Genomic DNA, 125,396 nt, shown 5'->3' on the forward strand with positions numbered 1-125,396 from the left:
GGTTTCTGATACCCATGTGCAGGGCCTGGATGAAATCTGGCTTTGGCCTGGCTCAGTCCTGACTGCTGTAGACATCTGGAGAGATAACAAGCTAATGGAGGATCATTTTCTCTATCTCTGCCTTTCTAATGAAACTACAAAAAGCCTTTCCCGCCTTTCCCTTTGGGTCTGGCACAATGACCAAATCCTCATCTTGCAGTGCTGGGATCCCATATGGGTGCCAGTTCGTGTCCCAGCTGCTCCTCTTCTGGCTTTGTGGTCAAGTAAAGCAGTGCAGGGCAACAACAAAACATTAGCTATGAACTGTATAATGGAGACTAGCATTTCAGGAAGTGAAGATACATTGCAGCATACGTCTCTACTCCCATATAAAAGAAAGATGCCCAATGAAACTTACGTGTACCTTGACAATATGATACTAGATTTTCCACCATTGCCTATACCTGTAGTGCCAAGATACACTTAAACAACAGACTGGTGGACTTGTGACTTGCTGACAGACTAGTATTATAATAATATGGAGGGACATTATATAAAATCTCATGAAAATAATACACACAAAAAGCAGTTAGCTACAATGTTATTAGAGCTTTGAAAATTGAAAGACTAAGGTCATAAATGAAATGACCCAAGTCATGTTTAAGTTTACGGTTTAAGCTTGATGCTGTGTGGTAGCAGAATGGGTTAAACCAACACTAATAATGCTAGCATCCCTTATAGGCATCCTGGCTTTTTCACTTTGGCCCAGCTCCACACCAATGTACATGCGAAAGCAGTGGAGGATGGCCCAAGTCCTTGGACTTGTATATGAGCTTCTCAGATAAAGCTGCTGTCTCATGACTTCACACTTTTGCAACCATTTGGGAAGTGAACCAGTGAATAGAACATCTCTTTCTCCCTAATTGCCATATTAAGTAAATATGAACAAAAAATATCATTCAGTTATCACAGATGTATTTTGTTTTTTTTTATTCTATTTTTGACAATCTTTACATAGTTAATTAGGGTGAAAGGTTCAAGGGCTATAGGAAAGTGGGTAAGAGGGTAAGACTATTATTTCCATATTGTTTCCTTCATGTTTATAGGGGGACATTAATGGAGAAGGCCCACCCAGTTTCTCACCCTCCCCAGGTCCCGGATGTAGGGTATGCTCCGAGGTTCTTGCTCAAGTGGTTTTGATGTATGAGCTAGTGAACGTTGCAGCCCGGCCCACCCCACACCCTATTCAGGATGCACATTTGGGTGCTGCTGCCTTGACCAGTCCAGACTGCTGTGGGTTCATTTACCTGTGATTGATGGCAGGCTCCTTGGTCATACCTAGCTTAGTCCATCACCACCCCAACTCTTGAGCTAACCAGTGGGGCTAGAATTTCCACAGGGTTTGGCCCACACATCCCCCACAGAATCTACCCCCGGTTATGGTTCTCGAGTGCTAGTTAATATAATGGCCCTGCATAATGTGACCCTTCTCCTGTTCCATCATCATGTCAGGTAACAGCATATGATTCTGCTGGACAAGCCCTGAGCTATAGCTTTTGCATGGACTGGTGTTTGGTGGTCAGCATTGTTCAATGATTATAAGTTCTTCAAAGGAAAAGTTACTGTCATTAGGAATCTTCAGGATTGCTTCACGTCCCAGAAGCACAGTGGGTTCAACCTGAAGCTACCTAAGCTGCGATTCAAAGAACGAAAATCCCAGAGGTCCCAGCCAGACAGCCAGCAGGTGAAGCCTGGCACCAAATGGCGTACTGGCTCCCCGGGGACAGCTCACCACGTGCATGTGGTGGCTGGCATCTCCGATTCAGGCATGAGACGCTCCATCCTGAGACTCACCAGCAACTGGGAGGCAAGGTCACGCCCCTCCCCAATCCTATTCACAGCCCAATGAGGGCGGTGGGTGGGCCTTAGACCTGCCCAGTCACGGAGACTTCCCCCCTCAGTGTACTCACCTCGAAGGGAGCAGCCCCTGGAGCCCAGGCAGGCTCAGGGACAGCTCACCACATGCACATAGTGACTGGCGTCTGGGATCCAGGCATGAGATGACCCATCCTGAGACCCACCCACAGATGTATTTTTAAAGAACATTTCTGCCTCTACTATAGATAAATTGCTTTAACTTTCTAAATGTTAATTAACAACAACATAATAAATCTAAAACCTTTACCATTCAGTAAGTTGACAAAATTAGCATCGGACTAGGTATGCTTTTATCTTTATGCCAAATTAATATATTGGTCTATATGTTAGGATCAAGATTGATTCAGTAAAGTGGAATTGAATAGTCAAGATCCATTCTGTAAGTAGAACTACTAGAATTTTTTTTTAAACCTGGGTTTGACATTAAGAGTTGTGGGAGCTTGTTAAGTGGTCTAAGGCTTTCTTTGTGCAGGTTGCTGTAGTTTGATGCAGCTGGGATTGGGAGATGGTTAATTGATTATGGTCAGGCCAGTAAGAGTGCATTGTAATCAACCACAGGAGCAACCAGGAAACTGCAAAGATGGATTGAAATTCTGTTCAGTTTATGTTGTTTTTGACCTCAGTGACATGAGCATTCTACAAAAGCAAGGACACTGCCTCATGGAGCAACACACAACTAGCCCAGATTCTGAAGAATCCAGGGAGGTGAGGCATCTATTGTGTAATTTCAAATAGCATATGTGCATCAGTGTGTATTAGAAACAAAAATTTTCAGCAAGTCATTGTCAACCTTCTTTAGTGATCAGGGATTATATATATGGGTGCGGGGTCTCCCCCACAGATTCCTCTAGTACCCCGTTGTTGGAGGGGGTGAGCCTGCTGCCTGCCACCCAGCCTCCTGGCATGCAAGAGACAGTCAGACAGGGATTCTCGCCAGCAGTTCCGATTTATTTGGGAAGTACAGATTCTTATATAGGGCAAGGAATAGCTTCAGGCCAGGAATTTCAGGAATTCCAGGAGGGGAGAAGAAGGAGCCAATTACTAGGAGTATGACTGCAGAAGCCATCTCCCATAAGCCAGCGTAGGTGAGCAAAATGGCCCTGACCAATCAGTCTTTGTTTGAAACGACTTACTCCTGCCCTGGTCTATGCCCAGGGCTCTGTCCTTGGCCGCCATCTTGCTCACAATGTGTAACCCAGTCACCTTACTGTTAGTCGCCATCTTGTTGACTTAGTGACCCCCTTGCCCCTGAGCCCCACATATGGGAAATGGCTAAAAGAAAGTGGTGGGTTTTAGTTTTTGGGTTTTGGTTTAGTGTTGATATATATGGTATTTCTAGTGTAAACTATTTAAAGTCCTTTTCACTTAGCAAAACATAGTAACAACTAGTAAAACAACTAGTAATAATGTTCCAAAAATACGCTAAGTAAATTTAATTCAACATTTTAAAGTGTTTGTATTAATTTTTAATTGTTTTTAACCAATGCCAGTGCAACAAAGTATAAATTTAAAATGAACTTTATCAATTAAAAGGCTCATCACAAAGCAATATTTGCAAACACAGGGGCATGATTTTTTAAAAAATAAATAAGATCTGACATGAAACTTTTATGTGAGAAAGATACTACCAATTCAATTTTTGACATAAATGCAAATAAGTTTTGTTGATTCATATTGTGCAAATCAAGGGGGCTTTCATCAATTAGTTTTGTAGTATTTACATTTGATTTATTATTTATTATCTCCTATTCCTTTGCCTGCCAGTTGTCTTTAAAAGCTTCAAAAATTTCAAAATATAGCAACTCTAGGAAAGATATGTTTGTGAATCTTAGAAAGCATGATTAAGATACTTTAGCTAGATTTAACAGCAGTTAATATGATTATATTATAAAAATATGTAATAAAATATATTGTATCCATTATAATCTGCTTAATTTTTCACTCATTTTCAAACTCTAACATATTAGATGCAGTAGCTAAAATTAATTTAATTTTCCTCTTTTAAAAACAGGGTTTTAAAATTATTTATTTCAGGGCTTGGCACGGTAGCCTAACGGCAAAAGTCCCCACCTTGCACACACCGGGCTCCCACATGGGCATCGGTTCATATCCCGGCTGTTCTACTTCTCTTCCAGTTCCTTGCCTGTGTCCTGGGAAAACAGCAGAGGATGATCCAAGGACTCGGGACACTGCACTAACATGGGAGACCTAGAAAAATCTCCGGGCTCCTACCTTCAGCTCAGCTCAGCTCTAGTCATTGTGGCTGCTTGGGGAGTGAGACAATAGATAGAACATCTTTCTCTGTCTTTCATTCTCTCTGTAAATCTGACTTTGCTATAACAATAAATAAATCTACAAAAAAATAAATTATTTATTCAAAAGCAGAGCTATACAGAGACAGAGAGTGATCGTTCATCCTCTGGTTCACTCTCCAGATAGTATCAATGGCTGGGGATGGAGCAGGCTGAAGCCAGGAGCAAGGAGCTGTTTCCAGATCCACAAGTGGATTCCGGGACCAAAGCATTCCATTTCCCTGGCTTCAGCCTGACCGGCCTTGGCAGTTGGAAGCTTTTGGGGTGTGAACCAGTGGATGCAAGAGTTTGTACTGTCATGTTGTCTTCAAGTCAATTTACATAAAACCATTTTTTAAAAACGGTTGTCACCTCTGCTCCAATTTAGTTTCAAAGTCACAAATATGGGGAATATAAAATTTCACATACTTACATTGTAAAATTTTGATTTTTCATGTGAGATTATGAAAAATATATGGCTTTGTGCCCCAGTTATAGGCAACTGCCTAGATTGCCTTTGTATCTAGGCAAGTGTTATATTGCTAGGAGATAAGCAGCCAGTAGCAGCAAGCATTATTCAGGACCTGGTTAATGCCAAACTGGTGTTAACTATACCAGCATATCGGCAGAGTTGCTTATGGTTCTCCCCAACACCCTTTCCTTTTCATTTATTTATTTATTCATTTATTTATTTAAACATAAGAGGGTAAGGCTGTTAACTTCAGGCTAAGACCCACCACTCTGGCTTCCAGGATGAGGGGATACAGATCAACCAGGGAGGGGGTCTGGGAATACATTGGAATGGGAGGTCTTCCATGGAACAGGCCACTGCTGTTGCAGTTAGCTAAGGGAGATGCATGCGGACTGGGTTAGAGGCAGAACAAGGCTGTGCTAAATGACCATCCACTGGTGCAGGCATGACCCAAAGTAAGACAGCCAGGTTGGCCTTTGCTGTAGCATTGGCTAACAGATACTGGGACTGGGAACAAGTCCTGTCAGGCTAGACTGCAGGACCACCTGGAAAGTGCAAGATGTAGGACTGGGAATGTGCCCAATAGGGTAATTATGAGCACCCCTCTGATGGGCTGCAGCTCCCACCAATAAGCATGAGAACCAGGACTGGGGGTGGACCTGGCTGGATAGGCGACAGCACCCAATGGCATGATTGTGGGTTAGACAGTGGGGTTGGTTGGACTGAACTAGGCTCTAATACCCATTGATGTGTACAAGAGCAGAATGGGATGTGGGACAGACTGGACCAGTCTGCTGCACATACAGACATGTGTAGGAACCAAGGCTGAGAGTAAGCCTGGTGGGGGTTGCTCTCTGGGGATCACTCTGACTAGGCTGCAGCTCCTGCTGGTGTGCATCAGGGCCCAGAGCAGATGCTATCTTGTGTCATGGAGGGTAGAACAAATTGGACAGCTCTTCTGGCCAACCTTTGGCAGTGAGTATCTGAATGAACTGAGACTCTAAGGTGGACTATGTCAGCTAATGAATCTCGCAAGGATTTCCTTAGCCTTGGAGCAACAAAATCAACAGCATCTCAGAATGATCAAAACCACTTAAGCAGTATCCTCAGAACATGCTCCATACCAGGGACCCTGGGATGACATCAGGTGGCTGTCCCCCATTCCCAGTTAAGTGATGCAGTTGGCTTGCTGGAAGTGGCCCTCTCTTCTTCTCTTCCAATTTTCCACAGATACGGGAAGATAAAAGGGGATTGAAGGCAGTTGTCTCATCCACTTTCCCCCATTCCCTGACTCTCTTCCTTCTAATCATTGGTCTTCATGGGCATGCATCCTTCTCATCTATGTAAACTTCAGCAAAAATAATAAATTCATTATTAAAATAAATAATAAAAAGATTTTTTAAATTAAAAACAAGAAAGTATATTGTTTGTTACCTATCTACTTGATAGTGTATAGTTCATCCACTGGATAAAAGACACATTTGGAAAAATCTAATTTTGTGAAAAGTTTATTTGCATTGAGTGTTTTCCACCAATGTAAGAGAAATTGATATTTGTTCTTTGTGATCAGAGATGACAATCTGAAACGAAGAATTCGTTTCTACTATTCTTCAAAGAAAGACAAGCTGAAAAACTAAATTCAAGTACAAAATTTTCAGTAGTCTTCCTAGCTCCAGTGTACCCCAGCAGAATACTCACATCATTTAGGAAATTGATAAACCTCAAGCTGCAACTTACCACCTTTTGCTCCCTAAGCTGTGTGTACATATTAAAAATCCACAACATAGGCCTGCAAGAATACCGTACTGCAACAGAGGGCACTGAAAGCAATCCTCATTGCCTCTCAGGTTCTCAAACTTCCTATAACTTGATTGACATGGTAATTTGGACTCTGTGTCACTTGATCTAAACCATTCTGTAAACAGTGAGGAGCTATAAGCAAGTCTGGGCTTAACAAATCTTTCCACAAAATTCAACAGACCCACTGAAGGTAATAATGAGGTCTTTGAATTTTTAACTATGGTTCTTTTTCTTCCTTATAAAATGTATTTAATCAAATTTCAACAAATCCCACTTATGTATCAGTATAGATAAATGCAGCTTTAAAGATATTTATTAAAAACATTTTCTTATGGTTGATGCTTTGGATTTTTAAATAAATTATCTCTTAAATAAAGGTCTCTAAACTCATTTGAAATTATCTAAAATTCTAGAAAAAGTTGAAACTATTGATCATTCTAAAAAAATGTGACAGAAGCATTCTTGACAGTCATTAGGATACATTTTAAAAGCATTTAGCTAAGCGCTTCAAAACGCATGACACTTTATAACTGTTAAACATTATTCCCCCTAATTTATTTTCATTCTTGGACCTTCAAACCATTTTGGAATAAATATGAAAAATTTTAAGTTGTAAAAGTGAGTAATACATGATTTTGAGATATTGGAGATAATTAAAATCCATAAATATTTCCCTGTGACTTAAAAAAAATAAGCAATAGGTATCATCATTCTCATATATGCTTCTGGACTTTAACTTGTTACAAATATAGTTTGTTAGCATATAAAATGTTATTACCTTATTTTGAAATCTTCAAATGTGTTACGTAGGGTTGTCCAAAATATGTATGCTGTTTTTAAAACTGATATTAGTGCATCCATATTCCACTAAAAACAAACTAAATAATTAGACCAATCTGTACTTATTAGGAAGCAAGTTTAAAATTTTGGATTTGTTTGAAAGTGGTGCAATTTGAAAGAGGACTTTCTGTAAGCATGCCAACCGTACCTTATCATGAACATAACAAGGACTCTGAACTCAGGAGTAGGAAAAAAATAGAGGTTCTATGAAAGAAAGATTAGTAACAAACATTTTCCATTGAAGAAAGAATTCAGGTAAAAACAAATAGCACCACAATGAATTGCACTCAGGTGCTAAAGGAGGTACCTTATTCCCTGCAGAGTGAACGCTCCTTCTGAAATGTATTGCAACATAGAAATGCAATTGTTTAATGGTTGCCATTTGGTTCATTCGTCTACAGAAATCTGCATTCCTTCTAGTTCATTATATTGAACAAACATTCAAATTACTGAACTATACATAATGTTACATAGTTTACATTTTATGAAAACAAAGCTGGAAGGAATATTTATAAATGTCACCTTGAATATAAGATGACAAGTTTAAAAGGGCTTCATATCTCTTAAGACATTAATTTATGTTAATGGTCCAGGAGTGTTTTAGGTATAGATATAGATATATTTATATGCATATATATTTCAACAAGAAGGAAGTGTAAAAATGTTTAAAAACAAATCACAGCACTCATAGCTGCTTTACATACGAAGGTCTTGGGGTCATTACAGTGTCAAACTATTAAGCTTATAATAACTGTATTTTCAAAAAGACCAAAAATGGCACATCAGAAAACTTGCTGAATTCTTATGAGGGGCCCGTGTCCGCTATCATGTCACTGATGTGGCAGTCCAGTGTGTAATGAATTCCCTTTTCTTCGGTGAAAGCATTTGTCCCTTCTGTTTAGATTCACTTGTGGCTTCTCTGCAGTTTTCTTCCTGGGTAGGTGGTATCATTTTTCAGCGAGTTAAAGATCAGGAAAACGGCTTGGGTCTTCCTTGTAGTCATCAGGTATAGTAAAGATGGAGCCATCAAATTCATCATATCGAAACTCCTGAAAAGTCACAGTGGCTGTGATCGTGGGAAACACAGGTATATCTACAGACAGAACAATGATAACACTGTAAAATCAAACATTAATTGACATATAGACCAGAAAGCATCATAAGTCCACATGCCTTAAAATTTTTTAAAAAAAGAAAATCACTCAGGTACCTGGAAATTCCTAAGTTATGTCTGAAACTGAGCATTAATGCACTTTGGAGCAGAGTCTGGATACTGGCAAAGAGGGAAATACACTGGAGTCGCGGGAATTGTATTCAGGACCTCATTCCTGCTGCCAGTCTTAAAAATGCAATGCCAGATGCCACCATTCCATTTTGCTTTTTCTTGAGGCAAAGAAACTGCTTACACTTATACTTTTTGCATCTAAACAGCTTCCTTCACTGTATGGTCTACATAATACTGTGACTTATTGAGTCCATTTATTTTTATTATTAGCAATCCAAATGAAGAATCATTTTTTGTTCAAAACACTAAACGTAGGCACTGGCACTGTGGCACAGTGTGTTAATCCTCCACCTCCAGTTCCAGCCTGGGGACTCTGTACCCAAGTAAGAGAGCCAAAAGAAGCTCCTGGTTCCTGGTTTAAGACTGGATCAGCCCTGGCCATTGTGGCCATTTGGGGAGTGACCAGTAAATGGAAGTCCTCTCTCTCTCTCTCTTCATTCTGTAACAGAGCCTTTAAATGAAAATAAATGAACCTTAAAAATAAATAAATAAATAAAAAGAGAAATATCACATCACTCCAGCATAAAACTGAAATCACACATGAAATCTGACACTGAAAATGGGCAAACACAGCAATCTCTCTGGTTAATTGTAGTCCTTATTAATGGAAAAAGCATACATCATAAAACATCATGAGCCTCAGCCATTTAATTTATAAAATAAACCCTGAAAGTCCCCCGTTGACTTGTCCTGCTGGACAGGACAGGAAAGTAATCTATGAATACTAACTCAAGGGTTTGTGTAGCATAAGAATGTTTTGAATTTAGTTTATTATATCCCTCATTTTTCATTACAGGAAACAATATTTTGTGTAATTATAAACCTTAATTATACATAAAATAAGCAAATGCTTATTTATTTTTATTTATTTAAAAGGCAAAGAGACAAAAAGAGATACCTTTCATCTACTAATTTTCTCTCTACATGCCCACAAAAGCCTGGGCTGGCTTGGTCTCAGTGTGGAGCTCAGGAACAGCGTTCAGTTGTCCCAGGCAGGCGGCAGGAGCCCCGGCCCCTGGTTCATCCGCTGGCCCCATGGCACAGCGCATTTGCTGGAAGCCTGGTTGGAAGCCAGCTTCTGGGTGAGGTCAGGAGTACAAGTGCGATTCAAACTCAGGAACTCTGACACGGAATGTGGATTTCCCAAATGGTAACCAAACCCACTCCTCATCACCAGCAAGTTTTTATGAATTGGGAAGACAATTTATAGAGAAAATGAAAAGATTATTCAAGTTAAGAGTGGCAGCACTTCTACTTAAATAGCAAAAATGGAGGAGAAAATGGGCCTTTGGAAATTCTATACAGCATGTTCTCATCTCCAACAGCTATTGTTTTTTCAATACAGGAAGTAAGAATGGTCTGAATATAGTACAGAAGGAAGTAGAGAATGGAGAGTTGATGTTTGAGAAGTATGAGAAAGGAAGAGAACCAGAGAAATAATCATACCTAACATTAAGTGCTGCCTAATTCAAAAACCATATAATATGATAATGTCCATTACTTTTATAATGTAGAAACAGAAATGTTGAAAAGTTACACCAACCCAGGGATGGAGTTACACAGGATTGGTTCAAAAGCAGAATAAAAACACAGAATAGCTGAACAATTTTCTCTTAACTTCAAGCATATGAGCAAAAGATTATCTAGGGCCCGGTGTGATAGCATAGCAGTTAAGGTCCTCGCCTTGCACGGGCCGGGATCCCATATGGGCGCCAGTTCTAATCCTGGTAGCTCCGCTTCCCATCCAGCTCCCTGCTTGTGGTCCAGGAAAGCAGACCAGGGCGACCCAAAGCCTTGGGATCCTGCACCCATTTGGGAGAACCAGAAGAGCTCTTGACTCATGCTTTTGAATTGGCTCAGCTCTAGCCGTTGTGCTCACCTGGGGAGTGAACCATCGGATGGAAGATCTTCCTCTCTGTCTCTCCTCCTCTCTGTATATCTGACATTGCAATAAAAATAAATCTTAGGAAAAAAAAAAGGATGACCTAGCCCTTGTGAAGAATGCAATTCTGGGGTGGGTTGTGTGGCCTAGCAGGTGAGACAACCATATCCTACATCAGTATGCGGGTTTAATTCCCATCTCCAGATTCTGACTTCTCACCAATGCAGGAAGTGAGAGGAGGCAACTGAAGGCCTAGTAACCAAGTTTCTGCTGTTTCCCTTGGGAGATTTGTATTGAGTTTCCAGCTTCTGATCTGAGACCCAAATGAACCCCAGTCACACATTACAGGGCATTTGGAGAATGAAATCAATAGAAAAGAGTTCACTCACTCTTTTTCTGCCTTTCAAGTTAATTTTAAAAATAAGTAAAAAATAATAAATAATGGGGTTTTGCATCAGAAAAATTTCTGCAAAAAAGTGTGGATTTTTTCTTCTTGTATAATAAAAGCATCTTTTTTGCATAAGAATACATACTGTATTATGATGCTAATTTGAGCTGGAAACTTTTTTTAAAAAGAACTTACTAATTTATTTGAAAGGCAGAAGTCACAGGATGGGGTTCAGAACCTGCATTCTTTTTATTTTTTTTCCTTTCTTTTAACATGTTGGTTACTCAATACCATGTCAACTAATTCCATAACATTATAAATTGTTACTGATGTAATGTTGGGGCTTTTAATTGATCGGGATGATACTCTGCTGGCTCTGCCCTCAGACCAGAGATGGTCTCATCAACAAACTGCTGAACTTATCTGGACAATAAGATACTGGACTTTATACTTGGTAGCTGCTTGCAATGAAAGAATCTCAACTGAATTTGAACTGTGGTAATGCAACAAGGTGGAGGAATCCACCATGGGGGGTGGTTGGCAAGGGTTGGGGGGAACCCCAGATCCTATAAAACTGTGTCACATAATGCAATGTAATCAATTAAAAAACAAAGAGAGAGAAAACGATCTCTCATCCTCTGGCTCACACCGCAAACAGGTCCACAGTCAGCACTGGGCCAACACTAAGCCAGCAGCCAAGAGCTTGTCCTGGATCTCTCAGGTGGGTGGCAGGGACCAGGGACTGGAGCATCTGCTGCCACTTTCTCAAGTGCATTAGCAGGGAGTCAGATCAGCAGTGGAGCAATAAAGGACTTGAACCCGCACCCATTTGGAACATTGGCATCCCAGGGGGCAATTTTACCCACCACCTCACAAAACCATCCCTTGGGTTTGAAATTTAATACTGTGATCGCTTCAATCACTTATTTATCCCCTGCCTTCCAAATTATTTTACATTGTGTCTTCTATCATGAGCACCTAGAAGGAAGTCCAAAGCTCAAAATACTTTGTGAGTATTGGCAGTGGAGGTTTAAGTTAGGCAGAAATGCTTAAGCAACAATCCTTTTCCTTTAGCTCGAACACAGAACTCTTGATTGCTTTGTTTTCTAACCATTCCTACTGAGATGTAATCACTTATCTATCTCAGCACACAATGGATTCCCAGTGCTTCTATATGGCAACGAGGACCCAGAATGACATTTTAAAACCATTTTATAATCCATTTTAATGCTTACTTCCAAATTATGAAAATCGAGGACAATGTCCTTAATTTATTTTTTAAAAGATTTATTTTATTTTTATTGGAAAGGCAGATATACAGAGAGGAGAGACAGAGAGGAAGATCTTCTTTCCGATGAATCAGCTCCCCAGGTGGCCACAACGGCTGGGGCTGAGCCAATCCGAAGCCAGGAGCCTCTTCTGGGTCTCCCACGCGGGTGCAGGGTCCCAAAGCTTTGGGCTGTCCTCAACTGCTTTCCCAGGCCATAAGCAGGGAGCTGGATGGGAAGTGGGGCTGCGGGATTAGAACTGGCACCCATATGGGATCCCGGGCGTGCAAGGCGAGGACCTTAACCACTGCACCATCGCGCCGGGCCCAATGTCCTTAATTTTTTAACAACGAAAATGTTATTTCTGGAAGTAAGCCACGTTTGCCTAATTACTCTTTAAAATATAGTTTTAAAAATATCGAATGAATGAAGATGAAATACATCTAAGAATTATATCAAGAATATAGTTGTGCTGTACTTTTTTCTCCCAGTAGAACATGAACACCAAGGGAACTACTGCCATCTGCCATCTCTAGATGGGTCTGCCTGCCACAGGTCAGCACCAGCTAAGCACGGTTTGACTAGGCTGAAGAATGCTACTGAAGACACTCCTAAAGCTTAAGTAAATCTAAGCCTACAGTCCTAAACTATTAATATCTTGCTACAAGTTGTCTAAGTCAAAAAGAGAAATATGTGCAAAAAAATGAGAACTGCCTATTTCTAAACATTATTGCCTAAGTAAAATTAAGTTTAAATCTTTAATGAGTCCATAAAAATAAAGTACAAATACTATTTTGAAGCATTTGCACTATGTAGGAATTTATGGTTAAGGGATTCTGAAAACTTTGGGTAAACTAGAGTCTATTTCCTATTAAAATATTATTGCATTGTATCATTAGTTTATCCATATCTTCTTTAGAAACTACCTGCATATTCCCTACATTTATTTCAAATCAAACAGAATTACAATCTTCACTTGGCACTTCATATATTTGCCATAATATACATGGTTATAGAAAAACAAATATATAAGCAACTAGAAAACATATCTTCCTTTATTATATCATTTACTAAATGCCAATAAACAGTTCTGTATTTCTAATAAACACACACAGATACCTAAATTTTTTCTTACCTAATTTTACAGGAAAGCCTGGTGGCAGCTTCATCTGAACAAATTCTCTAAGCTTGTTAAAGTGCTTGAAGGGAGCTATTACTTCTAAAACATTCAATAATCTGCAAAATGAAACAAAAAAAATGCTTTCAATGTTCAAGTTGATTTATTTGTGTCTGTATCTTGTTTTATAACTATATGCTTCAAACTATACACAAAATTACATGCCTTCTGTCTCCTATTCTTTTTACTAAATTTAATTATCAGCTACTTTTCTGTTCACATTTGTTTCTAATTACTCATTTTATAATACTGTTAGTATCAATTACTTTGTACTAAAATGTTCTAATAATGAATTTATTTTATTTTTGCTGAGGTTTACATAGATGAGAAGGATGCATGCCCCTGAGGACCAATGATTAGAAGGAAGAGAGTCAGGGAATGGGGGAAAGTGGATGAGACAACTGCCTTCAATCCCCTTTTATCTTCCCGTATCTGTGAATGTCTAGGTGAGACAGGCCATGCCATACTGGACCGCAGCACCCACTGGCACACACCTCAGGCTGGGGGCAAGCCTGGTAAGGGAGATTCAGAGACTATCCTGCTAGAGCACTGCTCTCACTCGAGGTGGTTTTGGTCTGGGTGGGCTGCAACAGCCATCAATCCACTGGTTAGCTGGGTTTGGGGAGGGCTGGACTAAGCCAGGCTACTGCATCCACTGGTGCATTCAAGAGCCAGAGTAAATGTGGCGTGGCAGGGTTCCATTGCAGCATCTGATGTGAGATGCCAGGACTAGGTGCAAGTCATGTATGGGTGGACTGCCAAATACTTTGATAAGCATAAGATCTGGGGCAGGAAACAGACCTAGTAGGGAAACTGGGTACTCCTCTACTGGGCTGCAGCTCCCACTGGTAAGCATGAGAGCCAGGGCTAGACAAGGCAACAGCACTCATTAGCATACATGTAGACTGGGTCATGGGGTAGGGAGGACTGCACGGCAGCACCCATGGGTGTGTATGACATCCATATGGGATGCAGGAAGGGTCAGGCTAGTCTACTGCACATGTTGGCATACAAAGGAAGAGTGGCTGGGGTTAGGCCTGGTAAGGGTTACTGGGGGTAGTCCAGACTAGGCTGTAGTTCCTAAGTGTGCCTAAGGGCTAAGTTTGTAGCAGGCTGGGTTGGGCTAGTCTGCAGCACTCATGGATTGGTATAGGTGATGGAGCTGGGGGCGGAACTGACCAGGCAACTTGCATTCACTGCTGTGTGCATAGACTGATGTGGGTGATGGACTGAACCAGACCCCACACTAGCTAGTTTATGCTAGGGTCAGGCTGGAATCACCTCAGCCAAGGTTCCTTGGGGAACTCCCTAACTAGATTACTGGACTCAAACTCTGGCCACAAGGAATATCATAATAGATGTGTTCCAGCCTCGCAGTGCCTGTGTCTGAAATGGGTTTCCTCAGTTGCTGATGCCTGAGCAGTGGACAGCATGCCTAGATGCATATGGGGGCACATGATAGCCAATTCATCCAGGCCTGCAGAAGGTGTCAAGTGCCTTATCAGAGGATGGAAAGCAGAACAAGTTAGATGACTCTCCTGGCCAAGCCTTGGCAACAAGGTCTGGGTGTATGCACTAAAGTGGAGTTGGTCAAACAATAGACTTTGGAAAGATTTTTTTCAACTCTGAAGCAATGAAACCAACAATGTCTCAGAATTATCAAAATCATTCAAGTAACACCCTTGCAACATTCCTTCTCATGTTAGGGTCTCTAAGATGGCATCAAGTGGCCATCCCCCATTTCTGGGTGCTGATGTAGTTTGACTGCAGGGAATGCTCCCTCCCTCTTCCCTTCCCTTGAAGATTCAGGAGAAAAATAAAAATAAAAAGAAACATTTGTCCAACCCACCTTCCTCCATGCCTTGACCCTCCCCAACAGGCTGCTTGACCTGGCCCATCTGGTCATACATCCTTCTCAGCTATGTAAGCATTAAAAAATGATAAAATTAAAGAAAAAGAATTGTAGCAGATTTCTAAGTATGGAAATTATTATGAGACTCTTAGGCCTATAGGTTGGTGGAGGTATAAAACATCTTACCCACCATCTAAAGTTTTGAGTTTAGGGCAAAGTCAAATGAGGGTCTTATGTGTATTTCGACTTCAAACTTTTATTTGTATTTTATCAGGTTTGAAGAAGAAGGAAGTAGAAATAGAAAACAGGCTGAACTTCAACATGCCCCTCCATAACTTTAGGGAAGAGCCTGAAACCATAGTTCTGAATCAGCTCTACTACCCACCTTACTTGCACTCATCTCTCCAAAGTGCTTTTCTATTAACCAAAAAAAAAAAAAAAAAGAGAGAGAGAGAGAGAGAGGGATACATCTAGGGCCAGTATTGCTGCATGGCATCCTATATCAGAGTGCCAGCTTGAGTCCCAACTGTACTGCTTCTTATCCGGCTTCCTACCAACCACCTGAGGAAGGCAGCAGATGATGGCTCAGTGCTTGGGCTCTTGTTACCTACATGGGAGAGTCAGATGGAGTTTCTGGCTCCTGGCTTCATCTTGATCCAACCCTGGCTGTTGTAGCCATATGGGGAATGAATGAACAGATACAAGACCTTGAGTTGTCTGTCTGTCTGTCTGTGTCTGTCAACCTCTCTCCTTCGATTTCTGCCTTTAGCATACAGATCTCTCTCTCACTCTCAGTCACTCTGCCAAAGGATGAAAGAGCAGAAAACACAGAAAAAAGGAATAAAGAAAGGAGGAATGGAACATAACAGAATGGAAACAGAAGGGAAGGGAAACAGGGACAGAGAAACAGAGATAGGAAAGGAAAAAAAAAATAACAGCTGATGAATATAGATTTGAAACACTGATGCAAGTTGTTCACTGTCATACTGTTCATAATATATCAAGCTGCCAACTATCAAAATGTTTATCAGTAAAAAAAAAATTATTATGTTCAGGGAAAATAATAGACAAGAATGTGATTACTGTAAGAATTCTATATGAAAAAATTTTTTTAAATGAAGCATGGAACAGACTAATATTCCTCATTTTTATAAAAGATGTAAAACATAAAAGGTCTAGATAAAAACAGATCATAAAATTGTGATAAAAGACTATCACTTCTTATTCAATGAACTTCCCTACTTTTAGACTCCACAGCAAGTACTCAAAGTGAACCCCTATAATATAAAAGCAGCACCCAGCCTCTCACGTCATCCTTAGTCCAAGGTGTCTGCTATTTCTCAAAAGGATTTCACTGAATTAAGAATTACATAGGCGGCCCAACAAGGTGGTTCTTCTTCTTCTTCTTTTTTTTTTTTTAAAGATTTATTTTGTTTTTATTGGAAAGGCAGATATACAGAGAGGAGAGACAGAGAGGAAGATCTTCCGTCCAATGATTCACTCCCCAAGCGGCCACAACGGCTGGAGCTGAGCCGATCCAAAGCCAGGAGCCTCTTCCGGATCTCCCACGCAGGTGCAGGGTCCCAAGGCTTTGGGCCATCCTAGACTGCTTTCCCAGGCCATAAGCAGGGAGCTGGAGGGGAAGTGGGGCTGCGGGATTAGAACCGGTGCCCATATGGGATCCCGGGCACGTGCAAGGCAAGGACATTAACCACTATGCCATCACGCAGGGCACAAGGTTCTTTTTTTAAACAAAATATTTATTTTGAAAGAGAGAGAGAGACAGAGACAGAGACATGGATGTGGAGAGAGAAGTATCTACTATCTCCTGGTTTACTCCCCAGATGACTGAAACAGCTAGTGCCGGGCCAGGCTGAAGCCAAGACCCAGGAGCCGCATTCAGGTCTCCCATATGGGTGGCAGGGCCCCAAGTATTTGTACTATCTTCAATTGCTTTTCCAGTCCTAAAAGGATAAACCAGGGAGCTTGCTCAGAAGCTGGATATCCAGGACAAGATCTGGTTTCCAGAAGGAATAGTGGCGCCACAGGCAGGGGCTTTACGTCCTTTACCAGAATGCCGCCCACACCACTCAACAAGGTTCTCATCCCTGGACTCAAGAAGTTATTTACTGCTCCAACTGATAAAACCTGATGGTTAGTATTGTTTGCAGGGGTTTGTTTTGGGAAATTTCAGGTCCAGATAGGGAGATTCCAAGTCTAGGACAAAAGGTTACTGCTAACTGTATTAACTCCCAGTCCAGTTGGAGCCCACCAGGCCATTATAAATTCCCTAGAGCTTAGCATCACCAACCAAAGCAAGGTCATGAGCACGACTGATCCATCAGACACTTGCACACTAATAGATCAAGTACCTTTTAGCTCCAATTTCAATCTATAAGAATTTTCACCCCTAACTCCTCAGGGAGCTTGAAAAATAAGCCACCATTTCTTGGCTCCTTGCTTTGTAATTTGCAGTAAATAACTACTTTGTGCTAGCACCCTGATGTCAGTGATAGGTTTTCTAAGAGTTTAATAAGGGGACCAGTTTGGGGGGTCCTACATCAACAATTCCAACTAGTTTGGGCTGTTGCTGGCAACAGTATGTATTCATGAATTCCTTTCATACAAAAAACAACTGTACAAAAATGTGTCTGCTGAAATTATAAAAACATTAATATTTTTATGAACTAAAAAATTCCCAGAAGAAGGGAATTTTAAGTTTTCAACTGCAGAATTAAGATACAATTAATATTATCCCTTATAGGGTCTAACTGCTTCTTTCATAAACACACACAGTTAGGAACAAACTTACAATTCAATTCCTAAGGGGAATTCCTGGCTCATGGCTATCGTGGCTTTAAATGTCTTCTTACTCTCCTTGCACACGAGTTCTCTACCCAGATGAGGAGCTCTAAAACAGAAGCAAAAGAGAAAACATTACATTTTTTCCATAAGCTAATACCTTCCAAAGAAGAATAAGCTATTATCCCCTATTGGCATTAATTGTTTAATTTTCCTAAACTAATCTACAGAAATAAATGATATTTATGCTAACGGAGAATATGTATTAAGAAATGAGACCAGAGTAACAAAAAAAGGAAATAGCAAAGAGTAAAAGTTTAGGAAAAAATTATCAGACCTCAACTAACTCCAACTTTAATACAATTGTAATATGCACTATTGTTAAGAACAAAGACAATCGCTAGAAAAAGAAAAAACTGTAAAATTATCGTTTTATATCTTTAAAATTACTCAATGCAATCTCTCAAATATTTTCCATAGTCTTAACATTGATCAATGAGAAGTACTGTGAAAAATAGAGTTCTATACAATGTCAAAAGAAATAGTTACAGCAAATTTAGTTTGAAGATTTAATTTTTTTAATTCTCTTTTTTTTTTTTTTTTTTGTTATTTTTTATTGGAAAGGCGGATATACAGAGAGGAGAGACAGAGAGGAAGATCTTCCGTCCGATGATTCACTCCCCAAGTGAGCGCAACGGGCCGATACTATGCCAATCCGAAGCCAGGAGCCTCTTCCTGGTCTCCCACGTGGGTGCAGAGTCCCAAAGCTTTGGGCCAGCCTCGACTGCTTTCCCGGGCCACAGGCAGGGAGCTGGAAGGGAAGCAGGGCTGCCGGGATTAGAACCGGCGCCCATATGGGATCCCGGGCGTGCAAGGCGAGGACCTTTAACCACTTGCGCCACTGCGCCGGGCCCTTAATTCTCATTTTATAAGAAAGAATTAGCTTTCCAATTATTGAGCAGAGGAGGCTGGCTTTAATCGAAATGATAAAACCAAACTGAAGAAAGAAAAAGCAGACTAGCTGGTCCCTTCAGAGCTGTTGTCCTTACACAGTGAGAGAGAGAGACTTCTTTACTCTGCAAAATCATAGTATAACTGTTATTATCTTTTTCTTTTTTCAAAACTGCCCTGTTTCAAGGTCCTAATTGTGGCAGTTAGCACAAATTACTGTATTCTGGCTTCATCTGGTTTGCAGAAGCCAGGAAAAAAACAATGGTGTCCCATAAAGTTGAATAAGTAGAAAAATGAGGTAAGGTATAAAGAAAAAGAAAAGCATTTAACTAGATAATATTTTATTCTATGCCAAAAGAAAACAGCGGTTATTCAGAAAAAAAAAAAACCTTTTTATTCATTAATCCAAAATGCATTCTTTTTTTTTTTTTTTTTTTAAAGATTTATTTTTATTATTTTTTATTGGAAAGGCGGATGTACAGAGAGGAGAGAGAGAGAGGAAGATCTTCCATCCGATGATTCACTCCCCAAGTGAGCCGCAACGGGCCGATACTATGCCGATCCGAAGCCAGGAGCCTCTTCCGGGTCTCCCACGCGGGTGCAGGGTCCCAAAGCTTTGGGCCGTCCTCAACTGCTTTCCCAGGCCACAGGCAGGGAGCTGGAAGGGAAGCGGGGCTGCCGGGATTAGAACCGGCGCCCATATGGGATCCCGGGCGTGCAAGGCGAGGACTTAACCACTTGCGCCACCGCGCCGGGCCCCAAAATGCATTCTTTTAAAAATATATATTCATTATTCTTTTAGTTAATAAAAGTTAACAGGTGCTCCTTTATATGATTTATATGTTAGGCACTTTAGAAAATATTAGTAAAATAAAAAATAATTAAAAATCCTATGAAATAAGGATGAGAACTAATCTAGCACTGATAAAATAAGAACAAAAAATAATGACAAGAGATAAACTTGGAAAGCCAAAGAGAGGACAAATAGTAAATGACTTTATATGTCATGTGAAAGAATCAGAATAACCACCAATTAAGAAAACGCATTAGACTATGAGAATGCTTTGGGCAAATTATATTTCTTTAGAAATTCAATAGTTTTGCTTGCTTTGTTTTGTTCTTTGTACATAAATTGACAAGATGGATGCTAAAAAAAAAAAAAAGGTCAAGTTCGTATTCAAAGAGTAATACGAATGCTCCATCATGTTTAACTGATATTTTTAGAAAGTAAAAGAATTACTTTGAACAAAAATATATTAACAAATTTGTTTCTGAGTTAAATATTATCACAGGTTTGGTCCATTGATAGTAGACTGTGCTTTCAAAATGTCTAAGGACATATAAACAAATAGAGAGAATAAGAGGGAGAATTAGAGAAAGAAAAAAGAAGGAAAAGGGGGAGAGGGAGGAAAGCAAAAATGAAAGAAAATAAGAAAAGAAAAAAAAACCAAAATAACATCAAAATACCTACTTTCCATTTTCAGCAGATATATATTCTTCCCATGTAATAGTGTTCTGAGGAGGTGGGGTAAGGGATTGTCTTCGAACTGGCTGCCAAAATAAAAGAAAGAAAAAAAGACGCTTGAGATGAAGAAAGAAAAACATCACATTTTAAAAATGTATAAAATTTTTTTTTTTAAGAAAATGTATAAAATTTTAAAACACAGTAAATGGGTTAAACTTCCAATCTGCCTAAACTTGTTAATATTTGAAATAGTCCCTTTTAAATTAATTTCATTTACTCTTTAAATCAACTATTAATTTTTTTCGAATCCTAATAGGAACACAATTACCACTTTTTCCTAAAACCTAACACAAATATCAAAGTAGTACTGTCCATTCATTCATCGACAATGTTCTCTTCATTATGTTAGAAGCTGAACAAAGGAGCTGTATACAAGTTTAACATGAACTCTGATCAGACTTCAAAAAACTTGAAATTCAGTTGTAAATGAAAAAAAATACCAATTTGAACATTAGTACTGTCAGGCCAATAATCAAGCACGCATGATGGCTGGGGAGGGGCCACAAGAACCTCTTCCCAAGTGAAATCAGGAATCATCCAAGAACACAAAGTTTGTAGCTTAACTTATGACTAAAATGTCCTAATACAAATGGACCTCTACCCAACCACATAAGTAAAGAACTCAAATGTAAGTAATGCCAATGAAAAAGACCAAGACGCATCAGGGCCACATCAGTCAATGTCCCTCAGATGTTAGGGGGAAAAGCCCCAGATCAAAAGGAAAGGAACCTTGTCCTCTTTCTTCTGGCCCATCTCTCCCTTTAAATGTATTTTAGTAAAATTTGCTTTTCAACTCCTATCTTGTTTCTCTGAACTATACTTAAGTTCTCCTTTAAGTAATAAAGAATTAAGGCAAGCGAGGCTCAATTCTTTTTATTAAAAAAAAGGATTTATTTATTTCCTTTGCAAAGTCAGACATACAGAGAGAAGAGACAGAGAAGAAGATTCTCTGTCCGATTATTCACTCCCCAAGTGACCAAGTGTAAGAAAAAAAACCACCAAAAATTAGGTTTTAAACTTTTAACCCATTTCTGTCAAATATGAATTTTGAGCACTATAAGATAAAAGTGGCAAGAAAATCACTAAGGGTGAATCAACATACAGATTGTAAAATCATGGGGCAATAAATGAAAGAGTGATAAAATTTTAAGATAAACAGTAATACCAGCAGACAGAGTATCAGGCTAGTACAGTTTGGAATTTAATGACTATTAAAGATTTTATTATTAAAGATATTAAAGATTCTATTAAGATTTTTTTAAAGACTTATGTAATTTTATTACAAAGTCAGATATAGAGAAAGGAGGAAAGAAAGAGAGGAAGATTTTCCGTCCGATGATTCACTCTCCAAGTGAGTGCAATGGCCAGTGCTGCGCCAATCTGAAGCCAAGAGCCAGGAGCTTCCTCCAGGACTCCCTCTCGGGTGCTGGGTCCCAAAGCATTGGGCTGTCCTTGACTGCTTTCCCAGGCTATAAGCAGGGAGCTGGATGGGAAGTGGAGCTGCTGGGATTAGAACCGGTGCCCATATGGGATCTTGGCGCGTTCAAGATGAGGACTTTAGCCAAGGTGCTGGACCTGAATGAGTATTACGATATTAACAAGTAGTCTGGGGAGAATCCAGATGGCTTAATAAGGTAAGGACACACGTAAACAGATGGAAAAATATCCATTGTGAAGCACAGAGGGTAAATTCCAGGAAACAGGAGAAGAAAGAACAATAGAACAAGGGTACCCAGAGACTGACAGCAGGTAAGAAGCAGACACAACGGTGTGGTGGTGTAGTGAGCTATACCCCAACAGCATTCTAGGAGTGGGGATCTGAATTTCACCAGCAGCTGGAACTACACCAGCAAAAAGGTGAGAAGGGACGTTAACTAAGAGCTCAGGAGGTGAACGCAAAGAACTGCCTGTCCTGCTGGTCTCTTTGATTTGACCAGGAGCAGAAAAACATGGTGGATTTCACAATCCTGTCCATCCCCTAGAGCCATATGGGGTGCCATTATGTTTAAGGAGGCAAGAGCTATGGACAGGACTGCACATGCACTGAGCTGGGAGTGAACTCATTTCTGGCTCAGCAAACTACAACAGCATGGCATCCAATAGGTTCCACCCAAGACAGGTCCAGGTAGCCCTCAGACCTTAAGGCCACTAAGCAGTGGCACATCAACCACTCTAGCAGTGGTATGTCAGGCACCATTTCATACAGTGGGGAAAAACTGTAAGACTGCAGGCATAACAGTGAGCTGCACATGCACTGAACTCAGCAAGAACTCACTGAACTCATTGCATTGCACTGGTACCATAGGAAAATAATACCAACTATGGCATTTTATGGGTCAAAATAGGTCTGTGTGGCCCTCAGACCTAACAACCAACAGGTTCCAGCAAGATCAGCACTGCCAAAAACCCAGCTATAGAGGATACCTGGTGTCTCCCTAATCCCAGGAAGCTGCTCTAGTCAGAAGTGGGAGAAAGGTTGTACAGACAACAGTGCAGCCTCAGTACGGCATCACAGCACGTGGAGACTGGTGAGCCAGGAGCTGGGGCTACAGAAACTGTAGGTGGAAATCTAACACAAGAATCCAGACCTGAAACTAGCTGCAGGGAATGGCACAAGTGACTCCAAACAAAGAGCCATGTAACAACTGCAATAAGTAAAACTGAAGTGTAGACCTGTGGGTGACACAGCTTAGAAACCTGCCCCAAGGAGAAAAATCTGATAACCAGAAGTACAATGACCAAGAGCAAAAGAAGAGACACAGGCACAATCAATATTACTGAAGACTCCCCTGCAAAGGAGCAAAATCCTTTGCCAACCTCAGAGTTCATTGAGGAAAACATCAAGAAAATGGGAGGTATAAAATTCAAAACACATGCTATAAAACTTCTTATCAACAATGAGAAGCACATAAAGCAAGCATTCAAGGAATTCAAGGTATATGTCACACTGCAAATGAATCAGATGAAAGCTGATATATCAGAAATGAAGAATACAGTGGAGCAAATTAAAAGTACAGTGGAGAGTCTCCAAAATAGAATGAAGGAGGCAGAAGAAAGAATTTCAAAATTAGAAGATATTCCTCACCAGGAGCAAACAAACAAAAAGCTGGCAGCAGAGCTGGGTCAAAGTAAAAAACATATTCAAGAATTGAAAGACACTATGAAAAGGCCAAATGTAAGAGTAGTGGGAATCCAAGAAGGTGCAGAAAGAGAAGCTGCATTAAAAAAAAAAAATGTGCTTAATGAAATAATAAGGAAAAATTTCACTAATCTAGAGAAAGAATTGGGAAACAACATCCCAGAAGGGCACAGAACTCCCAATAGGGTTGACTAAAAGCAATCTTTACCACAACACATGATCATCAAGCTCTCATCAATCAAACATAAGGACAAATCCTTAAATGTGCATGTGAAACAAATCAATTGACGTTAAAAGAATGCCAGCTAAAATCACAGGGTCCCTCTCACACCATTCAAGTTTCTAGGTTGGGGCAGGGTTAAAGGAGCAATTCAGATTGCCTGGAGAGAGGGTTTGAGAATGTGTTGGAGTAGGAACAGCTGAGGACATGTTTGACAGAGAAGGAATGATTTCAGGGGTCTTCTACAGACCAGGTCACTGCACTTTTAGGTAGGTAAGGGACTGAGATGATTTTGTTTAGAGGAGGAAACCAGAGGGCATGTCTGGGACAGGCCTGTCCACGTGGGAGATCTGGGTTATGTGCAATAGCATCACCTGTCACACACTGGCACTTGCAAAAGCTGAGGCTAGGGTGCATGCCTGGCTGGTCTTGGCTGCAGTACCTGCCCCCATGTGTCGGAACATGGGTAGGCCACATCAGACTGGGCTGCAGCATCCACCAGAATGCGAAAGAACCAGATCTGGGGGCATATTCTGTAGGGGAATTGTGGATTCACCTCTGTAGGACTGCAGCATTTAACAGTTTACATAGCGAGCTGATGCGGTGACGGACTGTACCCAGATGGATTATGGAACTCACCTGACAGGAACTTGTGTTACACTTGGGGAACTAGGGCTAGGAAAAGAAAAGGCCAGCTGGTGCCAGAATGCAGCATCAACTGGTGCATGCAAGGGTCAGGACTGAGGGAAGACCATGCCTAGCACGGCTACTGACCCCACTGGCACACGTTGAGATCCAGGGCTGAAAGCAGACCTGGTGTGGAAAATTAGAAAACTCCTACTAGGCTGCAACTCCTGCTGGGGTGCATGGAAGCTTGGGTAAGGGGCAGGCCAGGTTAGGTAACTACACAGCACTTATTAGTGTTTGTGTGGGCCACTTCTGGGAACAGGACATGCTACAACACCTGCCAGTGTGAGCTGAAAGTGTGAGTGGGCCATGTCAGGTTGGGGCGAGGCAAGCGCCAGCCAACACAAGACTCAGGACTGGTTAACAGGCCTGGTAGGGGCGCTCTCTGCACACCTGTGCTGAGCTGTAGCTCCAACTGGTGATTATAATAGCCAGGGTTGTAGGCACATCAGGTGGGGCAAGGCTGCAGCACCAATCAACATGTGTTTGAAGTGAGTCTGGAGTGGTCCAAACTGGAATGGACTGTAGCACTGCTTGTGCTAACAAGTACCAGAATGTGTGTGGGCCAGGCTAGGCCAGGCTGAAGCACCTGCTAGTGAATGCTGACACTAGGGTGGGCAATCTCAGACTGGGCTACAGCACCAGCTGACAAATCTAAGATCTGGGACTGGAAGTGGGCTGGGTAGGGGAACTTTGGGGATTCCCTAGCTGGGCTGCTTTACCAACTTATACCCATGAGAGCCAGAATGGATGTGTGACACCTAGCTAGGCCACAGCTCCAGTTGGCAAGTGCCAGTACTGGGTACGAGTTATGTCAAGCTGGACTGCTGTACCCCTTGGCAGGTTCAAGATCTGGGACTATGAACATGCCTAGCAGGAGAACAAATAAACACATGATAAGTAAAACCTGAATACATTTATATAAACTTAACTGAACATCAGAAATATCCACTGTTCCTTTTTTCCCTGACAAAACCATAAGTTAGGAGAAATAAAAACTATACCTCAAAATTCTGTTCCATTATGTTTCCACCTTTACTCAAACTCTCCATGATGGCCTTATTTCGAAGGATATCTTCTTCACTGAGATGTTCTCTTCTTTTTCTTGATTCTAACACAAGTCCATTCACTAGATAAAAATCCGCCAAAAATTTTCCCACTCTTTCCTAAAACAAAATCATATTTTTTCAAAATAACAAAATTTAAAGTTTGCCTGAGACTGTAAAAAGTTTCAAGCAAACATGTAGGTGGTAATAGAGGTGGAAATTATCAAGTTGCCTTATGCATTCTACTATACTAAAATTGTGCAAAACTATACATTTTGAATTAATAAAGGAAAATATAAAATACATAAAAACGTATGGCAGTCAAGTTAAATAAAAATACCATGAAGTAATCCTTTACAATCTACTCCCAAGTAGCACAAAGCTATTTGAAAACATTATTAAACCAAACAACAAATATCACGAGTGACAAGGAGGGGTCAGGCATAACACTGTTCCCATTTTATAGTTAGAAAAAAGTGGAATAAAAGAAAATACATAGTCTAAGACATGTAAAAATCTCTAATATATCTAGAATCAATGACTTATTCAAATCCTCTGTTCTCCAACAAGACCAAATTCCATCCACAACCACTTACTGCTTTCAAGGAAGCAGAAATAACAAAGCAGTCTTGCTCACCAACACAATTAAGTGTTTAAATTAAGAATTGGGGATAGGGAAACTGTAGCGGTATAAGAACATCAGGAAAACAGTCATTTCCTTTCAATTAAGTTACATTAACCTTGACTTTGTCAGACTAGTAAGTGGCCATAGGCTCAAATAACTTACATGAGAAACAAAGTAAAATAAAATCTAAAACTTACTAAAAGCAAACTCCTCATTTCTTCTTGCATACAAATCACCAGTCCACCTTACTGCTGTTTGCTAGCCTTCTAAAACTAAGTGTTTTGTTATTTCCAGGTCAACTTTGTTACAAGCAGGCTCCTTTCCAGGCACCAGAAAGAGAAAAACAAAAAAAATTTGTGCCAGTTTCTACCTACAAAATGGGAACTATAACCATTACTGACTCCCTCCTTACCTGTAAAAGATTTAAGAAGACCACCTAAGATGCTGTTCAAGAGCTTTGAGCTGCTTAGCAGTCTCATTAGATGAATAGCGGTTTCAATTTTTATCTTCTCTTGAAGTGATCAGTCTAATGCTGTTCAGAAGAACAGAGTACAAATAAGACTTCAAAGTCAACCAATGGGCTGCAAGGCAGGATCTCACAACCTGAAATCCTAAAATGCCATTTGTTGCCAGTACACTTAAAAATATTGATCAGTCTAGTTCTTATAGTCACAAACTGTCTGTGGCTGGAAAATACTCAGACAGTAATGACCAGTTTTTGAAACCTTATAATGAAAAAGGGCTTATTAAATTGTTATATCAATTTAACAAGTTAAGTATATTCTCCATAATTCAACAACTCCATCTCTTGCTGCTTATAATAGATAAGGCAAAATGATGGTAAGCAGAACATCATTTATGTCAGAAAACTAGATACAAATGTGTCTATTTAGCTAAATGTTCAAAAATAAGAATGGATAATTAACTTACAAAATTTCAAAATATGAAATATCATGCAGTTGCTAAAAAGAATGAAAAACTGTAAATACTGATAATAAAATGTTCCTAAGGCACTAAAGAGTGAAAAAAAAAATCACTTGCAAAACCACAGATACAATATGACACTTCATACAAAGCAAATATCAACAACTAAAGTCCACATATTACTATAGATACATATTTTTGTATGGAAAGCATAAAAAATTTTGAAAGAATATACAAATAGATTACTAAGCCGAGTGCTAGAACTGTGGGTGGTGGTTAAAGGGGATGCTTAGCACTATGTATAAAGTTGCATGAAGGTTAATCACATGTCAGTTTCGTTAAGCGATGATACCCATGTGTTCAATCATGATGTTGCTGTACAGATATTTTTCTAGTGAAATTAATGCTCACCGGCAGACTGAGTAAAGCATGTATTATTATTCTCCATAACACGGATGGACTTTGTTCGATCAGTCAAAGATCTTTAGAGCAAAGGCCAATATTTCCAGAAGGAATTGCAATTTCTGCCTTCATGCTAAAGTACAGAAACACTGCCTCCATGTCTGGCCTGCAGAGTACTGAGTCAAGATCACAATAGCCTCAGCTTTGCCCTGATTTCCAGCCTCGTACATTGCTCTGCAGATGCTAGACTTGCCAACTGATACATTCTCATGAGCCAGTTCTTTAAAAGAAATCATTTCTGCCCCTCTATCTTTCTCCCTCATTCTTTCTTTCTCTTTCAGGGAAATAAATCTTGATACATTTTGGCATTGTAAGCAACCATTGAAATTACCAATCTGGACTCAAGGAAATGAAAACAAACTACTTGAAGATAATTTTGTAAGCTACTATTTCCTGTACTTCTATCCCATTACTTAGGTGATACTAAATATTAATTTTAAGTTTAAATATCTAGATTTACACATACTGTTTTATCTTCCCGAAAAAGCCATCCAGTTTGGGCACGTGTGAAAGAAATTGATTTGGTTGATAAAGTTGCAGAGTAAATGTCACTGCTCATTAAAATGTCAACCTCTTCTTCTGTTTCCATTTCTGATTCCTGGAATAAAGGCAAAAAATAAATATAAAAATGTAACTTTTTTTTCAAGTTATTAATGCCAGATATAAAATACAGCAATTTAAATGCCATAAATTTCAAAACAGAAAAAGACAGCTTCTAAGTAATATGAATTTTCATTCACTCTAAAAACAATTAGAAGTCTCAGCTACTTAATGTATTCTCTAATAAGCTAAAATGACTAGTTTTTAAAAGCAAGCCACACAAAATACAATAGTCTAATAGTATTACAAATACATAGTAGAAATATAACTAGGTTATCCATAAAGTTATAACTAGAACAATAAAATCTCTAAAGCAAATGTTTAAAATTACTTAAGGAATAAGTTGACAGACTAAAAACAAAACACACATAGTATCTTGTTTTGCTTTCTATAAACACAGATAAATCTTAGTTTGGTTCTTTTTTAACTCAAAACCCTTTATATCATTGGAGTTTTTTATTCTCAGTAAGTTCTAAGTGAAAAAAAAAAAAAGGGAGAGAGAGTAAGATGAAGGGAGGAAAGAACAGTAGACGAAAAGAGATACTTTCTGTATTCCTTTTAGAACAGAAAAGAATCCATGAACATCAACCCTCAAATTTAAACTACAATAATGAACGAAATAAACTGAAACAGAACGTAAGTAGAAGAAGGCCGTAAACAACACACAGTCCTCATTGCTGGTATATAAAACCTGTTCACTGTGACTTTGTGTTTGCTTCAGAGACCAATGGGAGAATGGCCAAGTACAGGAGAGTAAGTGAGAAAACACAGTTGAGATTCTAATTCCATGACAGGTCAAGATACTCTAACTACCACGTGGAGTCCCATAAGGAAGAAAAGCAAAAATGAGTGAGTTGTCTGGGGAATAATTATTTGCAAAGTTTACAATAGCTAAAAACACCATTCTTCATACCTCTTTATACCCAACAGGCCCATTTTTTTTTCTTCACCAACTTTCACTTACATGCAGTCCTTTTATGAGTCTAAGTCTACAGAAAATAAAAGCAATCGTTCCCTCTACTCTTAAAAATAAAGAATGAGGGTCTGGCATGACAGCCTAGTAGCCAGTCTTCACCTTGTATGCACTGGGATCTATATGGGTGACAGTTTGTGTCCCAACTGACCCACTTCCCGCCCAGCTTCCTGCTTGTGGCCTGGAAAACAGTAGAGAATGACCGATAGCCTTGGGACCCTGCACCTGAATGGGAGACCCGGGAAAAGTTCCTGCCTTCGGCTTGGCTCAGCTCTGGCTATGCAGCTGCTTGAGGAGTCAATCGGTGGATGGAAGATCTTCCTCTCTGTCTCTCCTCTCTCTGTATATCTGACTTTGCAGTAAAAATAAATACATTAATAATAATTAATAAAATTAGGGCTTCCATAAACTATGTCAGACTCAATAAGAGAAATGCTAAAGGAAATGGATCTTTCATCTGTTTCCAAACATAATTTTCCTTCCAACTTTCCTCATCCTGTTTCTTATGTAAGAAATATCTAAAAGTACAACATACAAGACAAATAAGGTCTTGTCAACAGTTAAAGCAATAGAAAAGTCTAATATATGACATATTTGGGGAAAAAAAACAAACATATAGTGATAATAAAGTAAAAAAGTGAAATAACAAAAAACAAAGGCAAAGTAAAAGCAGCTAGAGTTAAAAAAAAAAAACAGAGGGAATTCATCATACAGATATTGCAAAAGTTTTTTCTTTGGTTTATCAAGCAAAGAGAATAAGCAGGGCCCAGTGCAGAAGCCTAGTGGCTAAAGTCCTCGCCTTGCATGTGCCGGGATCCCATATAGGATCCTATCCTGGCAGCTGCACTTCCCTTCTGGCTCCCTGTTTGTGGCCTGGGAAAGAGTGAGATAGTGGATGGAAGATTTTTGTCTCCACTTCTCTCTGAAAGTCTGACTTTCTAATAAAAGTAAACAGATCTTAAAAAAGAAATAAACAGTAAAGATAATGATGCAGAGGTTTTTCAGTGGTGGATGATAAGAAACATCAACCTGAAAATGTGTGACAAAAAGAAGATAACAAAGTATAAGGGAACAGATAAAGACGAGGAAGTCAAGAGTCAGGGACAGTAAAAGGGTCTAGACACAACCCACTCCTTCCCTCGCGCCCTGCCTCTCCCCTTTGTTTCTAGTTCTCATGATACAATTCCACAGGCTCAGATGTTTACCCTTCCATCCTCCCCAGCTATTTTCCCCTTATTGTCATCAGATAGTCCTTCCGTGACAGTCGCAAGCCCATCATGCCAGCAGTCTCACCATTTGAAAGCCACACATACAAGTAAAGGAAGTTGAAGCACACTGATACAGCAGAAAATCAGTGAAATTCAGCCAAACAAACTCCAAACTGGTCACCAATTCATTTAAAAAAAAAAAAAAATAGTGGCGAAGAAAAAATCTTTGGGCATAAACCACTTCAACTATATGCTATGTCTTTAATTAAATAACACTGTGCCCCAGCCAAATACGCCGGCATTTTTTAACTGTTTAGAGGAATAGTTTGTTCTAAGACAACAAGCTTACCTCGTGATGTATTCGCTGATACACTTTTTGTTCATTGTCTAATACTACAAAAGATTCAGAGGGTGCTGCATCCCCGTTGAAAATGAAGCTTAAATCCCCTCGTTGGCACTTCATGTCAGTAAAGTCTATGAGAGTTGTGTCAAGCCTGTGAAAGATGAATGGATGACAAGGTTTAAATGTGTATTCCCTTTTATCTAGATTTCACTTTACTGAATACACACCTCATCAACCCAGAAAGAGAAAAAAAAATTTCCCTTTTGTTGTATTTCCCTGACTCTAGCTACTCAACAAAAATCACATCAACATGAAAGATCAGAACAGGAGAGCAGGCTTGTTTAACATTGTCTTACCCTCTTAAGAGCACGTTGTCAGTCCAGCAGAATGATTAAGAGGGGCACAGCAGTGAAGGGCCCACACGCTTGGACTCAGTACTGTCTTATTGACTTACGTGGAACCATTAAGGACCAAACCTTACTTTATCCTTCAACTTGACAAGTCATTGATCTACTCCCAAATTCTTAATCTTCCTGTTCAATTTCTTGGATTAAGGCTACCATTCACATTTCCAACAAATATGTACACAGCCCAAAGGCCTTAGGTGTGGGGAGGCGTGCAGTTGGGTCGGATGGCATGGGTGTGTGATGAGCACCGCTCCTCAGTTAGCAAGGCTGCGAGGAGTTTCTGGCTGCGTGGCAAGGCCCGGCAGAATGTCTCTGGTCACCTCATTGCTGCCTCACCCATTGTATGGAACTCAATCACCTCTCTGATGTTTCATAGAATTCTTCTGAGGGTGTTGTTGTTGCTTTTCTGCTAATGTGAAGTGATTCCTGTAACTGGTATGACACCTCAAATTGATCTATCATGTTATGATAAAAACACCTATAGTAACGTAAGGCCATGACACACAGTTGAAAGTATACAATAATACAATTGAGCCCACTATGTTTCTAAACATCCTGTTATGTGCCCACTTTTGTCCTAAAGTTTGCCCTAGTATAAGTAATGTTTTCCTTAGGAAATGGCTTGATAATATCTTGCAACAGATGGCAATCATGGAAGTACAAAGAGTTTGTTTACCATGCACCTCGAACTGTTACAACACATGATATGACGCATTTTAGTTTCTTACCACAGAAAGCAAAAGTATATGGGGCATCTTTTATAAGGAAATAAATGTGAACCCCGTCAAATTGGCTTAAGATCTCAATCTTATATTGGCACTTATATTTAGAGAAAGAAAACAGTTTATAAAAATTTCTATCTTATATTGGCATTCATATTTAGGGAAAGAAAATAGTTTAAAGGAAGTTTCTTGTAAGAGGCCCTCTGTTTGTAAATTAGCTGAATTGCCTTGATCCCTTTCACTGCCCTTTAACAAAAGAATAAAAAACAATTGAATCAGCAGTAGGTGACGGTGACCGTAATTAATGCATGATTTGATTATAAAATTTAACAAAGAATCTATGTTATATGCTTTTATAAAATCCTTTTACTTATGATCTTTTAATTCTGTATTCTTAATATTTTAATCAATATTAGTTTGTGTTTAGTAAAAGTTGATTTTGAGTATAAGTAAACTACTTGTCACTATGTAACTGCATGCGCTGCCAACCGTGGAGTTCCTGGCTTCAGCCAGGTGATTGCAGGTTTCAATGAGTAATGGTTTGTTAAGAATGTTTTCTTTGAAATAGAAAAATATTTTTAGGATTGCTTCTTGCATTTTCATAACCATGGTGTAATGAAAAATGAAACAATTGGATGTTGTGAAAAAACTTGTGATGATTTCTGTATAAATAAAGAAGGCAACTTTTCTGAGTTGTCCATTATGAGCATCAAGTCATAGTGGTCCGTGTCTTATCTCTTCCTATCATCTCGCCGATCCACGCATCCTTTGCAAGCTCTCAGTCAGCTGGAGCTGGTCTCCGGCACTTAGGATCATTCTACATGTACAACTTTGCACACTTGGGAATTTATTGTGCTCATTTGTGACTACAAAGGCCTGGCATGGTCTAGTCATGGGCTGCTTACAAACAACTTTCCACATATCCCTAGCTTGCCTAAGGGAAAATATAGTATGACAACAGCTTACAAATACAGTAAATTGCTTCAATCTTGAATAAACTCTTATATAATCACAAGATCAAGCTCATCCTAGTCAACTGGCTGATCAAAATACAATAATCCAAGAAATTGGATGGGTTAGTTGTTAAGAGATGTTGATCACATATACCAAGGTTTTATACAAACTGTCATTGAAACCAGTAGCTTTTAAGAATGAAGGAAATAAGATTAGGAATTTTAAGTCTCAATTTTCTTTCATTCAGGAAAAAAAAATCAAGTCACCTTACCTGATATTGATACCTTGTTTATATATTTTACATGCATCAGAAGGCAGAATTCGGGAAAGTAAAGGCACTGTGGTTTTAGAAACAAAAGGTAAAAATTACTTAACATTTGCAAGTTTTTAAATTAAGAGTGATATAAACATTTCACTAATTTACCAGATTATAGTACTTTTCTTTAAAATAGAATTTCCATTTAAAATTAGACCTTTACATGATTCTGAGAAACCTGAAGTATTTCTGTATACTTTACTATACTTCTGCTCCACCCACAGATACACTGTAGAGTAGCACAGTTAATATAATAACAGTCTTGAGTACATACTGCTAAGGTGATTATAATGAGTTAAAAATACTCAATGGTAATTAAACCCTCTTGAATAGGCAACCAAACAAAGCTTGACTTTCACCAATCCTGCAAATTTGGAAAAAAAGCAGGAAAGTAATAAGAAAATAGAGACATTGTTGGAGGAAAACAGTTGAATTTGAATATCAAATGTGTTGACTGTACTCAAACTCCAAATCTATACAATAACATTCATACTGTTTGCCTACATATTTCTACATTCAAATATTTCCATCTGCAAATCAATAAAAATAAATAAATCTTTTAAAATCCTATCACATGTATAGGACATGTATTGAGTCTAAGTTTACCTATATATGTATTTAGCTCCTATTACATGTATACTGCACAAGATTCAGTGTTTTAAAAACTGAGCAATAAGTTAAATTAGAAGAAAATTATAAGGAAACAAAGATTTTAAATTTTAAATTTAAATCAAATTAAAGCACAGGACTAGAGCCAGGTTTCAAGTATAGCAATTTAAGACATCATGTAAGGCCCCTGCATTCCATAGTGGACAGAGTGCTTGAGCTCAAGTCTCAGTTATGCTTCCACCAAGCTACACTGGTATGCACACACTAGTAAGTAGCAGGTAAAAGATCTTTCTCTCTCTGTCTAGCCTTTTAAATTAATAAAAAGAAGTAAATAATTTCAAGGGCTAGTGTCATGGCATAGCAGGTTAAGCCAGTAAGCAATATATGTCATTTTATGATGCAGTGTTCCTAAAAATGGTGTGGGAACAGCAGCAGAAAATGGAGCAAGTGTTTGGGCCTCTGCCACCCACATAGGAGACCCAGATGAAGGTTCTAGCTCCTGACTTTGGTCTGGGCCAGAATTGGTTGTTGTGGCCATCTAGGTAGGGAATGAGTTCATAGAAGATCTTGCTGACCTTCAAATAAATAAATAATTCTTTAAAAAGATTAAAGACTAGAAGCAGCTTTTCAGCTTACTTTCATCCAAAAATATACCTAATACACCATGTCTCTTCTATATCCTAAGAAGTCATTTAATCCAATAAAAACAAGTTCCAGCTTTCAAGACAAATTTTAAACCTTTGTTCATATAAAGAATAAAAAGTTTATTACAGAGAGGGAATAACTAGTAACAGTTAAGCAAGTTAAAGGATATAAAAAAACATTGTATCTGGGAAGGTATTTAGAGTAGCAAGTAAGTTGCTTGTTGGGATGACTACATTGTGTGTCAGAGTGTCCAGTTCAACTCCTAGCTACTTGGATTTTTTTTGATCCAGCTTCCTACAAATATACATCCTGCGAGGCAGCACATGATGGTTCAAGTATTTGGGTCCTTATTACCATTGCAGGAAACTTGAATGGAATTCCAAGTCCCTGGTTTTGGCCTAGCCCAACCCTGGCAACTTGGCATTTGGGAACTGAACCCTCAGATAGATCACTCTCCATTTGACTCTATTTTGCCCTTTTGGATAAAATGAAAGATGCTTTAATGTTTGTTTGTTTTGTTTTTAAAATAGAGGAATTGAGAGAGGGGGAGAGTTGTCAATTTCTGACAAATTTCTACTGTTTTGAAAAGAAAGTTGAACAAACAACAGCAACATTATAAATGTTTAAATGATTAAAGTTCCACCTTTGAGCCACTGAGAATTAGTGAGCTGTCCCTAGGCCTGCCAAAACTCCAGAGTCTTCTCTCTTCCTGGTGAGTACACTGAGAGCAGAATCCTGGAGAACAGGGCAGGCTTAGGCCCCAGCTGCTGCCAACATCATGCGGTGGGTGGGACCAGGAGGGTACAACCTTGGGGTCTGGATAGGAGAACTTCCTGCAGCCTTTTAATTGTTGGGAGGTCCCAGGCCGGGTCAGACTCCATGCATGAGCCCTGATTCCAGCCACCGTGAATACCTGGTGAGCTGTCCCAGGCGGCCAATGTGCCATTTGGTGTCAGGCCCTGCCTGCTGGCCACCTGGCAGCTGGGGTTTTGGGGGTATGAACTGCTGCCTAGGTACCTCCATGCTGCACCCACTGTGCTTCTGGATTGCGAATCAATCCTGAAGACTCCCAACAACAGAGTTAACTTCTCCTTGAAGGTAAGCAAGGGTATTAAGACCTGATGGTTTAGAGGAGAGGGACCAGAGGATCTTTATGGATCAGACTGATATACCAGCCTCCTTTGAGTCCTGTGTGTAACTTGCTAGCACCAAATGATGCTGACCAGCACACACCAGTCCACAAGAAAGCTTAGGCTGAGGGCTTGTCTAGCAGGTCCTAGTAAATGATAAAATGTTGGATTGGGGGACGGATCACATTAGGCAGGGTCATGACACTAACCAGCTCACGAGAGAACCATTTTCAGGGGTAGATTCTGGTGGGGGATGTGTGGGTCAAACCCTATGGAAAAATTAGTCCCACTGGTGAGCTCAAGAGTTGGGGTGGTTATGGGCTCAGCTAGGTGTGAACAAAGAACCTGCCAACACTCACGGATAAAGGAATCAACAAGTCTGGATGGACTGGTCAAGGCAGCAGCACCCGAATGTGAATCCTAAAACAAGCTGTGGGGTGGGCCCAGAATGCTACATTCACCAGCTCATACAAGGCCAAGTGAAAGACCAGACTCTGCTGGACACTGGCCTACCACCCACTGGCATGTATGAGAACTTGATCTAGAGTGGGTCAAATGGAGGAACTTGGGAAATTCCCGTAGTGGGTCATAACCCACTGGTGAACACATGGTCCAGGCCTGGGGGTCTGACAAGTAGGGCAAAGTAGCTCCAATGGGTAGCTAATGTGTAGGTTGGTTATAGAAGGGGTTGGACCAGGCAGGGCTGAGCAAGGCTCTTACACCTACTTATCTGCATGAGCCAGGGATGCTAGGCCACAGCACTTAAGGCAAAGGTCAAGAAAGGTTAGGGGCTGTGCCAAGCTGAGTCAGAGCAACCAATGGCATGGGAACAGGGCCACTTGGGGAGCTGTGAAAGTACACGCTTGATAGGTTGGGACTCCCATTGGTGAGTGCAGGGGCTGGAGTGGGGGCTGCATTCTGGTCTGGATATGGTTGCATGCAGTCTCCCTTGGCACAAGTGTGAACTGGGGCTGGGAACACCTAGCCGGGCTAGACTCCAGCACTATTTGGTGCTCTGGAGGACTAGGGTAGATGTAGGATGGACTAGGATAGGTCTCCATCCCTAATGAGCCATGTGTGAGCTGTATGTGGGTATGGACGAGCCTTGGCTGGACTGAAACATCTAACAGTAAGAACCACAATGGGTTGAAGGACAGTCAGGAAAGGCCACTGTTCCAGCTAGGACAGGAGGTGGACTGAGGAGGGCTGGTTCATGGACCCACCAGTATGCGTGAAATCTGGCACTGGGAGAGGTTCTGATGGAGGAGGCTGGGCAACTCCTCTGGCAGAACACAGTCACTGCAGGTGAGTGCAAGAACCACAATAAGGAGCAGCACAGACCAGGCCAGGGAAAGGTACCTACCAGCATACATTTGGCAGGGGTCAGGGGTGGACCAGGCTGAACCAGTTCACATCACCGGCTGATGAATCCAAGCACCAGAACAGTGTGGTTCAGGCCAGGTATGGTTGCAACACATACCACTACACATTACAGCTGGGATGGGGTGAATGCTGGACTGGGCTAGACTGTAACCCTCACCAGCAAGAATTGGTGGGCCAGGCGGGGCCAGGCTAAGCAACAACTGGCAAATGCCAAGGCCAGGCAGGCCATGTCAGACTGGGCTGCAGCACCCAACCAGCACACATAATAACCCAGGAGGGAGGGGGTAAAGCTGTAGGGGGAATGTGGAGGGTCCCCCTGCTGGAACACCTCACCCACTGGAGAGTGTGAGTTGGGATGGGGGAAGACAAGACCAGGCAGGGCTACAACACCTGTGGGCCTCATGCAAGCCAGATCATGGAAGACCCAGTCTTGGATGACTGTCCCTACTGGTGCAAGCATAAATCAGAATGGGTGAGGGTTGGTTGGGCTTTGTTGCAGCATCAGATGGCAGATGCTGGCACTGGTGGCTAATCTGTCAAGTTAAACTATAGAAACACCTGGAAAGTGCATGATCCAGGAGTTGGAGTGGCCTAGGAGGGAAATAGTCGGCACCTCCCTCTTGGGTTATCACTCCCACAGGAGAGCATGAAAACCAGGACAGGGACAGACCTGGCTAGACAGAAAGGCACTCACCAGCATGTACGTGGGCTGGATAGTGGGCCCGGCTGGGTTGAACTATGCTTCAACGCCCAATGACATGTAGAAGAGCTGAGTGGGATATGGGACAGACTGGACTAGTCTGCTATACTTACTGGCAGGCATGGGAACCAGGCTAGGAGGCTGGCCAGGTGGGGGTTATTGCGGGTCACTCTGACTAGGCTGCAGCTCCCATTGGTTTATGTGAGGACCAAGTATTTTCTGGGCAGAATCAGGCTGGACTGCAAAACTCATTGGTTCGAGTGGAAGACAGGGCTGGAAACAGAACTGACCCAGCAATTGTGACCACCAGCTGATTGGGAGCAATGGACTGTGCTGGGCCCTGTACTTGCACGAACATACAAGAATCTGGTCTGGGATCACCTCAGATGAAATTCCTTTAGAGATCTCCCCAATTGAACTGCCGGACTCAGAACCCCAACCATGAAGAGAAGTGCAGGTTCCATGGTCTACCAAGGAGTGGAAATGCCAGAGCTGATCCTCCTTAGAGGCTCAGATGGAGCAGTGGACAGCATATCCAGGTGCACATGGAGGATATGGCAGTCCACTGGAACCTGCAGAGGACACCTGGCACCACAACAGAGGATAGAACAAATCAATCAACTACCCCAGCCATATGCTGGCAGTGAAAATCTGGGCAAACAAACTCTAAGGTGGACTATGTCAACCATTGGATTCTACAACACTTTTATAGAGCCTGGAAGGGTGAGATTGGCAGAACTGTTGAATTATCAAAACCACTTGAGCAGGACCCTTGGAGCAGGCACCACACTAGGGACCTGGATGGGTAGGAAGCTGGATGGGGCTTCTCACTTTATCTCCCCCTTTGCCCCAGATACAGAAAAAAAAAAAAGCAATGATGTGTCAACAATAGTCTTACCCACTTTCCTATAGCCCTTGACCCTTTGTCCCCTAAAACCTATGTATTATTGTCAAAAATAAAGAAAAAAAAAAGCTCCACCTTTATGCTCATTCACTGAGCTCTGTCCTTAAGCACTGGTGTTAATTGATCCAGATGATCAGAAGCAGACTGCGCTATAATTTAATTTTATTTAGTATAAATTTTGAAATAGTTAATGATACTCTGCAGAAACAAATTTGATATATACCAATACCTACTTATCAAAAATTAGGAAAAGAAAATAGAAATCAGAGAAGACAAAATAGAGGTTAAAAAAAAAAGCTAAGAACAAAAGCAAAAGCAAAAGAAAATCAATAAGCAAAGATTTCTGCTAGATTTTAATCAGTTTATTTCAAAAAGGAAAGTTATATTTTCCAATTCTATAATGATTTTGTCCTCCTTCAGGTTAACTGAACAATTAAGCATACTACATTTGAAATTATTTTAGCATAATCTGAGAGTGGCGTACTACTTCAAAGGTAGCAGAATTCGTTAAACTGAAAATAAAATTTTGAAATTTTAAGATTGATTTACCCAATTTAAGAAAAAAGTTCCTAAGTCTACCATTTTGCAGCTACAATATTCAAATAACATTGTCAAATACATGATGGATGAATTCTATGGATAGCAAGATAAAGAATTTCTTTTAAAACTGCAAGCCTTTGTATTGAACTGTTATATATACTGTTTTAAATTTGAACCAATAACCATGCATCATAAATTATGTAGTATTTTACAATATGTAAACTGTTTTAAGAAAAACTGATTTTATTTCATATGAACAAGAAATAATTTTTTAAATGTAGAAACTACTGCTCCTGAAATGTCCAACAATGTTCTAAGACATTTATCCTGAGTACTCTATCAAAAAGATTAAACTTTCAGTAGTATCTGACAATAACATAAATAAATAACATAAATATTAAATTTGTTTCACTAACATTTACAACAGTTAAGTCTGCACTTGCATTTCTGCATGAATACATAATTTATAGTAAAGCATAGCGCATGCTTACCCCAGCTTTGAAAATCCCAGTGAAGTTCTAGATAAAAGTCACCTAGCTAAGAAATATAAGATGAAAAATTACTAAATATGTAATTTGTGACAGCTCTTATATCTGCTTATATTCGATCTAAAAACATTGTATCCCCAAAATCTCTAGGTAAGAACAGAATAAAAATTAACTTCAATATTTGGGGTTTCGGGGAAAAAAACAATAAAAACAAATGATCATTACCTAAAATAATAGATTCCATAGCACACATTACCACCACTTAACTACAAAGGAAAATAACCACCAGTAAATATTTTACAAGATCAGGGGTCAGTGCTGTGGTTCAACGTGATTAAACTTGGGCAACACATAGCAGAGCGTAAGCTAAGCCCCGGCAAGTCTTCTTGCAGTTGAGTTCCCTGCTGAGTAGCAAGGCAGCAGACGTCCAAAGTACAGGAGCCTTCCTGGGCTCCTAAACCCACTTGAGAGATCAGGGAGGATTTTTCCAGGCTCCTAGCTTCAGTTGGCCTGGACTTGGCTGCTGCACCCATCTAAGGAGTTCATCAGTAGGATGGAAGAGTTCTCTGAGTGTGTGTCTCTATTCTCTCTCTCCCTTTCTCTCTGTCACTGTGCCTTTCAAATAGATAAGCCTTAAAACATTTTATAAGAACATTTTTATCACATAGGAACATATCGAATCTGTTAGTCATTTAAGTTTATAACAAATACTCCAACCCCAGCATAATAAAAAAAAAACAATAATAGGCAATATTTTAAAAATCATTAACTTCAGAGATGTTACTAAAAATAACTACCAAAATGATTACTTGTAAAACTCCTAACAGTTTTCAAAAGTGGCCTATTATGATAGAAGAAATGTTTGTGGGTAGTAGTAACACAAGTTTAATAAATATGAAATATGTCTTCCTAGAAGATCTTTGGAGAAAATTTATTTTGCAAATTAGATACCAAAGACTAAATGTTAGGGTACTAATAACAATCAAATATTATTTTAAAAAATTATACATGTTGAATATAAGTAATGCGCTACAACATAATACCATCATCAAGTTATTATATACTATTTTAAACCATGAAGACAGTAGACTTTAATAATAGATATTATTATAACCTAAAGAAAGCAATTTTTGGCTCTTTCTGGTTCTTTCTGTATCTCTTCATATTTAAAAACTAAAACCAAACAAAACAGGAGCCTTAAAGAGCAAATCCCCATGATAGGTCATTCTCCCACAGTTCTTCCAGGCATCAAACATATAGAGAAAAAGAACAATAGAAAACAAATCTCTCTCACTTTCAAACCAGTACAGCCAGCTTTCACCACCAGAGGTTTTGTTACATAAAGAAAATGTATATCAATAGAAGCAACAATGGCAGTTTAGCTCTTAGGGAATGCGCCAATCCAAAGAACGAAGAAGAATTATTCCCATTAATTATGACTTAGCTCCTTTATTTTTAAAGAGTTCTCATTTAATTTATTGAAAGTAATTTTCATCTTCCTAGTTCAAAGTAAATGGGGTTCTGGGCCTGACAGCGTGGCCTAGCAGTTAGTCCTCGCCTTGGACATGCCAGGATCCCATAGGAGCGCCAGTTCTAACCCCTGCAGCCCTGCTTCCCATCCAGCTCCCTGCCTGTGGCCTGGGAAAGCAGTCGAGGATGGCCCAGGGCCTTGGGACCCTGCACCTGTGTGGGAGACATGGGGGAAGTTCCTGGCTCCTGGCTTCAGATCAGCATAGCACTGGCTGTTGCAGTCACTTGGGGAGTGAATCATTAGATGGAAGATCTTCCCCTCTGTCTTTCCTCCTCTCTGTATATCTGACTTTGCAATAAAAAATAAATAAATCTTTTTTAAAAAAAAAGTAAATGGTGTTCTACTAAGATTATATAACAGGCTTGTTACTTTAATTATTGCTTAATTTAAGTATAATTTTTTTTTACCACTATTGACCCCCTTTAATAATTGTGAAAATCTATTTTTTAACAATATTTAAACTATCTTTACAATCATTCCTTAATTGCAAAACCAGCGAAGAAATATACCCTACCTCTTTCAGGGCTTTTAATAATCGAGGTCGTTTTTCTTCAACACTTTCCCTGGACTGCTGCTTAAGTTTTCTTAGAAGAGCTGTAACTAAAGTTTAAAAAAAAGAAAAAGTGATTTTAGCCATGCTGAAAAGCATCCTCGGGATTACTCTCATAGATAAACTCACAATGGAGACTAGTGTATCAGGAAGCAAAGATACGCTGCTGTATGCATCTACTCCAGAATAAAAGGAAGACTCCAAATGAAATTGTTAAATATAACTTGACAATACATTAGATTTCCACCACTGCCAAAACCTACAATGCTATGATACACTTAAACAGCAGAATGCTAAACTTATGAATTATACTATTGTAATAATATGGTGACAATGGTAGGTAGGGAGAACAGTGAGGAAGGAAGGGGAGTTGGGGGGATTCCCTATACCTACAAAGCCCTATCATGAAAAATAATAATAATAAAATATAGAAAATAGATAAGACACATGCACATGAATGTATATACTTGCTATAACTGCAATACATTTTTTCTGCTTTATATTTTTGAAAGGAGAGCCACTTCCTGCTGGCTCACTTCTGAAATGCCCACACTGACCAAAATTGGACAGGGCCAAAGCCAGAAATCAAGAACTCAACACAGACGCCCCATCTGGGTGACAGGGGCTGGACTACCTGAGCCACCTGCTTCCTGCCACTATCCATGTTAACAAAAAGTCTGAATCAGGAACCAGAACCGAGACTCAAACATCTAACTTAGCATCTTAACCACAATACTAAATACTTCTGTTCTTCCATAAATATTAAGAAGACAAAACTAAAAGCAATTTAAAATATTTGAGGGTATCTTGGAGTAACAGAAAATTAAGACAGGATTAAGGGTACAAGGGAATGCATTTGTAGAAATAAGGTTAATAAAACTGATATGGTTTTCCAGAAATAGTGAGAAAAGTATTCAACAACAACCTGACACTCATGAGGGAGACATGGCTACGGTTTCTGGCTCCCAGCTTCATCCAAGCCAAACCCCAGCTTTTGGGGGCATTTGGAAAATGAACCAGTAGATGAAAAATGTCTTTCTTTGCCTCTTCTGCATTTTATCACTCTCCGTTTCAAATAAATAAATCTGGGCCTGGCAGTGTGGCCTAGCAGCTAAAGTCCTCACCTTGAACGCGCCAGGATCCCATATGGGCTCTGGTTCTAATCCCACCAGCTCCACTTCCCATCCAGCTCCCTGCCTGTGGCCTGGGAAAGCAGTCGAGGATGGCCCAGGGCCTTGGAACCCTGCACCCATGTGGGAGACCCAGAAGAAGTTCCTGGTTCCTGGCTTCAGATCGGAGCAGCACCGACTGTTGTGGCTCACTTGGGGAGTGAATCATTGAATGGAAGATCTTCCCTCCGTCTCTCCTCCTCTCTGTATATCTGACTTTGTAATAAAAATAAATGAATCTTAAAAAAAAAAAATCTAGGGCCCAGGCGCGGTGGCACAAGTGGTTAAGGTCCTCGCCTTGCATGCCCGGGATCCCATATGGGCGCCGGTTCTATCCTGGCAGCCCCGCTTCCCATCCAGCTCCCTGCCTGTGGCCTGGGAAAGCAGTGGAGGACAGCCCAAAGCTTTGGGACCCTGCACCCACGTGGGAGACCCGGAAGAGGCTCCTGGCTTCGGATAGGCATAGTATCGGCCATTGCGCTCACTTAGGGAGTGAATCATCAGACAGAAGATCTTGCTCTCTGTCTCTCCTCTCTGAATATCTGCCTTTCCAATAAAAAAAATAATAAAAATAAATCTTTAGAAAAAAATCTAAAGTGCAAAAAAAAAAAATCCTATTGCATATGACTCTGGAGTTTGTATTCTCACAAACCTCCAGATAGAGTTTAAAAATCTATAAACGAATCAAATTGTATTTCTGAAAAGAACTGAACCTACAAAAGTTACATCATTTCTTATCATTTTTCTCAACTGTTAAGAGACTGACATTTGAGATATTACTAGCTTTACTACTTACTAGTTTTGAGTAAATCTGAACACTTTTTAAAAAGATTTATCTATTTTTACTGCAAAGGCAGATTTATAAAGAGGAGAGACAGAGAAAGATCTTCCATCTGCTGGTTCACTCCCTAGGCATCCACAATAGGAGGAGCTGAGCTGATTGTAAGCTACAAATCAGGAGCTTTGTTGTCCAAGTTTCTAATGTGGATGCAGGAACATAAGGACTTTGGGTTTTCTCAGCATAAGCCATTTAAGGAGTAAATAGTGAATGGAAGATCTCTCTATCTCTCAAATCAATGAATATTTCTTTTAAAAAAATGCTTGAAAGTCACAAAAATTTCACTGTAGCTAAGAAATTCAGAGGCTTAGGAGAATCAAGATGGCAGAATATAGTGAGGACATGTTTAAACAGATGGAGAAACATTAGCCAGGGTGAAGCAGAGTGGGACACGCTGCAGGAAATAGGAAGACAGAGAGAAGAGGGACACCTGGAGTCTGATGGACACAGGAAAGCAGAGGAAACAACGGTGTGGTGTTGTAGTGACGGATGCCCCAGCAGCATTCAGTCAGCAGCATTCTAAACTGCGTCTACGACCAGAACTCCACCAGCAAACAGGTAGGAAGGGGAATTCACTGGGAACTCAGGATAGGACCCAGAGAAAGAACTGCACATCCTGCTCATTTGTTTGATTCAACCAGAAGCACAGAGAGAGCAGCAGATTCCAAACAGGCAGTACAGGACTCCTGGTGTCTCCCTAATCCTGGGAACTGCACAAACTGAAAGTGGGAGAATCATTGTACAGATAATAGTGCAACAACAGCACAGTATCACAGGAGGTGGAGTGGTGAGCCAGAAGGTGGGGCTACGGAGACCATGGCCGAAGTCTAACATAAGAGCACAGATCTGCAACTTGCTGGAGAAGTGGTACAAACGGCTGCAAAGAAAGAACTGTCTACCCACTACAATGAGTAAAACCAAACTGTACACCTATGAGACACAGCTTAGAAACCTGCTCCAAGGAGAAGACTCTCTAGTCAGAGGTACAATGACTAAGAGCAAAAGAAGAGACACAGGCATAATGGATACTACTGAAAACTCCTCTGCAAAGGAGCAAAAGCTTTTGCCAACCTCAAGTTCACTGAGGAAGACATCGAGAAAATGGGGGATAAAGAATTCAAAACACTTGTTTTAAAGCTCCTCATCCGCAACAAGAAGCACATGCAGGAATTTAAGGAATATGTCACACAGGAAATAGCAACACTGAAACAAAATCAAGCTGAATTATTAGAAATGAAGGATGCAATACAGCAAGTTCAAAATTCAGTGCAAAGTCTCCAAAATAGAACAAAGGAGGCAGAAAAAAGAATCTCAGAATTGGAAGATATTTTCTGTCACCAAGGGGAAACAAAAAGCTGGAGGCAGAGTTAGGTCAAGCTAAAAAAAGTATTCAAGAATTCAAAGACACTACTAAAAGGCCAACAGGGGACCAATACAGTCGCCTAGTGACTAAATTCCTCGCCTTGCATTTACTGGCAATCCCATATGGGCACGGCTTTGAGTCCTGGCTGCTCCACTTCCCATCCAGCTCCCTGCCTGTGGTCTGGAAAAGCATTCAAGAACAGCCCAAGGCCTTGGGACCCTGCACCTGTGTGGGAGACCTGGAAGAACTCCTGGATCCTAATTTCGAATCAGCTCAGCTCCAGCCATTGCAGCCACTTGGGGAGTGAATCAGCAGAGGGAAGAGCTTGCTCTCTGTCTCTTCCTCTCTGTAAGTGACTTTCCAATAAAAAAAAAAAAATCTTAAAGAAAAAAACTCCTAACAATTTCCATTTCATTCTACAAAGCTAGATTTAATCGATCATTTTAGTCTTAAACCATAAAGAGATATTGTTTGAAATGAACACTTGCATTCATCTGGATTCAAGTTGTGTGAATTTTTCAAGAATTGAGATGTCCGGGCCCGGTGCGGTGGCGCAAGTGGTTAAAGGTCCTCGCCTTGCACGCCCGGGATCCCATATGGGCGCTGGTTCTAATCCCGGCAGCCCTGCTTCCCTTCCAGCTCCCTGCCTGTGGCCCGGGAAAGCAGTCGAGGACGGCCCAAAGCTTTGGGACCCTGCACCCATGTGGGAGACCCGGAAGAGGCTCCTGGCTTCGGACCGGCATAGTATCGGCCCGTTGCGCTCACTTGGGGAGTGAATCATCGGACGGAAGATCTTCCTCTCTGTCTCTCCTCTCTGTATATCCGCCTTTCCAATGAAAAAATAATAAAAATAAATCTTTAAAAAAAAAAAAAGAATTGAGATGTCCTTAACAAAAATAAGACTTTCATATAAAGTTGAAAAATCATTTATAAAGAAAAGTGGAATAATTGAACACTATATTTTGAAAACAAGCATGACAAGTATTGAAAATACTTGTTTAAGGATTAGAACAAACAGCCTTGCACCTCACTTCCAGCAAGGTCTATACACAGGAACCAAAGCAGATAACTCGATATGCCAGCTTCATTTTTAGTTCCAATCAATGATCCAAATAATTAAGTAATTGCCAGAAAGGACAGTTAGGTCTCAGTTTTTTAAAAAGTCATCTTGTTTTGGATAAATTAAACAAAAAATAAACTAAAGAATATTATTAAAGTGTAATGTTACAAAAGGAGAAAAGAAAAATAAATATACTCAATTTTAAACAGAATTCAATTCATTTTGTATACTTCTCAATGTTTATATCCCTACATCATGAGTAATTAATGTTTGTAGGTAACTGCAGATATTCACAGTATGAAAAGTTACACTACATAAAAAATATTTAACATACATCACTTTGTATTTTTAGAATACCAACCACAACAACAAACAGAATATAGAGCAAAGGAGTAATTCGCATTGCTTACTCATCTGTCTGTCTCCATAGCTGATGGCTTCTGCCAGAGGGCTCCATCCCTGAGCATTTTTCACCTTTACCGGAGCATTGTGAGCCAAAAGTAAATGGGCACATTCTGTAATACGAAGCACAATGTGAGACATTCAGAATCTCCAAATATATCACATTAAAATGTAATAAATCAATATTAAGAAATCTGTAAGTAAATGCTTCACTATGTTAATAAACAAATCATTATGTATTTAACCAGATTATTTCAGATCCCAGATCCAAGAAATATTCATTCTACTAATGTATAACAAACTGGCTCTCTTTATAAAGAACATAATATGCTTCCTACTAATTACTCTCAAGTGTATTTTCAGAATGTTTCCATAGCTGAGATGGAACCCAGGACTATGAGGCATAATTTACTTCCAAACACCTACTAACTAATGAAACCCACAAGAATTTTGTATGCCAGTAACATCAAGTGGGAAATCCTTAGAAAAATGTGTTTTCAAAAAATTGTTTGCATAACTCCTATCTTTCAAATTTTAGAATTCGTTTGCCTCAGAAAAACACCAAGAAATGGCAATACCCTACTAATGATTATAACGTAATATTTATCCAAGACTTACAATAAGTTTTTTTTAAAGATTTATTTTTATTATTTTTTTTATTGGAAAGGCAGATATTCAGAGAGGAGAGACAGAGAGGAAGATCTTCCGTTCGATGATTCACTCCCTAAGTGAGCACAACAGCTGATGCTATGCCGATCCAAAGCCAGGAGCCTCTTCCGGGTCTCCCAGGTGGGTTCTGGGTCTCCCACATGGGTGCAGGGTCCCAAAGCTTTGGGCCGTCCTCAACTGCTTTCCCAGGCCACAGGCAGGGAGCTGGAAGGGAAGTGGGGCTGCCGGGATAGAACCGGCGCCCATATGGGATCCCGGGCATGCAAGGCGAGGACCTTAACCACTTGCGCCACCGCACCGGGCCCGAATTACAATAAGTTTTAAGCATAAATTTATCTATAAGCTAAGAATGTGTTTTTACAAATTAAAAATATAGGGCCTGGTGCAGTAGTCTAGCAGCTAAACTCCTTGCTTTGCACATGCCGGAATGCCATATGGGCACTGGTTCTAATCCTGGCCCTGCCTCCCATCCAGCTCCCTGCTTGTGGCCTGGGAAAGCAGTCCAGGACGGCCCAAAGCCTTGGGATCCTGTACCAGTGTAGGAGACCCAACAGAGACTCAGGGTTTCTGGCTTCAGATCAGTTCAGCTCTGGCTGTTGTGGTCACTTGGGCAGTGAATCAGTGGACAGAAGATCTTCCCTTCTGTATCTGACTTTCCAATAAATAAATCTTTAAAAATATGTCTGTATAAAGTATCACAGAAAATTAAAACTGAAACTCAAAAAAAGAAATTCAATTAGATAGCTGTTCATTTAATATTCAGCACATATTTACCATATTCAGTTTCTGACTACCAGGTAACAGAAATAACCAAAAAAGAAAAGAGAAAAAGTTTTTACTATTAACTTATATATTGGAATACAAGTAAATGAAGCAAAAAGAACAAATAATCTAAGAAGTTCTCTACAGGAAACAGGGTTATTGTGACAGTGTAAAGTGAGTAAGCTGAGAATGGCATTGCTTTAGCACTATTTCTAGTATTAGAGGGAAAACCGCTCTCCTATCAGAGTGCCTGTTCAAGTCCGGGCTATTCCATTTCTCATCTGGCTCCCAAAAATGTAAAATGTGAAAGATGGCCCAAGTACTTGTGCTCCTGTAACCACATGGTAACCCAACAGAGTTCAGGCTTCTGGCTTCAGCCTGACCCAACCCCAGTAAGCAGACACTGGGGAGTAAATCATTAAATGGAAAAATCTAACTCTCTCTTTCTTCTATTTTTGAGATAAAATAAATTTTTATTTATTTATATTTTAATGCAGGAAATTTTTTTATTGTTATTAACATTGTATTATGTGATACAGTTTTATAGGCACTGGGGATTCCCCCCACCCCTCCCACATCCCTCTCCCCATAGTGGATTCCTCCACCTTGCTGCATAACCTCAGTTCAAGTTCAGTTGAGATTCCTTCATTGCAAGCACATACAGTGATACAATCTATTTACTGAATACTAAGAAATATTATGAGTGTGTTCAGACATATACATATATGCAAGTATTTGTACATATTAATAAAAATGAAAAAAGTATGGAAGGATACCAGCAGATTTTCCAACAAGAATCATCACATTTTGGGGGGAAAGGAGGTTACTAAATAGAAAAAATGATAGGTAAGTTAAACACAGAAAAAGAAAACAAATGGATCTTCTTCCATATGTTTTATGTAAATAAGTGGATGATGTATATAAATAAAAACTTTGTATGAATGCAAACAAAGGATATATATGGCCTTCATGGGCTACTTCGTAATACTGTTTTGAGGGGAAAGAAAAATAGTGAAGTACACTCACAGGCATCCTACTTCAGTGAATACAAACTAAGCCCTGCGTATCATAAATAACGAGTAACGCATGAAAGAGACACAAGATTCGTAAATACTGACATTATTTTAAAAAGGGATACTATTTTTATACATCTTTGTACTGTATTATTTCAATTATTTCACCACACATTCATTAAAATATCATTTTAAGATTAGTAACGCCTCACTGGAGTATTGGGGATTTCTCTGCACACCCATCCTAAATTAAAAAAAAAAAAAAAAATGCATTGTACCTAAACTGATAACTGTATGGAATCAGGTTGAATACAAACCAAAATTGAAATGTCTATGAAGAAGTCACAGGATGTAGTTAAGAAGCTGCATCTTCCTATCAACATACTATTAATCAATGTCATGTCAATTGATGCCATGAGGTTGTAAATGGCTATTGAGGTCATGTCGGGGCCTTTAATCATTTGGGATGATGCTTAGCTGGATTTACCTTCAGACCAGAGATGGTCTCACCAAGAAATCGTTGAACCCACTAGGATAATAAAACACTGGACTTTATGCTTGGTAAATATTTCCAATGAAAGAACCACAACTGAATCTGAACTATGGTAATGCAACAAGGTAGAGAAATCCATCATGGGGAGAGGGTTCGGGGAGGGGTGGGGGGAATCCCAGTGCCCACAACACTGTGTCACATAATGTAATACAATTAATAAAATTAAAAAAAAAAGAATATGCCTCTTTCAAACCTGCCCTACAAATGATACTTCAAGATGTTCTCTTCACAGAGAAAAGGAATAGCACCTGCCAAACCAAAGGCAAATGGGAAGAACATCCCAGTAAAATGACAACAGAAGACTAAACCAATGAACAACCCATTTCTAAAATGACAGGACCTAAGTACCACCCATACATATTAAACTCTGAATGTAAATGGCTTAAGCTCAATCAAATGGCATAGATTAGTAGAGTGGACTAAAAAACAAAACCCATCTGTTTATTGTCTGGAGGAGACACACTTCACCAACAAAGATCAGCGGAAACTATATCACATGGGTTTTGTTGTTTTCTCTTGGTTTCATCTCTTCAAAGCACTTTCTTCTGATTAAATCATTCAATGACTCGTAGATCATGCAGTGGCATCATTTTCTGCAAGAATGGTCTTGATTTTCATTTCTTCAGCTACACATATTAAGCATGTTATTTAACTTCTTGGTGCTGTTAATTTATTTGTTCTCCCTGATGTTGACTTTGTTTTAGGGCTCTTCATTTCAGGGGATTTATAGTAGCTATGTAATGGAGACTGTCATATCTAGTAACATGTCATTTAACTTCATGGCATTGTAAATTTCTATTTTTCTTTCTATTGTTGATTTTGTATTATGATTTTTCATTTAAGGGGATGTACAATAACTGTGAAAGGAGACTAACATCCAGATGTGAGGATGCAGTGTAGTATGTATTTTTGCTTCCAGACAAAGATGGACTTACAATGAAACTGTTTACTGTATCTTGACAATAGGATTCTGGACTCTCTGCCATTGTCCATGCCTACAATGATGGATATATAACTGTGTATGAAGAACTATATGTTAGTAATGATATAAAGGAGCTAGGTTGGGGAGGAGGGAGGGAATTGGGGAGGGGATAAGGGAATATGGAACTGTATCATAAAATGATAATAATAATAATAATAATATGTAAAAAAAACCTAATAAATGTTCAAAAACAATATCATTTTAGTAAATCCTAATTTTAAAAAACCTAAAAAGCAGTATGCACTACAATACCTAAATCACCACACCAATTGTATAAACTAAGGTGTGTGCTGGGTAGTTTCTGCTCCCAAGCCCATCTCTCATGCGAATTGATGAGTACTGTAATCTAGCACAACCCAGCCTGCCACAGGTATAGTCCTCATGTGCATTAGTTGAGTGCCATGGCCTAGTTGGTTAGATCCACAATTTAAGCCTCACCATGACCACCCCCAGTCCTGGTTTCTGCACATGCTGGCATGTGCTATGGCCTAGTCCAGCCAATTCCTCATTGTGTCCAGTTCTTGTGTACATCCATGTTAACTCTGGCTTAGCTCAGCCCAACCCATTTACCCATATGTGGTCCACCAATATGCCAATGGATGTAGCTACCTTGTAGCCTGCTCTGTTCCCAGTCTTGGCTCTCATCCTCACCAGCAGGACCTGCAGACTAGCAGGAGAGTGCCCACATTTCCCCTACCAGGCTGATCCCAGACCTTGGAGCTTGTACTTGCCAGGGGGCACTGCAATACAGCCTAACATGACTCATATTCAGTCCTGGCATGCAACCGCAGGTGCTGTTGCCCAGTCTAGTCAGCCTACACCCATTTTGGGTCTCATACATAACAAAAGATGTGGCAGCCTACCCCAGCTTGGCCCAGACCCAGACCCAGTCCACATGCAGGCCAATGGGTGCTAAAGCCCTGCTGGAATAGCACACTCCCAAGTCTCAGCTCTCATGCTCAAGTAAAAACAATGGCCTAGTCCTGTTTTTACTTGAGCATGAGATATGAGACTTGGGAGTGGCCTGCTCCCAGTTCCAGGTCTTGCACCTGCTGGTAGGTGCTGCAGCCAGTTGGGCATGGCCTAACCCCAGGGCCAGCACTTGCCAGTGGGTGCAACAGCCTAGCCCAGCCCAGGCTCTTCCCAGTTGGTGAGTTCCAAAGTCCACCCTGGCTTGGCTCATTACATCCCCAGCTCTCACAGTCCCACAGTCTGAGCCACTAGTCCCCTACAGAATATTCTCCAAGATCCAGTTCTCTCATGTTGTGGTGGGTACTGCAGCCAAGCCCTCAAGGCCTATCCCCTACCCTGATGCTCATGGGTGGGTACTGCAGCTCAGCGCTGCCAGGCATGTCCCCCAGCCTCTGCTTTCATGCATGCCAGTGTGTGGCATGTGATGCTACTTAGCCCAGCCTGGGTTTCCTACATAGGCAGATGCCTTGGCCTGACCTGGACATACCCTTTGGTTTCTTCCCTCTGAACCAGCGCATTTCAGCTTCCTTGCCTACCTACATGTGCAGAGGTCAAGTCCATGAAAGTCCCCAAAAGTCATGGCTCACCTGTCAAAAGCACCCTTGGTGTGGTAGCCTAGTGGTTAAATCCTCACCTTACATGTGCTGTGATCCCACATGGACACTGCTTCGTGTCCCAGATGCCCCACTTCCCATCCAACTCCCTATTTGTGGCCTAGGACAACACTGGAGGATGGCCCAAAGCCTTGGGAACTTGTACCTGCATGGAAGTCCTAGAAGAAGCTTCTGGCTTCAGATCAGCTCAGCTGTAGCTGTTGTTGCTACTTGAGGAATAAGCTAGTGGATGGAAGATCTTTGCCTCGCCTCTTCTCTGTAAATCTGATTTTCCAATAAAAAATAAATTTTAAAAAATCTTAAAAAAAAAAAATCCTTTGGTGGCCACAATTCCAATATGTCCCAAGACACTCTTCCCTGGGAAATTGGGAGCTCCCTGCCATGTGATGGCATGTGACATGCCCAGCTGCCAGAGTGGCATGTCCCAGCCTGGTGTCCCTTGCTTTCCGTCAAGTAAGCCATGCTACGGTGCACAGAAGTCCTCACATTTTATGATTGCATGGTTGATCAGGGTGGGAAAGCTCAAGGGTTAGGGAAAATGGGTAAAAACATTGATTCCAAAGCTGCTGTTTCTTCTTGTTTCTGGGGGAAGCAGAGATAAAGGTGGAAGCCACATCTGGTCTCCCAGATGTCCCAGCTCCCAGGAATGGGGAACTGCCACATGATATCAACCCAGGGTCCCGATGTGTGTATGTTCCAAGGATTCTGCCCAAGTGGTCTGGATAGTTCTGAAATGCTGTCAATTTCACTGACCCAGAGATGATGCAGCCCTCTCAATGAGCACTGGTTGACCTAGTCAACCTCAAGTCTCCATTCACCCAGATTTTTGTTGTCGCTGTTTGGCTGGGGTAGTTGTCTAGTTTGTTCTGCTTTCCTGCTACGGTACCAAATGGGCTGCCATATTCTCCATGAGCATCATGGTCTACATCCACTACTCTGCCTTTTTCACTGAGGAGGACCTGGGCCAGGTGACCTGAGCACCGCACCGACCTCACAGGCAGGCATGGGGACCCAGGCCAGGCAATCTGAGCCCTACTGAATCCCATGCCCCTGGGGCTCACTAACTCAACACCCACCTTTGGCAGGCCAAAGGACCTGGGAGTGACCCAAGCCCCACCAGATCACGAACACAGCAACCCCCTCGCAGGTGGGGCCAAGGAGCTGAGTCAGGCAACTTGAGCCCCACCAGATCCCCCACCCCCAGTTCTCACAAATCCAGCACCCATCTCTCAGGCGAGTACAGGGACCCGGGCCAAGGACCTTAGCCTCACCAGATCTCCTGCTCCCAGGGCTCATGAACCTGGCAACGCCCTCACAGGTGAGCCCAAGAACCCAAGCCAGGTGACTGGAACCCTACTGGTTCTCCCACCCCCACCCCCTCAGGACTTATGAAACTGGCACCCACCTCACAAGCAGGCACAGGGATGCAGGCCAGGCAACCCAAACACCACTGGGTCTCCTACTTCCAGGGCTCATAAGCCATCTGGCACCCATCACCCCAGGATGACACTTCAGTATCTACTATCGCTTTGTGCAGCCTGGCTCAGTCCAGTCTGCCCCCAATTCCAGCTCCTGCTGGTGGGTGCTATAGCCTAGCCTGGCCCAGTCAGACCCCTGTCCTAGCTCTAATGTGAGCTGGCTGGTGTTACAGCCAACCTGGCCCCTCCTGCTCACTGTCCTGATTCTCAGATCTACCAGTAGATGTTATTAACTGGCCCAGCCTGGTCTGTCCCCAGACCTTAGCTACATGTAACCTGGCATGGTCTGAGCTGCTCCTTGCCCTGATTCTTGCGATCACCTGCAGGGACTGAGTCCTGACAAAGGAGTTTCCTAAGCTCCTCTATCAGGTCTCCTCCCAGTGGCAGATCTCATACATACTAGTGGGGCGTTGTTACAGGCTGACTTTGTCCACCTGTTTGTCCTGACAGAAACAGTGGCCTTGCTCAACAGATCCACACCCATTCTGGTTCTTACTGTTGGGTGTTATAGCCCAGCTACACTGGTCCATGGCCAGACAGCTTTAGCATTTTTGGCAGGAGTCAAGACCTATTCAAGCTTGTTCTACATCCACCCTGGCTCTCACGAATACCAGTGGGTGCTGGAGTGTAGCCGTCTGTCGCTCCCCAGACCCCATCCACACCTGCGCTGAGGGAGGCTGTATCCATGTCTAGCCCAGCCCAGTGCCCCTAATCCAATCTGGCTCTTGTTCTTACCAGTGGGAACCCCAGCCCAGCTGGGCCGTCCCCTTGGCTTCCCAGCCAGGCCCATCCACAGCTCTGGAGCATGCCAGGGGAGACTGCAGTTCCATAGGTGTGAACCCACATATGCCCCACAGATTCTAACAGATCTGATTCTCTTACATGCTAGTTATTGTCATGGCCCATCCCAACACAGGCATAGGCAACTATGCTGCCAAGCTGGTAAAGCTAACACAGGAGTAGCATTAACCAGGCCCAGAATGCCACCTATTGGCTACTTTTCTTCCAGCAGGATAATATTTGCCCAGAACACAGTCAAGGTCTCCTAAGCAAGTCCCAGGTATCAGAACATAACCCAACTCGATCACATGTGTGGCAAGGATCCAACCACTTGGGTCATTGCCTGCAGTCTCCCTAGGTATTCAACAGCTCAAAGCTGGAATCTGTAGAGGAACTGACACTGAAACTCGAGAACATCAATGTGGGTCACAGTGTCCAGGTGGCATATTAGATGCGGAGATTTGCCTGTATCTCTAAACAGTTTTGAATGGTTCTTAATGAAAGTGTGAGATTACATGCTGCAAATCTAGGTTCTGGAGCCAGACTCTACAAGTTTAAGTCAAAACTCTGAAACGGGCCAGGGGTGGTGGCCTAGCAGCTAAAGTCCTCGCCTTGGACACTCCAGGATCCCATATGGGTGCAGGTTCTAATCCCGGCAGCTCCACTTCCCATCCAGCTTCCTACTTGTGGCGCGGGAAAGCAGTCGGGGATAGCCCAAGGCCTTGGGACCCTGCGCCCACGTGGGAGGCCTGGAGGAGCTCCTGGCTCCTGGCTTCAGACTGCCACAGTACTGGCTGCTGCGATCACTTGGGGAGTGAATCATCGGACAGAGATCTTCCTCTCGATCTCTCCTCCTCTCTGTATATCTAACTTCCCAATAGCCACACCAGTCTGATCAAGTTGCCTAATTTCCTAGTGCTGATTTTGCCCATAAAACAAGGATGAAAAATTATTTTTTTCACAAGGTTATTTCAACAGTTAAATGAAAAAAATTATGCATAAAATAGCACAATGTAAATAATCATTATAATAAGTTTCTTATGTTCTAATTCAATGTTCTTTGAAAAATGAAAAAGTGGTTTTGCTGAATTTTATTTCTTTGTTTTTTTTTTTTAAGATTTATTTATTTATTGGAAAGGCGGATATACAGAGAGGAGAGACAGAGAGGAAGATCTTCCATCCGATGATTCACTCCCCAAGTGAGCGCAACGGTCGATGCTATGCTGATCCAAAGCCAGGAGCCAGGAACTTCTTCCGGGTCTCCCACATGGGTGCAGTGTCCCAAAGCTTTGGGCCGTCCTCGACTGCTTTCCCGGGTCACAAGCAGGGAGCTGGATGGGAAGTGGAGCTGGTGGGATTAGAACCGGCGCCCATAAGGGATCCCGGCGGCGTTCAAGGCGAGGACTTTAGCCACTAGGCCACGCCACTGGGCCCTCTTTGTTTGTTCTTAACTTGCAGAGAGACAGAGAAGGACAAATAAACAGACAGAAGGCTCTTACACATTGGATCATTCCCCAGATGTCTGCAACCACTGTTGCTAGAGCCAGGAACTCAGTCTTTGCCTCTCCTATCAGAGGGCAGGCAATCAACTACTTGGGCTACCAACACTATCCTCCAGGGGCTGCAATTCAAGAAGCTGGAATTGGGAACAGAGCCAGGAATGAAACTGCAGTACTCCAGTACAGGATATAGTCATCTTAATTAGTAAGCCCAAAGGCAGACCCAATAAGATGGCTGTAAAAGAGATGTCTATTGCGGCCTGTTCTGTCCATTTCCCTGCTAAATTAAGTATACTTCCTCTGAAGTCCCGAGTTCCTTTCCTAGTCCTAGTTCTCACCCCAGGTCAGTCTTGCCAAACTTAATTTCAAAGGCAAATATTTATCAAAATTCATATAACTCATAGGCTTGCCAAGACTTACCACTGGTGGCTTGTTTAGAGATAAACTGGGCCAAACACTTTGCTCAGAAGTTTGGAAACTTAACTGAACCAGATTATGTCACAGTAGGTTAAGCCACTAATTGAGACATATGGATTTTGTATCAGAGTCACGGTTCCAGTTCTAGCTACTCTTGAGCTTCCAACCTCCAGCTCCTTCCTAACCTTCCTGGTCCCTGGTCCATACACAGAGGATAGGAATGGGGTACTGGACTCCTGGACTCAACTTCACCTAATCTATAGTCATTTGAGGAATAACCCAGCAGAGAAAAGACTTCTCTTTCCCTGTCTCCATCTCTCTGTCATGTCACTCTGCATTCATGTAATAACACGTAAATCATTAAAGAGAAGGAAAAGGTGAAAGATAAGGAAGGAGATGGAGAAGGAGAGGAGCAAAGAAACTGAGCCAGTTGACGGTAAACACTAAAACCTGAAATTCAGACATGGGCTCATATTCAATGTCAAAAACAGAAAAACACAAAGAAAAGGGTGATATGCAGACAGCAAGCACATCATAAAAGACAGCTGATCAGGAAAAAGGAGAAAAACAGATTCTCCTTAAATGTTTTGGGTTCTGCTCCTTCCAAGAACTGAAATTGTTATTTTCTAAATTTCTATAATATGGAATCTCTTAATGAATCTCTGTTCAGAAATCACTCAGGTGATTCTATTCTGTGAAAGAAGAAAAAGACATCACAAGGGTAGCACCACAGATCATATGCTTCAGTTAAGCATGTGAACCAGCAAAACAAACAACACAGATTCAGGTAGTATCCCTGGTCATTCCACATTCAGACCAAATGTTTATACTGACAGTTATCTTATTCTATATACAACAAAAGATGTACACAATGGGATTTCGAGATGATTAGGAAGAAACGTTAACAGAGGAAGCAGCATTGGGGGCTTTAGTGCTGATATCCCGTATAGGCCCAAGTCTGAACTCCAGAGGCTCATTTCTGATCCAATTCCCTGCTAATGCACTCGGAAAAATAGGAGGAAATGACCCAAAATTGCTTAGGTACCTGCACTCGTGTGAGAGACCTGGAAGAAGCTCCTGGCTCCTGTTTTGGGTCTGCCCTAGCACTGGCCACTGTGACAATCTGAAGAGTGAGTCGGTGGATGGGAAACACCTCTCTCCTCCCCACCAAATTCCTGTAACTTTGCTTTTGAAATAAATAAACAAATAAATAAATCGTAGGAAAAATAAAACCATTCTGGTAAATGAGGCTCAATTCTCAAGCCTCAGAAAGATGGAGAGGGAGAAGAAGAAAAATTACAGAAACACAGTAATATATTTATGGTAAGAATATGTGTGTATAGAGGGAGAATCAAGATGGTAGAAGAGGGTAAAAACACATTTGAATACATGAACAAACATCAGCCAGTGAAAAGCAGAGAGAACACACTCCAGGAAATAGCACAGGACAGAATGACAGCAGAAGGGCACCCAGAGACCAAGAGACACAGGAAACAAGCAGACACAATGGCGTGCTGTTGCACTGACTGATACCACAGCAGTATTCAACCAGTGGCAATATGAATCTCACCAGCAGACAGAACTAAACCAGCAACAAGGTGAGAAGGTATGTTCACTGAGAGCTCAGGACATGAACTCAGACAAAGAACTGCCTATCCTGTTGGTCTGTTTGATTGACCAGGAGCAGAAACAGAGCAGCAAATCCCAGATGGGTAGTGCGGGAAAAGGCTGGATTTCACAATCCAGTCCATCCCCTAGAGCCATATGGGGTGCCATTATGTTTAAGGAGGCAAGAGCTATGGACAGGACTGCACATGCACTGAGCTGGGAGTGAACTCATTTCTGGCTCAGCAAACTACAACAGCATGGCATCCAATAGGTTCCACCCAAGACAGGTCCGGGTAGCCCTCAGACCTTAAGGCCACTAAGCAGTGGCACATCAACCACTCTAGCAGTGGTATGTCAGGCACCATTTCATACAGTGGGGAAAAACTGTAAGACTGCAGGCATAACAGTGAGCTGCACATGCACTGAACTCAGCAAGAACTCACTGAACTCATTGCATTGCACTGGTACCATAGGAAAATAATACCAACTATGGCATTTTATGGGTCAAAATAGGTCTGTGTGGCCCTCAGACCTAACAACCAACAGGTTCCAGCAAGATCAGCACTGTCAAAAACCCAGCTATAGAGGATACCTGGTGTCTCCCTAATCCTGGGAGCTGCTCCAGTCAGAAGTGGGAGAAAGGTTGTACAGACAACAGTGCAGCCTCAGTACGGCATCACAGCACGTGGAGACTGGTGAGCCAGGAGCTGGGGCTACAGAAACTGTAGGTGGAAATCTAACACAAGAATCCAGACCTGAAACTAGCTGCAGGGAATGGCACAAGTGACTCCAAACAAAGAGCCATGTAACAACTGCAATAAGTAAAACTGAAGTGTAGACCTGTGGGTGACACAGCTTAGAAACCTGCCCCAAGGAGAAAAATCTGATAACCAGAAGTACAATGACCAAGAGCAAAAGAAGAGACACAGGCACAATCAATATTACTGAAGACTCCCCTGCAAAAGAGCAAAATCCTTTGCCAACCTCAGAGTTCATTGAGGAAAACATCAAGAAAATGGGAGGTATAGAATTCAAAACACATGCTATAAAACTTCTTATCAACAATGAGAAGCACATAAAGCAAGCATTCAAGGAATTCAAGGTATATGTCACACTGCAAATGAATCAGATGTAAGCTGATATATCAGAAATGAAGAATACAGTGGAGCAAATTAAAAGTGCAGTGGAGAGTCTCCAAAAGAAAGAATTTCAAAATTAGAAGATACTTCCTCACCAGGAGCAAACAAACAAAAAGCTGGCAGCAGAGCTGGGTCAAGCTAAAAAACATATTCAAGAATTGAAAGACACTATGAAAAGGCCAAATGTAAGAGTTGTGGGAATCTCAGAAGGTGCAGAAAGAGAAGCTGCATTAAAAAAAAAAAATGTGTTTAATGAAATAATAAGGAAAAATTTCCCTACTCTAGGGTAAAAATTGGAAACAACATCCAAAAGCTCCCAACAGGGCTCACCAAAAGCAAAATTTACCAAGACACATGATAATCAAGCTATCAGCATTCGAACAGAAGAAAAAGATCCTTCAATATGCACATGAAAAAAATCAAGTGACACAAATGCCAATTAAACTCACAGGAGACCTCTCACAGGAGATTCTACAGGCCAGAAGAGAATGGAGTGACATATTCCAAATTCTAAACCCAGGAAATTTTCAGCCCCGGATAACATACCCAGCAAAACTTTCCTTTGTCTTTGAAAATGAAATACAATTATTTATTTATTTATTTTTATTAATTACATTGCAGTATGTGACACCGTTTCATAGGCTCTGGGATTCCCCCAACCCCTCCCCTACCCTACTCTCTCTCCATGGTGGATTCCTCTACCTTGTTGCTGTATTTCATTTCAAATTAAGTCAAGACTCTTTCGTTGCAAACATATACCAAGCATAGAGTCCAGCATCTTATTGTCAAGATAAATTCAACATTTTCTTGGGGAGACCATCTCTGGTCTGAAAGCAGAGCTGGCAGAATATCATCCTGATCAATTTAAAGCCCCAAACACAACATCAACAACAATTTACAACATTATGGAATTAATTGACATGGTATTGAGTGACCAATATGTTAAAAAAAAATGCAAGTTTTTAACCACATCCTGTGACTACTTCATTCACATTTCGATTTTAGTTTATATACTACCAGCCTCTATACACCTTAAAATGGCTACAGGGTGCTATTCAGCTGTCTTGTGTCTATTTTCATTTTAGTATTTAGCAGTTTATAGTGTTGAAGCATAATTTTGCTGAACTTGGCAGATTTTAGGATAGTCTAAACTGGCTTATAACTCTAACAAGGCATATGTCAACAACTGAAGTGCTGAAAAGAAAAAAACAGAAAAAAAGAAAAAAAGTCTTAAAAAAATTTTAAAAAGGGTATATATATATACCTTTAAGAATCTCTCAGCAAACATATTTAAAATTTAAAAATCTATATACAAAGGCTTGTCAATCAGCTATCTTAATCTTCCACTTTTCAGAATAACTGAATTCAGACAACTGAAATATTACATTAAGGAATAACCTAGAAGAACAGATCTTTTGGCACTGGTGCCATGGCAGAGTAGGTTAAGCCTCCATATGTTGCACCAGCAATCCACATGGTGGTAGTTCAAGTCCTGCTGCTCCAGTCTGATCCATCTCCCTAATGTGCTTGGGAGGGTCTGTGGTGATGGCTCAATGGCTAAATCCTCACCCTCAAGTGCTTGGATCCTGGTTTATGTCCAGAATGTTCTACTTCCCTCCCAACTCCTTGCTTATGGCCTGGGAAAGCAGTAGAGGATGACCAAAAGCCTTGGGACCCTGAGCTTGTGTGGGAGACCTGGAAGAAATTTCTGGCTCTTGGCTTCAACTGGCTCAGCTCCAGCCATTAAGAGAACCAGCAAATGGAAGATCTTTGTCTTCCTTCTCTCTGCAAATTTTATCTGCCTTTCCAACAACAACAACAAAAAAATTTAATAAATCTACAGAAGTGTGCTTGGGGGCAAGTGCAGTAGCCTAGTGGCAAAAGCCCTCAAATCCTTTTGTTTTAAGCATTTATGTATTTTTATTGGAAAGGCAGATGTACAGAGAGGAAGAGAGACAGAGAGTGAATCATTCCGTTCAATAATTCACTCCCCAAGTGACCACAACGGCCAGTGCTGTGCCTATCCAAAGCCAGGAGCCAGGAATTTCCTCCAAGTCTCCCACATGGGTGCAGGGTCCCAATGCTCTGGGCTGTCCTCGACTGCTTTCCCAGGCTTCAAGCAGGGTGCTGGATGGGAAGGTGGGCTGCTGGGATTAGAATCAGTGCCCATTTGGGATCCCAGCACTTTCAAGGTGAGGACCTTAACCATTACTCTATTGCGCCAGGCCCTGAAAGCCCTCACCTTACACGTGCCAGAATCTCATATGGGCGCCCGTTTTAAACCTGGTGGCTCCGCTTCCCATCCAGCTTCCTGCTTGTGGCCTGGGAAAGCAGTCAAGGATGACCCAAATCCTTGGGACCCTGAACCAACATGGGAGACCCAGAAGAGACTCTGGATTCCTGGCTTTGGATCAGCGCGGCTTCAGCTGATGTGGCCACTTGTGGAGTGAATCAACGAACAGAAGATCTTCCACTCTGTCTCTCCTTGTCTCTGTATATCTGACTTTCCAATAAAAATCCAAAAACATAAATAAATTTATAAAACTGTGTTTTGGAATGCAATGGAGGATGGCCCAAGCGCTTGGCCCTTGAATACACGAATAAACTGCTGGATTCAGAATAAACTCCTGGACCAGGAGCGTTGGACCACATCCACTCTCACCACTGCAGCCATTTGGGGAGCGAATCAGATGATGGAAGATCTCTCTCAGTCTCTCTGTATTTTAATTCTTCCTTTCAATTAAAAACTAAAAAGCCTTTAAAAAAAATAGATCTTTGGGAACAGTGTCAGGACATATAGGTTAAGCCTCCACCTGCAGCGCCATTATCCCATATCGAAATCAGTTTGAGTTCCAGCTGCTCCATTATTTATCCAGCTCCACATTTAGGGCCTAGGAAAACAGTGGAGGCTGATGCAAGTCCTGGGGCTCCTGTGCTCATCTGGGAGATCTGGAAGAAGCTCCTGGCTCCCGGCTTCAGACAGACTCAGTTCTGCTGGTGTGGTCATTCGGGGAATGGACCAACAGATGGAGGATCTCTGTCTCTCCTCCTCTCTCTGTAATTCAGACTTTCAAGTAAAATTTCAAATCTTAAGAAAAACAGATCTTTTAGAAATTCTGCCTCTGTGTTTTTAAATTAAATGGACAAGTACAAAAGTTTTGCAATTATCTAACATTACAAAAGGTTTGACTTACAAGTTGATAGATAAAATTTTTAAAATTCAGTTTTACAAATACACATAGTTACTAAAGCTTACTATTTAGAAGTAAGAGTTTTCTGAAATTATAAGTGTCTGCTTGATAAAACAATTAAGGGGAAAAGCCTGGTTTCAAAAGACACAACAGCACAGTATTTCCTCTTTTTAAAAAGTGTCATGCAATGGGATGCTGGACTGCCTGACATTGTCTGTACCAACAATGTCAGGGTACACTTGAATAAGAGACTGATAGAATTATGATTCCTAATGAAGGACTACACTATTGTAGTAAAATGGGGAAAATCTGTCAGGGGGTGGGAGTTTGGGGGGGATCCCAGCCTATACAAAATTATACCACATAATTTAGAATTAAAAATAAAAATACATTTAGAAATAATAAAAATAAAAGGGGTTATGAAAAATTATATATTTATTAAATTTAACATTTGAAATGCTAAGTTCAATTAGCAAATAACATAATAAGGTTAATTTTTAAACACTTAAAAAATTGATGTTACAATGCTTAAACTGATCATACTATACACGAGTGCAATTAACACAAAAAAGAAATTATTTACTAACCTTTATTTCCTAACATCACAGCAAGATGTAAAGGAGTATTTCCTAAAATAAAAACGAAAAATGAATTAGAAGGTATAAAAAACATAAGAATTTTTTTTTAAAAGTGGTTTCAGCTCCTTTAGAAATTCCACTAACTAATTTTAAGCAAAAACAATGTGACAATAAAATCACACAGCTTATTTGGCAGATTCAAAGTCAAGGATGCCAGGATTGCTAGAAACGACATGTCCTGCTTGCTTCCTGCCCTATACAGAAAGGATATCAATTATGCCTTTGAGATTTCTTTTCCAAAATGACTTCATATTTATTTTTGTGATTACTTTGTCTTTATTCATTCAGAAAATAATTTAAATATCCACTATTCCTCAGGAACAAAAACCAGTAAAACCCAATCGCAGCATTCAAGTTGATCAGAAGTCTTCTGCTGAAGATGTGAAAATAAAAGATGCTGACAGAGCTCCTGATTTGTCTGTGCAGCATTAAATATAGGAAGGACCTTCAAGGCAAACAAAAGCAATTCTAACCAGCATTCCATGTTAAAAATTAAAAAAAAAAAGAATGAAAAAGGAAATACATTCAAATGCAAGAGCAATTTATATTTGGGAAATAAATGCAGGTGAGTGGGGGAGAACTATTATGATTGAAGAAATACATAGTTTGTAGAAAAATTATGGTTAAATTGGAAAATTTAGACAAACATAATTTACACAGTGCTTATGTAGTTTGGATTATAATCCTAAAGTTGATACTAAAAAATGATATTAAACAACTAATTTCATCTGAAAGTTGTACCATAAGACACAACAGAGAAACCTCTTGTTTGTGAAAAAAAAGGCAAATAAATGGTTATATGTCAAAATAAAGTTATTAAATAAAATTTATTTGGACTGTTTTCCTGATATTAGTAATTTTACAGAAGTCAATGCATCACCAATTCTCATCAATAAGATAAACACCATGAAGAGATCACAAGCAAGATGCAACAGACATAACTAGTTTTTCTTCTAAGAAATAAGATTTACTCCAATCATTTAGCTTGACAAAACTTGCTCAAATGTTTAAACACACACATCACATATGATGAAAGTTTATGAGCAACTGGAAAAATGATACCTCCTTTCTCAATGAGACTCCAAATCTTCATTTCTCATAATTCTTCCTTATAGAGGTAAGACACTGCTATAATACACAGTTAATCATGATAATTTTTTAAAAATTTGTGAACAAGTTTTGCTCATGATTTTAAGATTTATTTCTATTTATTGTAAAGGCATATATTCAGAGAGGAGAGACAGAGAAAGATCTTCAATCTGCTGATGTAGTCACAAAGGGGCTACAACAGGCAGAGCTGAGCAGATCTGAAGCCAGGAGCCAGGAGCCTCTTCCAGGTCTCCCACGCGGGTGCAGGGTCCCAAGGGTCCCAAGGCTTTGGGCTGTCCTCAACTGCTTTCCCAGGCCACAAGCAGAGAGCTGGATAGGAAGTAGAACAGCCAGGACATGGACCGGTGTCCATATAGGATTGCCAATATAGGATCCTGGTGCTTGCAGGGTGCAGATTTAGCCACTGAAGCAATGACCTAGGTATGCTCAGGATGCTATTTAAGTGAGCCCCCAAAATGGCCAAAGTTATTGGCATAAGCTATCTTTCAAAAAGACAAATTTCAATTCTCCCCAAATATCTAGCCCTTTAGTGGACTAGTAATCCTCTCAAAATTTCAAGAGATATCATTAACAAAATTTATCTAGCTAGGAATAAAACCAAAAAGTAAAATGGAAACCAGAGTTTTGGGCCTGGCGCCATGGTCCAGTGGCTAAAGTCCTCAACTTGAACATGCTGGGATCCCATATGGGCACCAGTTCTAAATTCCCATCAAGCTCCCTGCTTGTGGCCTGGGAAAGCAGTCAAGGATGGCCCAGGGCCTTGGGACCCTGCACTTGCATGAGAGACGTGGAGGCGGTTCCTGGCTCCTGGCTTTGGTTGGATCGGCACAGCACTGGCCGTTACGCTCACTTGGGGAGTGAATCATCGGATGGAAGATCTTCCTCTCTGTATATCTGACTTTGCAATAAAAGATAAATAAATATCTTTTTTTAGATTTTAAAAATTTTATTGGAAAGGCAACTCATAAAGACACTAAACAAACACAACTCTTTCAAAAGAAAATATAAAAACCTCTATGCTTATAATTTTTCTGTTCTCCTCCGCCCAAAAAACTATAAGGCTAGGTACTATCAGTTGAATTTTTTTCCATTAAGAACTCAGTAAAGGATTCGATGCAGTAGCCTAGTGGCTAAAGTCCTCACTTTGCACATGCAGGGATCCCATATGGGTGCCAAGTCTAATCCTGGCAGCCCCGCTTCTCATCCAACAGCCTGCTTGTGGCCTGGGAAAGCAGTAGAGGATGGCCCAAAGCCTTGGGACCCTGTACCTGCATGGGAGACCTGGAAGAATCTCCTGGTTCCTGATTTCAGATTGGCACAGCTCTGGCTGCTGCGGTCACTTGGGGAGTGAATTAACGGATGCAAAAGCTTCCTCTCTGTCTCTCCTCCTCTCTGCATATCTGACTTTCCAATAAAAGAAATAAATCTTTTTTTTTTAAAGAACTCTTGTAAAGCAAAAGTTTTCTACTACTAATAGGATTAGTTCACAACTAAATGAAAATGCTTTAGCACAACCATAAACAGCCATCTGTTAATAACAGACTAGGAACCATCTGCAAGTCATCCTAATACTCTAATAATCTATTTCCATTCTCCTACTCTGTCTGAGTAAAATAAGTTCAAATTGAGTTTACAGCTTCCAGTACTAAATATGACTTGTTTTCTCTTGCATAGCAGTCTTCATGAAAAGGCCAACCAATTTTTTTTTTGCAGAAATTAATATATTGATCCTAAAATGCATATAAAATTCAAGAAACCCAGAATGTCTAAAACAATCATGAAGACCAAGAACAAAGTTGGAAGACATACATTTTTCCAATTTCAAAGTTTACTGTTCCAGAAATTGGGTGCTCATGCTATGGAGTAGTAGTCTAAGCCTTTGCCTGCAGTGTCCACAGCCCATATGGGCATCAGTTCATGTCCCAACTTCTCCACTTCCAGTCCAGCCCCCTGCTAAAGACCTGGGAAAACAGCAGAAAATGGCCCAAGTCCTTGGGCCCCTGGACCCACTGGAAAACCCTGAGTCTGCTCCTGACTCTTGGCTTTGAACTGGTCCAGCTCTGGTTGGGCAGTGAGTTAGTAGATGGAAACTCTGTAAATCTGCCTGACAAATTTAAACAAACAACCTTAAAAAAAAAAAAAAAAACCTACTAGATCCATACAGCATGCAGTGGCATAAAACAGATAACATCAGTGCATCAATCACTGCTTACATAAATTCAAAACAGATCCCAACTCAAACATAAGAGCTAACACTAAGAGGAAAAAAAGGAGTAAATCTTCATGATCTTGCATTAGGCAGGAGTTTCTTAGCTATGACACCAACAGCATACCAATATGCAACTGTAAATCTGACTTTATCAAAGTCAAAATGTTATGCAAGAGTTAAAGCACAGTGGATTAAACTGCTCCCTGTGATGCTGGCACCCCACACTCAAGTGCTGGTTTGAGTCTAGCTGCACTGCTTCTAATCCACTTCCTAGTCAATGCAAGTGGGAGCAGAGGATGACCTTCCACCCGTATGGACAATCCGAATGGAGTTCTAGAACACTGGCTTAACTGTGGCACAGAAAAGGCTGTTGTGCTAATTTGGAGAGTAAACCAGCAGCGAGCAGATGGAAGATCCCTTCTCTCTCTTCCCTACCTCCCTCTTTATCTCACTGTGTCTTCCTCTTGGTGTCAATCTTATAAATAAACAAACAAAATTTTTAAAAATTTCAAAGATTTTGTGCTGCAAAAAATAGCAACCATAACAAGAGTGAAAAAGACAGCCAACAAGAAGGAAGAAACAATTTTGGAAACCCTTTATTCCCCAGGAGTCATATAATATATCTATATATATAAAATATACAAAGAACTCTTACATCTCAATAATAAAAAGACAACCCCACTTGAAAATTAAAGGGGTCCTGAATAGATATTTTTCTGAAGAAGATATACAAACAACAACAAAAAGCAGCAGCAGCTTGAAAATCATGATTCATTAGGACAAATAAATAAGTTAAAATAAAAACACAAGCAGTTAAGACACTGGTGAAGTCTCCCTCGTCCCACATCAGGCTGCCTGAGTTTGATCCCTGACTGGTCCCTGATTCTAGCCACTTGCTAAAATCAACCACGGGAGACAGTGGAGACGTTGGAGCAGTTGGGTTACTGTCCCGTACCTGCGGGACTTGGATTGAGTTTGCAGTTCTGATTTCAGTCCTGCTGGCTCTGCAGCCATTTGGGGAGCAAACCAGGAAACATGAAGTCTCTCTCTCTCCATTTTTCACTCTCCCCTCCTCTCAAAATAAATAAAAGTATGAATAAATACACCTGAGTTACCACTTTACACCCACTATTATGGCTTTAATCTAAAAGGCATATTGATACATCTTGGAAAGAAAAACAAATTGAAATTTTTAAACACTGTTGATGGGAAATTAAAATAATGCAATGACTTTAGAAAACAATTTGGTCCAGTTGTTTATTAAAAGTTCAGATCTTAAGTGGTTACCCAGTTTGACCCTAATCATACCTATATTTTGCTGATTTAAGTTTGTAGAATTTAGCTGATGTTCTTATGACAGTTTAAACCTGTAGTTAGGCTTTTAAGTGAAAGTTTGCCTAAATGTTGGAAAAAAGGAAGGGAGGGAGGAAGGGAGGGAGGAAGGGAGGGAGGAAGGGAGGGAGGGAGAGAGGGAGTGAAGAAGGAAAAAAGAAAACAATTTGGCAGCTCCTCAGAAGATTGCAGTTACCTTGTAACCCAGCTGTTAAGCATGAGCACTGGAAAATGAAACAGATCCACACAAAAACTCAGGCATGAATGTTCACAACAGTACTTTTCATAGTAGCCAACAGGTAGAAACAACCCAAATGTCCATTCATTGATGAACGTATAACTGTACATCCATGCATTTGCTACTCAACCATTAAAGGAAGTAGAAATACGGATACTGCTGCAGCGTGGATGTGAACCTTGAAAACACTGCTCAGTAGAAGAAGCTAGTCGCAAAAGATCACATATTACTGCATGACTCCATTTATACGAAATGTCCAGAAGAAGCAATTCTATAGAAATAAAAAGTAGAGTGCTGGTGTTTAGGAAGAGGGCAAATGGGAGGTCTGGGAAGTGCTATCTGCAAGGTATGGAGTTTCTTTTGGCAGTTGGTAAAAATATAGTCACCTCTTAGTATTTATGAGGGACTGATTTTAGGAGCCCCGACAGATCCAGAAACCCATGATGCTCAAGTCTCTGACGCAAAAAAAGCACAGTACGAGCATATAAACTCACACACATACTCTACAAATCACCTTATATAATATAAATACTATGCAAATAGTTGTTACACTGCATGGTTTAAAGAATAATGACATTAAAAAGGAAGTCTATACATGGTCAACAAAGACATATTTTGTCTCAGAATATTTTCATTACACAGAAAAGGAAGGTCAACTATTCTCAAATTGGTTGTAGTGATAGTTATATGACAGAATATATTTAAAAACCATCAAATCGTATACTTTAAGTATATTAATTTTGTGATATATGAATTATAATAGTTAAATAAAAGAAAATTTAGTAGTCTTTTATTATTATTATTATTATTAGTTTTTTTTTAAAGATTTATTTATTTTTATTACAAAGTCAGATATACAGAGAGGAAAGACAGAGAGGAAGATCTTCCATCAAATCATCCACTTTCCAAGTGAGCAGAATGGCTGAAGCCAGGAGCCAGGAGCTTCTTGCAGGTCTCACGCACGGGTGCAGGGTTCTAAGGCCTTGGGCTGTCCCCGACTGCTTTCCCAGGCCACAAGCAGGGACCTGGACGGGAAGTGCAGCTGCAGGGATTAAAACTGGCACCCATTTGGGATCCAGGCGCGTTTAAGGTAAGGACTTTAGCCGCTAGGCCACTGTGCCGGACCCTCTTTTTAGCTTTTTAAAAGTACTGTGTTCTTTGCAAAGGCCTTTTTACTGGGTCTCTTATTTTGCCTTAATAATTGTCTCCTATGTTAATACAACCCTGAATTACATAATAGGCTTTCCTGTCCACTTATTTCCCTAGTGTTAACACCTTAATTTGAAACACAATACTAGAAATAGCTCTGGTCCCAGAGTGATGGCTCAGTCGCTAGATCCTCACCTTGCAAGTTCTTGGATCCCACTGGGCACCAGTTCATGTCCTGGATGCTCCACTTCCCTTCTGGCTCCCTATTTGTGGCCTAGGAGAGCAATAGAGGATGGGCCAAAAACCTTAGGACCCTGCACCCACATGGGAAACCCAAAAGAAACTCCTGGCTCCTGTCTTCGATTGAATCAGCTCTGGCTGTTCTAGCCACCTGGGCAGTGAATCAGTGGATGAAAGACCTTTCTCTCTGTCTCTCCTTCTCTGTATTGATCTGCCTTTTCAATAAAAAATAAATACATCTTTAAAGAAAAAAGGAAAGGTTTATTTTTTTCACTTTTATTAGTGAAGGCAAAAGAAAAGAGCAAGCTAGATATAAGATACAAACTCGCCCATGCTAGCCATCTGTTTCCCACATCGGAAACTTTGTCCTCTCATTTAAGGATCACCCACAACATAAATAAGGTTTTTTTGGAACACCACCACATGCTGATCATCTATGAACAGTTTATGGTTACTCTTATGCAACAGATGTGATGATGTGCAAGCTTAAAATATTTACTATTATCTCCTTAATTACATGTCTGTACCCAATAATCACTAGAGGTTTCATCTTGCTGCAAAGAGAAAACACCTCCAGTCATTAAAATAGCCTCTAAATAAAATCACATCACATTACTGTAATTAAAAACTTAGCTCATAATCTAGTTTATTTGATTCTAGAGTCACTAATGTATTCTAACGCAAAGTCAGAAAAGGAGTTTGTGGGATTTGTTATTTCTCTTCTATCTTACCCACAAATAAATCAATTTTCATTAAATAGATATTTCATTAAATAAATATTTCAAGAGGATCACCATGTGCTAAGCATAGTGCTAGACACTACAGTTCAAAATAATCCCTCCTCTTATCAAATTTGTAGTCAACAAAGAGAATAAGAGAAAGACGAAATAGCATAAAATGAGAAAAAACTAATTGTGGTGTTGCAAAAACTAATAAAAGGTTAATATGGAAAACAAAAGGAGTCACACTTTTTAGGACTTTCATCCAAAAAAATCTTTCTAAAGAAGTATTGTTTTAAATGAGATCTAAAAGCTAAGCCAAAGTTAAGAAATCAAAAATAAAAGCAGAATTAAGAAGCCAGAAAAAAACTTGGCATATTCAAGGAATTGAAAGAAAACAAGAATAGAGCACAGAAAAAGAGAGAGATTTGTCCAAGATTAAACTGGAGAAGCAGGCAAGACCCAGATCACACAGAACTTCACAACTTAAAAATACAAACTTCCTTTTAAGTGAGGAAGGCATTCAAGGATCTCGAGTAGGGAAGTGGCATGATACAAACTACATTTAAGATGCTTCTCATGACCACACAGAAGGTGAGCATGAGCTGCGAACAGTATTTAGGGATGAGTATAACAAAATTGGTTGGTTGGTTCCAAAGTGGCAGCAATGGAAACAGAAGTAGAGTGAATAAAAGTTGATAATTACATGTAAATGAGGAGGAGGAGGCACACTAAGAATGAGCCTAATGACTCAGGCGTAAGCAACTGGGTAGTCAATGTGACTTAAAATGGGACTGTGTAGCCAAGAGGAAGAGGGTAAAAAATACTAACTCCACATTGGACAACTTAATGTTGAAATACCCTGAGATTCCCTAGTGGAGATACAAAATCTGGAATTCAAAAGAAAAGTCTAGGCTAGGAAGAGAAATTAAATAGTGAATGAGTGAGAGAGAATATAAATTCTAAATTTCCATTTTGTGCACTAAGTAGAAGAGTTAATAATTGTTCTTATTCCTTACTTATCTTTCAAGAGAAAAAAATAAGAATTTAAGGGAGAAATAATAGTAGTTGCTACTACTATTATTAGTAAGAGAATGGAATAGGGAGTTGGAATAGTAGTTGCTACTACTATGTTTAGCAAGAGAATGGAATAGGGAGAACCAATGAAGGAAATTATATTTTTGCAAGGGTTCTTTTTATAGTATAATAAATAGGGTTTGATAACTATTTTTCATTTCAGGCATCCACTGGAAGGTTTTTGAAAGTATCTCCTGCAAATAAGAAGGGACACAAGGGGACTACTGTACCTTTTAAGTATATTAAAACATATAATAGCGTAACCAATGCCTTGGCCACTTGTGGCAGCATCCCATGTGGGTGCCAGTTCACATCCTGGCTGCTCCACTTCTTTTTTCTTAAGATTTATTTATTTTTTATTGGAAAGGCGGACATACAGAGAGAAGGAGAAACAGAGAGGAAGACCCCCATCTGATGGTTCACTCCCCAAGTGACCACAAAGGCTGGAACTCAGCCAATTCGAAGCCAGAAGCCAGGAGCTCTTTCGGGTGTCCCATGCAAGTGCAGGGACCCAAGGCTTTGTGCCTTCCTCAACTGCTTTCCCAGGCCACAAGCAGGGAGCTGGATGGGAAGTGAAGTGGTGCTGCCGGGATTAGAACTGGCAGCCATATGGGATCTGGGCGTGTGCAAGGCGAGACTTTAACCACTAGGCTATTGCGCCGGGCCCGCTGCTTCACTTTTGATGCAGCTTTGTCACAGCTTAGAAATAGAGAAAACCAAGGGCTTTCTGTCCACAACCTGGTAACGGATGCTGGCTCTGTGGAAAATCAAGAGGAAACCAGGACAAAGTGAAGTTTAAAGCTCAAGATGCAGTGGACTCCTCTATATCTTGGGTCAACACAAACAGAAGGCAGAGAAATGGAAAGTCACAGCCTTCAGGCCTAGCTGTGCATAAGATAAAATGAACCTACTTGAACTGTTTTTTTTTTTTTAATTTTTAAATTAAATGTATATTATGGTGACAAAAAATCATGTTTCCATGCATAGACCAGTCTTCAGAAAGTTCATGAAGATTGAATATAATGAGAAAACTGAATATTCCAAAATCTTTGGCAACAAAATAGCTTTCAAGTATCTCTTCATAAACTTCCTAAAGCCTCCTTTACATCTTGACCCTGCTGCTGCCTAAGCGGCTGTGTATGCTCTCTTAAAATGTAAGACACCAAAAACTTAAAATAACCTTTGTTATCAACTTTTTGCAATCTGTTTTTCAAATCTGAAATTGGATGCCTTGGTTCTAAAGATATTAAAAAAAATTCAACTCTTTATGACTCTTTATAAACGGGTGAAAAACATTCCAGCAACATTATGACCACCTAGCTTAAACTATGCAAAAAAAAAAAATGCAAAAAATCAACTGAATGGCTGGCTTGAAGGGCATGCATTGAATATTCCAGACACTATGCCTTATTTTTTCATATATTCTACCTAATTTAATTCACTCACCTGTATTAAACAAGTAATAACCCTATTAAATAGTGCTGGCATCACCCCAGGCCCTGCCCTGCTGCCTGGAGGGCGAGGCTTAAGCCTAACCTTCCCCATAACTTGAGGCACAGCCTTCAGGCCTACAAGAGGAGGGGGGCCTCCAACATGGCTACAAAGTCAAGGGGAGTACATGTGGAACGGGACCTCTGACATGACCAAAAGATCTAGGGAAATAGATGTGTCATACAGCCAATTGCAGTATCTGGTGGGCATGGGGTTGGCTGGAAGTCTCCCTCCTGCCCTCCCCTTCCTTACCCTTTAACATCTGTAACCTGTGCGCAATAAAGCGGACATTACTCACCAGCTTGTCCCTGGTGTTTCTTGTGGCCAAAGAGCATGTCACCTCACCCTCGGTGACCCCTGGGCCTGCTGGCAGGCCTACACCCGGAGAAAACAAGTGACAAAACTAAAGCTAATATTTGTTATTTTTCAAAGTAGAATGAGGGAATCATGACTCTAAAATCCAGATTCTGGAGGCAGGACATGTAACATATTGGGTTAAGCCACTAGTTGGGACTCTAATTTGTCTCTAATACTATACTTCTGATCCAGCTTCTTGACAACAGATGATGGCAAATGATTGGGAACCCACTACCCATAAGGGAGGACTGGACAGAACTCCAGGCTCCTGGCTTTGGCTGTTTTGGTCATTTGTGGATGACAGAAGATGTCTTTCTGTTTTTCTTTCCTTCTATCACTGTGTTTCTCCAGTGGATGAAAATGAATAAAGCTTAAAAATAAAATAAAATGCATATTATATTTAAGTATACCAGTGGCTTAAAAGTGCTTTGGTTTGGGACCTGTACAATGGCTCAACGGCTCAATCCTTGTCTTATATGTGCCAGTATCCCACATAGGCACTGGTTCGTGTCCTGGAGGCTCCACTTCCCATCCAGCTCCATGCTTGGGGCCTGGGGAAGCAGTGGATATTCGAGACCCTACACCCACGTGGGAGACCTGGAAGAAGCTTCAGGCTCCTGACTTTAGATCAGCTCATCTATGGTTATTGTTGACCACCTGGGAAGTGAACCAACAAATGGAAGATCTTTTTCTATCGCTCCCTCTCTCTGTAAATCTGCCTTTCTGGTGAAAATAAATAAACCTTTTAAAAAGTTTTGTTTTCAGACCCATTTGTGCTCCTGAGTATTGCTGGATATGTCAGAACCTCTTAGATGGATATATCTATTGATAACAACATACTAGTGATTTAAATTTTGATTTGCTAACTTTAAATACCATAAGCATTTTACTTTTAAAAACAAATAAACTATACTTTCAAATGACTGGCAAGAGTGGTGCTATTGTAAATTCTTGAATTAAAAATGAAAATAAATTTCTTTAATTTCTAGTTTAATAGAAATCAGATGCACTTTTACATTTGTTTTACATTTCATGAGGTATAAAATGCTTTTGTTTGAAATATAAGAAGAAAACTGGTGAAATTATGGTGCAATAGGTTAGGCCACCACCTGCAATGTCAATATTCCATATAGGTGCTAGTTCAAGTCCAGGGTGCTCCATTTCCAATCCGCTTCCCTTTAAAAATATTTTATTTATTGGAAATGCAGGGTGCAGTCAGAGAAGGAAAGAGATTGAAACAGTTTTGGTTCACTCCCCAAATGGCCACAACAGCCAACATTGGGCTAGGTCAACGCCAGGAGCCAGGGGATTCATCTGGATCTCAGCACATGCAAGGCGAGGAGAGCTGCTAGGCTACTGCGCCAGGCCTCTCTCTGGGACTTGAAGTGAACCATTTACTGCTGCATGATTATGCCCCACATACCGGACATGTGAAAATCAGTAGCTGGGCAAATAAGTGCGATTTTCCAAATATTGATATATTTCACAATACAATATCAAAAAATTACATTTAGTAATACCACTTTCAATTTGACCAAAACAGTCCTTTAAACACTGAAAAATTGTCATGGTAGTAGAGAAAACGTTTTCCACAATTCTAAACTTAATTTAAAACACTGAATTTTTTTCAAAGTAACAAGTACTGTCAGCCATTTTTCTTGGAGTCACAAGCTCACTTTATCCAGAAAACGTCTACAAATATTAAAATTATAATAACTAGCTTGTCTCCAAGCTGTTAAGGAAAAACTACATTCCATGAAAAAAGTATTCAACCTACTTTACAAATTTTACGTACTTTTTACTTGAGTATATAATACAGGAGTTCACAAACAATTCCAATTGCATCACAAAGAACACCAAAGAGGTGTGTAATCAAGATGGAAGTTAGAGGCCATTGTTAGGGCCTAAGAGGTCAGGGGACACTCAATACAGCATCCCTGTGATACCAGCTTGCACCCTGGCCGCAATTCCTCCTAACTTGTTCCCTGTAATGCATCCGGGAAAGTATCAGAGATCTCTCTGCAACAGATTTCTGACCTTTTAATGCCAAGTTGAGGAAAGAACTCACTGAACTTTTCAGGTAACGTGGGGTGAAAAAGACTTCTTAGGCCAGAATCACGTGGCTTGTGGCTCCACTTCACACGGGTTCTTCAAACTCCAGATGCCCCTGAACATGAACTTTGCATTATAACCAACTTCTGCAACAGCAATTTGGATGACCCAGGCCATCGCTCTGCGGATCCTCCACCTCCAAGGGCCCTGTAACCTGAGTGAAACCGCGCTTCAGCAGGAAGCGGCTAGAAGACATCTTCGCCCCTTACCCCTGAAGAAGTAGGATGTGGGATTTCAAGGCTGGAGCGGGGGTTCTGAGACCATCCAAGCTCAGAAAAATCTTGGCCACATCTTCAAGAATTGCCCAGCCATTTCCTGACTGACAGATCACCCATTGGGAACATCTTACCCACAGGTTCCCGCCCAGGTAAGGAGGCGTCAGGGACTGCTCAAAATGCCAAGGCCCTTCCAAAGTCTCCCTCCCTCCTTTCAAGAGCCCCATCTCCTGACTCTCTACCAAGTGCTGCTTTCCCTCCCCTCTAATTTCTCTCTTCATCCAGTCACTCCCCCCCCCCGCACCAAAAAACTTCAGCCTGGTCCAGCCCTGGTTGTTGTGCCCATTTGAGACGTGAAGCCGTGGATGAAAGATCTTTCCTTCTCTTTCTCTCTCTCTCTCTCTTTCTGCCTTTCAAATGAGATAAATCTTGAAAACAAAAACATTGAAGATTTAATAAGATTCATCATTTCTCACTATTTTTAGTTTCATTAAAAGCAGTAGGTGAAACTGGTGCAGTCTGATGACTTGATTTACACTAAAGTGTCAGCAATTATTCGTCCTAACCTTTGAACCATCAGTGAAAATGCCAGTGCAGTGAAAGGGCTTGCTATTACTATAAAAATAGTTTTGACTTCATATGCCTTTAATTATACAGCTAAGAAGAAAATTACTAGTCCCAGAACCAATATAACTCCAGGTAGTTTATAAACATCTTCAGGTCACATCCAAGTAAGCAACAGAAAATAACTGTGTTTTCTCTAAAAATAGCACTACAAAAACTTTCACACACACACACACACACACAGATTATATCTAAACCATTAACAGCTTCATCATCTCATCACTTCCAGCTGCTCCCATTCACTTTAATAACTCACTTCACTAACCTTGCCCATTGTGCTTCATGTACATAGCCAGAACGAGCTCTGAAAAACCGATGGTGTCACTCCTCACGCAAAAACCCTCACAAAAGCTTCCCATGTTGTTCAGAATAAAAGCCAAAAATTCTTGACAGTAGTCTAGAAAGTTTATGTGCTTACATCCCGAGCTATCTCTAAAATCTCCAGTCTTCTCCGCTCTCCTTGACTCACTTGCTTCCAATCACATTGGTCTTCTTATACTTTGCCAGTGTCTTTGCATTTATTTTCTGCTTAAACTCTGTTCTACTTTCTAATTTTCTACTACCCAAGCACGTAGGCCCACTGCTATGAATCTGCTCATTCATTGGTAACTTCCCTGCCCTGGACTACAGTGAAATAATTACTACCCCAGATAATGCCAGCATTGTCCTCCTCACCCTTGTTTTACTCTGCTATACTTACTTTCAGTTATATCATGTTTAATTTGTTTACCATCTGTTTCTCTCACCAGAACATAAACTTCAGGAAACAGCTTATATTATATGTCCATCACATATCAAGTCAGACTACATGTAAAGAATTATCGGACACAAAAAAAGGGGACCTAGCACAATGGCTAAATGGCCAAATTCTCACCTTGAAAGTGCCAGGATCCCATACTGACACCAGTTCATGTCCCAGTGCTTCACTTCCCTTCCAGCTCCCTGCTTGTGGCCTGGGAAAGCAGTAGAGGTGGCCCAAAGCCTTGGGACCCTGAACCCACATGTGAGACCCAGAAGTGGCTCCTGGTTCTTGGCTTCAGATTGGCTCAGCTCTAGCCAAACTAGCTACTTGGTGAGTGAATCAGTGGATGAAAGTTCTTTCTCAATATCTCTCTTCCTCTCCATAACTCTGACTTGCCTTTCCAATAAAAATTTTTAAAAAAACCTTTAAAAATGAAACTATAATTAAAGAACCAAAAGACAATGACAAAAACCTGTTTTTAACCCAAAAAATATTTCACGCCTGGATACTTTAGGTCTCCACACATGACTCCATGAATACCAACCAAAGAAAACATGCATTGAGGCGATATGTAAATAGCATAACATAGTGGTTTTACAGAATTCAGTACAGTACTGAGAAAGAGAAAGCAGTCATTAACCACAAGACAGATACTTACAGCCAAGAATCCAAACTGATCTGAACTATACCAGTAAACATTTGAGGTGACTTACTAGAAAGCCAGATAAACTTCATCTTCTCATACACTGACAAGCATTATGAACCCAAGCAAGACACAAAACCATCACCTGAAGGCCCGTCCAAAACTTAAACGCAAGAGAAGTTGCTAATGCAAGATGCTTAACACAACACCAAAGGTGAGGACAGATATGGATAATTAGTTGTCCTACTATTGTATGAGCATTCAAACTAAAATATTTTGAAGTCCCTCATCTCATTAAAAAATAAAATGCCCTAAGATGCTACTTCAGAGGCTAAATAAATAGCACAGTATCATAAGTTTGTAGCAGGAAAACAAACAAAAAAATTGTGGCAGGGACGAGCATTGTGGCATACAGATACAGCTGCCACCTGGCACACCAGCATACCATATGGGTGCCAGGTTGTTTTCATGCTGCTCCACTCCCGATTCAGCTCCCTGCCTATGGCCTGGGTAAAGGAGAGCATGGCCTGAATGTCTGAACCTCCGCCATCCCTGTGGAAGACTTGAATAAAGCTTCCGCTACTGATTTCCACCTGGCCCAGTACTGCTCATTATAGCCATCTGGGGAGTGAACCAGCAGATTTGATTTGTCTCTCTCCCTCTTTCCGTTAACTCTTTCAAATGAAAAAAAAGAAAAGAAATTTGTAAGGATACATGGTCTCAAACCTTGATCTGAGTCAAATATACAGCATTCTAGTTTGCGATTTCAACAAGAATAACAAAGAAATAAGCAATAAATCCCAACAATAGATTCTATTAGACTAGGCCACACAGTTAATTTATACATACTTGGGTTGAGTGTTTAACCTCGTCGTTATACCACCCAGATCCTTACCTCCAAGTATCTGGGTTCAATGACAGACTCTGGTTCTTGACTCTAGTTTCCTGCCAATGTAGACCCTAAGAGGCAATGATGATGCCTCAAGTAAGTTCCTGCTGCCTGAATGGGAGATCTGGACTGAATTCCTCAGCTCCCAGTTTCACCTCCTCTCCCCATCACCAGTTAATGTAGGCATCCTAGGAGTGCACCAGAGGAAGGGAACTCCAGCTTGCTGTTTTCCTCTCAAACAAATAATAACAAATAACTAACAAAAGTTATTTTATTTATTTTTTTAAAGATTGATTTTTTTTTAAAAGATTTGTTTATTTTTATTGGAAAGGCAGATATACATACAGGATGAGAAACAGAGAGGAAGATCTTCCCTCAGATGGCTCACTCCCCAAGTGGCCGCAATGACTGGAGCTGAACCAATCCGAAGCCAGGAGCCTGGAACCTCTTCCTGGTCTCACACACAGGTGCAGGGTCCCAAGGCTTTGGGCCATCCTTGACTGCTTTCCCAGGCCACAGGTAGGGAGCTGGATGGGAAGCAGGGCTGCCAGGATTAGAACCGGCAACCATACAGGATCCCTGCGCGTGCAAGGCGAGGACTTTAACCTCTATACTATTATGCCGGGCCCACAAAAGTTATTTTAAAAAATAACTTTTCCTTTTTGCTCACATACATTTTACATTAACTTGGAGCAACCATACTACCTAGGATTCAGTTCTTCAATTAATTCTCCAGAACTTTCCTGTCTCTTAGAAGGTAAACAGGAAAGGAGTCAGTGTTGTGGTGTGTGGAGGTAAAGCCATCTCCTCCAATACCAGCATCCATAAAGGGAACAGTTCATGTCCTAGCTGATCTACTTCAAATCCAGCTCCACACGAATTCCCTGGAAAAAGCATGCAAAATGATCCAAGTATTTGGGCAGCTGACACACATGGCAGAATCAGATGAAGTTCCCAGCCTCTGGCTTCTACCTGGTTCAGGTCTGGCCATTGCAGCCAGAGTGAACCAATGAATGGAACACCTCTCTCTCTGTCCTCATCTCTCTGTAAGTATTTTAAGTTAAAAATAAATAAATAGCTGTATCAAGTATTGTCAAAAGTGAGACTCTCTGTTGCCTTTTTTGGAGAATTTTGATCGATGGATCTCAGAGCAAGAGAAGACCAAGAGGACCGTCTCTTCCTTGTAAGCCTGCAGGTAAATCAGCAGCTGTGTTCACATCACAAAACTGTAATGTCAGATTCTACAATGCTAAAGGCAATACCACCAGAAAACACAACCAATTAACAGGAAGATAGCGCTTCTCGATCGGAGATGCACAGGCAGGGGAAAAGGTTGATCATATTCTCCAGTCATGAATGCCAAGTAAATCAACACTGCCAAACAAACACAGAGACAAACTGCACCCCGCAGATCACCCTCACATCCACAGGTGTATAACAGACTTTAATGGATTATCTTGGGACTCCAGCACCACTTTTCACTTGTTTCCTTTCTTTGTATTGCTCATCATGAAGAATTCAGTGACAGAAAGAAAACAGCAGGGCCCAACACAATGGCTAAAATTGGCTAATCCTCCCCTCGCAAACACGGGGATCCCATACAAGTGCCAGTTTGTGTCCCAGCTACGACACTTCCTATTCACCTCCTTGCTTATGGCCTAGGAAAGCAGTAGAGGATGGTCCAAAGCCTTCAGACTCTGCACCCATGAGATAAACCTGGAAGGTCTTCCAGCTTCAGAATAGCTCAGTTCCAGCAACTGCGGCCATTTGGGGAATAAACAGGTGGTTCAAGAAATCTGTTTCTCCTTCTCCAAAAATCTGATCTGCCTTTCCAATAAAAATAAATAAATCTACAAAAAAAAAAAAAAGATAACAATGGAAAACAAAAGAACTATGTAGAATAATTAATAATAAATATGTCACATAATCACCAGATGATCCTAATTTTTCAATCCTCAAATGTGAATTTTTGATCATTTTGAAAATAAGATGTCTTAGATCTTGGGCCTGGCACCATGGCCTAGTGGCTAAAGTCCTCACCTTGCACATGCCGGGATCTCATATGGGCACTGGTTCTAATCCCGGCAGCTCCACTTCCCATTCAGCTCCCTGCTTGTGGCCTGGGAAAGCAGTTGAGGAGGGCCCAAGGCCTTGGGACCCTGCACCCGCATCGGAGACCTGGAGGAGCTCCTGACTTCTGGCTTTGGATTGGCGCAGTACCGGCCGTTGCACTCACTTGAGAGTGAACCATCGGATAGAAGACCTTCCTCTCTGTCTCTCCTATATAACTGACTTTCCTCTCTATATAACTGACTTTCAAATAAAAATAAATAAATCTTTTTTAAAAATATAACGATTTCTTAGATCTCAATATAAAGAAATTTGCCAGCCACCAGGTAGATATTAACCCTTTCATTATCACTTAATTGAGTTTCATACATTTGACTTTAACATGCCAAATAAATTTTAACAAATTGGAATCTCTAATAATTGTGTAAAACAGTTCCTAGAAGACACTACAATGAAGCGAAAGTGAAAATAAACTGTATATAGAAAAAACAATTTGTCACATGTCAAGCAACACAATTAAAGACATTAGAAATTGCCAAATTTGTCAGAATATTTAGAAACTTTTCACATCTAGAAAATGCTGATTTCAAAAATTAGTTTGGGGAGGAGTGGGCGGAATCCCAGTGCCTATAAAACTGTGTCACATAATGCAATGTAATCAATAAAATAAAGAAAGAAAGAAAGAAAGAAAAGATCTTTCAAATGAAAAAAAAAATTAATATATCCATAGCTTTCATCAACTGAAAAAGCTCCTGACTCATATCCAAAAGAAGTTGCTTAACTTCTCAAGGACATTTACTTTAAAGGAAAAAAACATTTACAAGTTTAATAAAAAGAGCAGTTAAAACCAAAGTCTTCTAAAGGTTTCATGTCATTCTCAATTCTATGGTTAGAGAATAATTATCATCTTATTTTTTTTTAAAATCCTACATATTACTACCATGTCTTAGCAAATTATATGTGACAGAAGGCATTCAAAGGCCCAGCATGAAAGCCTAGTAGCTAAATCCTCGCGTTGCACGGGCTGGGATCCCATGAGTGCCAGTTCGTGTTCCAATTGCTCCACTTCTCACCCAGCTCACTTCTTGTGCTTGGGAGGGCAGTCGGGGATGGCCCAAAGCCCTGGGACCCCGCACCAGGGTGAGAGAGCTGGAAGAAGCCTCCAGCTCCTGGCTTTGCATCGGTTCAGCTCCGGTTGTTGTGGCCACTTGGGGAGTGAACCAACAGATGGAAGATCTTTCTCTGCATCTCCTTCTCTCTTTATATCTGACTTTTCAATAACCACATGTGGAAAGTCATGAGTGGGTTCCCCCTTTGTTTCTCCCCTTCTCCCAGGAACAACAAGAAGAAATAGCAAATGTGGAAGCAATTAGTTCACCAAAATTTCCCTAAACCTCGATCCTTCCCACCCTTTTCAACCATGTAATCATAATTTAAAAATAAGACCTGGCACAGTAGCCTAGTGGCTAAAGTCCTCGCTTTGAACACACTGCGATTCCAGATAGGTGCAGGTTCATGTCCCAGCCACCCCGCTTTTCATCCAGCTCCCTGCTTGTGGCCTAGGAAAGCAGCAAAGGACGGTTTAAGTCCTTGAAACCCTGTACCTAGATAGGCAACCGTGAAGAAGCTCCCGGCTCCTGGCTTCACTGGCTCAGTTCAGGCCATTGTGGTTACTTGGGGAGTAAACCAGCAGATGGAAGATCTTTCTCTCTGAAAATCTGCCTTTCCAATAAAAATAAATAAATCTTCTTTAAAAAAATCCTTCAATGCAGACTCTTCTGTAATATTCAACCATGTTTTCTTGTAAAGAAAATTAGCTCTGAGCCTGGCGCTGGAGCCTAGCAGTCAAAATCCTCACCTTGCCTTGAACATGCTGAGATCCCATATGGGCGCCAGTTCTAATCCCAGGAATCCTGCTTCCCATCCAGCTCCCTGCTTGTGGCCTGGGAAAAACATTAAAGCATCGTCCAAAGCCTTGGGACCCTGCACCTACATGGGAGATTTGGAAGAGGCTCCTGGCTCCTGGCTTCAGATCAGCACAGGTCCAAGCTGTTGCAGCTGCTTGGAGACTGAATCAACAGACAGAAGATCTTCCTCTCTGTCTCCCTTCCTCTATGTATATCTAACTTTTCAATAAAATAAAATAAATAAGTCCTGGGGAAAAAAAAAAGGAGTTAGCTCAATAAAACATCCTTTCATTTGTTTTGAGGCATATTTTCAGGTCATATAAACTGAATGACTATGGCCATAAAACATTCAGTTACTAGGCCATCCAAATGTGAAAAACTTCCTGGTAACTGACTAGTAAACTGAAGCTACAATCCACCTCTGTTGCCACAGGGTTAGATCATATAACCACCAACAAACAACAGTGAAATAAAGAAATAAGTTAGATGCAAGAGTAAAAGCTGGGCACTGCCTTAACGTGTTTGCAACTTGCAGCAGGGATTCCATTACTACAATGTCCGAAATTCAAAAAACAAGTGCAGAGAATCATACCACCAACAGAAACTTCACACACTTTTTTAGGTTCGCTTTTTGTCTCAATCGTAGCTAAGCAGCCTAGAATTCACCAGAATGAAGGTAGCTTATTCCACAGGTAGCCGTCTCATCAGTGTGCTACATCATTTCAGCCCCAAGTTGACTGCGTCCTAAATGAATGCACACAACGACCACGTTAAGTTAAAAGCAAATCTAGCAACAATAGTTGCCAATTGCCCACTTTCAAATCGCCTGTCAAAGGCTGACAGCAATAGTAGTATTTACCTTAGTTTCCAAGAATGAAAAAATTTACTGTTGTTGAAAAGCCAACTCCATCTCATTAGTTTTCAAAACTAAAAGAAACAAATACTCAGCTAATAAATCCAGGCAAGAAACAGAAAGATAACTTCTCAGTTATAAATATAATTTCTCATACAGGGTATGACGAAATTACTACAGAAAGACCACACACAGTATTATTTCAATCACAGCCATGAAACTAAGATATTACTTGTCTTCATTGTATTATAGCAAGATATTCTAGCAATTACATAGGTAAAGGAACAAAAACAATCCCTTTTAAAATGAGCTACCAAGAAGTCACTTTAATTGCTGCAGGTATCAAATGCCAATGAACGCTCATAGCATATTTTTCACACACCAAAACACTCTGGGTTTCCTGGAAGCAGACAAGAAAGCAGCAGACAGCCTAAACAGCAGGTAGGACTCACAACCAGTCCAAATCTAGTTGGGATCTGTACCCGGGTAATGAAGACAGAACGGCAATTTCTGACTTGAAATTCAAGATTCCAAGGCGGAGAGGAGAAAAGGGAGTAGGGGACAAATATAGTTCCATAAACAGAGAAGAGCAGGCCGGACGATTTTAAATCTTAGTTAAAAAACAGCACACTGAAGGTCTGCCTCAAAAATAAACAAAACTGCTTCTCACAGGAAACTTTGAAGTGGGCCAAAAGGAAACATTCCTTTGCACCCACAGGAACCAAGCCCCAGGCCACTGGCATGCTGTGACTGAAGAAGGGTCAGGGTTTACGAGCATCCGGCCCGGCTGTTGGGCCAAGGAGAGAAAGAAAGATCTGCTGGAGGGGAGCCTAGCAGTCCAGAGGCCTGAGCAGGCGCACCCTGGGCTCGGGGAAGGAGAGGCGGAGAAGGGCTAGCGCTCCTCACCGTGATTATCTTTCTGCCCGATATTATGTGTGCGGATGAGAGAGGACAATCTCCTCACATCCCCCTTGAAGACGCACTCGTGCACCGGATAGTGTGCGGGGCAACCGCCTCCGTCTGCGACGACAGCGATGGGGCTCGTGCTGGCCACAAGAGCCTGGGATGGGGAGGTGGCAGTCACGGAGGAATTGTGCGAAGGCAGAGTCGGGGCGCCCGAGGGGTTGCAAGAGGCCGGGGCTGCCTTCAGCTGCAACCGGTGGTGATGGTTACTGAAAATCTTATGGCAGGCTTTGCTGCCCTTGCCGCCGCCCGTGCCAAGCCTGCCTCCCGTGAAAGTGCCGCCGAGGGCAGCCGTCGCTTCCTCATCCCCGGGCTCAAGCAGGTCCCCCTCTTCTTTGCTGGGCTTGTGGTCCCTCCGCAGCGAGCGGATCTTCTCTCCGGTCATCGCCGCCACCAGAGACAGCAAGGGGATCCGGGAGGCTCACCGCGGGAGACGGAGCTGGCTCTGCGGCGGCAAAAGGCGATTAGTGCGCCGGCCAGGAGCCTCCAGCGCCGCATGAACTCCCGGAGCGCGGCCGAGCCCGGGACACACGCATCTCCCGCCGACTGGGGCCGGCTCCCGCCCGGGGACGGCGGGACACGCGCGCGCTCGGCTGGAGCTGGAGCTCAGCGGCCCTCGACCCCTCGACTCCCGGTCCCAGCAGCCGCAGTCGCCGCCACTGCCTCACAGCCGACAGCACGGCACGGCCATCTTCCCCTGGCTGCTCTCGTGAGAGCGCCCCGGAAGAGGGCGGAAACACCGCGATAAGTGAGCTGTCCCGCTCCCTCCCTCGCACCGTCGATTCCCAGGCAGCCTCGGGGCGCCGGCGCTTCCCAGCGCTTCCGCCCCCGGCCAGCGCCCCCGAGCCCCAAGGCCTGGACCTGGCGGCCGCCGCGCCCGCGGAAACCTCGACCCACGACGGGAACGTCCTGTGCACGTTATTAAGCGTGACTTCAGCCCTGCGACCTGGGAGCCTCCCGCGGAGTGCGAGGCGACGCCAGCGCTCACAGGATGTGATGTCACTGAGGTGCCCAGGACACTCATTCAGTAAACACGGACTGACCGTCTGCTTCGTGCCGTACACTGCCACTCTGACTCCCAGCACCGTGCAGTAAGAAAAAGGCAGCTAAGTGAGCACAGTATGTTTGTGCTTTGTATGTGGCCACACATGACTATTGAGCTGTGTTTTAAAAAGAGGAGGGGCAACCGTTGGTGTTGAGGAGTCCTGCCAGAATTTAGAGTCTGACCTTGAAACTGATGGGCCATTCAGCAGACAGGAGAAAAAGAAGACTACTAGACTATTTCTGGGGATGAATGAACTTGGGGCAGATGTCAGTTAACACACAGGCAGTAGACATTGGAGCGAAGCAAAGAATAAATCTAACTGAAATATTGCTGCACTGGTTCATGGCTAACCTTAAGCCAGTGTCAAATTCTAAAGAAATGTCAACCTGATCATCAGGAGGCTTTGTAAAGCTAAAAGGCATGGGGACGGGACATTCGTGGTCGTTGGATGGGGTGGGCAATTATTACAATGTGCTAAGACAGTCAGTATGGGGCCACAGCTGTGGCAGGGCTTGTAAGGCTACATCCCCTGCAGGCAGAGGTGTGAATCCTGCAGGTTCCACTTCCCATCCAGCTCCCTGCTACTGTGCCTGGGAAAGCAGTGGGTGATGACCTAAGTGCTTAAACCGCTGCACCCAAATGGGAGACCAAGAAGAAACTCCCAGATCCTGGCTTTTGCCAGAACCAACAGAGGCTGGAAGCCGTAGGGGCCATTTAGTAAGTGAAACAGTGGGTGGAAGAGCTGTTGCTACAACTGCCTTTAAAATACATTTCAAAAACAGAAGAAAAAAGTGTCCTGTATTCCTCTGACCCTCATTTATCTGACAGCTGCTTGTCTTAAATCTTCAGTTAAGTTTTATTATCACCTCTATCCCCATCACATCCCACTCCAGATAAAAAACAAACAAAAAGTCTTATCTGATCCTATCTTCGCCTTCCCCAGGGGCCCTGGAATTTGTTTCCTTAAATTTTGTTTATTTGAAAGGCTTGGGGGCTGGGCAGGGAGAGAAAAGAGAGCTCCCATCTGCTGGTCCACATTCCCAGTGGCTTCCACAGTTGGGGCTGAGCCAGGAGGCCTGGGGTGGCAGAGACCTAACTACTTGAGCTCAGAGCAAGGTGATCAGGAAACTGGAATTTAGAGAGCTGAAACTACTGCTTGGTTCACTCCCACAAAGTATCTGCCTCTGCACTCAGGATTTGAGCTCCAGTCTTTCTAGCTGTTTCAATCACTCAGCTCCCTGTTTATTCCTTTCCTTTTTCATAGAGGGGAATGTGGGGTAGCATTTACATTCTAACGAGATTCTTGAAGGATGCTCCTAAGAAAGCAAAAGAGATTGATTACATATTGCACTATTTTGTTCTTCTGCAATAACCAGCATTTGTTAGCCCATCAGTCACTGTTCATGGAACTTTATTCTGTAATCCTGTGATAAGCATTAGTATCTTTACTTAAATTGAAAACATGTCCAGTACCCCAATACTAGAATGTCACAAAATCACATGATTCTAGGGCTAGAGACAAATCAATGGCCAGATCATGCCAGCCTTTGTATGTGATTCATTATTATTTGTTTAAAGATTTATTTTTTATATTTTTATTGGAAAGTCAGATATGCAGAGAGGAGGAGAGACAAAGAGGAAAACCTTCCATCTGATGCTTCACTCCCCAAATGTCCACAACAGCTGGAGCTGCGCCAATCCAAAGCCAGGAGCCTTTTCCAGGTCTCCCACGCGAGTGCAGGGTCCCAAGGCTTTGGGCTGTCCTCAACTGCTTTCTCGGGCCACAAGCAGGGAGCTGGCTTGGGATCAGGACCGCTGGGATTAGAACCGGCTTCCTTATGGGATCCCGGAACATGCAAAGGGAGGACTTTAGCCACTAGATTACCACACTGGGCCCTGATATTATAATTTTTTAATAAGGTATTTATTGTTATTGGTAAGATAGACAAGATTTACAGAGAGCAGGAGAGATGGGAATATCTTACATCTGGTTCGCCTCCCAGATGACCATAATAGCCCATCAAGAACCAGGAGCTACTTGCAGGTCTCCAACACTGGTACCGGGTCCCAAGGCTTTCAGCTGGCCTCTTCTGCTTTCTCAGGCCACAAACAGGGAGATTGATGGAAGCAGAGCAACTGGGACACAAACTGGCATCCATATGGGATCCTGGTCCGTGCAAGGAGAGGATTTAGCCACTGAGCCATCATGCCGAGCTCTTTATATGATTTTAATAAGCACAGACTTTATTCTATCAAAAGTAAGTTGTATAATCTATTGGGGATTTCAAGCAAGGAAATAACATGGTGAGATTTGCCTTTTTAGAAAACTCCTTAATACTTTAGATAAATGTGTGACAAGAACAGATTATACAGTGACTACACTAAAGAAAATTAAGGGAGGGGGGCGGGATAGCATAGCGGCTGAAGTCCTCTCCTTAAATGTGTGGATCCCACATGGGTTCTGTTTCTAATCCTGGTGGACCCACTTCCCATCCAGTTCCCTGCTTGTGGCCTGGGAAAGCAGTCGAGGATGGCCCATCACCTTGGGACCCTGTACCCGTGTGGGAGACCCGGAAGAGCTCCTGGTTCCTGGCTTTGGATTGGCTTGGTTCTAGCCATGGTGGCCACTTGGGGAGTGAATCATTGGATGGAAGATCTTCCTCTCTGTCTGTCCTCCTCTCTGTATATCTGACATTGCAATAAAAATAAATACATCTTAAAAAAAAAACTAAGAGACCACTGAATAAGTCAAGTAAGATTGTGTTAATAAATGCATGCAGGTTGGGAACAGGGCAGGTTGGTCCAGGCTGTAGCCTAAGCAAGAATATTGGTGGTGGTGGGGTGTGGTGACCACAATATACACCAGCTATACTATAGTATACTATACTAAGTAATGCTGCACATGTAAAATCTGGGTCTATGAGTATGTCTGTTAGGGCACTTGGGAAACTCCTCTGGTAGGCCATACGTACTGCTGTTGAGCATGTGATTCAAGCCTGGCTGTTAGGCCAGGCAAGGTAGTTCCACCCATTAACAAGTATGTGGGTTAGCTCTGGGTTAAGGAGGACTGGGCAGGACCTGGCCAACGTCAGCTCACTGGTATGTGCAGAAGCCAGGCTGGAGTGCTGGTCATTCCAGGCTGAGCTATCACACAACAAATATTTGGGCGAATAGAGACCCTAAGGTGGATTGTGTCAACCAATGGACTTTGGAAGGATTTCCTCATCCCTGGAGGGGTGACATCAACAGCATTTCAGAACTGTTGAAATCACTTGAGCGGAACCCTTGAAGCATGCTGCACATTAGAACCCTGGGATGATGTTGGGTGGCCATTCCCCATCTCTAGGTATTGAGGCGGTTGGGAGGCTGGGAGCAGCTTTTCCCTTTACTTCTCTTTACTTCCCCTGGATACAGGAAGAAAAAAAGGAAAATTTGGAAACAATGGTCTCACCCACTTTCTCCCAATCCTGAACCCTTCCCACCCTAATCTATTAGTAAATATCATCAAAAATAATTTTTTAAAAATAAAAGAAAACAAAAATGCATGCAAGGGGCTGGTGCCGTTGCTCTGTGAGTAAAGCCACCTCCTTCAGTTCCAGCATGCCAGTTTGAGGACCAGTCACTATCCAGCTCCCTGCCAATAGCCTGGGAAAGGAAACCCTGTAGGTTGGAGATCCAGAGGAGTTACCTGGCTTTGGACATCCCAGCTGCAGTGACTGCAGCCATTTGAGGAGTGAACCAGTAGATGAGTATGGGGCTCTCTCTTCTCCACCTCTGTAACACTGCCTTTCAAAGTAAATAAATAAATCTTTTTAAATTTGTAAAAGTAGGAGTCTGATAGAATATATACAATACACATTGTAGATAGCGGTCAACTCTGGGATATGAGATTACTAACTCATTATCGTCATGATATTCCATGAAGATGCTTCTACAAAGAGAAGATATTACTTTTGATTAACAAAAAACTAACAGTTTTGTTAAAAAATTGGGCAGGTAAGAGATGGTGAAAGTCATTAAGTTAGTAAAAATGGGGCACAATGGCTCAGTGGCTAAATCTTACAAGCAGCGGGATCCCATCTGAGAGCTGGTTCATGTCCCAGCTGCTCCACTTCCCATTCAGCTCCCTGCTTGTGGCCTGGAAAAGCAGTAGAAAGAAACCCTTGGGACCCTGACCCGCATGGGAGACCAAGAAGAAACTCCTGGCTCCTGACATCTCACCAACTCAGCTCCGGCTGTGGTAGCCATTTAGGAGTGATCCAGTGGGTGGAAGATCTTTTTGTCTCTCCTTCTCTCTGCAATTCTGCCTATTTAATAAAAGCAAATAAATACTTTTAAAAAAGGTGAGGCTGGAAATTATTTAAGAACTAAACAAGGGCCCGGCGCGGTGGCGCAAGTGGTTAAGTCCTCGCCTTGCACGCCCGGGATCCCATATGGGCGCCGGTTCTAATCCCGGCAGCCCCTCTTCCCTTCCAGCTCCCTGCCTGTGGCCCGGGAAAGCAGTCGAGGACGGCCCAAGGCTTTGGGACCCTGCACCCGAGTGGGAGACCCGGAAGAGGCTCCTGGCTTCGGATCGGCATAGTATCGGCCCGTTGCGCTCACTTGGGGAGTGAATCATCGGACGGAAGATCTTCCTCTCTGTCTCTCCTCTCTGTATATCCGCCTTTCCAATAAAAAATAATAAAAATAAATCTTTAAAAAAAAAAAAAAGAACTAAACAATATTGGCATATTGAGTTGTTGGTTTCTGTTACATAATTAGAGAAATATGGCACGCATTTTGGATATTTGGAAATAAACATCAGGAAAGAGGAACCTGAGTTTAGGCTGGACTCAGGGATTATTATTAGATATTTATTGATACCACAGAAGTAGCTGATTTCCCCTATGAAGAGAACATAGGAGCAAGAATTAAAAAGATACACCAATGTCACTGTCCCACAGCAATGGACTTGGTGCACGAAGCCAATAATAACATGCACGCGTGGACTCTGACTGATGGTCAAAAGCAGAAATTTATTAGTGCCATCAGACTTTATACACTGAGGGTCATATGGGATAAGGAGGGAGGTATTGAGCCTATCAACAAAACCCATCAACAGTTTCTATACTTTTGTTTGGAACTCCTTTTGTTTTGTATATTCTACCAAGTGTTCTCATTCACATGCTATCCACTCAACTGTTCTCATACAAATGATATCCAATCAGTTATACAAAAGGTATCCATTCCATTGTTATACAAATATTATCCAATCAATGTAATCCTGTGCTGGCTGACCTTTTAGGGTCACAATGTCCTCCTATACACCAAACCATCGAAAACACCAATATTTGAAACATGTGGATAGAAGAAGTAGTTAGCTCTTATTACAGAAAGACACCACCAAATATTCTACTATTTTATATGTGAACTGTCATACTGCCAGGTCCAGAATTAAGAAGGACTTTAGTAATGGCTACTGTACACGGATGAATGTGGAGATTCCTAAGTGTTCTTTCAATAAAAATCAAACACTAGATATAAAAAAATAATATTCACCCTTTTCTTTTAAGGACACACAGTACAATGGGGGAAACGATATATAAATAATAGCTTATAATACATTGTGAAAAATATAAGAATTTAAATATAAAATCTCAGTGTAAGATAGAAGTTATCCTTTTAAAATTTTTTATTTTGTTTTTGACGATGGTTTATCTTGATGTTAGTTCTTTGTTTTTTAAATATTTATTTATTTTCACTTCAAAGTCAGATATATAGAGAAAGGGAAAGACAGAGAGGAAGATCTTTCATCTGATGATTCACTCCCCAAGTGTCTGCTATGGCCGGTGCTATGCCGATCCAAAGCCAGAAGCCAGGAACTTCCTCTACGTCTCCTACATGGGTACAGGGTCTCAAGGCTTTGGGCTGTCCTCAACTGCTTTCCCAGGCCACAAGCAGGGAGCTGGATGAGAAGTGGGGCCACCGGGATTAGAATCAGGGCCGATATGGGATTCCAGCTAGTTCAAGGAGAGGACTTCAGCCCCTAGGCCACCATGCCGGGCCCTTGATGTTAGTTTCATAGTTGACAAGAGTGCAGGCCCCTGAGGACCACCAAATAGGGTGGAAAGGATTGAGGTATAAAGGAAAAGTGGATGGGACAAATGCTTCAATTTTTCTTTTCCTCCCTTTTCTCCTGTGCTGGGATGGGGAAGGGAGGGGACTGCTCCCAGATGCCAAGATGCAGCAAATACCCAAGGATAGGGATTTCCATTTGATGTCATGTTAGAAACCCTGAGGTGGAAAATAATATTGCAAGGTGTTGCTTGAGTGATTTTGATAGTAATGAGATGTTGTTGGTTTATTGCTCCAAGGTTGAGAAAATCCTTCCAAAATCCATTGGCTGACAGAGTCCATCCCAGTGCATCCACTCACCCAAACACTTGCTGCCAAAGCTTGACTGGGAGAGTTGTCCACTTTGGTTTGTACTCCATCTTCTCAGACTCAACATCCTCTGCAGACTCAACATCCTCTGCAGATCTAAATGAGCTGGCCATTATATCACCCATATACATCTGGGCATGTGATTCACTGCATAAGCATCAATAATTGAAAAGGCCCAATTCTAATACATGCATTCCAGGGTTGGTGTACATATCTTGTGATTTCTTTGTGGCCAGAATTTTTAGTCCAGTCATCTGCTTGGGGAGATCCCCAAGAAACTTCATTTGGGGTGACTCCCAGACCTGACTCTTACGTGTGCCAGCCAGTTCAGGGTCTGGTTCAATCCATCATCCACATCAGACTATGTACACACTGTTGATTGTAGTTGCCTGATCAGTTTCATCTTGCACTTTCCAGGGAGTACTGTGATCCAGTCTGACATGACCGGCACCCCATCCCAGCATTTGCTAGTGGATGCTGCAGCAAAGCCCTGCCAGTACACGCTATCCTGGTGCTTGCACGCACCAACAAATGCAGTGGCCTGGCTTAGCCTGGTCCTCTCTCAAACCAAGCTCACATGCAGGCCAACAGTTGTTGCAGTCCTACCTGGGTCTGTTGCAGTTTGATTTGCCCCCAGTCCAAGCTCTCATGCTTCTAGTAGCAGCAGGAGCCCAGCAGGGAAGTACCATTTTCCCTTTCCCCTCCTACCCCCTCCTATCCCTGCCCTCCTGAATTAGGTTTGCTCCCAGCCTGGTGTTTTGCATGTGCTGGTGAGTGCTGTGGTCCAGTCTAGTATAGATTGTCTAGTCTGATTTTGTTGGTGCGTGATGCAGCCTGGCTCGGTCTGGCCTGCCCCTAGTCCTAGCTGAAGATAGGAGGATGCTACATCCTAGCCTAACCTGACTAGCCCCCAATGCCATGCCTAATGTGAATTGGCAGGTGTTGCATCCCAACCTGGCCTGGCTTGCACCCTGTCATGATTCTCACACCTTCCAGAGGGTGTTGCAGACTAGTGCAGCCCAGCCCACCTCCAAACCTGATGGCAGTTACAATAGCACAACCTGGCCTGGACTGCCCTCAACCTCAGTTCTAATGCTTACAAGCTGGAACTGTGTCTTAATAGGGGAGTTACCTAAGTACTTTTATCACACTAGCTCCCAGCTGTGGATTTTGCACACACCAGTATGTGTTTGGTTCAACCTGACTTAACCTACTATAACCTGACTACTAGCAAGTACCATGGCCTTGCCAGAACAGCCCACACTTGTTCTGGCCCTCTCTCGTAGGTGCTATAACTCAGACCCAGCTCTCTTGTGGATCAGTGGGTACCTTGATCTAGTCCAGCCCATCCCACATACACTCTGGCTTCCACAAGAACCAGCAGGTGCTGGAGCCTGGCCCAGAGTGGCACATTCCCAGACTCAGCCCACACACATGCTGAGGGATGTTGCAGCCATGTTCAGCCATGTCGGCCCCCATTTCCAGCTCTTTTACTCACCAGTGGGAAGTGCAGCCCAGCAAGGGATCCTATTAGCTCCCCTATCAGGCCTGCTCCCAGCTACAGATCTTCCACATGTTGGTGATCACTCTGAACCAGTTTGGCATGGTGTGCTCCTGTCTTGGTCCTTGTAGCTTGGCCTGGCCAGGCCCAACCCCACCTCAACTCTCATCAGTCAGTACTTCAGCCTAGGCATGCCTTGCCTGCCCCATACTGGTTTTCATGCAAACCAATGGGTTTGATAGCCTAGCCTGATATGACCTACATCTTGCCCTGGCTCCTGCGCATGGCAGTGTGCTTAGGTATGACCTGGCCTTGACTGATCTGCACCCTTTCACCAGAGCCAGCCCAAACACCTGCTGACAAGTACAGCAGCCTTACCCAGCCTGACCAACACCCACTCCTAACTCTTGTGTTTACAAATGGAAACTAAAGACCCTGGTCTTACCTTTGTGTGTGCTGGCCTGCTTTGCATCCAATTCTTGGGCTCAGCTGTGGATGCTGCAGCCTGGACAAGCCTGGCCTGTTCCCAACTCCAGTTCCCATAAATGTCAGTGAGTTTTGTGCCTGTCACCACCCAGAGCCCTTGAGCAAACCAGAGGGAATTATAGGCCCACCAAGATGAGCCCAGAAATCCCCCCCAAAATCTTCCCCCAGACCTAGTTCTCTCATGCGCTAGTGAGTGTCGTGGCACAGACTATTGCATTCCACTCCCTGCCTGACATTCACTGTCTGGTACTGTGTTTGAGCCCTGCCAGGCAGGCACCCCAACCCTAGATTTCACGTTCACTCACTGGTAGGCAGTGATCAATACCACCAAGCACAGCTAGGTTTCCTATGTGAGTGGGTGCATTAGTATGATTGAAAAAAGATCTGGTTTCTTTCCCATTCGCAGCCCTCTCGTTTACCTGCAAGCACAGTGGCCTAGTTAGTGGAAGTCCCTGGAAGTCATTATTCACCTATAACATTATCCCTCTGTGGTCCTTCCTAGCACACATCCCCATGCTCCCTTTTCTGAGCAATCCACAGCCCCTATGCCCACTAGTAGGCAGGTCCCTTTGCCCAGTCTTCTAGCAGTACAGTGTATGTCCTGGAACCCTGCTCGCCTGCCCTGGGCCCATGCATGCTTCCAAGGGTCCCCAGATCCTATCTGCTGGCATGTCAGCCTAGAGCGCTGTCTTCCTGCCAAGGTTATGCACACACTTGTACATGAATCTCCAGACCCCTGTGCCAGCATCTGTCTGCAGTAATTAATTCTGTCTGAAAGATATGTAAGTCAGGTGATCGGGGAAATTTTTTAGAAGGAGTAAATGCTTGAACATTAAAGAATGTATGAGTAGTCAGTTTCACAAGTGGGAAAGGCATTTTAAGTAATTATTAATATTTTATTACAAGTAACCAAGTGTTAGACATTCCTCCAATCACATTTTATGAATTAACTTAGAGATTTAATCTTCAAATACTATGAAATACTCACTGTCCCTATTTTACAGATGAGGAAAATAAGGCACAAGAAATTATCACTCAACTAATAAGTAGGAGAAAGGAGAATGGTATACTTAAATGTACAGTATTTGAGAAACGGAAGCCAGAGTAGGTGACTTGAGACTAGAAAGGAAGCTTTAGGCTTGGTCACAAAGAGCAACTGCAGGACACTTAAGTAACGTATGTGTTAGTCAATGGGAATTTTTAAAGTAATTTGAATCACAAGAAAGAGACAAGAACTGGAAATTTCTTAATTTTACTTAGTGGTATCACTGTTTATAATATTTTGTTGGGTTTTATTTATTTATTTTTTCAATGAATCAAGAGCCTGCAGTCAGGAAATTCAATCAAACCTGAAATGAAAATGTATGTTAGGCGTTATGGATAAGTCTGCAAATGTTTTCAAAAGCATACTATATGTAAGGCCCAAAACCTTACACCAGGAGCCAGCAGTTTGTTCTGTGTGGGATTCCAGTGCTTGCTGTGTGAGCATTTAATAGTTGAGCTATTGTGCTGGGCCCAGGACTCATATTTTTATAATAATCTGGAGGTTAGTTTCACGTGCTCTGTGTTGGTTTTGCTAGGCCTGTGGACATTTTGATTGGACATATCACACAATTGCCTGGCTAATGAGGCAATTACCTTCAAACTCTACTGACAACGCAACAATTCACTGACAGATGAAAGTAAGAAACCATATAAAAGCATACTTTGCACCTTTGGCTTACACTTATCTGGGCCTCAGTATGTGTTGGTTTCCTCTGTAACTAGTCATTTCTTTTTTCAGAGGCAATGCTTGGCACTTTCCTTTGATTATTTCTGATGAGTGGTTATCAGTGATTTAGTCAGATTTATCTTAAGTAGTAAAAAAGAAATCTGAAAGGCAGAGGTTGCCAAGGAAACTAGAGCCAATGGCTGTGCGAGTTCCTGAAGGAAACGATTGTTCCAAGGCACATGAAACACAGTGATTAATGTGGAAGAAGAGGGAAAAAAAATGTCAGAAACATAATGAGAGGCCAAGTCAATGACATGAAGAGATAAAGTGTAATACTTATCAATGGAATGATTTTTAAGTCATAAGCAAAATTTTGGAACAATTATAAAGGAATGGGGTTTTGGGTGAAAAACAAGGTTAAGACACAGTAGGCAGATTTGTGAGATTAAATGGAAGAGATGGAAGTAGGTCAGCATATGTGCCCACAGCTTTCTGTATCTGATCTATTGTAAATTATCTCTCAATTTTCCCAAAATATGGAACTCAACATGCTTAAAATGAAATTCATCTCTATCAGGAGTCTGCTGAGGCAACTTGTATTTGATTTTCATTAGTCTTAAATTCTCCCACTCACACAATTAACCTTAAGTTTTCCTTCTCACTCAGCCTATCATTCAGCCAGTCACCATTTTTTTTAAAGATTTCTTTATTTTTTATTATAAAGGCACATTTAAAGAGAGTAGGAGAAGGAGAGGAAGATCTTCCATCCGCTGGTGTACTCTCCAAGTGGCCACAACAGCCAGAGCTGAGCTTATCCAAAGCCAGAAGTCAGGAGCCTCTTCCAGGTCTCCCATTCAGGTACAGGGTCCCAACGTCGGCCATCCTCTACTGTCTTCCCAGGCCACAAGCAGGGAGCTGGAAGGGAAGTGAAGCAGCCTAGATACAAACCACTACCTAGATGGGATCCCAGTGCATATAAGGTGAAGACCTTATCCACTAGGCTACCACACTGGGCCTCCAGTCATCAATCCTTAACCTCTTTTCCTCCCACACAGTTTTTAAATCAAATGAATCTGGGCCCGGTGGTGTGGCCTAGCGGCTAAAGTCCTCCCCTTGAATGCACAGGGATCCCATATGGGCACCGGTTCTAATCCCGGCAGCTCCACTTCCCATCCAGCTCCCTGCTTGTGGCCTGGGAAAGCAGTCGAGGATGGGCCAAAGCCTTGGGACACTGCACCCGTGTGGGAGACCCGGATGAAGTTCCTGGCTCCTGGCTTCGGATCGGCGCAGCACTGGCCATTGCACGCACTTGGGGAGTGATCATCGGATGCAAGATCTTCCTCTCTATCTCTCCTCTCTGTGTATCTGACTTTGCAATAAATAAATAAATCTTAAAAAAAAATCACTTTTCTGGATTTTTCCCTGGTCAGAATTGGCTTCAGGCTACAGTCATGTGAAACTGCTACCAATTCATTGTGTCTCTGTCCCATTTGTACTTCCATACATAGAAGGCCACATCCACAGTCTGGATCAGTCTGATGCACATAACGGCAAGCAAAGGAACTAGGGTTGGGGCAGGCCTGGTGAGGGTTATTAGGGGTCACTCCTACTGGGCTGCAGCTCCCCCTGGTGTATGTGAGGGATGAATGTGTAGTGGGCAGGGTTGCACTGGGCCACAAAATTAATTAGTTTTTGTATGAAGTGGGGCTGGAGACAGAACTGACCCAGCAGCAGTGACTACCAGTGTGTGTGTAGGTTAATGTGGATGACAGACAGAACCAGTTCCTGCACTGGCAAACACACATGAGTTAAGTCTGGGATCACCTCAGAAGGAGTTTTTGGGGATATCCCCAGCTGAACCACTGTATTCAGAACTCCAACCATGGGGAGAATTGCAGGATCTGAGGACAGACTGTGGAGTGCATGTGTCAGAACTGGGCCTCCTCAGTGGCCCAATGAAACAGTGGATGGCATGCCAAGATGGATACGGAGGATATGCACATGCTGCCACAAGGGCATGTGGAGCACATCTGACACCATAGCAGAGGAAGGAAGGCAGAAAAATTGATCAACTACCCCAGCCAAGTGTTGGCAGCAAATATCTGGGTGAAGAAAGACTAAGGTGGAGTGTGATAGCCAACGGACTTTGGAAATATTTCCTCATCCTAGGATCAGTGAGATCAACAGCATTTCAGAACTCTCGAAACCACTTGAATAGAACCCTCAGAGAACACTCTACATCAGGCACCCTGGGGTGACATTGGGTTGGCATTCTCCATCCCCAGGTAATGAGGTGGTTGGGAGGCTGAGTCTAAACATGTTGCATTATCTCTCCTCCTTTCCCAAAGATACAGGTGAAAGAAAAAGAAAATTTGGAAACAATGGTCTCATCCACTTTCCTCTAGTGCTTGACTTTTTCCCACTCTGATCAACTATGTGAACATCATCAAAAATGAAAATAAACAACAATAACAACAAAAAAGAAAGCACCTTTCAAATTATATCAATAAATCATTAGGGTTTAAAAAATAAAACCCTACATCCATATGTCTTCTGGTTTGCCAGATTGATTTAAGACAATTGAAGGACATCCAATTAGATTTGAATTTCAGAAAAGCAAATAAAACATTTTTAGTATAAATACATCCTAATCATTGCATGAGATGCCATTGCAAGTTTGTAAATATCTGTGCAATAATTGAGATGTAGTTATACTGAAAAATTACTTATAATTTATCTGAAATTCAAATTTAACTGAGCATTTGGCATTTTATCTGGTAAATGTATTCATTTTTCAACCATTTGTTCTCCTGGTTTAGAATTCCACGTGTATTCCAAATGTAAAGTCACATGTGCAGGAACCATAACATCCCAGTCAATAAGGGGCTCATATACTGCGCTGTATCTTCTGTCCTCAGGTAAACTCCAAAAGTATAGAAAGTGTGACTGGGGCTCGGCGCGGTAGCCTAACAGCTAAAATCCTTGCCTTGAACATGCTGGGATCCCATATGGGTGCCGGTTCTAATCCCAGGGGCCCCACTTTCCATCTAGCTTCCTGACTATGGCCTGGGAAACAGTTGAGGATGGCTCAGCTATAGCCATATGGTCAATTGGGGAGTGAGTCATTGGATGGAAGATCTTCCTCTCTGTCTCTCCTCCTCTCTGTGTATCTGACTTTGCAATAAAAAATAAATAAATCTTAAAAAAAAAAAAGAAGAAAATGTGGCTGATTCACTGTAACAGCCCTGATTCTGCCTACTGCTTCCACTAATGGGTTAACAAATATTGCTGCAAACATTTAAGCTATCTTTTTTTTCTAATCACATCTGTGTGTGTGTGTATACATACTTAATCTAGGACAGTTATTTTTATTTTAAAAAATTGTTCTAATTCTCAAATAACCATACATGGTAAATACAGGAGGAGGAGGAAGAAAGAGTAATAGATGGCAAAAAATAGAAGAAACTCAATCATCCAGATTAAATTTTTTTTAAAATTCATTTTTTTTTATTGGAAAGGCAGATTACGGAGAAAAGGAGAGAGAGAAGTGGGGGAAAAGATCTTCCATGCACTGGTCACTCCCCAAGTGTCAACAATGGCCGTGGCTGAGTTGATCCAAAGCCAGGAGCCAGGATCTCCCAGGTCTCCCATGTGGCTACCGGGTCCCAAGGCCTTATGCCATCCTATACTACTTCCCCACGCCACAAACAGGGATCTGGATGGGAAGTGGAGCAGCTGGTACATGAACCGGCATCTATATGGGATCCTGCTGCATGCAAGGTAAGGATTTAGCCACTGAGCCATCTCACTGAGCCCATCCAGAATAATTATAAACAAAATAATTGGTAATATGTACACCTTAATTTTCATCAATCATTCTTAAATTTTTAAGCCACATCTACTTCTTTGTGTACTATCTTTATTAAGTCTCCTCAAAGTCATGGCTATTATTCTGCCTCCTGAGGTTTTCAGTGCATCTAGTTAGACATGTATTTTTGCTTCATTTGATGCACTATTTTTTAATTCTACAAGAATTATGTCAATGTGAACAGCTCTCATTGCAGGCTTTTTCCCTGTAACAAACACCGGAAACTATTTTTCAGAGTGTCTGTGGCAAATAGCCAATTTCATCATATTTGCAAACTGTTGTATATTATAGTTTTGCTTAACATAACCAATTGCTAGGAGAATAAAAATTTTAAATGTCATAAAAATTTATTAAATTTAAAAAAGCATAAAATTACTCTGTTAAATATAAAAGTTTCAGAATTTTTCATCTTAATTTCTTACTATAACATGGAAATTATTCCTTTATTTTTGCTTAGGAAAAATCCTGAGACTTGCTTGAATTCACATAAAAACTTTATATCAAAGAAACAATTCTGTATCCAGTGTAGGAGAAGCTAGCTATGGGTCATTATTTGAATTTAAATTATTTTTAATTGTAGAAAAATTATTTCATTTATTCAGTTTGGTCACTTAAGTAGCATTTCAAGTACTGGAAAAGCTACTTATGATTCATAGCTGCCATATTGAATAGCATGGAGAACATTTGCATATTCACAGAAAATACTATTGAACTGTGCTGTAGAGCAGTGATAGTGTCTCTTGGAGATTATCTGTTTCATTTCTAAGTCCAGATTAGATACCTTCAGGTTGATTATTTGACATACAATGAATCTCTGCCACCATACCCAACTTGTTCAAGAGACTACCTTCTCATCTCTAAGCCAAAAATAGAGCAGTCCTCATCTTCTCTGACTGCTCCAGTAGTTGTGGACACCTCTAAGTGGCATGCATGCCCCTCCAGGTGCTTTTCCTAGTTAGGGAAAGGCCCATGCATGTCTTACAGTGACTATGATGAAAAAGAGAACATTCGTAATTTGTTAAGTCAAACTAATTTCCTAAAAGAAAGAAATATTAATTCAGGTCTATGAAGAGAATTTGATCTAAAGTCCCACAGAAAACCTAGCCTCAGATCAAACGTTTATTGTGTAAAAAGTGAGGCTGACCCCTGCTACAAGCAACTGCCTAGATTGCCTTGTACTAGGCAAGTATTAAACTGCTGGGTGAAAATCAACCAGTAGCCGGCACTCTGGACCTGCTTAATGCCAAATCTGTGTTAGCTATAGCAGCGTGCCAGTGTAGTTTGCTGCTGCTGCTTCTTCTACTTCTTCTTCTTTTATATGTGGGGAAGATGGGAATGCTGAACACAGATACACCACCCTGACCCCCAGGCCAGAATAGGGGGTGCTGATTTCCCAGGGAAAAGCATTTGGAGACATATTGGAGTTACAGTAGCAGAAGGCATATTTGGCAGGGCAGGAATGATTTCTAGGGGCTTCCATGGACCTACTGCGCGCAGGTAGATGAGGGAGATGAGACAGAATGGTTTAGAAGAAAGAAACCAGAGGGCATATTTGAGTCAGATCAAGGCACCTGCCCAACACTGCATCTACTCGTGTGTGCACTGACTGCTGCAGGTGACAGACCGCACCTGACCCACTACTGGCTGGTGCATGTTAAGAGTCAAGTCTGAGGTTTCTTGGCAAGGTTTCTTGGGGGACTCTGACTAGTCCACTGAGCTAAGATCCAAGCCACAGGAAAAAATCATAACACATGTGGTCTGACACTGGAGTCCATGTGTCAGGACTGGGCCTCCTCAGTTGCTGATCCCCATGTAGTGGACAACATGCTCAGATGCACTCAGGGCACATGATGGTCAGCTCATCTGGAGTGGGGTATGTTGACTGGTTTGTTAGAGGCTAAAACGCAGAACAGGTTAGGCTGGGCACGGCACAATACTGTAGTGGTTAAAGTCCTCACCTTGCACATGCCAGGATCCCATATTGTTGCCAGTTCTAATTCCGGCTCCCTGCTTCCCATCCAGCTCCCTGCTTGTGGTCTGGGAAAGCAGTAGAGGACAGCACAGGGTCTTGGAACCCTGCACTCATGTGAGAGACTTAGAAGAGCTCCTGGCTCCTGGCTTTGGATTGGCTCAGCTCCAGCTGTTGTGGCTATTTGGGAGTGAATCATCGGATGGAAGATGTTCCTCTCTCTATCTCTCCTCCTCTCTGCATATCTACCTTTCAAAAAAAAAAAAAAAAAGAAAGAAAAAGAAAAGAAAAAAAGAACAGGTTAGGCCACTCTCAGGGCCAAGCTTTGCAGCATATTCCTGGGTCTGTAAATGCACCTGGGTGAACTATGCCAATCAGTAGTCTTTGGAAAGATTTTCTCAACCCTGGAGCAGTGAAACCAACAACTTCTCAGAACTATCAAAACCACTCAAGTAACACCCTAGGCACACTCTTCCCCATATTGGGGTTTCTAAAGCGTCATGAAGGGATCATCCCCCATCCCCAAGTGCTGATGTCGTTTGACCCTCTAGAAACAGCAAATCATAAATCCATATAGCAATCCAATCAATTGCAGGTCCAGGCCTGCAGAGGTCTAGGCCACATCTTCAGGTGGACGGCACCAGCACTGCCCACCAATTTCCTAATTAATTAAGAGACCACCAGTGGGGAACATCTTACCTGTAGGCTCCCACCCAAAAAAGTGGGGTCAGAGAATGCTAAAAATCCCAAGGCACTTCCAAAGACCCCTTTGGTGTCTCTCCCTTCTTTTTCGAGAGGCACCCCACCTCCTGGCCTTCTCTCCAGAGGTGCTACCTTTCCTTCTTCCTTCCCTATTCACCTGGTCCTTTTGCAAATAAACTCTTCTGTCTGCAACAGATTCCCGGCTTTTTATTTCTATACTAAGCTGAGGAAAGAACCGGGCATTTCTAGTAACTGTAACCCCAAGAGGAACAAGTGGTCATTACCCCCAAGTCCCTACATTAAACTAAAGGCCTACGTCCCAGCTTCCCCAACAATAGACGTTATCCTAGACACACTTACAAAGCTGCAGACATTCACCTTTCCCTGACTTCTCTACCCACATTCCACTACTGCTAGGCCTCACCTCTCCTGGAACTCCTGATAGTACACAAATTAGAAATACAAAGCATCTTAGCATTGCTAGCTTCATTGTCCCACCCAAGCAGTAAACAGAAGGTGAGGAATACAGACACACAGGGGCCACACTCAGGGGATACTTGTCCTCAGAGGTGCTGGGAGGTCAAGAGTGCCAGAGCAATGGCAGCACATGACCAAGAGAGTGAGTCCCACCCTATCATGAGCCTTTTCTTTAATAAGGGCTTGTGAAGGGAGTGGTTACACAATACAGTACCACTTCCTCTCCGGTGATGGGTGAGAGTCACAGGTGGACAGGAGGAACACCTAGGTGGTGGGGGCTGGAAGTGACATCCAAGCTCGTGACCCTGAACTATCCACCTACCTCATCTCATTTTCTTATGTTAACCCTGAAAGTTAGATAGTATGATTAGGTTTGTTTAGAGTTGAGCAAATATAATTCTGTGAGGAGTCAGATGGGCTAACATGTTGTTAGAGCCTCTGAAGTTGTTTTTGAAAGTACAAAATCTTGCTTCCATCCTATTTTTGCCTCCTTTGGAAAGAGTAGTTCTTCTAGGCTTCTAGTTTTATGGTAAGAATGATGACTGGGCTGCTAGGTGGAGCCCCTATTGGGTTGTAAATTCTTCCTCCTTGAGTATCAGTGTTATCATGAAATTTTAAAAGGATCAAGAAGTCCCATTGCTCTTTGACCAGGTCAAAGTGTCACCTTGCATCTCTTTGAATTTTGTCTTGAGGAAACAGAGTTAAGGCCTGAGATGTCAGCTGATCATGAAAATGAGAGGATGGGGCAGCCAGCCACATGCTTCTGACAAGAAACTAGACTGACCTTTGTGTGAGTTCTCTTCTCCACCCACTGATTCCATCTGTCCCCCTCCTGAGATGGTGCATAAAAGACACCACTTCCACTATTTCTCAGGTCTTTCCTCCCTTGGATTCTATTTCTGTCACTGTGGCCGGAGACCTTTCTCTCACTCTCTTAAATAAATCTTGCTTTGCACCCTGAAATTATCTGCATGAAAACTCTTACGTGAGACAAAAAATGAGGTTGCATTAGACAGTCCACCAGTCAGTGCTGGCCTGTGAATAAAGGCTCCTGAGCTTCTAAGAGTCTGCCTCTGACTCATTTATTGGAAAAAGATTTGGTCAACTCATAACAACTTTGAACTTTGTCATAAAGAAAAAAAAAAAAAAAAGGAGAGGGGAATTCCTGAACAATGGGCAATAGTCCAGTCCAGTCCCCTGTCAGATTCAGTAGGGTGTGGCTGGCAGCCCTCTCCTCCCATTCTCATGATAACTGGAATTCAGAGGTGGAATTCACATTCTTGCTGGGACTCTACCTGGCACACAGTGGCTATTCTTTATGTTGAAACAAGGAGCTAGGAAATGTGCCTTAAGATTTTTTTTCAAAGAGAAATTTCACTAGGGATCAAAGACCCAAACCTGTTAGCCCATCTGACTCCTTATACTTTGACATGTAATTCATTTAATTCTTATGCAGCCTTGTATAACAGGTATTATTCTTATTTTTTAAAAAAGATTTATTTATTTGTTGGAAAGTCAGATATACAGAGAGAAGGAGAGACAGAGAGAAAGATCTTCCACCCATTGATTCACTCCCCAAATGGCTGCAATGGCCAGAGCTGCACCAATCCAAAGCCAGGAGCCCGGAGCCTCATTCAGGTCTCCCACGCGAGTGCAGGGTCCCCAGGCCTTGGGCCATCCTCCACTGCCTTCCCAGGCCACAAGCAGGGAGCTGGGTGGGAAGTGGGGCCGCCGGGATTAGATCCAGCATGCATATGGGATCCCGGAATATGCAAGGCGAACACTTTAGCAGCTAGGCTAACACACCAGGTCAAAAAACAGGTATTATTCTAATTTTAAAAGCTGAGCAAATTAGGCTTATAAAAGTTCACTGTTTTCCCAGGATCGCAAAGTGATCAAATCCAGATCTTTATTATAATACAATAAATGTAACATACAATTTGCTTAGCTATTCTATGTGATTATCTTTAATAATTTTTCTTTTTAATGAATGTGTTTGCTCTTTCTTAGCAGATTTGATTTTACCCCCAATTTTGTATTTTATTTTAATTTTCACTACAAAGCTAAGGGGTCTCCTGACCAGAAGAGAAAGTCAGGTTTGGGGTGGGAGAAGGTGAGCAAGACAAGCCAGCTAGCCTTTCCACCATGCCCCTGAAGAGGTTTCTAAATTTCATAGAACCATCGTGGACAACTTAAAGCAAAAGACAACAGCACCCTTGTTTTTTGTCCACCAGAGGAGTGCCCATGATTTCTCTACTAGGCACACTCCCAGCCCCAATCTTCCATGTTCCAGATGGTTCTACAGTCTAGACTGAACAAGATTGCTCACATTCGCAGCACCTGCTAGCTGATGTGGCCGCAAAACCAGACCAGGCTGCCCTTACTCTGGTTCATGCATGCACCGGCGGATAGTATGGTCATTTAGCCCAGCCTTTCTGCTGTTAACCCAGCTCACATGCAGGCCAATGGGTGTTTTAGCACTGCCCCAGGTCCAGCTCTCATGCTTACCAGCAAGAGCAGTTGCTTATGAGGGGGATCATTGCAGCCCTCCTACCTGGCTTGCAAACCAATATTCATAGGTGTTGCTGTACTTGTGGATGCTGCGGCTCAGTCTGGCATGCGTTCCCTCATCTCAGCATTCACCACTGATGCTGTAACCTAGCTTGGCCCAGCCTGCTTCCAGTTTCAGCTCACATTGGCAGATGCTGCAGCCTAGTCCACCTTAGAATGCCCCCTGTCCCAGCCTAAGTGGGTACTGGCTGGTGTTGCTGTCTAACCTGGCATGTCTTACAACCAATCCTGGTTCTCATATCTGCCAATGGGTCCTATGTACTGGCCCAGCCTGGTTGGCTCCCAGAACTGACCCATACATATGCCAGTGAGTACTGTCACCTGGTCTGATCTGAGCTGCTCCCAGCCTTGGTTTTTGTGCTCACCTGTAGGGACTGGATCCTGACAAAAGAATTCCCCAAGCTGTTCCATCAGCTCATTTCCCACTAGCAGATCTTACACACCAGTAGGTTCTTGGCCTAGCCTGGCTCGGCCCACCTCTTGTCCTGGCAGGTACAGTGACCATGCCCAAATAACCTATACCCATTCTGTTTCTTACTATTGCTGCTATAGCCTAACCCTGCCTGGTCCCTCCCCAGACCCAGCTTTCACATGGTTTAGCTGGTGCAGAGACCTAGCCCAGCCCATCCTATACCCATGCTGGCTCTTGGAAGCACCAGCAGGTGTTGGAGCTTAGTTTAGTCTGGAACACTCCAGATCCAGTCCATACCCACGTTGAGGGATGCTGCAGCCATGTATAGCCCAGTTTACTGCCCCTATTCCAGCTGTCATACTCACTGGTGGGAACCTCAGCCCTGCCAGGGCATTCCCTTAGCCCCTTGACCAGGCCTGCTCCCAATCACAGATCTTGTTTGTACTAGTGGTTGCTCTCACCCAGCCTAGCATATTTCATCCCCATGTCTTAGCCTTTGCCATCGGTGCTGCAGCCTGACCTGGCCTGGCCTGCCCCCAGTCCCAACTTTCACTGGTGGATTGCTGCAGCTTAGCCCTGCACAGCCTGCCCCCATCTCTGGCTTTCATGTAAATTGGTAGGTGTGATAGCCTAGCCTAGCCCAGCATGGTTCACAACCCATCCTGGCTCCTGCACATGCCAATGTGCTATGGTGTGGCCTAGCCCTGCCTGGTCTGACCTTCCAGAACCTACCCACATACCTGCCAACAACTGAAGCAGCCATGCTTAGTCTGACCAATACCCAGCCAACACACAGGCTCACTAGTGGGACCTGAACCCTCACATTCCCCCACAGAATTTACTCCCAGCCCTGGCTTCTTATGAGCTGTTTAGTGTCATGGCCCAGCCTGACAAAATCCACTTACTGGCAGGTACTATGGTGGAGCCTTCCAGGTAGGCTCTCCAGTACTAGGTTTTTGGGGCACCTATAGCTGGTGTTTGATACCAAAAAGTCCAGCTCAGGACTTCACGTGCGCAGATGTATTGGTCTGGCCCTGAAAAATATTTTGGTTTCCCCCCTCCAAACCACCTGGTTTCAGCTGCCACATTTACCTGCAAGTGTAGTAGTGTGATTGGTGGAAGTCCTTCAGAAGTCACTCCTCATCTGTCATATTCTCCCTCAGTAGTCCTCCCACCCACACATCTCCAAACCTGCTTCCCTGAGCAGTCCACAGCCCACCTCCACTCCCTATGCCTACTAGCATGCAGATACACAAGCCTGGTCCTCTGGCAGTGTGCCATGCAGTCTAGGGCCCTGCCTGCCAACCCAGGGCCCATGTATGCTCACACACGGGTCCTCAGACCCTGATTGCTGCCATGCTGGCATTTGCTGGCTGTTCCTTGTCCCACATATTTGAAAATAAAAGGAAAGAAATAGCTAACCATGCTGCCACACTGGTATAGTTTACACAAATTTGGCGTTAACCAGGCCCAGAATGCCTGCCAGCTCTTAGTTACTTTTCTCCCAGCAGTATAACACTTGCATATGTACAATGCAACCTAGGCAGTTACCTGCAGCTGGGGGTCTCCATTCTTTGATTCATTTGTCTCCCTCCCTAAAACATTGCCTAAAAGACTCAACCTCCAAAATGTTTGGGTCTTTGCTCCCTTGGGACTCCAGCTTGTAACTATGGAAAATGTTGAGGGAAGATTTATTTATTTATTTATTCAAAAGGTGAATGACAGAGAGAGGTCCTCCGTTGGGTAGTTAATGTCTCCAAAATGCTGGCGACAGCTAGGGTTATGTCAGTTCAAAGCTGAAGCCCAGAATTCCATCCAGGTCCTCCATGGGGGGTAGTACGCGCTCAGTTACCTAGCTTATCATCCACTGTCGAAGGCACAATGTCAGGGAGATAAACAGACGAAAGGAAGCTACAACTCAAGTCAACACTAATACATGGTGAGACCCTGCTCCAGTATGCTCTCCATATTTATTTTTTATTGGAAAGGCAGATCAGATTTATGATGAGAAGGAGAGACAGAAAGAAAGATCTTCCATTCACTGATTCACTCCTCGAATGTCTGCAATAGGTGGAGCTGAGCCGATCTGAAGCAAGGAGCCAAGATCCAGGAGTTTCTTCTGGGTTTCCCATGTGGGCTCAGGGTCCCAAGGTCTTGTAACATACTCTGCTACTTTCCCAGACCATAAGCAGGGAGCTGAATGGGACATAGAGCAGCTGAGACACAAACTAATGCCTGTATGGGAATCCTGGCACTTGCAAGGTGAGGATTTAGCCATTGAGCTGTTGCACTGGGTCCCTGTCCCTCACCAGAAGGAGCTGTAGCCCTGCTGAGGAGGACTCAGAGTTTCCCTACCAGGTCTGCTCCAAGTCCTGGATCTTGTTTTGGCCCAGCCTAAGTCCCAGCTCTTTTTGGTAACCTAGTCCAGCCTGACCCAACCCCATCCCTCATGTGAACTGGTGGGTATTGCATTTCAACTGGCCTGGCCTGGCCTGCAGCCTGTCCTGGCTCTCATTCATACTATTGTGTGCTGTGAACTGATCCTGCCTGGCCCACCCCAGTTCTAGCGCATGCATATGTCAAGTGATGCTGCAGCCCAGCCTTATCTAGCCTTCTCTCAGCCCTAGTTCTTACACTTACTAGAGGGAGCTATGTCTAACAGGGGAACTTCCCTCAGTTTGCCTACCAGCCCAGCTTCCAGATCCAGATTCCTCACATGCAAGAGGCTACTGCTGCCCAGGCTGACATGGTCAGCCCCCATTTCTGGAACTCATTGGTGGGTACTGTGGCTTAGCCTGACTGGCCTGCATCCATTTTGGCTCTAACCAATGGGTGCTCCATCCTAGCCATCCTGGCCAACCCCCAGATCCAACTCCTATGTGATCCAGTAGGTACTGTGGCTTAGTCTGGCCTGTTCCACACCCATTCTGATTCTTGAGAACACCAGCAGGTACTGCAGCAACTCAGTTTGGCCAATACCCAGACCCAGACCACATGTGTGGCAAGGGTGATACAGCCTTACCTGGCCTGGTCTGTCCTCAACCCTGGATCCCATGCTCCCCAGAGGGAGCTACAGACTATTAAAGGCATTCCCCAAGTTCACCTACCAGACCTACTTCCATCCCTGAATTTCACATGTGCCAGCAAGGCAGTGGTACTACTTGGCATGGTATGCCCTCAGTCCTGGCCTTTACATGTGCTGGCAGGTACTGCAGCCTGGGCCTACCCAGTCTTCTTCCAACTTCAGCCCGTGTCAAGTGGGTTGCTGACAGGTGAGTTTCCCAGGTCATATGCAGGTAGTTGGAAGGGATGTGAAGCAACTGGACCACTAACCAACCCCCATTTGGAATACTGGAGCTTGCAGGCAAATGATTATCCAGTGGAGTCATTGCACTGGCCCCATTTAAGCAACTTTAAATCCCTTAATTTTTTCTGTATTTGCCACTCAATTTCTTGTACTTGAATTTTAATATCACAAGATATCTAAGTTAAACAACCATAAAATGAAGGTTATGCTTTTGAGACTATAGAAAGTGACAGAATTCTCACTAATGAAGCTACTTCGAACTGTTAGTTGTACATAATAAAATATTAAGTTGAGAACACTTTCAAGTCTTGGGATGAAAATATTTGCTCTGGTAGTTCCAACTCTGTTTGGGATGCCCGCATTACATATTGGAGCACCTGAGTTAAGGTCCTGGCTGTGCTTCTGATCCCTGCTAACATACAACTTGAGAGGCAAAGGGTAATGGCTCAAGCAGTTGGACACTTTCCACCCCTGTGGAAAAATCAGACTGAGTTCTTGGCTCCTAGTTTTGGCCTGACCAACCAGGGCTGTTATGCTGTTATGGGCATTATGAGTGAACCAGCGGATGAGATTCTCCCTCTTTTTCTCTGTCTTACTCTCTCCACCTTCCCGATAAACTTAAATAAATAAATTAAAATGACAAAAAATTGGTGGGCACGATGGCACAGCAACTAAATCCCTACCTTGCAAGCATCAGGATCCAGTATGGATGCCAATTCATGTGCCAGCTGCTCCACTTCACATCCAGCTCCATTTGTGGCACGGGAATGCAGCAAAGGATGGTTCAAAGCCGTGGGACCCTGTACCCATGTAGGAAAACTGAAAGAAACTCCTGGATCCTGTTTTGGGATTGGCTCAGCTCTAGTTGTTGCAGCCACTTGGGGAGTGAATCAGCAGATGGAAGATCTTTTTGTTTATCTTTCCTTCTCTATATAGATCCGTTCTTTTTAATTTAGTTAAGTAATTTGTTATTATTTAAAAAATTTTTATTTTTGATGATGTTTACATAAGGAAAAGGAAGGGATGCCCATATGGACCACTGATTGGGGTGGGAAGGGTCAAGGTATAGGGGAGAGTGGGTGAGACAATTATTTCTAATTTTTTTCTTCCTATATCTGAGGAAAGGGGAGAAAAGGGGAAAGAGATGATCCTGGTAGCCTAATTAGATCAGTACCCAGGGATGCAGGACAGCCACTCATTGTGACCCCAGGGTGCCCAATGTGGAGCATGTTCCAAGGGCACTGCTTAAGTAGTTTGATAGTTCTGAAATACTGTTGATTTCATTGCTCCAAAGTTGAGGGAAGTTTTTCAAGGTCTACTGGCTGATGTGGTCCACCTTAGAGTCTCCACTCATCCATATACTTGTTGTCAAAGCTTGGCTGGGAGTGTTGTCTAATTTGTTATGTCCTCCATCCTCTGTTACAATATTAGACATTCTCTGCAGGCCTCAACGATCTGTCATGTCCCTTATGTGCATCTGGGGATGCCATCTACTGACCAGCCTTCAAAGAGGCTCAATTCCTTTTTTTTTTCTTTTTAAGATTTATTTATTTTTGGGCCCGGCGCGGTGGTGCAAGTGGTTAAGGTCCTCGCCTTGCACGCCCGGGATCCCATATGGGCGCCGGTTCTAATCCCGGCAGCCCCGCTTCCCTTCCAGCTCCCTGCCTGTGGCCTGGGAAAGCAGTCGAGGACAGCCCAAAGCTTTGGGAACCTGCGCCCGTGTGGGAAACCCGGAAGAGGTTCCTGGCTTCGGATCGGCATAGTATCGGCCCGTTGCGCTCACTTGGGGAGTGAACCATCGGACGGAAGATCTTTCTCTCTGTCTCTCCTCTCTGTATATATCTGCCTTTCCAATAAAAAAAAAATAATAAAAATAAAAATCTTTAAAAGATTTATTTATTTTTATTGAAAGGCAGATTTTCAGAGAGAAGGAGAGACATAGAGAAAGATCTTCTGTCTGCTGGTTCACTCCCCAAATGACTGTAATAGCCAAAGTTGTGCTGATTCGAAGCCAGGAGCCAGAAGCCTCTTCTGAGTCTCCCACTTGGGTGCAGGGTCCCAAGACTTTGGGCCATCCTCTATTGGTTTCCCAGATCACAAGCAGGGAGCTGGATGGGAAGTGCAGCAGCCGGGACATGAATTGGTGCTCGTATGGGATCCCAGCACATACAAGATGAGTAGCTACTGGGCCATTGCACTGGGCATGAGGCCCAATTCCAATACATGCATTCCAAGGGCAGACTGCAGCTCCTGTGATATTTGTCATGTTGGGGTTTTGAGTCCAGTTTTCCAATTGGTAGGGGAGTTCCCCAAAGAAATTTTGTCTGAGGTGACCCCAGACCTGCCTTCTATGTGTGCCAGCCAGTGTGTGGCTCAACTCAGTCCATCTCCCATATCATCCTCCACACACTTGTGCTTGTAATTCCTGTCAGTTCTGTCCCCAGCCACATCTCATATGCAAACCAGTGAATGCTGTGGCCCAGCCCAACCCTACCCACCACACACCCAGTCCTCATGCACATCAGAGGGAACTACAGTCTAGTCAGAGTGACACTCAGTAACCCCCATCAGGCCTGCTACCAGCCTTTGGAACTTACCTCCATTCCCAGCAATTTCCAGCTGATGCTGCATCAAAGCCTGACCAGCCTGCACTTACTCTGGCTCCTCATGCATGCATCAGTGGATATAATCACCTGGCCCAGCTGGCTCTCCCCTTAGCTCAGCTCACACTCAGGCCAACAGGTTCTCTAGCCCTGCTCAACCAGGTCTGTCCCCAGTCTTAGCTCTCATACTCATCAGCAGGAGCCCTGGACCAGCACTGGAACATCTCTAGCCTCCCTGTCCAATCGGGCTTGGCCCCTTGCTGGGTCTTACGTATATTGATGGGTGCCACTGCCTAACATGACACGGTCTGCCTCACTTCAGGATTCATCTGCAGGTGCTGCAGCCTAGCCCAGCCCAGCCAGCCCTCACTCAGGCAGGCCCTAATGTAAACTGGATGGTGTTGTGGCTCAACTAGGCTTTTCCTGCACCCCATACAGATTGTGATATCTGTCAGTGGGTGCTATGCGCTGCAACAGCATGGCCTGCCCCCAGACCTGATCCACAGGCATACCAGCAGGTGCTGTGGGCCTTGTATTGCAGGCCTCGTCAAAGCTACTTTCAGCCTCAGTCCTTGCACTCAACTGCCGGGACTGCATCCCAACAGAAGTGTTCCCCAAGTTCCTCTATAAGATCACCTTCTTGCTATAGAACTCCCAATCAGTACTTGGCCCAGCCTGATTTTACCCACCTCCTATGCTGGCAGGTACAGCAGCCTTACTTGAATTGCCCACATCCATTCTGGCTCTTACCATTGATTGTACAGCACAGCCCTGCCTGGCCCACCCCCAGGTCTAACTCTCATATGGTTCAGTGGGAGCTGAGTCCTAGCCCAGCCTGTCCGACACAGATTCTCTCATGAACCCCAGCAGTTGCTAGAGTCTAGCCTAGTCTGGCACATCCCAGACCCAGTCCACACCCATGCCTCACCCATGTTCTGCCCAGTTTGCTGCCTCCTTTTTGATTCTCACATTCACCAGTTGGAACCACCATACAGCTAGGGTATCCACTGGGTATCCCCAGGGTATCGCCTGCTCCCAGCCATAGATCTTGCGCATGCTGTGGTTGCTCTGACCTTCCTTGGTATAGCCCATCCCCTGGCTTGACCTTTGCCATCAGATACTGTAGCCCAGCCTGGCACAGCCTGCCCTCAACCCAACTCTCACTGGTGGGTGCTTCAGCCTAGTTCTGAGCAACCTGCCCCCATTCCAGGCTTTCATGCAAACCAGTAGTTGTGATTGCCTAGCTTAGCATGGCCCGCACTGCATCTTTGCTTCTGCACATGTCAGTGGGTTACCATTTGGCCTGGCCCTGCCTAGTCTGCCCCCTCAGAGCCAACCTACATGCCTACTGACAAGTGGAGCAGCCCTGCCCAGCCTGACCAACACCCAGGCCTGACTCACATGCTCACCAGTGGGAGCTATGACCCACTAGGGGAGTTCCTCAAGTTCCTCCATCAGGCCCACTCCCAGAACTAGAACTCACATGTACCAGCGGGTGCTAGGCTTTTACAGACATAGTCTGCCCCCTCTGTCTTGGCCTTTGTATGTGCTGATGGATGTTGTGGCTCAGCTCACTCCACATTCAATTCTTGGGTGCACCTATGGGCCCTATAGCCTGGGCCAGCCCATCCTATTCCCAACGTCAGTACCTGTGAGTGTCTACGGGTTCCATGGTCATGCCTGGCTTAGCCTGTCACCACCTCAGCTCTTGAGCAAACTAGTGTATATTGCTGTCCTGCAGGGTTGAGCCCACATATGCCCAATAGAGTCTTCCTCCAGACCCAGTTCTTTCATGTCTAGTTAATGTCATGGCTCAGCTTAACATGACCTATCCCCTGTTTTGACACTCACTTACACATACTATGGTGTAGCCCTTGTAGGCAGGCTCCATAGCTCTGCCTGTATTTTCCAGTGGGCAGTGGTTAATGCTAACTAGTCCAGCTCAGGTCTCCCACATGGGCAGGTGCACTGGTCTGACCCAGAAATTTCCCTCCCTGAAATGACTTAGTCTCAGTCTCTCTGCTTACCTGCAAGTGCAGTGGTCTGGCTGGTGAAAGTTCCCTTGAAGTGATTCTTCACTTGCAACATGCTCCCTCAGTGGTTTCCCTGCTTTCACATTCTATAGCCCCTTCTTTGAGTGATTCACAGCCCCCATGTCCATGAGCACATGGGCTTCCCAGCCTGGTTCTCCAGTGAGGTGGCTTGTTGATCTGGAGCCCTCTGTATGCACCAAGAACTGCAGTGCACGCCCATATCCCCCAACATGATTCCTGACACACATACTGCTTGCGACCCTACCCTCCACCCAATCAGTGCCTGAGCACTTACTTGGATCCCCATGCCCATGCCACCATGCTGGCATGGAGGCCCTAGAACATACACAAGTCTCCAAGTCTGGTCCTCCAGCACCACATACCAGCATGCCAGCTGGGGCCCTAGACATTTCTCCTTCCCGCCTGCCCACCTGGACCCCAAGTACATGTTCAATTTCCCATAGCCACTCTGCCGACCCTGGACCCCATTGCAAGTTCTTTGGTATGAGTTCCTAGGCCTGGGAAAGCAAGCTGCTGGGTAATGTGGCATAAGGAGCAAGAAACCTGTAAACTTGCCTTTCCAATAAAATAAATCTTTAGAAACAAACAAGAACAAAAACCCAAAAAGAAATAGTCTTCTGTTATTCTAATACACAGCCAGAAACAAAATTTACGTTTGCAACTATCCTGTTCATTTTTCTGTCTACTTAAATTTATTATTTTGCTATTAACAGAAAAATGAGCAATTCAAGACACCTAAGCTTCAAAGACTATTGTTTTATGATGTAAATGTATTCTTTATTTTTTAAAAATTTCCCATTTTGAATTGGCTGTTTTATTTGTGATTTGGTTGTCTTAAATAATAATACTGAGATGCAAACATCTGATTTCTAAAGAAATATAGTGTTGATTGATATGCTTGTGTAGACAAAAAACTCTTGCTATTTATCCTTTTCCTTTTGTGAAAAAAAGCTAAAGTAATTCTACAGCTATGATAGGATCCTTACATTAAATTGATGGCTGAGAGTACAAAGCTAGATAATGATGGTTCTTGTGTTCTATAATTGGAGATGATTAGTAATTTGCTCAGCATCAGAGAACTAGTAAAGAGTGGAACTAAAATTTGGATATAAACCCCAGTATCTCAATCATTTTCTATGCAACCGCCCTAGAGCCAGACTCATGCCGTTGCAAATAGCCTCCTCACTGAGCTAGAGTACAATTACTATGAGCTAGAGAAGCCTCTGGGTTTACGAGCATCCCCGAAGCTTAGCCTCTCTGGCTTTTGAGCTTCAATGACAGCTTAAATGAGTGTGTCCCTCTATTATTTTATGTAACCCAACACAATGAAATTACATGTTTATATGCCTTCTGTGCTTGTGTTTAGTATGCCCAAATCACAGCTTTTGCTAAATAAATTTGGCTGAAACAATGAGTGGATACATGCTAGCTTTTTTACAGCCTGTGGGAAGGGTATCTTCTGTGTTTATTTATTAAGAAATATTCTTTGCACCCTTGATTTATACCAGATAGTGTTTGAGATACTAATATATGTGAGAAAGCAAAACAAACAAAAATACCATCCCTCTTGATTTTAGTTCTAGTGAATAGTCAGATAATACCTAATAAAAATAATGGATAAGTAGCTTATATATAGCCCTCTAAGAGTGGACAGAAGTTATGGGGACATTAGAGCAAAATAAGGGGTCTCAGAGTTTTGGGAAAGAAATGGGTTGAGATTTTAAATATATTGAGATTTGAAAACTGTGGTCAGGATAGTAACTTTGGGGAGCAGATGACACTTGAGCCTAAAAGATATGAGTGTGATAGGGGAATTAACTAATGGCTCTTTCATTGAAAGTCGTTCCCAGTGGAGACAATGAGATAATAGCGGGTGCTAAAGTCCGATGGCAGAAGAATACCTGGATTTTCTTATAAAAAGCAAGGAAGTCACTTAGCATGGAGGGCAGAAAAAGTAGCAGAACAGAGAGAACCTTGCGGAACAAATCAGTGGTCTTGCTTTTTACTCTGAGGTGTGAGATTACTATGGAGTATTAAGGAGTGACACTATTAGGCTTATTTATTAAAATGACCAGATAGGCTACTTGTATGGAAGATGTGCTGCAACTGGGCAAAAGGAAGGGGAGTTTAGCTGTTAAATTTGCAACCAATGATGGTTGTAAGTGATGGAAGGCAGTGAAGCTGCTTGTGTCTCTTAGGGTTTAAAGGAATAGCTCTAATGCAGTACTTTTTTCTTCCTTTCATAGAATTTTTCTTTGTTTTGCAATTGCTTGCTCTACTTTCTCATTCTTCAGTAGTCTGGTTGGGAACTAAGTTTGTCTTTTTAATTGCTGTATCCAGATTTATCCAGCACTTATCATGCTCCCTGGCACATAATTGGGCCTCAACAGATGCTGTTAAATCGATGACTGGGTGTGATGTTATTCACTCTAACACTTGTTACTTATAAATTTTGCATAAGTTTCTGTTAATAAGTGAACAATTAAGAAGAGACAGAAAATGGACTTTGAATTTCTGCTTATTGAAGAAATGTGACAAAGAATACATCTAGTTATAAGAATGTCCTGTTAAGGTGAAAGGAATTTGAATAAATAGTTAGGGATTTATAAACGAGGTAACATGGATTCCTGGCAGATGCAAGGCTAGGGTGGTAGCTGCTAAGCTACCATGCCGGGCCTGTAAACTGTGTATTTTCTACATAACACTACAAATTATATGCTTGTGACACTAAGATGAAATATTGCTTGCTTGCTCCCTTCCTTTCTTCCAGAAACACGTACCATAACAAAAAACACCCAAACAAGTAATTATGACGAAACATATTAGGTGTCATTAAGGAGCTCATTTCAGTAGGAGGAAGCTTAACCCTGGGGGACAGAAACTTTAGACAAATTTTACCAGAAGAGGAAAAGCTTGAGCAGAGAAGTAGGGAACCAGATGAGTATTAACTCATTTGTAGAAGCAGGAGGAGGGAATGCCAGAATAACAAAGTAGGTAAAAGATTAATAATCATGAAAAGATATTGGCATTTTCAAGGAAATAAACATAGGTTGGTATGGTTGGATCAAAGGCAATATTATAAAGAACTCTGAATGTCAGGTGAAAAAAAATGTCAACTTACACACACACAAAAAAAAAAAAGAATTTAGGGCCTGGCGCCATGGCCTAAGTGGCTAAAGTCCTTGCTCTGAACTCTCTGGAATCCCATATGGGTGCTGGTTCTAATCCTGGCAGCTCCACTTCCCTTCCAGCTCCCTGCTTGTGGCCTGGAAAAGCAGTCCAGGATGGCCCAATGCTTTGAGACCCTGCATCCGCGTGGGATACCTGGAAGAAGTTCCTGGGTCCTGGTTTGGATTGGCATAGCATGGGCCGTTGCGCTCACTTGGGGAGTGAATCATCGGACGGAAGATCTTCCTGTCCTGTATCTTGACAATAGGATGCTGGACTCTCTGCCATTGACCATGCCCGCAATAATGGACATAGGACTGCGTATGAAGAACTATACTATAGTAATGATACAAAGGAAATCAGTGACGGGGGAGGGAATTGGAGAGGGGATAAGGGAAATCCCAGGGCCTATGAAACTGCATCATAAAATGATAATAATAAAAATAAGTAAAATTAAAAAAAAAAGAAGGTACTTCACAAAGGTTAGCCATATTAGGAGCTGGTGTTAAGCTTGGAAGCTAAAACCACTGCCTGTAACGCTAGCTTCTTCTATGGGCTCCAGTTTGAATCTCAGCTATTCCACTTTCTGATTTAGCTCCGTACTAATGAGCTCATTTGTTTCTCATGAAAAAATCATGGAAGGTTTTAAACTCGTTTTTACCATTTTCTTCTATACTAGAAATATGACTTAAAAATTTTATAAATCTGTCCTCTTAATACATCACTGTTAAGAGAAAATCATTAAAACAAATGAGAAATGGTCCAAAGAGAGAAGCACATTAACAGTTAAATGAAGAAGAAAAGCTTCTCTTTAGAAATATTCTGCATTTGTCTAGTTAACTAAGACTTCTCTAACTCAGGGTTCATGCCAATGATAGTCATTCTCAGGCTAAAACTGGGTGGTATTGGACATGGTGGCTAAGGTGCCTTATCTGCATTGTTCTCCCCAGCTATGTTCTGATCCAGTTTCCTGATAAGGCACATCCTGCAGGCAACACATGATTGCCCAAGTACTTGGATCCTTGCCCCCTTCATGGGAGACACAGAGGATGTCCTGGGCTTCTGGCTTTGTTCCGGCCTTATCCAGCCCAGCCATAGTTGGTCATCTTAGGGGTAAACTGGCAGATGGAAGATCTCTGTTGGCCTGCCTGTTATGTTTGTCTCTCTGTCTTTCAAATAAAACCAAAATAAATGAAAACTGAAAGGTGGATGGCTTAATACATGAAGTTTCTCAAATATTTCTGGGTATAGAACTGTTTGTTCTGTGCAGACTTTCCCAGGGACACAGTTTGAGGAGGTTAGGCCTAAATACCTTACATTGGCTTTTTTTTTTTTCTCCTAGATTTCACAATGTGCAATAAAAGAAGTTCGATTTCTTTCTTTCTGTTCACTGTTTCTATTATAAACCCATTCTCTTGTCCAAAATCAGCACAGGCAAGCTGCTCATTGTGTGTTTGGATATACAGTGGGAGAGTCTGCAGTTACCAGGTAAATAAGAAGCCCTGCAATAAGCCAGACAGTCTTGAAACATCAATTTCCTCCCTGCAAATGTTCTTATTACATGAATTTGTTAGCAAGATAAAAAGCTTTTGACCACTGCATCCAGTTAAACAACATTTCTGCATTCCTACCTGGTTCAAATCAGCCATCACTCATGTCTTATCTCTGAATTGGTTTATGAACTGTACAAAAAGATGTTACCTACATTCTCATGTGGACTTCATATTCTCTGCACAGCATACAGTTAGGATACTGAAAATGTCACTAGTTTGATAAAAAAAAAAAAAATGAACAGTAGCTTTCTAACCAAAGTGTTTCCCACTGAGTTAACTTGCCCCACACTCACACCCTGCCTATCACAACAATCTTTCAGGAGCTTTTTTTTTTTTTTAATTATGGTTTGCTTTTTTTTTAATTGTAAAGTCAGAATTACAGAGAGAAGGAGGGACAGAGAGAAAGGTCTTCCATTCGCTGGTTCACTCCTCAAGTGGCCATAATGGTGGGAGCTGAGCTGATCCAAAGCCAGGAGCCAGGAGTTTCTTACAGGTCTGCTTTTTCAGGGCACAAGCAGTAAACTGGAAGGGAAGTGGAGCAGCCAGGATATGAACCGGCACCCCTGTGGGGTCCTGGCACATGCAAGGCAAGAACTTTAGCCACTAGAATACTGTGCCAGGCCCAGAAACAGACTATTTGTTTCTTGAACTGGATTTCAATCCATGTCTTCCACATAGGTGATAGGAATCTAAGTCATTTGGCCATCACCTGCTGCCTCCCATGGTATTCACTAGGAGGAACTTGGAATTGGAAACAGCTAGCTTTGAATTTAAGCACTCCCATGCAGCACGTCGGTGAGCCACACAGCATATGTACCACTGCACTAAACTTTTCCCCTAAAAGAACCTGGTTTTGGAAATTGCCAAGTATTATATTTTTTTTCTCATTTTGCAAAAGAAACTAAGATTTACAGAGAGAAAGTAAATTATATTTTCAGGATCACAGAAAGTGCTAGAGTTGAACTTCAAATCCAAACATTCTGATTCCAAAGCTCAGTTATATAACTGCTACTCAAAAAAGTCTAACTGGGTACTTTATTAAGTTACTCAGTAACAGTTTGCTCCTTTTATATTGTTGTGGAATGCACAATGAAGTAATTTTGGGATTATTTCTTTATTCTAAATGTCTAACATTCTTTGTGGAATTCTCAGCCTGGATACTCACTGTATGTGTTAGAACAAGCGTATCACATATTTCATTTGTATCTGTCTTTAAAGTTATTATGACAAAGGTATACTCAGGGCCACTAAGATAGCTTAACTAGTTAAGCCTCTGGTTGCAAGCACCAGCATCTCATATGGGCACTGGTTCACGTCCTGGCTATTCCACTTCCCATCCAGCTCCCTGCCTGTGGCCTGGAAAAGCAGTAAAGGATGGCCCAAAGCTTTGGATCCTGCACCTGTGTAAGAGACTCAGAAGAAGCTTTTACCTCCCAGCTTCAGATCAGCTTAGCTCTGGCCATTGTGGTCACTTAGGGAGTGAACCAGCAGATGGAAGATCTTTCTCCCTTTCTCTCTTCTCCTCTCTGTATATCTGACTTTCCAATAAAAATAAATACATCTTTAAAAAATAAAATTTATTTGGGCACAGCGTGGTGGCCTAGCAGCTAAAGTCCTTGCCTTGAACGAGCCGGAATCCCATATGAGCACTGGTTCTAATCCCAGCAGCTCCACTTCCCATCCAGCTCCCTGCTTGTGTCCTGTGAATGCAGTTGAGGACAGCCAAAAGCCTTGGGACCCTGCACCTATGTGGGAGACCTGGAAGAATCTCCTGGCTTCTGGCTTTGGATCAACGTAGTACCAGCCTTTGCGGTCACTTGGGAAGTGAATCATTGGATGGAAGGTCTTCTCTGTCTCTCCTCCTCTCTGTATATCTGCCTTTCCAATAAAAATAAATAAATCTTTTAAAAAACGAAATTTACTATCCAGTTTCTCCTGATATTAGATATAATAATTCTATCAACATTGCTTAAACTATTTTATTCTCAAGAAATATGATTTTCAACTATTTGATACCAAAGCAAGATTGTCTCTTCTGCTATTTCAAATAATCACCTACACACCAAGTGAAAGCAGTCATAAATACCAAAGGGCTCTGATCTATTGTGGTGACTTTCAAATCTCCTAAATTAGGAACTTTTGGGGTTGGTGTAGTGGCACTGTGGGTAAGGCTGCTGGTCTCCCTTATAAGGACCCATTGCACATCCAGGGCTGCTCTCCATATAGCTCCCTGCTAATGCATGTGCATAGGGAAGTAGAGGAAGACGGTCCTAGTGCCTGGGTCCTTGTCATCCACATGGGAGACCTGAGTGAAATTTCTGGCTGGTGGCTTTAGTCTCAAAAACAGCCTCGGGGTTGCCACCATTTGGAGAGTGAACCAGCAGAGGGAAAACCTCTCTTTCTCTTTAACTCTACTTTGCATATAAACAAAGTATATATATATATATATATTTATATTAGTATAAATATATATATATTTAAAGATTTATTTATTTTTATCGGAAAGTCAGAGATACAGAGAAAAGGAGAGAAAGAGAGGAAGATCCTCCGTCCGATGATTCACTCCCCAAGTAAGTGCAACGGCCGGTGCAGTGCCGATCCGAAGCCAGGATCCAGGAACTTCTTCCAGGTATCCCACATGGGTACAGGGTCCCAAAGCTTTGGGCCATCATCGACTGCTTTCCCAGCCCACAAGCAGGGAGCTGGAAGGGAAGTGGAGCTGCCAAGATTAGAACCGGCATCCATATGGGATCCTGGTGCGTTCAAGGGGAGGACTTTAGCTGCTAGGCCACGCCGCCAGGCCCCAAGTAAATATATTTTAAAAGAACTTCTATTGTGATGTATTATTTCCCCTTGCCCCATCTCTCTTCCCAATTCTCGTAATTTCATTTTTAAAATTCCAAGATTGAAATGTTTTTTCTTTGAGATAAAAACAAAACAATGGGCTACAACACCTGTGTGCCTCATGTGGACTAGACCAGGGAAAAGCCAGGATGGGTTGATTGTTCCTTGGGTGCAACCTACAATTAGAATGGGAGAGGGCTGTTTGGTTATAGCCGTAGCATCAGCTGGCAGAAACTGGCACTGAGGGCTAATCCTGTCAAGTTAAACTGCAGAACCACCTGGAAAGTGCACAATCCGGGAGTGAGAGACCTGGGAGGGAAATAGTGGGTTCCCCCCTCTTGGGTTACCACTGCCACGGGAAGGCACGAGAACTAGGACAGGGGCTGGGGTAGCTAGACAGAGAGGCACCCAACCACACCCGTGAAGGCTGGACTGTTGAGCTGGGTAGATGGATCCAAGCTTCAATGCCATTTGCCATGTACGACAACCAGGGGGATGTGGGTCAGATTGGACTGGTCTGCCACACATATTGGCAAACCAGGGTAGGGGGTTGGCCTGGTGGGGGTTATTGTGGGCCGCTCTCATCAGGATGCAGCTCCCACTGGTTTAGGTGAAGACCAAGTATGTGCTGTGCAGAACCAGGCTGGACTGCAACACCCATTGGTTCCAGTAGAAGGCGGGGCTGAAAACAGAAGCAACCTAGCACTTGCAACTACCAGCTGACCGGGTGATGGACTGTGCTGGGCCCTGTGCTTGCTGGTGCATACGAGTATCTGGCCTGGGAACACCTCAGACGAAGTTTCTTTGGTGATCTGCCCAATTGAAATGCCAGACTCAGAACACAAACCATGAAGGGACAGAAGATGGAACAAGTTAATCAACCACCTCAGCAACAAAATACCGGGCAAATAGAGACGCTATGATAGACAATGTCAATTAATGGATTTTTCAACAACCTCATCGTGTTTGGAGAGGCAAGATTAGCAGCAATTCCAAAACTGGTGACCTATTGAAACCACTTCAATGAGTATCTCGGAGCATGCCCCACATGCGGGACTTGGGGTGGGTGGGAAATCAGGTGGGGCTTCTCCCTCAATATCCCCCTCTACCTCAGATATATGAAGGAAACAGTATGGAAATAATAGTCTTATCCACTTGCCTGTAGCCCTTGACCCTCTTTACCCAAATTAACCATGTAAAGATTGTTAAAATAAAAATATTATTAAAAAAAAAAACAAAACAAAACTCAGATTTAATAAAAATGTATGTATATGCTTGATTATAAAAATAAAATGCAATGTGGACAATTCTCCCAGGTCCTTATTATCTAATAGCTTTGCTATTCAGTCACAATATCTTAATCCACAGCTCAACTGTAATGACTGTCAGGGTGGCTTTTGTGCATAGGTGCAGGAAGCACGGCTCTATTTTCAGAGTATACAAAAAGCTTTTGCTATGAGAAAAACAATGTGCTCTATGGCTTACAAAAAGAAATGTAAAAAAAAGAAAAGAGATATCACTCCTTTTCTTTAGAGCCTCTGCTATTGCTGAGTGCCATTCCTAAGAGAAATCAATAGATTTGATCTCAGTAGATATTTCTCAGGAGGCATACAAATGACCAACAGGAATATGCAAAAGTGCTCAGAATTACTAGTCAGAGAGATGCATATCGAAATTTTAATGAGATAGTATCCTATCCCAGTTAGAAATTGAGGTTGGTGTTACAGTGATACTGGCAAGTGAGTAGGCATCAGTTCCCACCATGGGAAAAACAGCAGAAGATGGGCCAAGTGTTTTGGTCCCTGCCACTCACACGGGAGACCCATGTGAAGCTCCTATCTCCTGGTTGCAGCTTGGAGACTGGAAACTGAGACATCTGGAAACTGAGCTAGCGGATGGAGTGGAGGATCTCTGCTGTCATCTCTCCCTCTACCTCTGTAACTCTTTTAAATAAATAAATCTTACAAAAATCACTGTTACCAAAAAGAAAGAAAAAAGTATCAAATGCTGGTAAGCATGTGAAAACAGGAAAATTATTTTATTTATTTCTTTTTACAGATTTAGTTATTTGTTCAGGAGAGAGGAGAAAGATTTTCCATACGTTGATTTACTCCCCAAAAGTCTGCAATGACTTCAAAGCACAGAATTCCATCCAAGTCTCGCACAAGGGTGCAAAGGCCTAAGCACTAGAGCCTTCTTCTACTGCTTTCCCAGGCCATTAGCAGGGAGCTACATCAGAAGCAGAGCAGCTGGGATCCTGATTGGCACTCCAGTCACTCCAATATGGGATGCCTATCCTGTGTGCAATGGTTTAATGTACTGTGCCACAATGCCAGCCTGAAAGAGGAACTCTTATATATTGTTGGTGGAAATGTAAATTAGTGCAGTCTCTATGGAAAATATTGTGGAGGATACTCAAAAACAGAGAGTGCTACCAATCTCATTATTGGATGTGTGTCCAAAAGAAATAAAGTCATTGCATCAAAGAGATAGTTGACTCACCATGTTATTGTTATCCATAATAGCTAACATAGAAAATCAACCTAGGTGTCCATTTACATATGAAAGGATGAAGAAAATATGGCACATATATAAAAATAATGGAATAATATCTTGTCATTAATAAATATGATACCTGGCCAGGTATAAGAGCACGACTGGCTCATCTTCTTTTAAATGCCAGGATCCTGTATGGGTGCTGCTTTGTGTCTTGGCTGCTCCACTTCCCATCCAGCTACATGTGTGGCCTAGGAGAGCAGCAGGGGAGACTGAGAAGCCTTGGAACCCAAACCCACGTGGGAGTCCCAGAAGAAATCCCAGGCTCCTGGCTTTGGATCGGCTTAGCTCATGTTGTTGCGGCTACTTGGGGAGGAAGCAGCAGACGGTAGAGTTTTCTCTCTGTCTCTCTTTTGTCTGTATAGATCTGCCTTATCAATAAAAACAAATAAAATTTTAAAAACAAAATATGCCACCATATGACAGCCTGGATGGGACTGAAAAAAATCATTTTATGTGAAACAGGTCTGACACTGGGAGACCCTTACTATAAATTGTCACTGATTTGTGGAAACTAAAAAGTTGATTTTTAGAAGAGAATGGAAGAATGGCCACTAACAATCTGAGAGAGAAAGTAGCTCTCAAATAGGTTGATACCAAAATATGGTTAGGTAGGAAGCTTAGTTCTCATGATTTAGTGCATGATTTAGGGAGACTGTAATTTACAGCAATGTGTGTCCTATTTCAAAATAAGTAGCAATATTCAAAGGTCCCCAACACATCGAAATGAGAAATATTTGATATGTAAATCTGATATGTAGTTGCCTGATTTGATCACTATATATTGTATACATACATCAGATTATACTCTATCTTATAAATATATGCAAATACTATGTGTCAGTAAAAAAATCAGAGATCCTGACATTTAAGAATTTTTATTTTTATTAAATTTTTATTTTGGATTTTTAAATTTTATGGTGCAAACATGTAGAGATCTTTAAGATCAGGAGCTCAGCATGATGGCTCAATGGCTAAATCCTCCCCCTGTAAGTGCCAGGATCTCATATGGATGTTTGTTTGTGTACCGCCCTGCTCCACTTCCCGTCCAGTTCCCTGTTTGTGGTCTGGGAAAGCAGCGGGGGCTGGCCCAAAGGCTTGGGACACTGTGCCCACTTGGGAGACCTGGAAGAAGCCCCTGGCTGTTGGTTTCAGATTGGCTCAGCTCCAGCTGTTATGGCCATTTGGGGAGTGAACCAGTGGATGGAAGAACTTTCTCCTCTCTTTAAAATCTGCCTTTCCAAGGAAAATAAGTCTTTTCAAAAAAATGTTTATTTTTTGCTGAAAAGGTAGATTTATAGAGGGAAGGAGATACAGAAACAAAGCTTTTTCTTCCACTGGCTCACTGGTCAAGTTGTTGCCAGGGCCAGAGCTGAGCTGAACCGAAAGCAGGAGCCCGGAGCTCTCCCAAGTGGGTGCAGGGTTCCAAGGCCTTGGGCCATCCTCCACTGCATTCCCAGGCCACAAGCAGGGAGCTGGATGGGAAGTGGAGCAACCAGGATATGAACTGTTGTCAACATGGGATTCCATGCATGCAGGAGAGGATTTAACCATTAAGCTAGAGTGCTGATCCCAAAAACAGATCCTTTTTTTTTTTTTCAAAGTTCATATTACCCTCCTCCGCTTCTTGGCCAAAGGAGAGCTGTAATATAACTGGGCCGCAGTCTTCTAAGGATGGCTGATTAAGCTGTTTTCTAGCCACATAGATGTGAAGAGTTTCCCAGGTCTTATCAGGGAGCCGGGTTGGAGTTGGAGCTGCAAGGACTCAGCGAGTTGCAGCAGGTATCTTAACCAGCTGCACCACGAGGCTGGCCCTAAGAATGTGCATTTTGAGGTTCTTGCTAGAAAATATTAAGCTATCATCCAATAATGTTGCCTCGATTTATGAGAAAAAGATAGGCTTAAATGTTTACTGATGCTATTTAAAAAATAAACTCTTATTACAGAAAGACTAAAATGTTCACCTTTATGCATTTCAGGAGTTGTCAACAGACTCTAGGAGGTAAAACTCATTGGTTTTGTGTTTGATCCTTCCAGGGACCATATCATATCATAAAAATACACTCATCTACACTTCTGGCAAGTACTGAGTTGAGTTGCAGTTTACATGCTACATTTTAAAAAGAAAAATGTTAACATCTATCAATCAATCAATCAATCAATCAAAGTTTCATGTCGTTAGTTGATACTTGATAAAAGCAGATACATGCCTGAATTTCCCAGATCTAGAGAACAGTCACATCAGTAGGTCGGTCTGTTTGCAGGAACAAGGAGGTTCTTGTTTGTTCCGAAGCAGTGATTCTGTGAGAACTATGCTCAGGGGAGCGGCAAAACTGTGAAGGGACGGGTTCTCTATTTTACTAGATTGTAACTGTTACCGTCGACAGTGAAACTGTTTCTCATCAGGGAGAGCTTCTCCCTGCCCTTCAAAAGAAAGCTCAGGTAAGAATGGCTCTTAGGAAAACTACCAGTGTTTCTGCTAAGGCACCCTTCAACTACAGAA

General features: G+C 42.2%; 1 protein-coding gene across 2 annotated transcripts; it reads right to left on the reverse strand.

The window, feature by feature from the left end:
• Nucleotides 1-6,172: 6,172 nt before the first annotated feature.
• On the reverse strand, nucleotides 6,173-84,351 carry ANKRD13C (ankyrin repeat domain 13C). 2 transcript variants are annotated; one of them, XM_040987274.1, is made up of 13 exons: nucleotides 83,587-84,345; nucleotides 62,653-62,694; nucleotides 46,397-46,501; nucleotides 41,521-41,606; nucleotides 39,479-39,524; nucleotides 33,032-33,098; nucleotides 30,684-30,828; nucleotides 28,020-28,151; nucleotides 25,501-25,662; nucleotides 20,397-20,476; nucleotides 17,985-18,083; nucleotides 13,279-13,379; nucleotides 6,173-8,413 (listed from the first exon to the last, which is right to left on the reverse strand). In XM_040987274.1, the coding sequence occupies exons 1-13, from the start codon at nucleotides 84,026-84,028 to the stop codon at nucleotides 8,283-8,285; spliced, it is 1,638 nt and encodes a 545-aa protein (XP_040843208.1). In that variant the 5' UTR covers nucleotides 84,029-84,345; the 3' UTR covers nucleotides 6,173-8,282. The 2 variants fall into 2 exon arrangements, 1 of the variants encoding a protein (XP_040843208.1); XR_005884607.1 differs by having other exon boundaries at nucleotides 8,308-8,413; nucleotides 20,397-20,472; nucleotides 83,587-84,351.
• Between the last annotated feature and the right edge of the window lie 41,045 nt (nucleotides 84,352-125,396).

Source organism: Ochotona curzoniae, unplaced genomic scaffold, assembly GCF_017591425.1.
Source record: "Ochotona curzoniae isolate NIBS_2020 unplaced genomic scaffold, NIBS_Ocur_1.0 contig_4612, whole genome shotgun sequence".
In the NCBI taxonomy this organism is placed as follows: domain Eukaryota; kingdom Metazoa; phylum Chordata; class Mammalia; order Lagomorpha; family Ochotonidae; genus Ochotona; species Ochotona curzoniae.

Coding starts and splice junctions, on each gene's coding strand:
- ANKRD13C (XM_040987274.1), bottom strand. CDS start 84,028: ATGACCGGAGAGAAGATCCGCTCGCTGCGGAGGGACCACAAGCCCAGC. Junction 20,477..25,500: donor TAATGGAACAGAATTTTGAG/GTATAGTTTTTA, acceptor TTATTTTGGCAG/CCAGTTCGAAGACAATCCCT. Junction 13,380..17,984: donor TTCCCCTTAGGAATTGAATT/GTAAGTTTGTTC, acceptor TTCATTTTGCAG/ATTATTGAATGTTTTAGAAG.